This window comes from Syngnathoides biaculeatus, chromosome 11, assembly GCF_019802595.1.
Source record: "Syngnathoides biaculeatus isolate LvHL_M chromosome 11, ASM1980259v1, whole genome shotgun sequence".
Classification (NCBI taxonomy): domain Eukaryota; kingdom Metazoa; phylum Chordata; class Actinopteri; order Syngnathiformes; family Syngnathidae; genus Syngnathoides; species Syngnathoides biaculeatus.
This window is the reverse complement of record NC_084650.1, coordinates 24,837,607-24,971,523: the sequence shown is the minus strand read 5'-3', so window position 1 is coordinate 24,971,523 and position 133,917 is coordinate 24,837,607. Positions and strand designations below refer to the sequence as shown.

The 133,917-nt window shown below is 42.2% G+C and overlaps 4 protein-coding genes, 1 long non-coding RNA gene and 1 other non-coding gene across 15 annotated transcripts; 2 read left to right on the top strand and 4 right to left on the bottom strand.

Annotated features, from left to right (window-relative positions):
* Positions 1 to 6,569: 6,569 nt before the first annotated feature.
* On the bottom strand, positions 6,570 to 30,216 carry kif3a (kinesin family member 3A). Of its 2 annotated transcripts, none has more exons than XM_061834008.1 (17): positions 30,020 to 30,216; positions 29,320 to 29,593; positions 26,127 to 26,271; positions 25,787 to 25,871; positions 25,503 to 25,608; positions 25,124 to 25,263; positions 23,201 to 23,398; positions 22,921 to 23,095; positions 22,718 to 22,816; positions 19,730 to 19,886; positions 18,702 to 18,882; positions 16,918 to 17,028; positions 16,436 to 16,561; positions 15,518 to 15,571; positions 15,320 to 15,388; positions 15,091 to 15,221; positions 6,570 to 9,056 (listed from the first exon to the last, which is right to left on the bottom strand). In XM_061834008.1, the coding sequence occupies exons 1-17, from the start codon at positions 30,023 to 30,025 to the stop codon at positions 9,008 to 9,010; spliced, it is 2,106 nt and encodes a 701-aa protein (XP_061689992.1). In that variant the 5' UTR covers positions 30,026 to 30,216; the 3' UTR covers positions 6,570 to 9,007. The 2 variants fall into 2 exon arrangements, with proteins under 2 accessions (XP_061689992.1, XP_061689991.1); XM_061834007.1 differs by lacking the exon at positions 30,020 to 30,216 and adding an exon at positions 29,695 to 29,954.
* A 2,559-nt stretch (positions 30,217 to 32,775) lies between these two features.
* sh3rf2 (SH3 domain containing ring finger 2) lies at positions 32,776 to 57,185 on the bottom strand. Of its 3 annotated transcripts, none has more exons than XM_061834003.1 (11): positions 57,075 to 57,185; positions 54,842 to 55,222; positions 48,512 to 48,808; positions 47,312 to 47,407; positions 46,034 to 46,411; positions 35,360 to 35,478; positions 34,662 to 34,832; positions 34,188 to 34,462; positions 33,806 to 34,104; positions 33,181 to 33,485; positions 32,776 to 33,081 (listed from the first exon to the last, which is right to left on the bottom strand). In XM_061834003.1, exons 2-11 carry the CDS (start codon positions 55,178 to 55,180, stop codon positions 32,901 to 32,903), a joined length of 2,460 nt encoding a protein of 819 aa, XP_061689987.1. In that variant the 5' UTR covers positions 55,181 to 55,222; positions 57,075 to 57,185; the 3' UTR covers positions 32,776 to 32,900. The 3 variants fall into 3 exon arrangements, with proteins under 3 accessions (XP_061689987.1, XP_061689989.1, XP_061689990.1); XM_061834005.1 differs by having other exon boundaries at positions 56,997 to 57,127; XM_061834006.1 differs by lacking the exon at positions 57,075 to 57,185 and adding an exon at positions 55,437 to 55,576.
* trnai-gau (transfer RNA isoleucine (anticodon GAU)) lies at positions 44,839 to 44,911 on the bottom strand. Its single transcript has one exon. It is a non-coding gene; the product is annotated as a tRNA-Ile (tRNA).
* LOC133508256 (uncharacterized) lies at positions 55,229 to 99,244 on the top strand. Of its 4 annotated transcripts, none has more exons than XR_009797010.1 (6): positions 55,229 to 55,502; positions 57,089 to 57,226; positions 75,560 to 75,638; positions 75,812 to 75,912; positions 91,523 to 91,615; positions 91,978 to 92,281. It is a non-coding gene; the product is annotated as an uncharacterized LOC133508256 (long non-coding RNA). The 4 variants fall into 4 exon arrangements; XR_009797009.1 differs by lacking the exon at positions 55,229 to 55,502 and adding an exon at positions 55,755 to 56,018; XR_009797011.1 differs by lacking the exon at positions 55,229 to 55,502 and adding an exon at positions 56,833 to 56,890.
* On the bottom strand, positions 88,425 to 107,309 carry LOC133508255 (BTB/POZ domain-containing protein KCTD16-like). Of its 2 annotated transcripts, none has more exons than XM_061834009.1 (2): positions 105,124 to 107,309; positions 88,425 to 89,781 (listed from the first exon to the last, which is right to left on the bottom strand). In XM_061834009.1, exons 1-2 carry the CDS (start codon positions 105,920 to 105,922, stop codon positions 89,330 to 89,332), a joined length of 1,251 nt encoding a protein of 416 aa, XP_061689993.1. In that variant the 5' UTR covers positions 105,923 to 107,309; the 3' UTR covers positions 88,425 to 89,329. The 2 variants fall into 2 exon arrangements, with proteins under 2 accessions (XP_061689993.1, XP_061689994.1); XM_061834010.1 differs by lacking the exon at positions 88,425 to 89,781 and adding an exon at positions 104,918 to 105,038.
* Positions 107,310 to 110,900: 3,591 nt separating this feature from the next.
* Positions 110,901 to 133,167, top strand: nr3c1 (nuclear receptor subfamily 3, group C, member 1 (glucocorticoid receptor)). 3 transcript variants are annotated; one of them, XM_061834216.1, is made up of 10 exons: positions 110,901 to 111,299; positions 111,367 to 111,610; positions 112,156 to 113,279; positions 128,295 to 128,455; positions 130,311 to 130,427; positions 130,507 to 130,785; positions 130,890 to 131,034; positions 131,149 to 131,279; positions 131,363 to 131,520; positions 132,410 to 133,167. In XM_061834216.1, exons 2-10 carry the CDS (start codon positions 111,578 to 111,580, stop codon positions 132,560 to 132,562), a joined length of 2,301 nt encoding a protein of 766 aa, XP_061690200.1. In that variant the 5' UTR covers positions 110,901 to 111,299; positions 111,367 to 111,577; the 3' UTR covers positions 132,563 to 133,167. The 3 variants fall into 3 exon arrangements, with proteins under 3 accessions (XP_061690200.1, XP_061690201.1, XP_061690199.1); XM_061834217.1 differs by lacking the exon at positions 110,901 to 111,299 and having other exon boundaries at positions 111,306 to 111,610; positions 112,156 to 112,204; positions 112,318 to 113,279; XM_061834215.1 differs by lacking the exon at positions 110,901 to 111,299 and having other exon boundaries at positions 111,306 to 111,610.
* The last annotated feature ends 750 nt before the right edge of the window (positions 133,168 to 133,917 follow it).

The window sequence follows — 133,917 nt, the reverse complement described above, 5'->3', positions numbered from 1 at the left end:
CATATCGGTCGTGTCCGTTTACTTGTTGGTAAGCAGCAGGATGAATAAAAAGCTCTGTCGGCGTCCGATGACATAATCCTCTCAGAACATGAAAAAAAGAGCAGCGTCATATCGCCATTTGCCGCAGTTAGCTGCCGTTTCACCCGACGCGGAGGTGGGTCAGGCTTGGAAGGTGTCTGGCCACACCGCTGGCAGGGAGGAGAAATGAGCTCTTCCCCCACCCGCCACCGGTGTCTGGGCACCCTTGACGTACTTACTTTGCCCGACATGGGACCTCCTGAGTACGCTACATACACAAGACTTGTAAAAGAGTTAGGAAATGTAACATTTTAGGCCCCATAGCTCAGTGGTTAGAGCACTGGTATGGTAAACCAGGGGTTGTGGGTTTGTATACCACTGGGGCCTCCACTCCCTGAAAGGGTTGCGTCAGGAAGGGCATCTGGTGTAAAAATTGTGCCAAACATATATATGCGTTCATCTGAGATGACACGCTGTGGCGACCCCATAAGGGACAAGCCGAAAGAAACACGCATAGGCCTGCCATTTTGAATATTTTTTCCTCATCCATCTGTCGGGGAGTCTTTTGTTCATTAGAAGTGATCCGTATATCATCTAAATATGGCTCGAAATGATAGGGTAATATTGCCCCGGTCACTTCACTCGATTGTGAGATGTTCTCTTCTTCGAAAAGAGCTTCAGTGTCGGAAAACTTCTGAAAATCTCTGTTGTTTGTCTCCCATAGCAGGTGGCACAGTGTCTTCTCATTGGCAACATTCCCAATGTGACATTAATAAATGTCGTTGCAGGCAATATGGCCGTCTGTGAGACTTCCGCAACTTTGCGCGTGAATGACACGCTCTCCGCTCATTTTTTTTTCCGTGTAGACATTGAAGTGAATAATATTATATGTAGTTTTCATATCTATTTTACCCCCATCGGGGTCGTGGGTGTGCTGGAAACTAAGTTCCAGCTAACTTCAGATAAAAGGCCAGCTACACCCTGAACTGGTTGCCAGTCAGCCTACAACGACATATTGTGTATAGACACCATCAATGAGTGGGAACTGAATTCAGATGAGTGTACCACTACTACACCATCAGTGACTCATTATAATTATTATTATAGAACATGCATGGAAAATTCCAAAGCAGTAGAACCTAGGATGTCTGTTGTCCACAAAAAAAGTTTTGAATAAACAAATTATTAACTATGATAAAATACAGCTATTAGCATTATGAATATAACGATAATAATTATCCATCAATTTTCTTAGCCGCTTATCCTCACAAGGGTTGCAGGAGTGCTGGAGCTTATCCCGGCTGTCAACGGGCAGGAGGCAGGGTGCACCCTGAACTGGTTGCCAGCTAATCGCAGGGCATATCTAGATCAACAGCCGCACTCACAATTACACCTAGGGGCAATTTAGAGTCGCCAATTAACGTTGAATGTTTTTGGGATGTGGGAAGAAACTGGAATGCCCAAATAAAACTCACACAGGCACGGGGAGAACATGCAAACTCCACACAGGGAGGGCTCGGATTGAATAATAATTCAATAATAATTGCAACAAACAAAAAATAATTACAAGGAACTCAGTAATCATGTGTGTGTGTGTGTGTGTGTGTGTGTGTGTGTGTATGCATGCTACATGTTGGGCTTTCAAATAAAGCTAAATATTTTATTTTTGTATGGCCTAGTTTTTTTTTTTTTAATTTAAAGAACAATGACGTAACTTGGAGTAAAAACCATAGCTTGTCATTTTCCTCTGCTTCATGCATGAGAAAAGCTAAATTACTCAAACTCTTCACACATGGACCTCCCACGGAAGGTATTTTTTTGATGTGTACGTGATAAACGCTCGCTCAAAATTCTGTCTTATCTTGTGTGAGAAGGCGGTAATCACACTGCTAAAACTGATATCGCTGCAAATAAGTCTTAAAGACTAATACAAACCCCAATTCCAATGAGTTTGTGGGCATGGTGTGAAAACATTGACTACAGGGGGCTACAAAAAGGAAAGTTTAGAAATACTTCCATCCATCCATTTTCTACCACTTCTCTGGGTCGAGTCACGGGGGAAGTAGCTTCAGCAGGAGTACCCAGACCTCCCTTTCCCTGGCCACTTCTTCCAGTTCTTCCGGAGGGATCCCGAGGCGTTCCCAAGCCAGCCGAGAGACAGTTTCTCCAGCATGTCCTGGGTCACCCTTGGGGTCTCTTTCCGGTGGGACATGCCACAGCTCATGCCCATAGGTGAGGGTAGGAACGTAGATCAACTGGTAAATTGAAAGCTTTGCCTTTCAACTTAGCTCCCTCTTCACCACAACGGACCGATACAAAGTCCGCATCACTGCAGATGCTGCACAGATCTGTCTGTCAATCTCCATTCTTCCCTCACTTGTGAACAAGACCCCAAGATACTTGAACTCCTCCACTTGGGGCAGGATCTCATTCCCGACCCGGAGAGGGCACGCCACCCTTTTCCGACTGAGGACCATGGGCTCTGATTTGGAGGTGCTGATTTTCATTCCACCCGCTTCACACTCAGTTGCGAACCACACCAGTGAGCGTTGGAGATCACGGCTTGATGAAGCCAACAGAACCACATCATCTGCAAAGAGCAGAGATGCGATGCTGAGGCCACCAAACCGGACACCCTCTATGCCTTGGCTGCGCCCAGAAATTCTGTCCATAAAAGTTGTGAACAAAATCGGTGACAACGGCAGAGTCCAACTCTCACCGGAAACGAATTCGACTTATTGCTGGTTAGAAGTAGTAAAAAAAAAAACAAGTTTGGAAGATTCCAGAGGTGGAGAGATTAATTAGAAAAGTTAAGTCAAGTATCATGATTTGGTAGAAAAGGAGCTTTCCCAAAAGGCTCAGTAGTTAACAAGGAAGGGTGGGGGAATGTTCACCACCTTGTAAACTGTCTGAGAAAATAGTCCAACAGTTTAAGAACAAGATCTCTCAATTTACACTTGTTTAATCATGTCAAACACATGGGACCTTGTGTATGAAATGCGGAATATGAATACATTAGCTTTGCTTTGTAGGAATTTTCATCATCTACGGTCCACACTATCATCAAAAGAGAGAGAACTCTCTGGAAGTAAGGGCCAAGAAACGGCTGGGGCATTTTCATCCGTGTGGGTCCAGGAGCACTTCAGAAAACTAATGCGGGTTAACATAGTTTGTCGCTATATCTACAACTAGTATCAGAATGTCGGGAAAAGAAAAAGTAAGGAGGAAGGAAGGAACAGCTCAGGATCCAAAGTACAGTGCCTTGTGAAAGTACTCGGCCCCTTGAACTTTTCAACCTTTCGCTTCATTTCAGGCTTCAAACATGAACATATAAAATATTTTTTTTTGGTCAAGAATCAACAAGTGGGACACAATCGTGAAGTGGAACGAAATCTATTTGATATTTAATACTTTTGTAACAGACTCCCTCACCTCTGCTGTTGATCTCTGTAGTTCATCCAAAGTGATACTGGGCCTCTTGGCTGCATCTCTTTATCAGTCTTCTCCTTGTTTGAAGTGAAAGTTTAGAGGGACGGCCGGAGGTCTTGGTAGATTTGCAGTGGTCTGACCCTCCTTCCATTTCAATATGATTGCTTGCACAGTGCTCCTTGAGATGTTTGAAGCTTGGTAAATCTTTTTGTATCCAAATCCGGCTTTAAACTTCTCCACAACAGTATCTCCTGCAGACCTGCCTGGTGTGTTCCTTGGTCTTCATGGTCCTCTCTGCACTTTAAACAGAACCGTGAGACTATCAAAGAGCAGGTGCATTTATACGGAGACTTGATTACACACAGGTGGATTCTTTTTTATCATCATCAGTCAACTTTAGATCATTCAGAGATCCTCAATGAATGTCTGGAGTGAGTTTGCTGCACTGAAAGTAAAGGGGCCGAATAATATTGCACGCCCCACTTTTCAGTTTTTTATTTGTTAAAAAAAGTATAAAATATCCAATAAATTTCGTTCAACTTCACGATTGTGTCTCACTTGATTCTTGACAAAAAAATGTATATGTTTATGTTTGAAGCCGGAAATGTGGCGAAAGGTTGAAAAGTTCACGGGGGCTGAATTCTTTCACAAGGCACTGTATACCTGATCATAGAGGCCGTGTTAGTTGGTGTTCATTGATGTTGTGAGGTGTGCAGTGAAAAGCTGCTAGGTCCTTTGTGGAAAAACTAAATGCCCTACTTGTTCAAGCACGAGTTAATGATATTTCTTGGTTCATTTTCACTGACTACATGACACGAAAACCCGATTTCCCCTGTCCTGTTCAATTACAAAAGTACTTGAATAGAATGTGTCTAACAGATTGAAGTCGGCCAAAAGGTCTCCAAAAGCTGCAATAAAATGCTTTGAACTACAACAAAAATTCAACTACAGAGAAGACTTTTTTTTTTTTTAATAAAAACTGACATTGATCAGTCTGGACTAATCAGATCACATTAAACTTTATTCCAAAATGCAAGGAAAAAAAATCAATTTAGCAGGAAATTGACGTCGCGGGTTGTGGGTGGCTGCATTTGACATCTGTGGTTTCTTCCTCTCATGACGTCTGGCTAATGTGAGTCTGAATCCGCAATTTTTTCTTGATATAAGAAGCGGACATTTGAAAGTGGGGCTCATTCAGCATTTTGCTCCACCTGAAATTATCAGATCGCGCTTGCATTCTGAACCATGAATAACTTTAGGGTTGATGTAATATTGTTGCTCATGGCCTCCTTTGCAACATCCGTCATGCTTTCTAAGGACATCAACCTGGAACTTATCAAGGAAGAAGCAGAAAAACCATCTCTTCTAACTGTATGTACCCAAACTCTTTACATTAGAGTAAGCTTACTGTCGTTGTTTATTTATATTTTGTTGACCTTCTCCCGCCACAGTTACAGAATATAACGGTGCAGATGCCAACAGACAGAACCTGTGGGGTAGGTTTGAGACATTTGGAAATGACAGTAATGTATGCTTTGTTACATGAGCATGTTATTGACTGGCATTTCCTTTATAGAAACATTTCTTGTGCGAAGCTGAGAAATCCTTGAACCATGTTAGACATGTAAAACTGGCAAAACTTACCCGTCAGCTGCGTAAATACAACGAGAAGGTAATTTACTCTTCACATACGCTCTCATTTTTCAAGAACACGACTTTCATTCTACTGAACTCATTGACGTTATGCTTGTGTTACAGAATGGAATTAAGTCCTGTCAGGTGACAAATAATGCAACATGTGATCTTTCCAAACTGCTGGAAGAAATCTCAGAATGTGCAGAGAAGCGATTGTGTCGCTGCTTAAAGTGATGATTGTTGATGTATTTTCTTATGGAGAACATAAATTATTTTCTATCATGCATAAAATGTATTTATTGTTGCACATTGTTTGTTTTTAGGAGTTATAATATATATTTATATTTGAATATGATAAATGCTACTTTTTACAGCGTTGTCACTCATGGTGTAGTGATGACAGACCTGATTTTGGTGCGGGCAGCGTGGGATCGATTCCCGCTCAGTCATGATATTGAAATGGGCTGGCAACCAATTCAGTGTGTCGTCTTCCTTTTGTCCAATATTAGCTAGGATAGGCTCCTGCGACTCTTATGAGGATAAGCGGTTTGGACAATGGATAATGCTACTTTCTACATAGTATAGAGGTGTCCAGATGTATTTGGATTATGTCTTTAGAATCAATAAACTATATGTGACTTAAGTGTGCACTTTCAACTTTTCTTACATACAGTTGATAATAAAGTCTAGACTTTTTTGCCAGGAAAAGAACATTAGACGGAGATATTAAGGTAACATCTCAAGACATCAGCCATGAAGCTAAAACTTGGGCGCAAGTGGGTCTTTCAAATGGGTAATGACCCTAAGCATACTGCCAAAATATGGCTTGAGAATAACAAAGTCCATGTTTTAGAGTTGCCATCACAAAGCTCTGATCTGAACCCCATCGAAAATTTGTAGTCAGCTCTGAAAAGGTGTGTGCAAGCATGGCAAATGACAATCCTGACTCAGTTGTACCAGTTCTGTCAGGAGGAATGGACCAGGATTCCAGCAGACTATTACCAGAAGCTTGTGGAAGGTTATCCAAAACAACTGAAGTCATGCAGTTCAAAGGAAATGCTACTTGATACGAAGGAAATGTATGTAAACATTTGACCTTGGAGAAAATGTAAAATTCTATAAGAAATTCTCTCTCATTAATGTAGTATTTAACAAAATTAAATAACTGTGGTGACCCTGATTTACCTGAAACAGGAGAGATTTAATTAATTTGATTTCAGTGAGAGAAAAAAAAAAAATGTACGTTTTTGCACAGTCTACGTCATCTTCCGGTTTCAACTCAATAGACATGGGCACCTTTCGCACATAAACATAGATACATCGGTTTCCACACACATTCACACACAGGAATTGAACCCACGCTGCCCGCATCAAACTCAGTCGTGTGTACTCGTATTACACTCTCAGAGACACATTACAAAACTTTCCATACCTTTCCAAGGTCACAGTCTTCTATATCATCAACAAAAAGACAAAAAGCAACAATATGAGGTAAACGTGTATAAAATAATTTAATAAATAAAACATCCAGGGTGAATGTAAACATTCGACATATGATATAGAACAAACGGCAGTTTGCCTCCACTATGAAACACACAGGTGAAATTAAAATGACCTTCACAGAGCCTCAAATGAGTGCATTATACTAAGGCATACAGTAAATATGGTGCATCTCAATAATATAGCTGTAACCATTCCAAAGACGACAAATGAGTGGCACTAATGAGAGCTGGCTGGCATGCACGCTCCCAAAGTTTCTGACCTACGTGAAATAGTAGAAAGCGCACTTTTACTTAAATACTTAAGACAACTTAGCATCTTTTCATAATAGAAGCATTTGACTTTTTCATCAAAAACTGAAATTGACTTAAGGATTGATACCTTAAATGACTGCATTTAGTTTCTTTTTCTGTAGCGGAACATACAGATTCAGTGTATAGTACAGATGCATATTTTTTTTACATCTGTTACTGTTGTCATGGAAATCTGAGGATGAAGTTCTTCATTTTTTTCTTTTTCAGGGACAGAGTAATTGTAGAACTGATTACTAATCAATTTTTGAATAACGTACAGTCAAAATATTCCATGATTAAACCCAAAAATAACTTACCATAATGTACATTTTTGTTGAATAGTATCTTTTAGCAGGAAATGACACAACAAAGTGGCCAATAGTTGAAAAATATTGAGTTAAGCTATTTTTTTTAACAGTAATTACAATTTCATTGGGTATTAAATAAAAAAAATTGTTGTAAATTAATAACTGTCATAATTGTTCTCAGCCCTGTTCATATTTCTGAACTTTGACAAACCGGCCACTTGAGGGTCTGTCAGGAGGGACTGTAGACCCCCAATCTTCAAGACTTCTTTTGAACAGTCTCGTTTCTCCTCTAACGGGGCCAAACGCTAGAATTTGCTTCTTGAGTTCGCGGGAGGAGATTGATCATAAGATATTTGTCAGGGACCTTTAAAAAAAAACAAAAAACAAAACACTAGCCTGGTCAGTGCAGCTGGTTTGTCCAATGTTTTGTAATGTTCAGGTCAAATAAATTGTTGTAAATTAATAACTGTCATAATTGTTCTCAGCCCTAATCATATTTCTGAACTTTGACAAACCGGCCACTTGAGGGTCTGTCAGGAGGGACTGTAGACCCCCAATCTTCAAGACTTCTTTTGAACAGTCTCGTTTCTCCTCTAACGGGGCCAAACGCTAGAATTTGCTTCTTGAGTTCGCGGGAGGAGATTGATCATAAGATATTTGTCAGGGACCTTTAAAAAAAAACAAAAAACAAAACACTAGCCTGGTCAGTGCAGCTGGTTTGTCCAATGTTTTGTAATGTTCAGGTCAAATAAAATAAGTCATTTTGGAGAATTTTGCAAAAAGACTGCTTTTGGACCATTCTGCAAGATTCTGGTAATGATCATAGTTGAGAGCATTTATAGTATTTGTATTCCTGTATTTAGACAAGACATTCTGGATTTGAAATGGCATTTTTGTCAAATTATACAAAAATGGGAAAGGGTTTAACTACAGTATCTTAAGACCAAATAAGTCTTTTCCCATTTTTGCATGCATCGTTTATAGCTGCAAAAGACCCATTCAGCAGATTAAAAAGTTGATTTTCAATTAAAAGCTCCCATTAATTTTCATTCATGTTGGTTGTGTGTATAATCAAACAAACATTTGAATGGTAGAAGACAATGAAATAGTAAACCCAAAGCTCTATGATAAGTATGATAGAACAATGACTGCTGCAGAAAAAGAACAAATTTTGCCATGTCGAACAGTGCTGTGAAAAACTATTCACTTTCTTCCCTATCATTTTTTTTCCCGCATCACACACAAAGTTTTCAAATCATCAAACCAATTTTAATATCACTCAGAGAAAACACTAGGTAATACAAGAGGCAGTTTTCAAATGACAATTCAATTTATTAATGCACAAAAAAAACAAAAATAAATTATTAAATCATAACAAAAAAAATATTTTTCACAGAGGGTCAGGAAGATTTGGATTTTTGTTTGTGCCTTAATAAAATGAATTATCATTTGATAACTGCATTTTCTCTGTCTTTGGGTTTGATGATTTGAAAATCTTGTGTGACCTTAAAAAAATCACGAGGGGGGGCAAATACTATTTCCACATACTGTTGCAGTCCAGATTTACAAACAAAATCAGAATCCTCTTTATTGCTAAATATGTGCCATCTGTCCGATGCGCTAATTTAACAGCTCCATTAAAATGACTTTCAATACGATAGTGTACGTGAAGCTGGGGACCATATTGACCATAATAATCCAAACGGCTAATTGCAGCGTCACATTTAAAACCGTGTCAGGTATACAGTGTACTCAGATCATCTTTTAAATAAGGATCATCAGTTAATTAAAAGAGAGACGTGTTCAGTTGAAACTGCCATGTTGTCACTGCAGAGGGGACTCGACGGCTGCCTCTGCTTTTGTAGACCTTTTCCTGTGAGGATATCAGATAACTGTTAGCGCTGTATCATGAAAGCTGCTTCTCAGAAATTGAGGTCAGGGGAGTGAACAACAACACTACTAGTGAACTTGCAATTAATCACACCATGGAAGAGTATAAAGACCATAACTCATATTGAGATTGAAACTTCTGAGCACCAAAACCAAATGATCCCCTATCCCAATTTGAGGAGGATGGGAGCTGCTCATAATACACAAAAGGAGGCAGAAATGGGTGACTCTGGGATGTTGTCTTTTGGCAAGGAATCACATTATTCCATTGACGAATTGAACTGACATGAGCACCATACAGTGAAGAAAATAAGTATTTGAACACGAGATCTTGCAAGGTCTCCCACTTAGAAAACATGGGGGCTCTGAAATTTTTATCGTAGGTGCATGTCCACTGTGAGAGAGATAATCTATGAAGAAAAATCCAGAAATCACAATGTACGATTTTTTAACGATTTGTGTAATACAGCTGCAAATAAATATTTGAACACCTGTATATCAGATAGAATTCTGACCCTCAAAGACCTGTTAGTCCGTCTTTAAAAGTCCACCTCCACTCCATGTATTACCCTGAATCAGATGCACCTGTGTGAGGTTATTAGATGCATAAAGACACCTGTCCACCCCATACAATTAGCAAGACTCAAACTTGTAACATGGCCAAGACTAAAGAGCTGTCCAAAGACACCAGAGACAAAATTGTACAATTCCACACGGTTGGAAAAGGCTACGGAAAAAGCAGCTTGGTGAAAAAATGTCCACTGTTAGAGCAATCAATAGGAAATGGAAGAAGCTAAATATGACGGCCAATCTCAATCGGAGTGGAGCCCCGTGCTAGATATCAACTCGTGGGGTCTGAATGATCTTTAAAAAGGTGAGGAATCAGCCCAGGACTACAAGACAGGACTTGGTCAAAGACCCGAAAAGAGCTGGGACCACCGTTTCCAAGGTGACTGTTGGTAATACACTAAGACGTCATGGTTTAAAATCATACATGGCATGGAAGGTTCCCCTACTTAAACTAGAACATGTCAAGGTCTGTCTTAAGTTAGCCAACAACCATTTGGATCATACAGAGGAGTCATGGGAGAAAGCTTTGTGGTCAGATGAGACCAAAATGGAACTTTTTCGTCATAATTCCACTAACCGTGTTTGGAGGAAGATGAATGATGAGTTCTATCCCAAGAACACCATCCTGACTGTCAAGCATGGGAGTGGTAGCATCATGCTTTGGGGGTGTTTCTCGGCACATGGGACAAGACGACTGCACTGTATTAAGGAGTGGATGACCGCGGCCATGTATTGTGAGATTTTGGGGAACAACCTCAAGCAGCTAGCCTCGGAATAGTCACCGCGTTCAAGTAGTGGTCAGATTAGATTGAAACACTAAATAAGGGAATAATGAACATTAAAGAAACAATAACAATGTCGTTTTTTGCAACTATTTACACAAAGCCACCAGACGTGCTGGGGAAACCAGCATCAACTTCCCTCTGCGCTCGAGTATTTTGAGCGCAACAGAACATGTGTGTATAAAAAAGGGGTTTTATGCAAGGGCTTGATCTAAACATACTCTTTTTCAGTTTTTCACAATGTGCTCAATCTATGCCAATCATTTTGCTTTCAAACACACAGTCTCCTCCCACACAAGTCACTGTTTTCCCCATAGATATGAAAAATAGGTCAAAATGACATTTCCCTTTTGAGTTGTGGCAATGCAGAGATAGTGGAGGCAAAGTCTCAACATGATCCACTCTTGCGGTTGGCAAGAAAACCAAAATAAAGATGACTGCATGTTGTGCTGCATTCATTTGCACACAAGAGCTTACAATTACAAAAAGTGATACGGAATTAACCTTTCACCTCCAAAAATAGTTTAGGGCTTTTTTCTGATGTTCTTTTTTACTCACGTTTGAAAAATGTACGAGTGTGGTTAGTAAAGCCCGCTGTAATGACCGTGCCGGTCCCTGTCATGGTTGTGCCGGTCCCCGATGCGGTGTGCACTTGCGGCAATCAGCAGATGCGCACTCCAGCGCCTCGTCGCAGTAATTGCGGCTCATACATATATGGCCACGCGCGCAGTCTGGCTTTCGGCAGATCGTTGTCTTTATGTCACGTTCCCGCCACTCCTTGTTCATGATCCTGCTCTCTCGTGTATCGAATCCCGCCTCGTTCTTGACCTGTGTCTTATGCCTGTAGATTCTGCTACTGCTGTCTGCCTGGAATGCCTGCTGGTATTCTGACTTTGGACTGAATAAAGATACTTCTCGAACTGCTCCCAAGTCTCCTGAGTCATCCATTTAGGCCCAATCCCATGTTCTGGTTGTGACAGAAGGATCTGGCCATAACATGGACCCAACTGACTCAGACTCATTCCACACTGTCCTTCCTATTCAAGGAAGACGTCTCGGCGAGCACGAAGGAGCTCTTCTAATGATTGGTCAACGGCTACAAGAGTTGATTGCTCGGTTTGATTCCTTGTACGCGTCCCTGACCGGTGGAGGCGGCACCAGCTTGGAGAAAACGGCTGCCGTAGTGAGTCCGCGTTCTCCTGAGCCACTCCTTCACAGCTCTCTGACACTCAGAGGGCCATTTGTTTACTGCTCTCTCGCCTGGAGCGATGTTTTGGAGACTTGGGCAATATTAGGCCCTTCATTACACAGTACGAGCTGCACTTCAAAAAGCAATATGCCGCCTTTCCCGCCGACCGTTCCAGGATTGCATTTGTGATCTCCCATCTGATGGGTAGGGCAGAAGCCTCGGCTACCGCGGAGTGGAGGCGCAGCACGAACACTTGCCGAACATGGGCATCCTTCGTCAAGGCCTTGGTGCAGGTGTTTCAGTAAGCCTCCCCTGAACACGAAGCAGCGACCTCGCTAATCACATTCCAGCAGGGTCGACGCTGAGTCTCGGATTATGAGATCAAGTTCCGCATTCTGGTAGCCAAGACCCATTGGAACAATAGGGCGCTCCTAGACACTTTTTTCCAGGGACTGGTACCCGCGATCAAGCATCGACTGGTTCCATTGGACCTGCCAATGGACCTGGACTCTCCCATTGCGCACGCCCTAATGATCGACCAGAGGCTCGTACTTCAAGAACAGGACAAAATACAACGGTGGGATGCTTGACAGAGCCTCAGAAAACCAGCTGCTTGTCAACCGGTCCCTGTCGATGTGGAAGAAACTTTCACAGTACAGCGCCCCCGTAAGGCTTACAGCGTAAATGGCAGCTTCCTCGGCGCAATAACCCATCGAACTTCGACACTCAGCTTGGCATTTCAAGATTAGCACACGGAACGAATCACATTCCAGGTTTTTGACACCCCAGGTCATAACCTACTCCTGGGGAAACGCTGGCTGAGAATGCATAACTGCCAGATTGACTGGTCAACTGGTCAGATCGAATCCAGGGGCGCCAAGTGCATGGGCACATACCTCTCGTCCCTGAAGGCAGAGAGGTAAGAGGCCAGCCGAAATCCGCGAGATGAGCCGGATCTCCATTTGGTCCACTTCCATTGCCATGAGCTGGGGGAGGTGTCTTCCAAGGGGAGCCGCGGCATCAAGCATACAAGGCATACATGGAGGAATCGCTGGCTGCAGGGCTGATCCGACCCTCGTCGTCACCAGCCAGGTGTACTGTCATGGCTGTGCCGGTCCCCGATGTCATGACTGTGCCGGTCCCTGTCATGGTTGTTGTGCTGGTTCCCGATGTGGGCAGACCGGCGCCTCGTCGCAGTAATTGCAGTTCATAGATATATGGCTACGCGTGCAGTCTGGTCTTCGCCAGATCGTTGTCTTTATATCACATTCCCGCAACTCCTTATTCATGATCCTGCTCTCCCGTGTAAGGAATCTCGTCTCATCCCTGACCTGTCTCTTACGACTGTCAATTTTGCTACTGCTGCCAGCGTGGACTGCCTGCTGGTATTCTGACTTTGGACTGAATAAAGACGCTTCTCGAACTGCTCCCAGGTCTCGTGAGTCGTGCATTTGGGTCCAATCCCGTGTTCTGGTCATGACACCCGCAGATATAAAGTTGCGGGTGTGATTTGGGATGGAATCTCAAGACCTTAAAATAACTTACTGAGTTGTTATACCCGAGTATGTAGTTGTTACCTAATACCATAATCATAATTTATTGACACTGCACAGACTGAGACAGACATTCTTAAGGAGATCAATAGACATTCAATTTCAAAACTAAATCTAGACTGTTCGCATTTAGACATATGGACAGACTAGTCTAACGTTAGAACTTACATCAAGTCAAAGTAAATCACAATCTCATACTTATTATATATATTAGAGTTAGGTACTGAAAAATTACTTGTTATATTTTACGTGCGTGATTTTCCGTGCTCAACTGTGCAGATTTCCACGTGCGAAGGCGCGCGGGGGCATACAAACGGACACATATGTGCATGTCAAATCAGTGACTGTTATTAAGACCACATCCTTTGGCATTGACATAAACCGTAAACCTGATTAAAATTAAGTTATGAAATGAGCAAGCAATGACTCATTTCTAATGCCCATGCATTCCTTTGATAGGAACATCACTCGAGTCTTCTTATCCTATCTGTAGCCCTTACAGTTGTGCTATATGTTACAAATGTGCCATAACATCAACCAAGCAGGAGTTGAACAGCAGGACAAGATCTGATTGGCTGTTTACTATCCAATCATAACCAAACTCGCTAGCTAGCGTGTTAGCTCGCTAGTTACCTCATTTGACTGTGATTTGTTAACCCCTTGCCCGTGTGTCAACTGTGGGTGCACATAAACACTTCAGGGGATGTTAACTGTTTATTAAACATGGCACCCAACATTATTCAGCCTGTGGCTAACACTGACAAGACATTTGAGCATTGAGCACATACAGTCCAAACATATCTGTGTGACATGAATTCTAGTTTCACAGGGTGTGTTTGGCGACCATTTAGTGGAAATGCCCACAGCCTTTTGGAATCTTGTTTTATGTATTTGGTAAGATTTTGTAGGGCTCTGTGTTCTGTCAAATGTATCCATTTTTATTTTTCACTTTGTTGTCGATGTGGAGGATGGGCTGTGCCTTGATGTTTTATCTATTGTTTTTTACCTAAGATGTTCTTCGATTTTTATTTCATTTTATTGCACCTTGCACCTTGTGGAGATGCACTCATCATTTGGTTGTATGCACAGCATATAATGACATTAAAGGCTTTGGATTGATTTTGATTATTTGTATGTTGATGTGTCCCCCGAAAGCGCCACATGCATGACTTCGCTACAATAATTGATAAGTGTAATTATGCGGTAATGTATTTCATAGAGAGGGCAGGGTGAGGAGAGGATTAAATCCCTTGGACAGGTCTCTCCCCCTTGCCTCAAAGTGGGCTAATTGCAAATGTGTTGTAAATGTTCATTCAAAGAAGCGTGGGGCTGACAGTCAAGACACCTGGGAACTGTTTCAAATTGTGAAAAAGATGTTATATACAGTCAATATTAAGTCTATATACCGGTTTATGCCAGGTTTTGTGATATATAAAATGAGAACAAGATAAATCATTTTGAGACATTTTCTAAATTGAAAAAACATATACATATTTGACAAGGCAAGTATAAAGAAACAGCTGAGATAATGTACAACTCCAGATGTTGCTGTGTCCAAAATTAATCAATTCACATTCAAACATATATTAAATTGAGTCAGCACACACGTGCACACATATCATTTAAAGTTCCCCAGATTAATCCAAAATAAATTTCAGATGTTAAAGTAGGCTTATCCGTTAATCTTTTCAAGCAGAGGCCTGGAGGTTTTGCTTTAAAACAGACTCATATCAAAGTGTTTTTAATTACCTCAGCATTTTCTGTTTTGTATTTTTACTTGATATCTTGAAAAACAACTTTTTTTTCCCCAATTGACTTGTACAAGTTATAGGTTACATTAATGGTTGAAAATCCTTTGAAATTATTTATCTTGGTCTCATTTTTATCCCATGTATGTCTTCAAGTGTGGTCTGTGTTGATTACCTGCGACCAGTCTTGGGCCGGCCGCTCTTGCTACTTTTTGAGGTTTTGGGCCTCTCTAGTTTCATCAATGACTGTTGCATGCTCTCCTCTGTGTAGGCCAAATACACGTAAGACAGGTCTACTTCGAAAGGCTGCACGATGAGATGAAAGAATACCATACAGTGTTGAGAAGTAACAGATTTGAATGTTTGTCAACTTGACTTGGACTAGTACAGCAGCATAGACTTACATCTTTTTCTTTTTTGCCTGGAGCAGGTGTCTGTTTTCTCATATTGTTACCAGTGAAGGCGACACATTTCTGACAAGAGGGCAATCCATATTAGAGAGAATACTTAACTTGACACCGACTAACCATCAGGTACACCTACACAAACCACATTAAGTCTTAGGTTTATTATAAAGTTAAATTAAAATACAAAACTCTTACCAGCTGCCATTCTCCAATGTCTTCATTCCAGTTCACATAGTTCTCAATCATCTCCTACAAAATAATGTATGTTACAATAGATAGATAAATATGATGGTGTATTTTCATAACTAGATTTGATCTATGTTGTGCTGGCAGTTTTAGAGAATCTGCTATTTACCACTCACCACAAGGAAAGAAAAAATTGTACCCAATGCAGTTTCTAGCTAGGTCAGTGGTTCTTTACCCGGGCTCAATCAAAGCTCAGGGATTCAGTGAAGGTCAAGACACACACAGATGTATGTTTGTTCTATTCACCTCACTCATACGATCCATGACATCACACTCACTCACTAACTGCGTACAGTTTGTGACATTTTCCAATGTTACCACTTTCCAAGCAATCGTTTTTGTGGATAGTAGGTATAAAAAATGAAGCAGTGCAAGAATTCAGAAAATTATGAGGTCGGAGCGTGGGGGAGATTTCCAAGGTGAAGCTACGCATTTCTGAACTTTTCTCTGTAAGGTACAGTAAATACCGAATGATGCTTTTTGTTTGAAATTCACATTTTGTTGATTTTCATTAAATAAAGTTATTTTGTGTACAACAATATTAACAACTACTGAGCAGCTATGAAATAATTGTACACACTTGTTCCAATAACTTTTAGCCTCTGGCTTTGTTGAGTCTATTTTAATTTCTAACAGAATGTATAATAAACATAAATAAATGAGAACACAGAGAACCATTCTTAATCTCAATCTAATTATTACATCTATAATTTACAAATTAAATAAAGTATTGGTTGTTTGTCTGCCCTAAACATGTGATATTCACATTATATTATTAATGTCTCTCAGTGACTAATTTACATTTAAAAAAATGGGAGACTCCTAGCTTTTAGCATGTATAAGACAAGCACACATGTAATTGCAGACCTGGTATTCTTGAGGTATAAAGTTGTCTATGATCAGCATTTGGAGGCGCAACTCCCGGCTCAGCTGGCGAATGTTCTCCAGCAGGCCCTCAATCTCTCGGTGATGCTCTTGTTGCAGATCTGCCAACTAAAATACATAGCTGAAGTATGACGTATAATGCACAGCAAAAAAACGGGGCTTCAATAGAGTAACAATGTTTCACATGGCATATCTCATCATTTTCCAATAATTACCTTTATTTATGTATTCACCAGCACGTGTTTATTTCTAGAACAATTGTAGTAATTTTCACCAAACATTGAGAAGCAAATGTGCATTTAATATTTAGGAAACCCTTTTTTTTTTTTTACCACCAAGAGGACACAAGTGATCAACATTGATGAAGGTCTGGCCTTTAATTTCACAATGTTTTTTTGTTTGTTTTTTTTTTCCCAAAATTATATGAAACTTTTGCTAAACATTTGCCCCTGGCAGTTACTTACTTCAGATTTTGCAGCCATCAACATGGTCCACACTTTCTTCAATTTTTTGGTCTTCCCTTGGGCTTCTTCCTGAAGGCTTGTGTACTTCTCCTCAATATCCAGGCGCTCTTGCTGTGTTATGAGACATAAATTATAAACCTCAATAACAATGAAATTGGGACATTGTGAAAAACAAAAATTCTAACTGAATAGAATCATTTGCAAATCTTTTTCACCCTATATTCAACTGAATACATTACAAAATCAAGACATATCATGTTCAAACTGATGATTTTCTTTTTTTTTGCAAATAAGTTTGAATACGTTGCCTTCAGCACATTCCCAAAAAGATGGGACAACTCTTCGTTATAATGCTGCCATTTGCTAAAATTATTTAACTTTTTTTCTGTCAATAATGTACACACAGGAGCCCATATTGACAGAAAAAATAAAGAGATGTTGAGTTTTTTTCAGTTTTATTAAAAAATAAAAACTGAAATATTGCACAACCATAAGTAAGGCCCTTTGCTGTGACACTCATATTTGACTCAGGTGTTGTCCATTTCTTCTGATCATCCTTAAGATAATTGTACACACACATTGGAGTCTAGCTTTGTTTGATTATACCGATATGACTCAATTAGGAAAGTCAAACACCTGTCTATATATTGGGACCATGGGGTACCAAAAAGAAGGTGTCCAGCTTGGTAATCTCAGTATTCTTCGCTTTTTGCAGATGGTGTGGTTCTGTTGGGTTCCTCAGGCAGTGATCTCCAACTCTCACTGGAGCGGTTCACAGCTGAGTTTGAAGGGGTTTGGATGAGAATCAGCACCTTCAAATCTGAGACCATGCTCCTCAATCAGAAAAAGGTAGCATGCCCTCTCTGGGTCGGGGATGAGATCTTGGCTCTTGTTGAGAAGTTCAAGTATCTTGGGGTCTTGTTCATGAGTTAGGGAAGAATTGAAAGCGAGAATGACACGCAGATAGGCGCAGCGTCTGCAGTGATGCAGACTTTACATCTTTCAGTCGTGGTAAAGAAGGAGCTACGCAAAAGGCAAAGGTCTCAATTTACCAGTTGATCTAAGTTCCTACGCGCACCTATGGTCACGAGCTGTGGGCCATGACTGAAAAAAAAAATAGGATAATAGGATAGGAACAGGATATCCGGGCTCTCCCTTAGAAGTAGGGTGAGAAGCTCGGTCATCCGGGAGGGGCTCAGTGTAGAGCCACTGCTCCTCCGCGTTGAGAGGAGTCAGATGAGGTGGCTGGGGAACCTGATTCGGATACCTCCGTGGTTAGGTGTTTAAAACCCCTTGTATCAAGACCCCGGGGACAAGCCAGGAGACGCTGGAGAGACTATGTCTCTCGGCTGGCCCGGGAAATCCTCAGGATCCCCCTGGAAGAGCTAGAGGAAGTGGCTAGAGAGAGGGAAGTCTGGGCGTCGCTGCTAAAGTTACTGCCCCCGCGACCTGACCTTGGATAAGCGGTGGAAAATGGATGGATGGAATAAAGCCTGCTGTGTGTACATTAAGTAAAAAAAAAAAATCAAATGGCTGTAATATAACAAAGAGTCACAAATTCAAGGGTGTCTGAATACTTTCCATACCACGGTAGGTTGAAAAAAGAAACTCAAAATCGTTGTATTCTGTTATTTACATTTTACACAACACCTTTTTTTAACACAACTAACCATTTGCATGTGTAGGCAGGGAAGGGCTGGATGAATGAGATGTTTTATTCAGTTATTATTACTCTACATATAAACATAAAAATCCATTCACCAAATGAAATGGATTTCTGTTACCTCTTTCTCCTCCAGTTCCTTGCGAAGGCGCTCTGCCCGACGACGGCGTTCTTCCAACTCACTGTTGGACTCCTCCAGAAGTTTCTCCTGCTCCTCAGCCTTTGCTAAGAGGTCAACGCCCCCTACGATCACCTTCTTCTCCAAAGCTGACAATTTCTCACGCAGAAGGTGATGCTCCTGCCTAGTTGTTAGAATACACTTTGTTGTGAGAATTTACATGTAGAACAAATTAGATCTGACTACAAACAGCATGCAAACCTCTAATTTATGATACTGTATGGTTCCCGTAAAAGTTGGCAATAGCATCAGGTTCCAACAATTAAGTGTCTTTGGAATGATGACAACAATCACATTTGAAATACCTCACATAATGCAGATATAATGTTCCAAACAAGCGAACGGTGGACAATTGGCCCTGCCTGTCTGGAGTTTTGTGGAGTTGACATATTCTCCCCGTGCCTGCGTGGTTTTTCTCTGGGTACTTTGGTGTCCTCCCACATCCCATAAACATGCATGATAGGTTCACTGAAGACTGTAAATTGCCCGTAGATGTGAATGTATGAATGGTTGTTTGTTAACACTCTATGTCCCCTACGACTGGGTCACGACCAGTTCAGGGTGTACTCGGCCTCTCGCCTGAAGATAACTGGGATAGGCTCCAGCACACCCATGACCCTAGTGAGGATAAGTAGTACAGAAAATTGATGTTTCAAACTAGGTTTTGAACTGCATTTTGAAACAGTGATGTTGAATTTCTTTTACATATGTTAAGAATTATTGTTAGAGGCCCCATAGCTTAGTGGTTAGAGCATTGGTTTGGTAAACCAGGCGTCGTGAGTTTGTATCTCACTGGGGCCTCTACTCTCCAAGAGAGGTTGCGTCACGAAGGGCATCCGGCGTAAAAACTGTGCCAAACAAATATGAGCGTTCATCTGAGATGTCATGCTGTGGTAACCCCTAATGGGACAGGCCGAAAGAAACTTACTTAGTGACAATGCCAAAAATTATTGTTCTTCTGGTGGACTCACTGAGCTTTGAGAAGATCCTTCTCCCTCTTCTCCAGTTCAGCTTTTGCCTTGTTCCGCTCTTCCTCCTCCATGTCCAGCTTTGCCTCCAAAGCCTTTCGCTCCTCTTCAATCTTAGCCTGCATCTCCACCATCTTTTCTGGGGAAACCTTCTTTTTCCCTGAAGGTAATACACACACAAGGTGCCAAAAACGGAAAGTTTAATGGTGATGCAATTTCCCCCAAAGCAAAGACCTGTGCATTTTTTTAAACATTATTAAAATTGGAATGGCTATCAAAATATATTACCAAAAATAAATGTTACAGTATAAGTTGGGGGGCCTTACGTCACAATCTTTATGAAGACAGACATCCACAAATGGTATTTGTTCTTTGACAGAAACTTCAACAATGGCTTAGAAACAAAACAAATTACATATATATATATACACACACACACACTGGACCCCTGCTATTTGTTGGGGATAGGGACTGGGCCAGACTACGGATAACGACATTTGCAGATAATTGACGTTGAAGAAGCATATTACTTTTTAAACCCAGATTTTTTTTTTATACATGGTTTATCCGCCAATATGTATTTTTTAGATTGATTCCCGCGCAAGCAAGAAACAACAGCAACAAAAAAAGTTTGAAACATCTAAAAAAAAAATAAATCTGCAAATAGGTAAATTGGCAGGTCCCGAACCCCAAGTATACAGGAGTAACATTTTTAAATCTAAAATATATACAGTGGTGCCCTGAGGTATGACTGATTTGAGTCTAGAATGTCTTGAGGTGAAAGCAGTCGTTCGGTCGATTCTTTGCTTTGACTTGTAAGCGCAGACTTCAGACACTAAGCAAAGCTTAGCAAAGAAAAGCAAATTTATTTAATAGCGCATTTCATACACGAGGTAACTCAATGTGCTTTACATGATTAAAGGCATTTAAAAACAAAGAGATAAAACATTTAAAATGGGATAAAAACCATAAAAATGACAAAGAAAAATAAAAAAAGACAAAACCGCATACAGTGCAAGTAACATGATCAAAAAGTGGATATATTCTAAAAAGCATGAGGGAAAAAAAGAAGCGTTTTCAACCTGGATTTAAAAACACTCACACTTGGGGCTGAGCTCACATCTGTTGGAAACTTATTCCATTTGTGTGCAGCATAATAGCTAAATGCTGCTTCACCATGTTTGCTTTGGACTCTGCGCTCCACGATTTGACCTGAATCAGTCGATCTCAGAGCTCTACTGGATTTGTATTCCGTAAGCATTTCTTTCATGTATTCAGGACGTAAATCATTTTTTAATTTATAGACCAGTAGCAGAACTTTAAAATCTATTCTAAAGCTGACTGGAAGCCAGTGCAAAGACTTTAGGATTGGCATTATATGCTCCGACCGCTTTGTTTTGGTCAGAACACGAGCTGCAGCATTCTGAATGAGCTGCAGCTGTTTAATACTCTTTTTGGGGAGTCCAGTCAGAAGACCATAAATAATAGTAGTCAAGACTACTTAAGATAAAAGCATGGGTGAGCTTTTCCTGGTCTAATTGACACATACAAGACTTCACTCTAATCCGCCTGTTGTCAGAACACACCCTGCGGTTTCCCGCAAAACATTAAGAGCCGACTGCCGGAGAAAAATTCCCATTGTTTTTTTAAACACTTGGCCAATAAAGCTGATTCTGATTCTTAACTCTGGATGAATTTCATTCACTCCTGGGGCCTTGCCACCAAGGAGCTTTTTAACCACCTCAGTAACCTCAACCAGTAGAAATAGGAGAGCCCGCCTCGGAGAATCCAGATTGCTTCCTCATGGGAAGGCATGTCTGTGTCATACTAATATGCCATTTTGCATTTCACATGTTTTTATGAAGTACCGTACTCCTGTTTTGAAGTGGCATTTTCTCAAACTAAAAATTATAACATCTTCGGGGATAGGCTGGGATGGAACAATAGTATTTGCATTCATTTCAAAGGGAAAAATTTATTTGAGATAGTGTTCTGAGTTGTTATTGTGGTCATAGAACAAATTAAATTCTCAAGGCACCACTGTTAAGTGTTTTCTGAAGAATAAATAAATATTTGTTACAGGAAAGAAAGACCATGAAGATTTTTTCACCAACCTCTTTCTTCTTGAAGGAAGAGGTGTGGTAAAGACACAATGGCAGAAGGAGAAAGAGAAAGAATACATATGACTGCTACGACAGAGAATACACATTACTATTAACAGTAAACACAAAAGAAAACAACACACAATGAATGAAACAAAAGTGTAGAAGAATAAAGACAACATGAGCCATGAGCTGAATGTGAGAATTTTAAAGTATATAGTCTCTTTTTATTAAAAAACACCCCGTGAAAGTCTGAATCTTGTTTCTACATATATTCTGAAGTTGGTAGTAATGTTCTACATTTACCCCATTACCTTTAGTCAAGTAACATTTTGGATAAATTGTACTGGCGAGACTTGTTTGAATCAACCACACTTTTTACTTTTACTTGAGTATTTCTGTGAAGACTCAATTTGTACTCTGTTACAATGACATGCCATAAATCTATTATTAGTGATGCAGTTTGGAGTCTGGCAAAAGTCCTCTCCCCCACTATATAAGAACTTCATTTGCGTCAGCGTTTATCCGCCGCAACTGCAGAGGTTAGTATGGTAACTATCTACAGTATGCCTACACTCCTTCAAAATGTAGCTTCCCACCGAAGAAAGAATGAGGGTTGGGAGTAAGTCAATACGTCAATTGAAATACAGCGTAAGTAAGATGTAGTAACCTACCTTATGGATACAGGAAGTGACATGTCAAGTGAATACTAAATAGATCTCAATTATAAAGGAGGAAAAAAAAGTTGATAAAACTACTGACAAGATGGTAAACATGTCAACAATATATGATCTTAAGGTATTATGTAACAGATGATAAAAGGAGTTCACAAATTTTGACTACCTTGGTGTATGAGGATAAAATGTAATCAGATTGATGTAAATGTTACCTCTTCGTCGCCTGCGTCCTTGTCCAGCATCCCCTCCCTCTTCATCCCCTTCGTCAAGCTCATCTGACCCACTACCCTCCGAACCAGAGATCTCCTCACCTGGGGTGGCATTATGGAACAATGTAGGGTCACATGCCAAGACTACAACATAAGAGTGACTGTATTTTTGTGCTCATCTTGAGTAGAAAAAAAAACCTTATTACCTTCCTCTAGTTTCTTTTTCAGATCCTCAATCTCCTTCTGAAACTTGCGCAGTAGAGCTTCCTTAGGGTCCTCGTTAATTCTGGCTTTGTTCTTGATGTTTTTGGCTCTGTTAGCATAGCGCAGAGTACTGATGGTCTCATCATAGTTGTAGTCTGCAGGACCTATGTTTGCACACTGGTTGCCGATATGAAAAGGAAAACATCCTGGAATCTCACCAATTCTCGGAAATTGACCCATTTGCTTGGTGTGCGGGCTAATATTAGAAACTTGGAACCTTACCATCAAGGTCTTCGAGTTCCCACCGAGTGAGTCCTGCAGCAAGCGGGTAAGTTTCGAGTTCCTGTAGGGCACATGGGTGCTTTTGCCATCGACCAGGGCAGAGATGACGTTGCCCAGCGTGGAGAGTGACAGATTGATCTTTGTTGCTTCCTTGAGGCGCTGGCCAGTGGCTCCTGTTTTACCCTGTCTTTCTGAACCCTGTGAAGGGGGTGAAGAGATGAAAATAATAGAAAGGCATAAGCAATGTCAACATCCATCCATTTTCAGAGTCGTGTATCGTTACAAGGGTCGCGGGAGTGAGGAGCTTGTCCCAGCTATCAGCGGGCAGGAGGCAGGGTACACCCTGAACTGGTTGCCAGCTAATTGCAGGACACACAGAGACACCCACAATCATACCTAAGGGCAATTTAGAGTCTCCAATTAATACATGTATTGGGGATTTGGGAAGAAAATGGAGTGCCCGGAGAAAACCCACACGGGCAAGGGAAGAACATGCAAACTATGCAGAGGTGGGGCCAGGATTTGAATCGCGGTCCTCAAAACTGTGAGGCCAACGACCTAACCAGCTGCTCCAGCGTACCGCCCCATGTCAACATACTCACTGAAATTTTATACAAAATTGGCCAGGTGAACAATGTTCAAAGTGTTTTCCTAATCCAATATATTAGTGTAATTTTCAGGAATGACTCCTCTCTACTCTAGAGCTACAGTTTCCAATCAGACAGTCTATGAATGTATTTTTATGAGCAAATCGGCGAGTATTTTGAAAAAAGTTTTGTTTTACCTTAGAGGGGAAAATACCCGAGAGGATTCTAACTTGTGAAAATTTACTGCAATATTAATTTCTCTTTTCTGAAATCATGAACAGTGCCACAAGAAAACATTCACTTTTTCTACATTTTGATGGTAAGACTCTTTTTAAAGCAGATTAGTTATTTTTAAAAACATCTACATGAAATATCCCATAATGAATATGGAAAAATATATTTTCAGACAAAAAAAAGCTGTGCAAAGTTGATGAAAACGTAAACATTTAAACATAAACGTCCATAAGTATTTACGATCTTGTCTTAACATTTTGTTGAATCATCTTTGGCAGCAATCACAGCCTCGGGTTCCTCTTGGGTACAGTGGGGCAAAAAATATTTAGTCCGCCACCAATCGTCCAAGTTCTCACACTTAAAAATATGAGAGGTTTGTAATTTTAAAAAGGTATACCACACCTATGACTGACAAAATCACTGCGTGATTTTCAAATAATTTCCTGTATGAGCAAATTATGGTTGAAAATAAGTATTTGGTCACCGAAAAACAAGCAAGAGTTCTGGCACTCACAGACCAGCAAACTTCTTTAAGAGGCTCCTCTGTCCTCCTCCGGTATTAATGGCACCTTCAGTTTTGTTGAAATTCTTTTGTCCTCACCCAGATTTATGCCATGAGACAATCTGGTCTCGGAGGTCTGCAGACAATTCCCTAGACTTCACTGCTTAGTTTTTGTACTGATATGCACTGCAAACAATGAGACCTTATAGAAAGGTGTGTGTCATTCCAAATTATGTTTAACCAAATGAATTTAACATAGGTGGACTTGAGTCCAGTTGTGGAAGCGTCTCAAGAATCATCGGTAGAAATCAGATGCACCTGATCTAACATTTGAGTGCCAGAGCAATGGGTGTGAATACTTATGTAGCCATTATGTTTGAATGTTTACATTTGTTTTAATCAGACTGCATCTTGCACATCTGTAACTGGATGTCTCTTGTTCTTTGTTCTTGTTAAATTGCTTGCTATTTCTTTCTTTGTCCTGAATGTCGTACCAGTGCAGCACTAACTACTGGAGACAAATTTCTTATGTGTTGTTACACATTTGGCCAATAAATCTGATTTTAATTCTGGTGGCACTGTAACGAATGTGTTACGTACAGCGAGATCAACCAGATGAAGTTTTCCCATGCGCACGTGCTGATTTCCATCCACACCCTTCTCGCTGCACTCGATGGTGATGGTGAAAATGGCGTGTGATCTCGAGCTGTGCTCATTCATATTGGTAGCACCGACAGACCCTGTTGAAAGGTAAATACAGAAAATCAGTTTCATTTCAACAATGATGTAGCTACACACAAAACAACCATTGTGTGTGAATTAAAAGGCTATCCAGTTTTGAGCAAAGTACAAGCTTGTTTTAAAGCCTCTTTCCAGTTAGTTATTATTTTCAATGTGTTTTTTCCATTTCACACGACTGAACTTTTTTTACAAACAGATGTACAACAATGTTGGAATATGTGGTTAAGGCTCTTCTTACGATTTTTGTTGCCCAAAGTCATGATCCTGTCCATGTCGTCAGCATTGTTTGCCACATACCCAGAAAGATCTTTGATATAAACGCCAACATCTGGTCTTTCTTTAACCTATGTGGGAAAACAAAAACAGGATGATCTCGAACAAATATTCAGTCCGTGCAGTTAAGTCTAGAGGGTTGAATTTTTTTTCACCAGTTACCAGAGTTCTAAAAATGACACAGTCTGTCACTGCTCATATTACTCACTGGATCAAAACTATTGGTTTTTTTTGTTGTTTTTTTTTTACCTCCAGTCTCTGTGTCTGGTCCTTGGCCAACAAGTCACGCACTTCTTCATTATAAATCTCAAGGTATGATACATGAACCAAAAACCTGTGGAAGTGTCAAACACTGGATAAGACTACACCAACTTGTCATTCCATTCAATATGTCAAGAGTCAGAATGTGATCATGCAAGTAAAAATAAATACGCAAATCCTATTACCAAACCTGACAGGAATGTTAAGAGGTACAGACTTAAAATTTTATATTACACATATAAATAAATTTAACCATGTGTATATATAAAAAGGGCAATATTGGTAACGTGGCAAAAAAAGAAGCCTCAAATAAGTAATGGCTGTGTACCTCGTGTCCCCCTCTGCTTTAGCAATGTGACCAAATACATGGGCAAAGGAGTTTGGTATTATCCCTCGGAGCTCTGGCACTGCTCGGACACCTTCCATGGTGAAAGTCTTTCCTGTTCCAGTCTGTCCATAGGCAAAAATGGTACCTAAAATAGTAAGAAATATACAATAAAAAAAATACTGTGAGATAAAACATTAGTTGTAAAATACAAAAACTGATAATGCGATAACAACGAATAAGCAATTCTGTGACTATGTCTTACTCCTATACATGTAATTGGCTTTTATTGACCACATGTGTTACCCAAAACTGTAAACAACACTTTCTTTTTGGAGATGCATAACACTGAGTTTGAAACACTATTCATTACTTGTGGTTGTAGTTTACAGATATAAAATATACATATATACACACACAGACAACATCAACTCATCATTTTAAACATGAACAAATGGCTCTGAATTTGCTTGTTACCAGCACAACAACATTCCTGTGGCACCAAAGATAAAAAAATAATGAGAAAGGAACTGGAATTGGACTTGAAAGCATCATTGTGACAGAAGCTGTACAGTCAGTGCAATATAGCCAAGGCAAAAATAAGTCTGCATCAATAATATAAGAATGGAACATAAATCAGGAAGTCAGCTGGTTTAGTGTTTACGTAAAGACAGTTATTTGGTATAAAACAAACAGGGTCTACACAACTGTCATGAGTAAAATCCTTTAATTTTAAATACTAACACACAGCTGATTAACTTTTTACACCAAATGATGTTGAAATGTAAAACTTTGCATGTGCAATATTATGGCAGTTTGACCATGTCGCCATGGACCACTTTTATTTGCAAACTCAAACTTCATCCCCTCCCATATTCCAACGAACTAGACTCTAATTCGTAATGGCACAGGGACCTACACGAGGATCCTGCCCTGCGTTCAACACCAACATCCACAAACTCCTCTCCTCCAAGCTTCTCCAGCTCAGCGTTTCATCTGTCATCTGCCAGTGGATTTATAGCCTCCTGACAGGCAGGATACAGCAGCTGAGGTTGGGGGACACAACTTCATCCACACGCATCAGCACCGGGGCGCCCTAAGAATGCGTTCACTCTCCCATGCTCTTCTCTCTCTACACAAATGGCTGCACCTCAACACATTCATCTGTCATAATCGCCTGAAGTTTGCAGATGACGCTACAGTCATCGCACTCATTAAAGCCTGTGACCTGTCTGCGTATAGACAGGAAGTGAAGCAGGTGGAGCTTTGGTGAGGCCGACACAACCTGGAGTTGAACATCCTCAAGAGGGTAGAGATGATCATGAACTTCAGGAAGCATCCTTCGTCACAGCTGCGTTTCACACTGTCCATGGAATTGGCCATAAAATGCTGAGGAAATGCCACCCTGTGCTGTACTTGCCATTACTACCCGTAGTGACCCCCCCGACTTGGAGGAGAACTGCAGCAAATTTTCAAAACAGGATGCGTCCATGAGTATAAAAGCAAACAGATATTGATTATCCCAGTGACATCAGTGCGGCCATCAACCACATAAGTATAAAGAAGCCTTAAGAGCATTCGAAATCTTCTTGGACCCTCCAAATCCTGGTCACAACCTCTTCCAGCTCTTTTTGCCAGTTTGGTGGTATTGAACAAAGAAAACTAAACCAGCAGACATTACAACAGCTGAAAATAAAGAGGATTCAGACAAAATAATCCTTAGCCTTTACCAGATTCTTACAAATTGGGGATCATGTTATTTACATACCATTGCTCAATCCAATATCATCTTGATATACAGGTATCCTGAAATGTTTAGTAAAATACCTACGACTAGCTGTTAACTATAGTGTACTTGTACAGCACTGGAAACTACAATAATAATTAAAGGGGAATTCCGGTGGTTTGGATTAACAATGTATCCAATAGATCATGTCATATGTACTGTATCTTGAATATGTGATGGTATTCCTCTCTCATTTAATGGTGTTTTGAGAAGATTTTTTATCTACAATTACGAATTTTCATGGGCGCTGCCATTTTGGCGAGTCACATGACCTACGTGCACGGATGTGACTTATTAAGTGTCGCGACAAAGAAATCATCGCCAGTTTGTAGTGTCTTCACATGCTCTACCACCACGATCGGACACGGTAAAATACCTTACTGTATCGCAAAATTTTGCCATAATTCAGATAGAAATAATGTTCTGCCCAGTAAGAAAAAGAATCATTTAAGGACCAGAAACTGGAGTACCCACCACGTTGGCTAAAACAACCTTTCCCACAATATAAGGCCTCCCTTTCACTGATGGGTTCTACCATCCTTCATAGCCACGAGTGCTGTCCTCAGTGCAGTCATCCGCTGGCTGGCCTGTATGCACTCTCAAATCGATAGGATGGATGAATGGTGTGTCCGGCGCGTGGGCCTCCGTGTCGTCAGACTCGTCATTCCCGTCCATAGAACTATCTAATTATTTAACATTATTTCCAGGCACAGGTTCAAATGTGCATGGACGTATTGTTCTGTCTTCCTGAGCAACCGATAGTGTTATTTCATCCTCATCCGAGGAAGAAAAGAAGGACAAAATAAAAAAAAAAAAATCAGCGCTGTCCATGATTGTGTAGGAATGTAACCAAGCCTTTGTTTACGCACTTAATGTCCCACACGTCGGCCTCGACTACTCAGACTCCGCGTCATTCCCGTCCGAAGATCCATCCGAATATTCAATATTATTTACAGTCACAGTCAAATCTGTATGGACGTATTCCTCCGTCTTCCCGATCAACCGATAATGCTATTTCTTCATCAGATGAGGCTAAATCTGAGAAATCAGCACTGGCCATAATTGTTTCCCAACATAAGCGAGCCTTTGTTGCCGCATGTAATATGTCACGTCGGCGCATGTAGGTCATGTGACTTGCCAAAATGGCGGAAACCCATGAAAATTCGGAAATGATGATAAAAATCTTCTCAAAACACCATTAAATGAAAGAGGATTAACGTCACATTTTCAAGATACAGTACATATGACATGACCTATTGGATACATTGCTAATCCAAACCACTGAAATTCCCCTTTACAAAAAACACACCTGAATCTTTTCATTTAGGTGTCCCTAATATAGAGTGTGGTGTGTATATAAGAATCCAGACAGGCTGTTAGGTTAATTATCATATTATAGCAGAGTATTACCATTGTATCCTGCTAGCACCGAGTCAACGATGGGCCGGGCTGTGAGGTTGTAGACATCCAGCTGTTTGCTTTCTGGTCCAAACACAGTGTCAAACGTGAAAGTTTTAGGGGGCTCCTGTTGTGTCTCCAGCTTGTTGACTGTGATGGTGCCGCGGATCTCGTCCACGGCGACGGCCTGTTTGTGGCACATCGCACTCTCCTTCTGGTTCAGTGGACGACATCGTACTACCACCTTGACGTTATCGCACACCTCCGGCTTGTCAAGCTTATTGCTCTGAAAGATATCACGGTCGGTCATTATACGCAGGTAATCACAGTCAAAACGCTCGAGTTAAAAACAGTCCAGGATGCAGTATAATATGAAACAATTAGCACCGTGCAGGTAGCAAGAGGACTGCGAGTAGGTTGGTTTATAAGCATTATTTTCTGATAGTCGGTGCCTGGTTGCTAAGGATGACGAGACAGAAACATTCCAGATAACAGAAACAGTGTGAGAAAAAACGAGACCTATATCCAGCGACTATACGAAATCGTCATAGTAGAGAACATGTAACAACGCGCAAAGTGTTCATTTCCCCGGGACTCTGGTTAACGGCGAGTGCGCTAATAAGCTAACCGGTTAGCATCACATCATTGAGATCGGAGGAAGGGAGGAACCCTTGGCGAACAAAACCGAATACAAACGGGCGGAGCGACTTACCGGCATTGTAAAACAGCAGGGATGTAGCTAAAAGTATACGTGCAATGACTGATACTTGTTTGGCTGTGCTCGTTGAACACAAGACTTGCTATTTAAAGAATTTAAATGCCATCGTAGAATCCATAGCATCAGTGTCACGTTCGATAGCCTGGCTGAGATTGTCTGCGCATGCGTCACCTGCTGTGGGGCGACAAATGTAAATTCCTTGTTGAAGCTTTTGACGGAATTACTCACAAAAAGTAGCCCTCCGCCTACAATTTGTAGTAAATTTGGTCTCCGAACATACTCTTAATGTGCCCTCCATGTCGTTGAATCAGAAGTTTAAAGATTTTTAAATAAAAGGACAGATGCATCTCCTCCATCACTCCCGATGGCAAATAAATCCAGGGTGATCAGCATCAAAGATCAAATGTACTATACATACTCGAATACTTTTTTTTTTTTTTTTAGCGGTTTCAGTTCCCTTAGGTTTACGCGTTAAGTACCCCAAAGGATGACACACACCTTAGTTCGTCTTCATCACAATCACCATGGCAACGCACAAAACAAGATGTATTTATCTGTCAGAACACATACAAGCGTCTTTAGTCGCATAATGTTCAAACATTAACTGTGGTGTTTTCATTATTAATGCTAAAAATATCTGTTAACATGAAAGATCTACTCATTTGTTTTCTAATGTGGCTGGTGTCTTTACAATATTGATTCACTTTGAATTTTTAAAAGCAGTAAAAAGCAGATATCACAAAAGTATTAGTATGTTATGTGTAAATTACTTTGCAATACTGTTATTCAACATTCCCGTTTTTTTAAATTCCTGTTTGTTTCACCTATATCAATCAAAACCCTTAGAAGACATAATTATTAGTTGTCTTATAAGTAGTTTATTGTCACAGAGGAAGTATAGATATTTGACTTCACATAATTAGATTGTCTTGTCTTTGTAGGTTTTGACAAAGGCACTCACCTACAGTTGCCGCCAAAAGTATTGGAAGGGCAATTTAGAGTGTCCAATTAATGTTGCATGTTTTTGGGATGTGGGAGGAACCCAGAGTGCTCAGAAAAAACCCACACGGGCACAGAGAGAACATGCAAACTCCACACAGGTGGATTGAACCTGGGACCTCAGAACTGTGAGGCCAACACTTTCCAACTGAACCACTGTGCCACCATTTTTGGAACAGACATGGTTAATTTTAAGTTAATATTTGGTGGCATAATCCTTACTTGCAATAACTGCATCAAGCCTGCAACCAACCCGTTGACTTCACAAGACAGCAGTCTTTCTTTCTTTGAAATGTTTTTTTCCATGCCTTTACTGCAACCTCTTTCAGTTCTGGTTTGTTTTAGTGGTTTCTCCCTTGAGTTTCCTCTTGGGGTCAAATGCATGCTTTACTGGGTTAAGGTTTGATCGACTTGGCCAGTCTGAGACCATCCACTGCTCCCTGCCCCCATTTAGGTCCTTTGCTGTTTTTGTTGCATAATGAATATTCACCAGATTAGTTAGGATACATTTTTCTGTAAAGCTCAGTGATGGTGTAGTGGTACACACGCCTGAGTTTGGTGCAGGCAGGGTGGGATCAATTCCTGCTCGGTGATGGTGTCGATATGTGCCCTCCGACTGACTGGTGACAAGTTCAGGGTGTGGTCCGCCTTTTACCCAATAATACCTGGGATGGGCTCTGGCAGCCCCTTGACCCTTGTGAGGATAAGCGGTTTGAAAAATGGAAATTTTCTATAAATTGGCAGGTAAAATTATAGCCGGTATATTTCTTCTCACTGTTTTCTTCATACAATGGATTGTGAAAAATGTACCCTTGCCCTATGGAGGTTGGCAAACAATTAGGTATGGCAATTAAAAAAAAAACAAAAAAAAAAAAAACGCATCCAAACCTCCCCACCCCCAGAGTCAAACAAGAACTGAAATAAAGGCCTGGAAAAGAATTTCAAATGAAGAAAGAAACAGTCTGAATTCAACTGGTTGCAGGCTTGATGCAGTTATTGCAACTAAAAACCAAAAAATTATTTTCACTTCCAGTTAGTTTAATCATATCTGTTCCAATACTTTTAGCACCTTGAAAAGTAGGTGGCTATGAACAAAAATTGCTCTTTTGTTTCACACATCTACATAAACACCATGAAACAGAATCTGGAATTCTGAACCTTTGTCTCATATCTTTTGATCTGAAATACAAACGTCTTCATTATAGACCACAGGTGTCAAACTCAAAGCCCGGGGGCCTTATCTGGACTTTCGCATGATTTTATGTGGACCACAAAGGCAAATCTTATGCATCAATTTCAATTAATTTTGTTAAAATCTGTACCAAAATGTCTAATTGTCAAATCATAAATGATAATGTTGAGACATTACATGCATTTTTCTGTTACCAAACAACAATAGTTGAAAAAAAAAAACATTACTCTTGATTTCTGTTTCCGAAACAAGTTCATAAATTTCATGTGTAAATATGATGAGGCGATTATAGATTTTTAGAGTTTCACAGTCATAAAGGCCCTCTGAGGGAAACCGTGAGTAATATGTGGCCCATGACAAAAATGAGTTTGACACCTCAGGTATATTCAACAACAACCAAGGAATTGACCATGCCGTTCCAATACTTTTGGAGGGGACAGTATGTACTGTATGGAACATGGGCAGAAGCGTGGTAACCACTGTTTGGTGGGTTTATGTGCAAATTCTCAGTAGACGTGAGACATAAGAGTACATGCTCATACACTGAAGAAACACAAAATATATCCATCAATTTTAATATTTTCCCGGGACCAAAAACAAAGTCCTTCATGGCAATCTCTTTTGGCAATTTCAACTGCTGGATCTTGGCAAAAGGTTTCAAAAATATATTAATTAAACTAAGAGTCAAGTGAGCCTCTCCAGAGCGTGAAGAATACTACAGTGAAACAGGCCCGTCTGGCCACTGGTCTCCTGAGTAACCAAGAGACGCCCGTCGGGTCGAGGTCTGTGGACAAGGACCAGCTCTCCTTGAAGCAGACTGAGCTCAGAGTCTGTTTGGGCTAGATGTGTTGAAGTCACTCTGTGTCTGTGGGGAAGAAAAGAACCCCAAAACTGTGAGCATTTCCGTGTACACATCATAAAACAACAAATCTTTTGTGAATGGTTGTTCCAATTCCCAAACTACCTGGTGGGGCTGAACTGAGCCGACACAGCTGACATTGATGACTGCAATGACATCGTTTTTTGTGAATTTGAGTTTAGATCAGAGAGAACCGTTTCCATGCCTTTCCTAACAGTTGGAGCTTTTCCATCTTTGAGAAGGATTCCAGGTCCATCCCTCCCTAAGGTGAGTGATGGTGCCCACACTTCAAGTGGGGGAGGTGCTGGGGCAAAGTTGGATGGAACCTGGCTTCCTGAAGACCAGGAGGAGGTCCGGAGCCGTGGAGGTAGGGTGTCTTCATCTGTGAGGAAGCGCACTGACTTGGCAGGCTGGAAACAACCAGGACATTAATGAAACAATTCATATTGGCAATGTAAATGAAACTAATAATAATAAAATAATGAAAATAATTTTACTTTCAAAGGTAGTTTTAGAGTTGTCACACAGATGAAATGAACGGTGTAAACATTTTAATACTGATAAAAATAGACACTATTTCCTTTCACACGGATACCCTGAAATAAGTAGATCAGCAGAAAATGGTGTCCAGTCACTACATGAGAAACCAGTCTAGTGGATCTGGCAAAATGACAGCCTAAAATATAATTTAATTTGAGAACTACTTTATATAACTTAATTTGAGCACTACCTTGTCTGCAGTGCTCTTGTGTGAATCAGGTCTGACAAGAATTGAGTGAGGACCACTGGACAGATGGCGCTCAGGCTGATAACACCTTGCCTCGTGTGAGGGGGTGAACTCCCTGTCTTTTGACGGTAGGACACCAGAGAGCACTGTTGGCTCACTCATCCAGCCTCCTGGTCGTCGAGAATTGGCTAAAATTCCACTGCTTTTCTTCCTCTGCATGGCAGGCGAGTATCCGGATGCCTGAACTTGTGCAAAGTGCTCCGAGTTGGAGGTTACATTCAGAGTGGATGAATGATTGGATGCTGGTAAACATAATCAAAATGATTAGGTAACATGATCACACAATAATAATGAAAATTACCAGATGCACTCGTTGTTCATTCACCTCTATGTGAGTTAAAGAGTCGTCTCACTGTCTCCCAACCCGGTGAAGTCCCATAGAAGGATGATTTTCCAGCACCTGTGGATGACATTGCGTGCTGTGCTCCATTTGGCACATGTGAGGCCTGTCCCGCTGAGTACAGTGCTCCATCAGTATTTACCCTATCAGGAGAAAGGACCACAGCAGGACTCCGAGCAGCTGTGTGCTTCTTTGCCGCTGCTGGATTGTGCTGTGATGATGCGTTTGCCGCTTTGGTCTCCAGGAGTCTGGCTGATGTTCTGCAATGAGATACAGAAAGTTAAAGTTATCCACACTTTAAACAGAGCATTCTACAGATCCTTTTATATAATGTTATGAGTGTGATACATTTAGCATGTTTAGTGATTAAACATATTCCCGCCCACAGAAATGCACTGCATAAACATCCAAGCATCTTCTGGCTGACACATACTGCCGTTAGGGAGTGGGACCTTTCACCTGAGCACAGGAGTAATGTAGTTGCTGGGCAGGATGCCCACTTTGCCCGTTCGGAGAGACAACCCACGCAGCCATCCTTCTTTGAACTTTCCGTACACTCCCACCATCTCGCCTTTCCTCAGCTCAAGCTCCTCTGGGCGTTGCGGTTTATAGGAGTACAGCACAGCACACCTTAAAGGGTGAGATGTTTCATGTTACTATTACAACAAAATGGAAGCTAATATGGGATTCTAAATGTCCTCAACTTGTTTAGACCGTTGACCACTCAAGCTGAAATTTGCTAAGGTCAAACCAATTAGAATTTGACTAATGTTTTGGGCAAAAATACTGTAAAGTCTCACTAAGCTTCAAGGGATTTGAATCGCTGTCATGGGTGACACTCGGAAGATCTTGCAAGACCTCAGTTCTGAGCATTAAATCATAACTGGGGCGCTCGATTGTCTATTTAGAGCCTTTTCCCAACACTAAAGAACCGAAGAAATACTGGAAGATACATTATTCAAAGCTTATGACATTGGTCACCCCTGTTATGGTCAAGGTTAAGTTTTGTTTTTTGTTTTGATAGTGGCTCCACCATTGTCATTGTTTTACATGTTAATCCTAAGAGTGGTTACATTTTATGATTGCATGGTTGGTACTGAACTGTTGCTTGTACAGTTAAAGGTTTTATGATGGAGAGTTTTTGTTCATGGACTCACACACTGATTGAGAGCTGCTGTGTATTGGAGTTTTTGCTGTCTGCAGAAGAGGAAGATATTTGGGGGTTTGACAGAGCCATCGAGATGTTGGGTGGAGCCTCTTTGGCCATCTTCTCACTCTGTAACAAAATGGAGGAAAAACATGTACTTAAAGAGGATGGTTGAACTTTTAAACCACAGCACACTCATAACAAATAATCAGGGTGGTGTTGGGCAATTCCAAAAGTTCACTCGCTGATCTTTTCCACAGCATATCAATACACAGGGACAAGTCGAAAGAAACACACGTCAATACACACTTACTGGCCTCATTACGTACAGCAACGCAATTTAATAACACCCACTGGAAAAGTGCAATCAAAAATTGCTTCTTGACACCAGAGATGCATTTAATTGAACTTTTACCATTGTGATCCATCAAAGCGTCATACTGAAAGTAATTAATATTTTGCTTCTCGCCTAGAGCTCTACAAGTAAATGTGAAAACAACAACAATGCACCTCTCTATTGTGTAGTTCTCCAACCCGCAGTTCAATGTGACTAACCAGATTAATCTACGTTTTCAGTATATTTTTTTATTGCTACATGTCAAACAAGTTGCCAGGTACTGGCTTCATCCTACTATATGGGCCTGATTCACACTTGTTTTGCACAAAATCGATAACCTCACAGATTGAAAGCCACACTGGTATTTTTTTAACATACCCCTTTAAACAAATTGTGCCATTGCCCAACCTTAACATTGTGTATATCATGAATGCTGGGTCTTGTTGGTTTTCTGAGAATTTACTGCACCTACTGGTAAGTTGTTTGAAATTTAGCAACTAAAAATATACTGAAAACTTGGATTATTCTGATTGGCCTCAGATTGGACTGCTATTATTTTGAACACTGTATTGGATCTCAGATTGTGCTAATGTACCGACTGAGGTAGCATGTGAGAGTACCTGATATCCATTTCACATTATTGTGTATAGTTAATGCAGCCCTATGGGGGCACAAACCAGTGCAATCTGTAGGCCGGTCCCAAGCCCGGATAAATGCAGAGGGTTGCGTCAGGAAGGGCATCCGGCGTAAAAACTGTGCCAAACAAATATGAGCGTTCATCTAAAGAATCCCATACCGGATCGGTCGTGGCCCGGGTTAACAACGCCCGCCCCCGGCACTGCTAACCTGCAGGGCGTCGGTGGAAATTCAGCTACTGTGGGTCGAAGACAAACAAGAGGAGGAAACCGGATCCAGCGTCAGAAGAAAAAGAGGAATGCACAGAGCCTACAACTGAGTGTAGGGACTTTGAATGTTGGAACTATGACAGGAAAAGCACAGGAGTTGGTTGACATGATGATTAGGAGAAAGGTTGATATTCTGTGCATCCAAGAGAGCAGGTGGAAAGGTAGTAAGGCTAGAAGTTTGGGAGCAGGGTTTAAATTATTCTACCACGGAGTAGATGGGAAGAGAAATGGAGTAGGGGTTATTTTAAAGGAAGAGCTGGCTAAGAATGTCTTGGAGGTGAAAAGAGTATCAGATCGAGTGATGAGACTAAAATTTGAAATTGAGGGTGTTATGTATAATGTGGTTAGCGGCTATGCACCACAGGTAGGATGTGACCTAGAGTTGAAAGAGAAATTCTGGAAGGAACTAGATGAAGTAGTTCTGAGCATCCCAGACAGCGAGAGAGTTGTGATTGGTGCAGATTGTAATGGACATATTGGTAAAGGAAACAGGGGCGATGAAGAAGTGATGGGTAAGTACGGCATCCATGAAAGGAACTTTGAAGGGCAGATGGTGGTGGACTTTGCAAAAAGGATGGAGATGGCTGTAGTGAACACTTATTTCCAGAAGAGGGAGGAACATATAGTGACCTACAAGAGCGGAGGTAGAACCACGCAGGTAGATTATATTTTGTGCAGACGATGTAATCTGAAGGAGGTTACTGACTGTAAAGTAGTGGTAGGGGAGAGTGTAGCTCGACAGCATAGGATGGTAGTATGTAGGATGATTCTGGTGGTGGGTAGGAAGATTAAGAAGACAAAGGTAGAGCAGAGAACCATGTGGTGGAAGCTGAGAAAGGAAGAATGTTGTGCGGCCTTCCGGAAAGAGGTGAGACAGGCTCTCGATGGACAACCGAAGCTCCCGGAAGACTGGACGACGACAGCCAAGGTGATCAGAGAGACAGGCAGGAGAGTACTTGGTGTGTCATCTGGTAGGAAAGGGGAGAAGGAGACTTGGTGGTGGAACCCCAAAATACAGGGAGTCATACAAGGAAAGAGATTAGCGAAGAAGAAGTGGGATACTGAGAGGACTGAGGAGAGGCGAAAGGAGTACATCGAGATGCGACGTAGGGCAAAGGTAGAGGTGGCAAAGGCTAAACAAGAGGCATATGAAGACATGTACACCAGGTTGGACACGAAAGAAGGAGAAAAGGATCTCTACAGGTTGGCCAGACAGAGGCATAGAGATGGGAAGGATGTGCAGCAGGTAAGGGTGATTAAGGATAGAGATGGAAATGTGTTGACTGGTGCCGGTAGTGTGCTAAATAGATGGAAAGAATACTTTGAGAAGTTGATGAATGAAGAAAATGAGAGAGAAGGAAGAGTTGAAGAGGCAAGAGTGAAGGACCAGGAAGTGGAAATGATTACTAAGGGGGAAGTCAGAAAGGCATTACAAAGGATGAAAAATGGGAAGGCAGTTGGTCCTGATGACATACCGGTAGAGGTATGGAAGCAATTTGGAGAGATGGCTGTGGAGTTTTTGACCAACTTATTCAACAGAATACTAGCGGGCGAAAAGATGCCTGAAGAATGGAGGAAAAGTGTTCTAGTTCCCATTTTTAAGAACAAAGGGGATGTTCAGAGCTGTGGGAACTATAGAGGAATAAAGTTGATGAGCCACACAATGAAGTTATGGGAAAGAGTAGTGGAGGCTAGACTCAGGACAGAAGTAAGTATCTGCGAGCAACAGTATGGTTTCATGCCTAGAAAGAGTACCACAGATGCATTATTTGCCTTGAGGATGCTCGTGGAAAAGTACAGAGAAGGTCAGAAGGAGCTACATTGTGTCTTTGTGGATCTAGAGAAAGCCTATGACAGAGTACCAAGAGAGGAACTGTGGTACTGCATGCGTAAGTCTGGTGTGGCAGAGAAGTATGTTAAAATAGTACAGGACATGTATGATGGTAGCAGAACAATGGTGAGGTGTGCCTTAGGTGTGACAGAGGAATTTAAGGTGGAGGTGGGACTGCATCAGGGATCAGCTCTGAGCCCCTTCCTGTTTGCAGTGGTAATGGATAGGCTGACAGATGAGGTTAGACTGGAATCCCCTTGGACCATGATGTTCGCAGATGATATTGTCATATGCGGTGTGAAAGCAGGGAGCATGCAGAGGAACAATTAGAAAGATGGAGACATGCACTGGAAAGGAGAGGAATGAAGATTAGCCGAAGTAAAACAGAATATATGTGCGTGAATGAGAAAAGTAGAGGGGGAAGAGTGAGGCTACAGGGAGAAGAGATAGCGAGGGTGGACGACTTCAAATACTTGGGGTCAACAATACAGAGCAATGGAGAGTATGGTCAGGAAGTGAAGAAACGGGTCCAAGCAGGTTGGAACAGCTGGCGAAAGGTGTCTGGTGTGTTATGTGACAGAAGAGTGTCTGCTAGGATGAAGGGCAAAGTTTACAAAACAGTGGTGAGGCCGGCCATGATGTACGGATTAGAGACGGTGGCACTGAAGAAACAACAGGAAGCAGAACTGGAGGTGGCAGAAATGAAGATGTTGAGGTTCTCGCTCGGAGTGACCAGGTTGGATAGGATTAGAAATGAGCTCATTCGAGGGACGGCCAAAGCTGGATGTTTTGGAGACAAGATTCGAGAGAGCAGACTTCGATGGTTTGGACATGTTCAGAGCGAGAGAGAGAGTGAGTATATTGGTAGAAGGATGCTGAGGATGGCGCTCCCAGGCAAAAGAGCGAGAGGAAGACCAAAGAGAAGGTTTATGGATGTGGTGAGGGAAGACATGAGGGCAGTTGGGGTTAGAGAGGAAGATGCAGGAGATAGGCTAAGATGGCAAAAGATGACACGCTGTGGCGACCCCTAACGGGACAAGCCGAAAGGAAAAGAAGATTATTGTGTATAGTTACTGTATAATATGTATAATAAAATGTTAAGGGCTTTTACATGTACATTTGTTCAATGTGACACTTTGTGAGTACTACTTGAGTACTGCACCTGTACTAAAGGAGGAACTCCCCAGCCAAGTTATTGTTCCGTCCTTGTTATTTCCCAAGTTGCATTGTGCGACGCAAAGTTTCACTTCCATAAGTGACATATACAGTGCTGTGAAAAATTATTGGTCCCCTTCTCAAATTCTTACATTTTTGCAGTTTCTTCGCGTTGTTTAAGACCATGAAACCAATATAACCCAAGTAAACATAAAATACTGGTTTTAAATGGTAATTACATTTATTAAGAAAAAAAAACTGTTCAAAATTACTCGGCCTGTGTGGAAAAGTAATGGCCACCAAAACCTAATAACTAGTTGGGTCATCCTCAGCAGCAACAACTGAAACTGGCAATGAGTCTTTCGCATTTATGTGGAGATACTTTGGGACACTCTGCATTGCAGAATTGTTTTAATCCAGCAAAAATTGAGGGGTTTTGACCAATAACAGTTTATGTACCACCACAATTCAATCGAATTCAAGTCTGGACTTTGACCAGGTCACTCCAAAACCTTCATTTGTTTTTAAGGCATTAAGAAGTTGACTTGCTGGTGTGTTGGAATCATTAGCCTGCAGCAGAACGCAAATTTGCTTCATCTTGATGTCACAAACTGAAATCTGAACATTCTCCTTCAGGATTTTCTGTTAAAGAGCACAATTCATGGCTCCATCTATCACAGAGAGCTGTCCAGAACCTGAAGAAGCAAGCAACCTGTGACCTTCATGCTGTCACCACCAATTTAACTCCTGGGTTGATTTTCTTTTTGTGAAATGCTGTGCTACTTTTACGCCAATTATAATGAGACACCCACCTTCCAACAACCTCGACTGTCCTCTCGTCAGAACATTAAATATTCTTCCAAGGAATCATTACATTTTTTTTTTTATAAGATGAGGTCTGTTCCTTTTGATGATCAGTGATTTTTACCTTGGAACTCTGTCATTAATGACATTTTTGCCCAGTTTCCTTGTGTCATGAACAGAGAACTTAATGAAGCAAGGGAGGTCTTCAGTCCAGGAGAAGCTGTCCTGAGTTCTTTTGTGACCTCCTGGATGAGCCATTGCTGTTCTCTTGAGGTAATCTTTGTAAAGCAACCACTCTTGGGAAGGTTCACCACTGTTCCATGTTTTCTTCATCAACGGATAATGGCTCTCCCTGTGGTTCGTTGGAATCCTAAACTTTTAAAAAATGAATTTTGTAACCCTTTCCAGACTAATGTCAATTATTTGGTGACTGTTCTGGAATTTTTCTTTTTTAGAAGTTTTTGTCACGGTTTGGGCTTTCATGGTGTTTGAAAGGCAAGCTTAATTGTGGAGGACACAAATGCAGGGATGCAGGGAGGCCCTGGAGGAATGCAGGAATTACAACAACAACAAAAATACAGAAATAGACAACCAAGTCACATGGAAAAATCTCACTAAACAAAGTCCCAAAACCAAAAAAATAACACTTGAGTAAACCCAAAAGAGGAAGATAATAGGTAACTAAATACAAACAAATTGATGAGACAGACACGAAAAACCTGGACACGATACGAGCGGCTAGAGGCCGTTGATTGGTTGACGAGGGAGAGAGTTGAAGAGAACAAGTGGGCATAACTAAATGAGCACCAGACATGAACAACATGGGCCACAGGAAAATATGAACCAAAACTAAACATAACCTGAAGTAAAACAGACCATGGCGGTTTTGTCCAACTTGATTCTATTGGGACACTTCTTTCTTGATTGAACAGGTATAAAGGTAATCAGACTTGGGTGTGATAGGTGCAAATTAACCAAAAATTGAGTAGCCACAATTAATTCGTGATTTAATACAAGGGTAATGACTTTTTTCACATAGGGCCAAGTAATTTTTAATATATTTTTTTCCTTGATAAATGAAATGACCAACAGCATTGTAAGTTCACTTGGGTTATATTTGTCTGATTTTTACATTTGCTTGATGATGATGAAAATTAAGGTGGGGAAATGATGCAAAAATTTCAGAATTTGAGAAAGGGGGCCAATGCTTTTTGACAGCACTGTACATTAGATATGGGAAAAGTACTACCTGAGTCACTCTTCTAAATATAGAGATACTCAGTGCAACGAATTGCGTCAATCCAAAATTACCAAGAGGTCAGGTGTTTGATTGGGATGAGAAACTTTTACTGTGAAGACCGCAACATGATTCATATCATCACGAGTGATCACACTGAGTGGCACCTTTGCTATGCTTTGCATGATGCTATCATTACTTTAGCCTTTTCTACAGTCAGCTTTTAACTAAACGCTATAATTTCACAATTATTAATTCCATATTTTTTTGGAACCGCATATAATCTACCGCTGTAAAAGTTTTGGTCATGTCTACAGATGCCAAATTTCTGATACAGTTCTCATACTGGACCTCATTCAACTGTGCAACTACCTTAAATTGTGGTTGGAAAGTGTACAATCAATCCACTGATTAATTTAATTCAGTCTACTTCTAACACTTGTTATAAAACTGGGAAATATTCCCTGTCATGGCTTCAGTGCAAGCTTGATGCTATTAAAAGCACACCTAGTGCTTAAAGAATTAATAGTGCCCAGTGAAGCAAAAGGTTCCCTTTATAGCAGGTGCCTGGACCCTGAGGCTCTGTGACCATTAGGCTGCATTTCCTATACTGCACACTTGCATTCAACGCTAGCACGAAACATAAAAAACCCTATAATTAACATCTTTCAAGACATCACTATTACCTAAAAGTCCTTTGTGAAAAGCAGAGCTGTGAGCCATCCATGGAAATAAATAGATAAAAGGCATCGAGTATGTCCTGAAGACATTTGAGCTTTCACATGATGGAAGTAAATCTCGGCCATATGGGACTTCAGAACATTGAGGCAGATTTGCCAAAGAGCAATATTTTGACTTGTAAGATAGTTAAATGTGAACAAATCCCTGACATAATGATCGTAATTAATCATTTCTGACAGCAGTAACTCCTTGCAAGAAATAACAGCAAGAGAAGAGCACAACAATGCATTCTTCATGTATTCAATTATTTAAGTCTTTTCACTCCTTTGTGTCCATCTTCTATTCTTGGTCTGTGTTTTATCAGATACAAAGAGGGCGTCTTACTCAAGCAGCAGTCACGCAATTGCTGAGTGCAATGACCCAGCAGTGTCATATATTTAAAAAGGGAGAGAAACTATCTGCTGAGTATGGGACTTACAGTATAAATCAGAGGTGCAGAGCCTTCTTCCAATCAGAGGCTATTTCAGCATGTCTGAAGTCTTTTGAGGTTGTGTATGTCAAAAAAATGATGCGACAATCATATTTAATATATATAATGAGCATTTGTTCATTTTAAAAGTTTTGGGGACTTTCATATATGTTCTCACAGGCTACCATTGGGGCACGTCCCCACTAATGAAATAATTCAACCAGCTATTAAATAAAAGGTATTATGGGACTTGGAAACACACATGAAACCAATTTGTTGTTTTTTTTTTGTTTTTTTTTTAATCCACGATGCCAATTCCCCATGTTTTCATTTAGAAACAATACTCCAATAACTCAAAGATAATTTAAATGTCCCAATCACACAAAACTGTTCAAATCAAATACATCTCATATCCTATTTGTTTCTTATCAGGTAACTGTTTTGTCTTTGCATGTACATTTTAACAGGCATTATTGATCAAGTATATTTCTTTTGATTTATGTTTTATGACGTGTTTATGCTTTATGTGTTCGTATTGAGACATTTAACACAGTCAAGTGTGGGAAAGGGTGTTGATGGAAGTTGACTTTCACTCTCTCCAACATTGCTCTGTTTATTTTGTCTGTGGTTTTTGGTCTTGTTTGAGCTGTGTTACTATGCCCCCCCGTCCTCCAAGTGTTACATTGAGATGATAAAAAAAACTTTTTTTGTGCCTGAATTACAACAAAGACACATGCCTATGCGATATGTGTGGTTGCTATAGAATGGGGCGACGCCCACACACCCAGAGACTCAATAGCCGCACTTAGTCTTCCTTCCAGTAACCAGTTTATTTTCAGGTTTGCTGACAGTCCTTGGCCCCCTGATTTGTCCATGTGTGATTATTTTTTTTCTGGGGACACATCAAGGCACGATGAGTATGTCGTAACACTGAACGAGTTGAAGGAAGCTAGTCACCTGTAGGTCACACAAATGTAGTCAACTTCCATCAATACCTTCAGAAATGCATTAATGAAAAGAGACACCACATAATGCATGTTTTGGGGATATTGGAGGAAACCGTTGTTTCATCTTCAGTTAGCTAAAACTTAATTTGAGGGAGCTCTTGGTTATGGCATCATGTTTCAGGACAAAGTTCTTTAAAAGAAAGTAGGGCTTGTCTTCTCTTACTAACCCACTGATGTGTGAGTGGATGTTACCTGCTTAGTGAAGAGGAAGGAGTTTTAAAGCAGTGGGGGAGAGAGTGAGATGGCGCTCCGTTATATAACAAATTTCACCAGTGACTCATCATCATCAGCATGAGAGATAAGCAGACACACTGAGGGACTCTCTGAGCTTCCTACACGCTGAATCTACAGTATCTTTTATTTTTCCTCATCTTCCTACTTACTTACACAGCTCACAAATCTTTTCATTCTTTCTTCCCAAGATGAAACTATACCATTATTCTCTCATATTTTTTATCTCACTTTCAGACCTTCATGAGGTATGTTTTTTCTTTTTTTTTTGGGGGGGGGGTGGTATTTATAAGTGCACAGCAGAGAAGTTAAATTTCATCTAAATCAAAGGAAGTCATTATCGCAGGAAGCAGGGCACTTGGCAGAAAGTTATGCTCTGAAAACCTCGCAGCGGCTTTTATGTTGCAACAGCGTAACCTTACTGTGACTCTGCGCAGTTTCCTCATTAAGTGGTGTCCAACGCCCACAAAAAAAAAAAACTCTAAACGGATAGTCAGCACATAAGTAACATTCAATTGTGTCCTTTTACGTTTTTCTGCTGAGGTGATCAGAGCACAACATATCCGGTGTACTGTACACGTAACCTTGCCTTGCCCATTCCCAAATGTCCTTGTCTCGTTTGGGATACAATCCAAATTGTAAGCCAGAGGTCTACATCACCCATCCATCATTCTGTCACGTTACTCGATCACTGTTATTTGCCATGTGTGTTTCTTTCAGCTTGTCCCTTTCGGGGTCGCCACAGCGTATCATCTCAGATGAACGCATATATATGTTTGGCACAATTTTTACGCCGGATCCTCTTCCTGACGCAACCCTTCTCAGGGAGTGGAGGCCCCAGTGGGATACGAACCCACAACCCCTGGTTTATCAAACCAGTGCTCTAACCACTGAGCTACGGGGCCTCATTTGCCATAAGAAATGAAATTATCAATTCTCTGTACACTATATGGGGTACATAAAGTAATGGCAAGGTGATGCAACAGCTGCATCAAAAAATGATTGTATTACAAAAACAGCAATGGGCTTGTGACTTAACAGTATGCTCTCTTAGTGTGGGCGTACATTTTTAACACTTTGCCCTTCTGAAAAAGCCAAATTATGCAAATACAAATAACAGAAACAGCTGCAAGTATACTGAAATGAAAAGGAGTTCTCCACCGCTGCAAACTACGACAAAAAATGTTTTTAAAAAAAAATATGAGCCACTTTTTAAGCAGTTATATTTCACTTCCAACTGTAATGTACTTTTACAATATCAACATTTGAACTGATTTCATATGAATTTATTCCATTAATTAATGTTTTGAATTTTTGATTCCAGTTGAGTGGTTTTGATGAAAAATTTAGCTTCAATGGACTTAATACATTTGAGCACACCATCAACCAAAAGACATTTTTGAAAAAGGCAGCTTTCAATGTGGCTCTTGTATTGAACCAGGTCTGTCTAAAGTTTTGGCTATAGAGCACATGCATTTACAGTAAATCTAAAGACTGATGGGATGTTAACATCTTGTTTTATAGATCTTTTATTTTTTTATGTATTTTTCTCAGGGCCTTGTAATGTTTTGGTTTGTTGAGTTACAACTTCCCTGTGATGATTAGGCTGTGTTTTTGTTGGAAGAGGAAAAAGACCCACATCCACCGCTAAGAAGAATCTCTGGCTCAGGTCCCGGGATTTTGATTACAAATATTTTAAAAGTTTTATTCCAACCCAGCAGCTTAAAATCTTAGCCCTTTCCACATGTGTTTTGTCTTCAAAAGAGACGCTCATGCAGAGGCTAACATCGGGGTACCACCCTTGTTTTCATTCCTTGAGCCTTACAGCATTGGTCCCCACCCTAAGACCCTGAGCACTAACAGATTCTTTCAAATGAAAACATCTATCACCTTAGACTCTAGACTTTAGAGTAACTACCACTTTTGTCAGCCACTCTTTGGATTTAAGTCAAGCACAGCGGACCTCAAGAAAACAGAAAACAAAAGAACAACGAAATTGTAACACACAATCAAGGCATGCGACTCACCAGTAACAGGTGTCTGTGTGGGCCGTCAGAGTGGCGTCGAACTCGCTGGGAGTTATTGCGCGAGGGATGCGCGTGTTCACGGGCACGGGGCCGCACAGAGGAGCGGTGAGACTCTCGCTTGAAGTTGAAGCCGCTGATCTTTGGATCCACAGAAAAGTTGCTGCTGCTGGGACTCGGCTGTTTGCGTGGGTTGGAGGGCGCCACGGGATTGGTAAGGGGTGTTTTTGCAGGAATTGGCGTCACTCTGTGGTTCGCGGTCTTGTTGGATCCCTCTGGGCCCTTTTCTTTGCTCCTGCTTCCCGTCCGATTCGGAAATTCTGCTGAGTCACTCCTCCGCGGACTCTTTCCTTCCACCAGTTTGGTTGCCACTGAGTTTAGCTGGGAAAGATAGATGCAGAAAAGAAAAGTGATGTCAGCTCCCCACGGCCCGCACATAAACAAGGAAAGCCTCTCAAAGTCTGCCTGTCACTAGCACCTGACAGGCTGAATGCTGAGCAGCGAAGCAGCTGTCTAAACATGGTTGCTCATCACTCCACTCACCCACTCCAACTTGTTGGACAGGCAGGCAGGAAGATAAGTAGCAGCCAGTAAGCTTGGAAGATCGACTGCCACTGAGAGAATAGCGGGAGGCAAGGTGAAGAAATAGAGAGAGTCACAGTCAGGAACGGCTGGGTTAATGCTTTCGCTCACCACAGTGATGTGCTGTTATGCCATCCGAGCAGGGAAAGCATTACTGTGCCTTCACGCCTGGCTGCACAGCACAAGGAGAGGGAAGAGGAGGATGAAAGAGTCCAGAGGTACAAAAGATTGGAAGACTGCTGAGGCGGAGCTTCAGGAGAAAGATACAGAGAAGTAAAACAAGGAGAGGAAAAAAAAAGGGGTGGGGAAGTGTTTGGGAAAATAAGTTAGGAAAGATGTAAGATAACAAAAAAAGAGGCAAGTGAGGGAACTCAGATGCCAATGTGTTGAGGTAACCCCACCACACAAACCAGCAATGTGTCCCAGTGTGGATCAGGTTTATTCCCGAGTCAGGAAGCTCAAATGAAAACAAATGACAATCAGCCAGCTAAGCCAGCCCCGTGAACCTAGCTATTGAGCATCTGCATACACAGCAGGGCTTCAAATATGAGCTTTCTATCCTCAGCATTTTGCAGCCACAGAGTGACACTTTGGAATGAATCCAAAGACTTGTATGGGAAAAAAAAGACAGAGAAACCTGGAACTGCTCTCAAATTCATTGGATCTACAGATGGCATGTACCATGAGGAGAGAACTCACCTCAGTAAACTGTAGAGGGCAAATTCCTATTCTGTCGCCAAGTTTGGCTTCAATCCAGTATTCATCCACCCGTCTGATAACAGTGAGAATGTCGCCCTGTAGAACACGAACACGCACGAGGAAACTTAAATGGATGCAAAAGTGACAGAGCAGAGATGTGACACTGTTGGAAATTAAATGACAGCTCAGTGTTTTATGCTAAGATTAGACCCTGGGTACTCAAGAGGCATTAACTCGCTACCTCTTTGAAGGCCAAGCCCTGTTCTGCGAACAGCCTTGCCTCTATAAAAAAACATCTCCATTAAAAAATAAAAATAAAAAATAAGAAAAGAGAGGCAAGCAGCAAGTGCTTTAATGGAAAGCATACAGCAAAGGCGCCCTTACGTAACTCTTTCAGAAATCCTTCAGACCGCAATGAATGCTGCAAAACAGTGAAAAGAGCAAAGTGGGGAAAAAATGTCCATGGCCATTATGTTTTAGTACCAGAAGCAACTTCCTGTGCTCAGCATGATGTAAGAAATGAGAGACCACAGCGAGCCAGTGAGCTTACATACTTGTCAGAAAAAGGACAAGTCAAAGGAATATAAAAGTATTTGCTATCTTCCTTTGAAAGATAAAATCCTGATTAGCTAGAACCAAGGTACCACAGTTCAACTCCCATGAAAATGTTTATACAGTGGTCCCTCACAATTGAGGAGGTTATCAATAACCCAAAAGAAAAGAAAAGTTTTTCAACAGGGCAGTTACGAGGGTGAAAGGTGTCCTGTAAATCCTGATTCCTCTGACATTTTGAGCACACGAAATTTATTCAGAGAATCATTTAAAATTTTGAATGCAAATGCTGCATAATGTAATTCAACTAAGCTCAGAGGGTATTGTTAATCACATCACAGTCTTAACATTTAAATACATGCAAGTTCCTAATAAAATTACAACCTGTACAAGTTGGAAACACTTGAGGCCTGATTTACTTAAAGTTTTTAAGGTAAATGGGTATGAATCTTAATGCTCAGACACAGATATGGAAGTTGATCAACTGACTGATCCCAATCAAGATTTCATCTGCCAAAAATGCTAAATTTCCAAAGTGGCTTCATTTTCGATTTGGGATCTCAGTAAATCAGGCCATTGATGTTCATTATTGATGTTGAAACTCTGACACTGCATCAATTATGTAGGACTGTGAGACACAAACTGTACCTTACGAAAGCTAAGGCAAGCATCGCTGGTCTCCGCGTTCATCTCATTGGGACTGAAGTCACACAGTGTGCGGCAGAGAGCCGGCGACTGCTGGTGGGGCAGTGACAGAGGCGTCTGGGGGGCAGCATGTGGCATTCCGGCCGAGACAGATGTGCCAATATTGTCACTAATGTGTCTGTGGACCCAGTCCTCGTTCGGTGTCGCTCTGTGTTTCGGCACAATGCCGGTAACAAGGGAGAGAGTAAGCTCTCCTTCTGAATCTCCTTGTTGATTATGGATTGAAGTTCTTGAAGAAACCTGAGGAACAGAAGAACATCACCCACAGACTTATTTGCGCGAACACGGATCACATAGTGCTGTTAACATCCGTTTCTACTATGCTTCAGTATGTCTTGCCATGAAATCCACCTCCAGAAAGTGAAACCATGCTTTTTTGAAATGCCTTTCTCAGGACATTGTGATTGTTTACCGTCTATACACCTTATGAATGCCATGAAAATGAGGATATGGATGCACCAACCTTTCTTTTAACATTCAATAATTGTTTGGGAACTGAGAACATAAACGGTTGAACATTTGTAGGTGGGATTTTTTCCCCATTCTGGCATGATGTACAGCTTCAGCTGTTCAACAGACCAAGGTCTCCATTGTCCTTTTTTTGCACTTCATAATGCGCCACACATTTTCAATGGGAGACAGGTCTGGACAGCAAGGAGGCCCATCTAGTACCCGCACTATTTTACTAGGAACCCACGCTATCTTAACACATGGAAAATGTGGTTGCCATTGTCCAGCTGAAATAGGCAGGGGTGTCCATGAAAAAAAATGTTGCCTGGATCACAAAAACCTTTGGATCACCTTCACCACAACCTCTATGTAGCTTTCAGCATTAATGGTGACTTCACAGATATCAAAGTTGCCCATACCATTGGGACTAAAACAGCCCCATGCCATCAGAGATGTTGGCTTTTGAACTTTGCATCTATAACAGTCCGGCGGTTCTTTCCCTCTTTGGCCTGGAGGACACGACATCTACTATTTCCAAAAATCATTTGAAATGTGGACTCGTCATACCACAGCACACTTTTCCACTTTGCATCAGACCATCTTAGATGAGCTCGGGGCCAGAGAAGCCAGCTGCATTTCTGGGTGTTGTTGATAAATGGCTTTTGCTTTGCATAGTAGATTTTTATGTTGCACTTACTGATGTAATACCCGACTGCATTTACTGACATTAGTTTTCTGAAGTGTTCCTGAGCCCAAGTTGTGACTTCCTTTTCACTTTGATGTCAGTTTTTGATGCAGTGCTACCTGAGCGATCAAAGGTCACAGTCATTCATTGTTAGTTTTCGGCCTTGCTGCTTACATGCAGAGATTTCTCTATAGTCTGTGAACATTTTGATGATGTTATGGCCCGCAGATGATGAAATCCCTAAATTCCTTGCAATCGTACATTGAGGAACAGTGTCACAAAGAGGTGAACCTCACCCAATCTTTGCTTGTGAATGACTGAACAATTCGGGGAAACTCCTTTTGTACACAGTCATGGCACCCACCTGTTCCCAATTAGCCCTTTCACCTGTGGGATGTTCCAAACACATATTTGATCAACATTCCTCAACATTCTCAGTCTTTTTTTGGCATGGCTGTGTTGCAGCCGTGAAATTCCAAGTTAATGATTATTTCCTAAAAACAATAAAGTTTATCAGTTTAAATATTATCTTCTCTGTGTAGTCTATTCAATTAAATATAGGTTCAACATGATTTGCAAATCGTTGTATTTTGTTTTTATTTGTTTCACACAATATCCCATGTACATGGGAATTGGGGTTGTAGTATCAACCCAGGAACGTTAGACTGGTTAACCCTTTGTGAGGAAGACCTTTTAGCTTACTATACCATGAACTATGAAAATGTATGTTTTAAGAGAGGAATTTTTAACAGTAAAACATTTGCATAAAAACAGTATGTTCTTTCACAAACACAAAAATAAGACAATGTCAAGCCTTGATAGGATAAATGGGTGTCAGGATATAAGCCAGAAGGACTTGGGCAATAGCAAGTCAGCCAAATCAAGGGTGTTTCCGTATCCATGACACCAAATTCAACCTGCCCGCGTCATCAGGTGGTTGATAATAGTTTCCTTACAGTGATATCACAATACCCACACAATGGAGAGCTTGGAGAGAGTGTGCATAAATCCATTTACAGCCGTTTTCCAACATTAAAATGCAACACTAAGCACTTTGCAGGGATAAAATGAAAAAAAAAAATGGCAAGACAACATACCTCTGCAATCCCCACATATAAATGCATAACACACCCAAACACATTCACGAACCCACACACAGCACTTATTGATTAATAGTGTAGAGCAATGGCAAGGAGCTGAGGATTCGGGTAATGAAAGACAACCTGTGCGAGCCGTCCACAGACAGAGGCGCCAAAGTGGATGCCACCAAAGAGACCAACATGACCTGGGCACACCAGGATGGACTCTCCACATTGTGCAAAGCGCTCGAGTCACTGCGCCCAGGGAAACTGCACGATGACATCCCTGAAGCTAGGGAGACTCTCATGAGGAAACGAAGTTCAAATTAAAAAGTATATACAGTATATTAAAAAAAAACTGAAAGACAAAACATATACATAAGATAAAACAATTTATAAATAAATGGATTAAAAGGTGGCAGCTTGACTTGAGTTTTTCATATAAAAAAAAAATACATGAAATTATATTGTCAATTATTACCAAATAAATTGTCAAGGTTACTTAGATGAATTTTCTTCAAAGGTTTGAAGAGGGGCGGCACATTGGCGCACCTGGAAACTGTTGGCCTCACAGTTCTGAGGACCGGGTTCAATCTCAGCCCTCCCTGTGTGGAGTGTGCATGTTCTCCCCATCCCTGGCTGGGTTTTCTCAGGGCATTCTGGTTTCCTCCCACATCCCAAAAACATGCAACATTAATTGGACACTCTAAATTGCCCCTAGGTGTGATTGTGAGTGCGGCTGTTTGTCTCTGGCAACCAATTCGGGGTGTACCCCACCTCCAGCCAGTTGACAGCTGTGATAAGCTCCAGCACTCCCATGACCCTTGTGAGGATAAGCAGCTAAAAATATGGATGGATGGATGATTTGAAATGGATCCCTTGAGAAGTGGTAGATTTGTAGATTGAACAAATACAGTAATTTAAATACCAAGAGTAGAAGGGCCAAACCATCTACCGTCATCATTTTTACAAGCTTAATTCATAGCACAGCTGTCAATGTGCTTACTCTCCATCCAAATAATGATCACAGCTCACTTTATAAGATATTCTGTTTATCTTATTAAGCTTAATGAGAGGGGCAAATATTAAAAATATCTTTTCAAAGACGGAATTTTACATAAGTGAATTAAATCATCAACAGCCTACTTTCACAAAATCATATTGTGGACACATTATTCTCCTGATGTTTTTCCCTTTTAATCCAGTATTTGAAGAGAATTTAATAGGACACTCAGCTGAGTGAAGATACTAAAACACCTGCTTCCTTTTTTCTCTCTCAGGCACAGCGGGGTTCTCATGACCAGGTTGATGTTATTTTAAAATAAACCACACTAAAATTACATTTTGTGAAGCCTGGTCCAATGGAGAGGATAAGTAGAATTGGTTATATAACCCCATTCTGAACTGGAGGTTGTCTCCTGCGTCTAAATAGCAATACGATCAGAGACTCCCCCCCTCCTGAACTCGGACGAGCTTTTTGAACTTTCACTGAACCGAGGTTGAGGATTACAACCAGACTTGTGAACAATGAATGGTTTAAATGATGCACAATTGGAATGGCCTCTCTCTGCATTTCTTATATCCTCAATTGAGACAAATTGATAAGCATCACGAGTGACTGAAAATATACAGTTCTTTGTTGATCCAAAGATGGGTTTCAGTTTTCTTCAAGTTTGATTGAAAACCTGTTTAAATAAATTATTTAAAAAAAAAAATAGGACTGACTCCATCCATTTTCCAAGTCACTTATCCTCATGTGTCACAGGAGCGCCGGAGCCTATCCCAGCTAAAATGTGTCCATTATTTGTGGTCCCTTTGAAATTTTGATGGAAGAATGATGTTATGGAGGACACCTGGGAACTGATATACACTGAAGAAAGAAAATGCATAAAAACATTTAAAAAGTAGACTATTGTTTGCTAGAGGGCTCCTCCTAACAGTTGTCGGATAATGCTGACTTAAATTCAGGGGGGAAAACTTCAAGCTAAGGAAACAGTCAACAACATGTCAGACTCTAAAAAAGTTAAGATTTTTTTTTTTTTTTACCATTTGCTGTAAGACTAACATTGGCTGATCATTCCAAGTATAAAACTGAATTAGGACAAGAAGTCCATAGTCAACAAAAGCAGTTTTCACACTGCATTCCTGGTGCATCGTAGCTGTAACTGTAGAAGCGGGATTTATTCACCTATACCAGCCAGACAAAAGCCGCTGAAGCACAATATTTCATCCAGCCATCATTTCTCTACACCGTTTGTCCAAATCAGGGTCACGTGGCACTGTATCCTATTCCATCTTAATTCAGGCGAAGTGCAGACTACAACCTGGTCAGTCGCAGGGCACATATACATCGAGGCGGCCAAAGATTCTTGTTCAAACCATCAGTGGGTGAGACATGAACCCACGCTGCCTGTACCAGAGTGGCATCAAAAGTACCACTACAATATCAGTGACGACAGCAGGACATTTCGGTGACTAAAGTGCATCTTCATACGGCCCTAAACATAACTGGATGCTTAAACGAGGGCCATGACGATTACTTTCAATTCAAAGGCACATGGCCAGCGAGTCTCTGGTCTTAAACTTTGCACTCGGGTTACAGCTGGCAACATCGCCCATATGTTGTAATGCAGGATACGGGCAGATTCCCAGGTTGCTTTCAACACTTTCATCCCTCTAATCCACACAACAGCAAGCTGGCAAAAAATAAATAAATAAATAAATCAGTAAAGAAGACAGCCCAGAATGCCAGTGCCAAAGAAGTCGACAGGAGGATGGACGGCTTGTGAGAGTCTCTTGATTGATTATGACAAGACCACTAAATAAGGTAATGAAAGGTCACTTTCGCCATGGCAGCAATGCTCCCCTCCCAATTATGAGCCAGTCTACTAACATCATCAGAATTTTTAAGCCGATAGTGAAACGTAGAATGATGTATTGTTGCACACACGCACAAACACAGTTGCCAGCATGGAGCACAATCAATATCCATGTGTGTCACTTAAGAATCTTGACAGAAGTGTACTGGAATAGTGTGCTTGTTTATGTTCTTACTGTACTGTGTTGTCATGTCAGTTCTGCACTAATTGTACTGATTTAATTCATTTAACGCTAATATATTACGCTAAGGGTTTTTTTTTTTTTTATTCCTGCCACTTGTATGCTGAGAATTGGCACAATAAAACCAATGCCAGAATTTGATACACAGGCAAAAAAAAAGTGACCAACAAAACAACACAGTTGCCATTTTAACTAAATCTAAGTACTAACACAACAATGTTTTTTTGTTGTTGTTTATCATATCATATCTAGCGGCACAGTGCAGCAACTGGTTGAAGCGTTGGCCTCACAGTTTTGAGGACCAGAGTTCAAATCTTGGCGCTGCCTCTGTGGAGTTTGCATGTTCTCCCCATGTCTGCGTGGGTTTTCCCCAGGCACTCTGGGTTCCTCCCACATCCCAAACCCATGCAACATTAATTGGACACTAAATTGCCCTTAGGTGTGATTTTGAGTGCGAATGGTTGTTCGTTTATATGTGCCCTGTGATTGGTTGGGAACAAATTTAGGGTGTACACCACCTCCTGCCCAATGATAGCCAGGATAGGCTCCAGCACTCCCGCGAACCTTGTGAGGATAAGTGGCTAAGAAAATGGATGCATGGATGGATAGATTTTTAAAGGTCTGCTTCTGACTTGGCCCGCCTGTCAAATTTTTTTGCACACCCCTGAGCTAATACATACTAGCCGGGCTGCTAACAGCAAGCCACTTCACAGTGGAGCTGTTCAACTTGCCATCAGTTCAGTGCATGAGCCCTGCAAAATAACTACCCTGTCCATTTTATTTATCCAGCAATAAGTCGATATAGTAATTATCGTGACAGGCCCAGCTGTCGGTGTTACATTTCCATAGAATCACTGTGAAGCTGGGGTACATCCAAATTTCCTCATTTTCTATTTGATGTCATTAGATGAACATTTCCCAGTTTTCGCAAACAATGCAGCACTCAGCAAGCGCGAGAGAGAGTGAGAGAGACAGAGACACACACACACACACACCGACCTCTTTGTGGCCTTGATGCGCTTTGTAATGACCCTCCCTAACAGTCTGACTGCTCCTGGCAAAGGGAACAGCATAGTGCGAGTTCCGGCTTGCCCCCGCTGACCCCTGTAAACCGTCCAGGAGCCGCACCAGCAGGATGTTCGCCGGTAGCTCATCCACCGTCCGAGCCCTGGCGGGAGTTCTACACTCTGGGCAGATCAGCTGCGAGTGAGCGGCTTCTTGTTTCTGCAAGCAGGCTTTACAGAATGTGTGCTGGCAGGGCAGCACCTTGGCTGACGCATCGAGTTGCTCTGAACACAGTGGGCACTCCAGCAAGTCCATCAGGGAAAGCGCCTCCATTTGTGTGGGGACTGGAACTCCTTGGTCACTTAATCCACCTTACTGAAAGACAGGAGGAGACATATTAGCAGAGGCAGGAGACTCAAGACGAACTTAAGTCAACAATTTTAGGACTCAGGACTTGCTTGGCTAAAACTTTTGAAAAAGACTACTTGACTTGGAATTCATGACAGGTTTTGCCTGTTTACATTTTAAAATCTGCATGTCAAGGTAGTATTTTGGTTTATAAAGAAAAAAATGTATGCTGCATGCAAACCTGGCAACCCAGCAGTATGATATATATGATGTTGAGGGGAAGGGGAGAGACCACCGCATGAAGCAAGTATGTATCATGGAGGAAACTCCAAAAGATATATCTATCCATCCATTTTCGTTGACACTTATCCTCACGAGGATCGCGGGGAGTGCTGGAACCTATCCCAGCTATCAACAGGCAGAAGGCAGGGTACACCCTGAACTGGTTCCCAGCCAATCAAAGGGCACAAAGAGACAAACAGCTGCACTGCTGTTGCTTTTTTTGGGTGGGGAGGGTGTGTTCACGGAGAAAACCCACGCAGGCACGGGGAGAACATGCAAACTACACAAAGGCAGGGCCGGGATTTAACCAAGGTCCTCAGAACTCTGAGGCCAACGCTCTAACCAGTTGTCCCACCGTGCCGCCATCTAGTAGAGGAGTGAAATGGGAACCTTTTATGTTTGCAACTCAATGACGACACAATATCCAACTTCATCAACTACATCATCTTCCTACTGTATACACAGTATAAATGGCTGATGCATCTTGGTTATGTTTTTAATTGAGAAGACATACCGGTACTAATAAACACTCCAGAAAAAGGTTTGGCACTTACATGATTTTTAACATGTTAGTTTAGTGAATGTTGTAGTGGCCTCCAAAGCGTAAATGTGCAAATATATGTTGATAATGAGAAAGCTTGCACAACTTGCTTAACACAAGTAATGATTTGACTTGCACGATTTTTGCCACAGTTGCGCCACGACATGCTGGACAGCACTGGTGGCTATAGGGAGAGATCGAGATTATTAGAGGAAGAAAGCAAGAAGATGCGGAGAAGATGCCCAACTAAACAATAATAATAACGTTTATGTTGCTGCTGTCATGTGTGTTAAAGATGCAGTTGTTTCAAGGTTCATATTACCATAAACGTGCTCATTATCATGAGCAAATCTATGACGTTATATGATGACATTAACTTAACAGACCATCATTAGATGTTTCTTTTAGGTTTTATTCTCTTTTTTTTTGTATCTGTCAGTTTAACAGTAAACAACTGTCAACTGGCAGTGACAAATATCAAGAAACAAGCACTTGACCTCTTATTTGGAACACTGAGTGTGAGTCCTTCTTTCTTTAAAGTAATGTAGTACAATAAAACTCACATTCCTTCACGAAGGTGAACAGGTACTTATGAATCATTGCGTTTTATTCTAATTAAGTGTCTAAACCCTGTGCTTTACTTTATTCTTCCTACTAGAGTCCTGTACAAAATAATGCTGTCTTATATTAGTTTTTAATTTTTGTTTTGTTTTGTTTGTTTCATTTTATCACAATCTTGTGTTGAATTGTTCATACGTCAATGAATTTTTGAATGTGTGCATGACTTGGTCCCGCCTTTACTGACTGTCAAACAAAACAACTCAACTGATGAAAGACAGTTAAGGTTTTGTCCCTGTCACAAAAACGCAGAGGTAATAAGACCCCTGGGTAGTAGTGGTCACGTCTAAAAACAAAAAAATAAAACAAAACACATTGTTGTACTTGATGGTCACATCATGGGCCACATACGGTACTCACCTGACCAGCGAAAGTGTGTCCACGTACGCGAGCGGCAGATTTTGGTTTGAACGGCGGAGACTGACATTCACAACTTACATGCTCGTCCCCAGGCTGCCGAACCCACTCCCAACTGTACGGGCAAGTTTTTCCTCGGCCGCCGCCATGACGTCCTCCCATTCGCGGCGGCTAATGGCGACCGCGACGCACCTGAGTGAGGAGAGTGGAAACAAAACGTTTGCAAGCAACAGGTAGCCTCACAAACGCCTTCTTAGCACCCGCCGTGCTCAGCAGTAACTGTATCGAATTACACTACCGTCGACGTTAACCCTTAATGGGCTAAACCGTTTGTCACTACACACTGAAGAAGTTAATTACGAGGCGGCGCAGGCTAAATTACACGACGCTTTAATTATTTTAGTCACATTTACTTACCGAGGTCACTCAATATATTCCGGTTTCCGCATTATCCGACCCGAGAAGCCGCAAGCGTCTTGTATAATTAATTTGACATTTAGTACTTTTAATTCATCGGAAAATTTGCCGAGGAAAATTGCTCTCATCAACTTTGTCTCTTAAAAATATCGATGGGGTGTAAAGGACATTATCGCCGGTTTAGAGCTTTTGTCATATGTCATGGTCTCCCTCTGGTGGTGCGTTTAATGACCATGCAGCGGCGTGGCGTCCACCCGCTGTCTATCCGTTTTGGATGCAGTGGTCACCTAAATACTGTAGATTGATTGTCAACTCTTATCACAATCGAACCGCTGCGTCGCGTCGCTACCCTCATACAAATTAAAAATAGTAAAGGAAATGTATTGCTCAAATAGATTTTCAAAAAATATTGGGCTCTCACATCTTAAAATTACAAACGTTTACATGTTTATAGTGCTTTTAAAGTGGTTCTCACGTCTGCCTCTCAGTCCTGCTTGCATCGGTTTTCTGCAGGTAATAACTAACCTCCATCCTTCCATTTTCTGAGCCGCTTATGCTCACAAGGGTCAAGGGATTACTGAAGCCTATCCTAGCTGTCATCGGGCAGGAGACGGGTTACACCCTAAACTGGTTACCAGCCAATCGCAAGGCACATAGAGACAGACAACAGCCACACTCACAATTACACCTCGGGGCAATTTAGAGTCACCAATGAATGCATGTTTTTGGGATGTGGGAGGAAACGGGAGTGGCCGGAGAAAACCCACACAGGCACGGGGAGAACATGAAAACTCCACACAGGCGGGGGCTGTGATTAAACCTTGGTCCTCAGAGCTTTGACTCCAAGACTCTAACCAGTTGCCCCACCGTGCCACCCAGTCAATAATATTAGTGTTAAAAAATAAAGTAAAGGGAGGCTACAGTGCGTATAAAAAGTCAACACACCTCTGCGCATGTTTTTGCACGGAGAAGCAAGGCGGCCTGGGCCAAGGTGGGAGCACAATTTTCCCAAGGACTCAAATAAATGCCTGTCAGATTTAAAAAAAAAAAAAAAAAAAAAAAAAGAAAGCGAGAGAGAAATAAAATTGATGACGGAAAGGATTTTTTGATAATACTGTATTGATGAATCCAGAAAAAAGGGCTCTTTTTTAATCCAAGGAGAAAGGCATTTTTAGTGTCGATGTGTGCACACACCTGGAATTGACTGGCGACCAGTCTGCATGTGTTGATGCAGCCTTTGCGTTCAAATATTGATTGCTTAAGGGTTTTTAACATGGCAAAATTTATCCCAGTTTCATGACTCCCATTTATGGTGTGCTGGATTGTGCACTAGTATTAATTAAGTTAGCAGAGTTTTGTCAGAGAAGGTTATGCGGCTTGTATTTTATGTTTAGTAAAGTTCAACATGGAGTGGCAATAAACAGCTTAAAGCAAGTGCATATATTAGCATCGGAATTGTTTGCCATCCGCCAAACTGCTGCTTGTTTTGGAGTTTGCTTCCACCATGTTGATCTTGAAACTCAAAATTCTGCTCATATCCCCCAAAACAAAAAAAATCAGATGAGCCATGGCCCGTATCTTGAAGAAATCATAACCTGCAGTACGCAGTTCCACAGCAAAGTGCTTTATTTATAAGATACTGCTGTAGTATTATTGTTTTAGTCCAATAACTGACTGCAATGCATTTTGCATCCAGAAACAAAATTTTAATAAATCCTCTAGTTGATTGTTCGCGTGAAAGAATTGGAGGCAATTTCTGTTCATTTTCTGCTCCAGTGTTGATATCATTGTTTAGACTCCAAATCTCAAAGTCCCTACTTGTCCAAAGAGAATAAATGATTGAACCATCGTGCCTACAAAGGTTCAGAACATCCTTTTGAATTTTTTAAAATGACATGAAACTTTCATGTGTTTCTCTACGTCAGCAGAAGTCAGGGAATTCTAAAAGTGTTGTGTGTGAGAGAGAGAGAGATGGTTAGAGAGAGCACTATTACACATGACTTATTTACATGGTCATATCAGTGTTGACACAGGCCCTTCCTCTCCAGGCTCTGAGTTTAATGGCACTGAGTGAAAGGGGGCCTAAACAGTAGTGAATGTGAGCTCATGGATAATGTGACTGATGACTGTAGCATTCCTGTGTGTTTATGTGATGAAGTATCCGTCAAGCTTTATCAAGATTTAAAGAGGACATATTTTGCCAAACCAACTTTTTTGAGTATTTGGGATGTAGTATTGGCTCTGTGGTGCCTCACTAAACATGAAATATGAATTAAAATCGTACATGCATTCCTGAGTTCCAAATGTTTTTTTTCTGCCGAGAGTCCGAAAATCAGGCGGGGTGGGCAACTGGAGAACACGTCTGTCTCACAGTTCAGAGGTTGCGGGTTCAAATCCGGCCTCACCTGTGTGGAGTTTGCATGTTCTCCCCATGCCTGAATGCCTTTCCTCTGTGTACTCGCTCCGGTTTGTGCCCACATCCCAAAAACATGAGTGGTATGTTTAGATGAATACTCTAAATTACCCATAGGTGTGAACGTGAGTGTAAATAGTTGGTTGTGTATATGTGCCCTGAGATTGGTTGGCGACCAGTTTAAGGTCTAGTGAGGATAAGCATAACAGAGGATGACTGAATGAGTGAATATGATTTTTTACGATTTTCACACAAATTCATTTTGTTTTTACACAAATGATTACAGTTTACACTTTAAGTCTTTCCTTCAGCTGAAAATGTCTTGGAATTTTGACACACAGCAGAAAATAGTTCTGTCAACAACCCTGTGGAATTTGATTGATGAAATAATTGCCAAGTGTATAAATTGAGGCCTCAGAATATTGTGAAAAGTCAAGCCATACTTCCTGCTTTCAAACGCCCGCCGATGAATGCGCAAAAACCCTCCAATTAACTGTCATTCAAATATCAGTATTATGACATGGAAAACTGGATGCTACTTCAACTAGCGTCCTTCATAGTGTACACTACACATACTGTAGCTACATTTTTGTGCCATGAAAATATACCTTCTAAAAGCCTGTAGGGACTGGTATAAATCCACTTCTTTCACATCAAGACTTTATTCCAACTATACTTTTCGACCTTTTCTGTGACTTCTCCGCACTCACGGCTGAAAATAAGGTGCTGTAAAGCAGCCATGGTCCAGTGCACCGTCTGAGACAAATATCAGCAATCATCTTGAAAAGTCTCGCTTCAGTTTACGGGGTAACTTCTTTTTACACTTGTGTGACAATTGGACCCTCCAACAGATCGAGTATTTCTATTTCCATTGTATTTGCATGGGAACCACACCAAAAAAAAAATCTGATTTGTGTCCCAGAACAGCTTGCGTTCAACCGCCGTTCTTTCCACTTTAGTTGACATGAAGGGGGGGGTCCTCCCAGGGGTCACTCGAAGCTGGGTGTGCTGTCTCTCACAACATCATGTTTTGTCACAAGTCACAGCATCCGAAGGAATACCTTCTTCTCCTACTTTCATGTTTTATTTAGAACAGTGCCACGCTCGGAGAGTGCTGCTAACTCACTAAATGTGATTTGTCGCATCATTTTCTCTACCCCCCATTTTCCCCGGGTCCCTATCCCCCCATTTGTGTTTGATCATCTGTCTGCCATATGTGAAGATGTGCGTCAGAGGGGATGGGTGTCTGTTTTTGGGGAGTTTAATGTGAATGCGACATCAGTCAAAATGTGTAATCCTCGTACAGCAGTTTGGTGCGGATTAAAAGCAAATAAGGCAGCAGTTATAGGTGCTTCCAGCACTTTAGGGAACATTGTTGAGAGATACGTTAGGAGTTGTCGTTTGAGGGAAAAACACAGCGATCTTGCTGAACTGGCTAGACTGGAATGTCTGCAGTTTTCTTGTGTCTAAACAGGCAGACTCCTTTTATGCGGGCGAGGTGTCCACTCCCAGTGTCGGTCGACAACTCCACAGTGACGCGTTAATGGCTCTCAATGTGCTGACCTACACGGTCCTGGCTGCCTGAAAGCCCGGCAAATGTAATTCGGAACAAAAATATATGCAGAGCAGCAGGCAGCATCCGCACCACATGCTTATTTAAAACATTCACCCATAAAGCTACTTTGCTATTCTTCCACCCACAGTTTGCGCTGCCTGGTCGTCCTCTGCCAGTAGATTGAATCCTATAAATGTTTCATATTTGATAAATAAATGAAACAACCTCTTTTCGTATTTCTGGGGAGAGTTGCTCCCCTACCTACGTTTGCACAAACTTCCCTGGCCCAAGATAGTTTGGAGATGTTATTGAGGTTGTAACTACAGTATTGTCTATTTTATCAGGAGCCTATGAAAGAAGCTACATTGAAAATGAGTAAATTACTGGAATCCCTTCCCATGATGGGATCATTGACCTCCGTTTATGACCCCTTCTAGCCTGTTGTGTCCCACTCACACACTCACTTGTGTGATATTTACAGCTGTCTTATACAGCTGCAGCACCCTGGGTCATGTGACGCCGCACGTCGCTCTCGTGTGGATGCGCTCAGGTAGCTCAGGCTGACGAAACAACCGCAGGACTGCAAGACGGGCGAGGCCTCACCCTCGGTTAAACCACACCTGAGCCCGATGAAGCCTCCCTGTTGCGTGGAGTTCTCCGGCGTGGTCTGCAGGAAACAATAACAGCGCTCAAGTGTTTTGGTATGCAAATGCTCCAGCGGCTGTTTGAGTTGGAGATGTGCATTAGGGAAACTAAAAATAGGATCCACACACACCTCTGAGACAGCTGCCTCTTCTCTACATTTTGCATCTCTCTCTCTCGCTCTCTCTTTCCATCTCCACAACCTCTCTGAGTGCTTGTTGTTGCCTCTTGTCTTATTCTCTCTCCTCCAACTTTTCCCGCTGGTCATAAGTCAGACTGTGTGTGTCTTGCCATTCAGGTCTCTCCTGGAAAAAAAGACTTGAAACAAGATACCACTTCCCCTCACTGTAGTCCATTATTGAGCCTGATGGGAGACCAGGGCACTCAAACGCAAAAATGTGAAGTCTTCCTTCCACAGCCCTGAGATCAAATTATTTGAGAGGCTCACAGAAAGATAATGTTTTAAGTTATTATCACGACTTGCATGATAACAAATCTTAATTAAAAAAACAACTGAAATCTTTGGCAGGCAATCAAACTTGCCCTTTGTACAGTATTTTTTTTAATCTCTCTGAACCCAAAAAAAGAAAACTGGCATAGATTTCATAATTAAATTTTTTTTAAACTTCACTCTGTTCTTTTCTTTGGCTTTGATTATTTTTATTTAAATTATTTGTGGACTACTGTGCACGCTTTCTCGGGCGTACCAGTCTCAAAAGCATTTCACTGTGAGGTTCAGTTAGTTCATATTATTGTTTGAGCCAACAGTTTCTTCTGGTGATGGTCACGTGCATTTTTGGGATAAGCTGCTGGGCATGGTTTAACCAATTGATAATTGCAGACATTTGTCCTTATATTAAATAAATACTGTAACAAAAACAATCATGATGTGCACTGTTACTATGCATACCTGCAGATTCGACTGTTATTTACTACAGACAATACCATGCTGTAAAATACTGTAAAGTGATTATACAGTAATTAACTAGTTCCCACTGCATCATGGGATTGTGGTTGATGTCACACAGAGTTACTGTATTTGTAACAGAAGCCATGTGGCTCAGAGCATGCATTACGCCGTGAAATTTTGATAGGTTCCCATATTAGGCAAAACAAAGCAAATGTATTTAGATTTCACATTTCAAACTATTTTTATTGTCCTTGGGTTTTTCTCTTTTTTTTTCAAATGTTTGTAAGCTGTTTTTCCTGGTTTTTAAATGCTTTTAATCATGTAAAGCACACTGAGTTACATTGTATATGAAATACGCTTTGCTTTGCTTTGCTTTGCTTTGCTTTGTTTTATATACTGCTGGCATTCCATTTATGTTGCACTTCATTCTCATAAGACGCTCACTGTGGGTTCTGTGCAATAGCACGGCATCCCGCTCAGTTGAGTTGCATGCTAAGTGAAGCTAAACTAATCATTACTCGGTGACTTGTCAACTGCAGTAGATACAAGTGTAAACTTCCTCGTGATTACTCAATTTGGTCTACTTTTTCTGCAAGCCAGAAGAACTGCAATATTCCTTGTATGATTCATCAGCACTACTATAAATAAAAGCATAGATTAAAAAAAAAAGTTGTAACTCTATTTATAGTGTGTGACCTCAACCTAAGAGCCCATGTGGAGTGAAAACTAGAATTAAAGTATTGTCGCTTGACAGTATTTTACTCCATGTATGTGGTGAATAACTGTAGAATTTAGAGCAATGTCTCAATGTACTGTAATCTACGTTGTCAGCAGGCATTGTAATATTTTGACTTTACACAATCAGGAGGGGCTGATCTGTCACTGATCATATCCCAAGATGGAGGAATGAGTCTATACATAAATGGCCTGTTTGTTTACTGTGTATACTTGTGTACTTAAAGGGCTATTCTCATGAAATGGATGATTTTTAGTATGTTATTAATAAAAAAAAAAGGGTAGCCAATATGGGTCTGTGCGTTTTTTCACCACAAAACATGATTTTGACGTATACACATTTTTGTAACTCCCGCCATGAAAATCCTCTCAAGGGATTTGTTTTCGAGAAGAAGCAGGAAGTGACGTAAAGGACAGACCCACCTTCAAGTGGACTTGTTTGTTTCCATTAGTTTTACCTCCGGGAAGGTAGATCGTTGTTCCTTCGTGTTAGCCAAAATGCCGGCTCGTTGCATTGCTGGACATTGCTTGAACACTCAGGAGAATGGATTTACTCTTCATAAGTTTGCAAGCGACCCGGTTCGTCGTGGAAAATGGATTGCTTCGGGTGCAGAGGACAAGAGCTTCGTGGGTTCCAAATAACAGGTAGTTAATAGTTTGGGGCGGACCACGTAATCGGTCTCTCATCATGTAACAAAAGATCTGCGTACAAAATATGGCGATATGTGCTCATCGGATGGCGTCGGGCTGCTGCGTCGCTTCGCCAGCAAAGACTGCGCTTCGGGTTCGCGGACGGCAGCAGCTCTGAAGAACCCAGCCAAGAATGCCTCACTTGGAAGCGTGCGCGCAGTAAAACGCCCCCGGCTCGACGGTGTTGTTCATCGCATACTGCGGCAATGAGCAACCCTCTAAAGCAGCATGGCTCGGCTCCATTATAAGCCACCACGGCGCTGAAAATGAGCCACACCGACTGAGGCATTGCGTTTGGCGGTCACGGCTTCTGCGAAGGCTGCGTGTCGGGCTTTGCGGACGTCGGCGGCTCTGAAGAACCCAGCCGAGAATGCCTCACTCAGCCGCGTGCGCGCAGTAAATCAACCCGGCTCGACGGTGTTGTTCATCTCTTACTGCGGCGTCTATGAACAACCCCCTAAAGCAGCCCAGTTCGGCTCTGTCATAAGCCACACCGGCCGGCTGCGATGAGGCGCGATGGCTCATCTCCACCGCGGAAATGGATCGGACGGGGATGCAGTTTGGCTGTGATCGCATATCATCTGAATATGGCTCGAAACAATAGTGTAATATTACCCCGAGGGCTCGAAACAATCGTGTGCCCCGGTAACTTCACTTGGTTGTGTGGTGTTCTCCTTTTCGAAAAGAGCTTCCGTGTCAGAAGGGGCGTGTTTGTCTCCCATAGTTAGAGTGCTCCGCGTGTTATCATTGGCAAATGTCCGGGTGACGTCACGGACGGAGGATGTAGCCAATATGGCGACCACCTTGATATCGTAGAATGACATGTCTGCAATTTTGCGCATGGATGACGCACATTAATTTTTTCGTATAGACATTGAAGTGAATAATGTTATACGTATTTTTCATTACAATATCTATTTTAGAATGTTTATAGGAATGACACTTGGGCTTTAATTGCTCTCTCTCTCTCTGTATATATATATATATATATATATATATATACACATATATATACACACGTATGTTCATCTATTTATGCCAGTGAGACATAGTGACAGAACAAATTAATGGTCTTCTCTTGGATGGCAGTAAGTACAAACACCCATTAATCTATCTACTTTTTGTCACATTTTTATTCGTTGGTGTGCCGTAAGATTTTTAATTCTAAAATATGTGCCTTGGCACCATAAAAGTTTGAAATCAGATCATGTATTCTCATCAGTCAGGTCAGGGTTAAAAGTAAATTGGAAAAATTATAGCGACAGTGGGTGATAACTTACTGTAATTAAATCACTTCATCTCGACTGAAAAATTAGAGCATGATTCAACAAAACGCCAGCATGTTTACACATAACCACTCGCGCTACCACGAGCTTGCTTCGCTACGTAACGTTTTGTTGCCTGCTAGCGAGCCATATTTTATTAAAGTTCCTGAATATTCATCAAACAACCTGTATCCGGTCGCATTTGAGTGGCCAAAATAAAGACCAGTGATCTTAAAAAAACGGGATGAGGTGGTATTGGAACATTAGATTTTATTCCAGTACTCTGGCATAGTGCAATCGTGAAAGAGAAAATTTGTCTTGTAATCTGATCCGGGCATTACACGTTGTCGTTTTGTCTCTCCCATGCCAACAAAGTTTTTCCTTTTCTTTTTCATGATTTTTTGGGGCTGTCAGATATTTATAGTACGCGCAATAAGGCTAAAAATAAACTCGCTTTGTATTCAAATATACTGGGCACGATGGCGACACAGTGTGAAAGGCTTTTGCGGATCCGATCAATAGCGTCATTGATCAGCTCGGCGAATTATGAGATTAAAGCCGATCAGCATAAAATGCTCATTATTGGCCGATACCGATGTCACTGGTCAAATCAGCGTAAAGTCGAGTAATATTCATGGATTATTTAATGCAAATGACAAGATGCATATGTCACAAGAGAAAAAATGAAATACAAGAGAGAATAATCATGATAATATCTTGTGTATGAATGCTGAACTGTAAATAAAAGTGCAACCGCTGCAGAAAAGCTTTGTTGTATATGCTTCTGTTATGTACAATACTATTAGCAGTATGTTTCTATTGGAGGAAGCTCATTGTAGAGTTCAAGAGGCTGGAGCCAATTGCTGCTTTCATGGTGTCAACTATTTCAGATAAGATAATCAGTAAGCTTTGTGCAATTAATGATTCACAGTTGGCGTATGAGTACAACGTATCAAGTGGTGCATGTCTCTTGATAGAATGCAATCTAGGCTACTCACGTCCCACTTTTTTTTTTACAGTACCTTAGTGGCAACAGTGTGGCCAATATCTGACTGTAAATTGAAGTTTTTGTTCCTCATTCAGCAAAATGGTTGGATGTACTTCCAGCCGGTTTGGGTGAATGGCGAAGGGTGCCATGGCAAAGCAACTCTAAGGACTTTTAATGCCACCACAGAGTCACCAAAGATTATAACATCCAATTTTTAGACTTCATTCATGTTTATACATATCAGATGTGTTGAAAATTTACATTATTTTTTCTTCCGTTTATGTCAACCTTAAGTCCTTATTTTCTTCTATCCATCCATCCTTTTCTTTGCCGGTTATCCTCACAAGGGTCGCGGGGAGTCCTGGAGCCTATCCCAGCTGTCAACGGGCAGGTGGCGGGGTACACCTTGAACTGGTTGCCTGCCAATCACAGGGCACATGGAGACAGACAACAGTCACACTCACAGTCACACAAAGGAGCAATTTAGAGTGTCTAATTAATGTTGCATGTTTTGGGGATCTGGGAGGAAACCGGAGTGCCGGGAGAAAACCCGCGCAGGCACGGAGATAACATGCAAACTCCACACAGGCGGGGCCGAGATCGAACCCGGGTCCTCAGAACTGTGAGGCCAACGCTTCACCAGCTGATCACCATGCTGCCCTATTTTCTTCTATTTTTACCTAATTTTATGAGTAATAGCCAGCAATCATAATCAATCAAACTCAAGGCCCACATGCGAAGGCAAATCAAAATTTCCATGATTTTTGTTACAATCTATACCAACATTTGCAATTCATATAAAAAATGATGACATTGAGATATTGCCAGCATTTTTGTGTTACCAAACACCAACAATAGTTGAAAAACCATTACCCTTGATTTCTGATTTCAAAACTAGTTGATAAATTTATAGTGTAAATATGATGAGTCAATTAAAGATTTGTATAGTTTCACAGTCATAATGGCCCTCTGACAGAAACCGTAACTACACTGTGGCCCACGATAAAAATGAGTTAGACACCCATGTGATACAGTATATGGATTGTCAAAAACAAAATACCTTTTGAAATTTAAATTGGACAAATTGAGCATGAATAATTTACTATGAAGTCATCAATTCCAGTAGTTTGTGTTTTTTAGTGGCCCAAATAATGGGGCCTGTCAAGGTCCTGCCGGTCCAGCTCTGGCTGTGCAGGTTCCTGCGCGGCCGCGCTGATTGGGAGATGCACACCTGCGCCTGATGCTGGATGATTGGCCCCGGTGTATATAGGACCCAGGGGACGACTGGTCTGGGCCAGATCGTCGGAACTCATGCCCAGTTCTTGCACTCCCGTATCTCTGATCGTAAACCCGTGTATAACGACCTCCGCCTGTTTTCCGACCGACCCTGTAAGCCTGACTCTTTTGACACTCCTGCCTTCTTTGATTGATCTCCCGTGTACCGATTCGTGCCTGCCCGCGGACCTGCTCTCTACGCCCGACATCCTGACTACCGATGCTGCAATTGACTGTCTACCTGATCCCCGACCTTGGAACGAATAAACAGTTTTCCCATAATACCTCTGCGTCTCCGGAGTCCTGCATTTGGATCCTCCTGCGTCTCGATGGGTCGTGACAGGGCCTGAATAAAAGTACTGGCTAACACATGCAAATCAATGAATAAACTGAAATGTATACAGGTCAAAATGTCACCTGAGGACAAGTTCCATGAATGTTACAATTTATGAAATTCTTTGACGATGGCAAAGTTCCAATTATTTTGTGTTTTGAAAACCATTCTTTTAATAGGAAATCATGGAAATAGTAATACTGTAATCTGTTCCATACTTACAATGTAGGCATTACATAATAAAAACCTTGACTCTACAGGCCAAATTGTTTTGAAATAGTCTGAAATATGTCAAAATGTTCGATCATGATGCAGAATTTGCACACATAATAGTTGGGACCACAAAAAAAAATTCATAAACCTCTCTGAATGAGTTTTTGGGTTTTTTTTTAAGTGTGAGGTGACACAGCAACACATGCTTCATAGGTTCCAATATTCTGGGTGTTCATTGGCCTTAAAACCTGCATTACAGTGGCGGGATTATACTCTCATACGGTGTGTGTACATGACAAAAATAACTCACGTCAACACAAACACATGCAGTCGTGCTCTTTCATGCATTACTGCTTCTGTGGACAGATTCGTGTAACATTGTTACATTGTTTGTTCTATGTACGTTTTGGACCATTTACCTTATCTCCGAAAATAACGGCTGAGAATGTTTATTTACTCAACTGCAGATGGGGAAGTCAGGGGGTGTACACAGGTTTTTGTACATAATAATGCATTTTTGGATTAATAACAGACATTGTCAGCGTGTGCCCTGCGACTGACAGGCAACCAGTTCAGGGTGTAGTTCATCTTTCGCCAAAGTCAGCTAGAATAAACTCAAATGCCTTGCGACCCTGAACAGGATTAGTGGTGTGGAGAATGGATGATTACAAGTGTATTACAATTAATGACACATAAAAGTACAGTTCAAAACTAAATATAAGGACGATTACGGAAAAATATATTTTAATGAAACGGTGAAAAAAATTAAGATTTGATTGTATTAGTCTGCTGGAGCGCAAATGGTCAATAAAGAGACCTCTTCTAGTAAGTAAGATTATCTTTAATGCTGCACTGAATTTATTTACTCCACAATTGAATTGAATTGACAATGTGCCATCGACAAGGTGCTCCCGTTTTGGTTAGCAATCAAGTGCTAATGCACTTGTTTGTAAAGTAGCGATTAAATGTCTATGTGTAACCAAATTATTAGGTACGACCCTTTTCTCCCTAATGAGAAAGAGGAGGCATGTACAGTATTTGAAAAAGGATTTTTGAACAGTGTTTTTTGGAAATGCAGATAGGGTAACATCATTTGCAAATTTGAGATGAATAAATTCAGACTATTTTTGCATTTTTTTCTTGTTTTATACCCTTCAAACCAGATGTTTACATGCACTACATAAAAAGAGGAGGGATGAACATGTATTGGTTTGAAATGTGTATACCTGAGTAAAAGGAAAAGAAGATGCTGGCTGAAGCTGGTAAGCGTGTGTCATTACACAGAGTGAAACTAGTACCTGTACTGCACCGACATGGGCTAAAAGGCCAATCTGTCAGGAAGAAGCCGTTATTCCAAAAGACACAATCACAATTACAATTTGCAAATGCACACAGGGACAAAGACCTTTACTTTGGAAAATAAAATTGAACTGTTTGACCATAATAGGCAGTGATATATTTGGAGGAAGAAGAAAAGAAGAAAAAAAAACTTGCAGGCAACCACCATCTCAACTTTGAAATATTGATGCATGTCTCCAAAACAGTGATATCATGAGGAAAGAACTTTATGCGGAAATACTGAAGAAACATTTCAAGACAAGGCCATGCAGCTTTATTTACAATATATTGCGGATGTCATATACACGGCAACTCAATATGATTTGCTTAATTAAAAAGTAAAAAACATTTCAAAGAGAGCAAAAGCCATTTGGAAAAAATGTAGACATAAACTACATTCTACAAAAATCTTTAAATGGACGTAGCGTATATTTAAATGTTGTTGTTTTTTTAAGTTTTTAAAATGCTGTAAAAGAGCTGAGTCGTAAGCATTAGAATAAGGAATAGTTTTTAACCTGGCCTAAAAAAAAATCTCGACACTTGAGGATGACATCACATCTGTTGGCAATTTATTCCTTTGGTGTGGAGCATAACAACTAAATGCTACTCCACCATGTTTGCTTTGGATTCTGTACTTCATTATCTGACCCGAATGTGTAGAGGTACTCCTATCGAGTTTGCATTCCATATTCCATTTCTTTAATGCATTCAGGAACGGAACCATTTAAGGCCACATTCTCTCTCTTTTTTTTCACACGCCTGGCTTGCACACACTGAAGTGACCATAAACAAAACCGTTTCATGCTAAACAAACAAGAATTCAGTTGAGCATATCAGCAGAAGTGCACAGCACGGGCTGTCATGCAAGTCTTACAGTGTAAAGACAATGGTATCAAATATTAATGAAATGTACCTAAACTTCCAAACTTGAAGAAAGTCGTGAAAAACTGTCTATAAAAGTCTCCTCATTATTCTGACATTCATCATACAAATAATCTATGACCTTAATGTATCCGTCAGTGAGTCTTCAGCAATATTGGCTCTTGCCACAGGCTTGCTGATAAGTGTGTCAGAAATGATTTAAGTGACACTAAATGCCGTGCAGAGGCCAGATCATGACTGGTTATATTGTGGATATCATCTGTATTGGGGACAATAAATGATAAATGCCGCCAGGGCCTCACATGGCTTCAAGTACTTACTCAGGGCTTTTTCAGTTGACGCAGACACACACAAATTGCTCACTTGCTGGTGTATTCTGTGTTTCAGTCAAATTTGTGCAGCACCGGAGCATCAATTTCTAATCCTCACTTGTTATTCTCTTTCAAATCTGGGGAGATCAGAGTCATCGTCTGTTTCATTATTTGTTCAAAGAGGTCTACGTGATCCAGGTTATTATCCAGGTCGCTTGGCAAACCTTGACTTGTCGTTCTTGGAATGCACACTTTTGCAAGCCAGATGTTGACATGTCCTGAGGTGAGATTGAATTGTTTGTGTGGCATTAAAGCAAATGAAAGAGATGGAGACGAGAACAGATGGAATCAGTGTTACACGTGAGGCTAAGCCTTGCGCCCCGTCTATAAGAGGCTTGTTCATTCAAAGCAAAGACTCTAACGGCTGTGGATAATAATGGCCGGACCGCAGGCTCTGCCCATGATGTTGACTAATTACCAGCATCCACATTGAGGCATTGTTTGGCAGACGGCCAGTGATTTGGCATCCAGAATCAGACCCGATCACCCCCAGCCTTTGGGGTCAGCGGGATTATTATCTTTTTTTTAGTTTGTTGCCATGGCAGTCAAGTCCATTCTATCCAGGCGTTTTCAGTTGCGGTGAAGGATTAGATGGGGATGTCAGACATCTGTGTCAAATCCCTCTCCGGCTCATTTCAGTCATTTGTCATGTTCTTAAATGAGTGATGGCAGGCTGATACTTCCAAAAGAAGTCCATTTCTACTTCCGCACTCATATTAATGATTTCCCCCTCTCCTGCCTTCCTAATTTGCTGCCTGAGGTGCTCTGGCCTTTGAGGTAAATACCATTTGCTTTGTGGCTGAATGGTTGAATAATGGTATGAAGTATGGGCTAAATGAAAGTCTGAGGCCAGAAATGAGAGTAATCTGGCCCCTGTTGCCGAGCGGTGACATGGGCCGATGGGGATTAATGAGCAGGCAAGCGAATCAACACTTTCGCTGCGAAAAGCAGGACAACATGTTTGGCTTTGTGTTGTTCTCACCAGCTGTTGTTTTAGATTCTCCCCCTGCTTGGAAGAAGAATGTGGGCCATGTTCACAACAGTGACGAAAACAGAAGAAATGTAACATATTTGTAGTCTGATGACATAATGCAATTTTTGGTCCATGTTGAGTTTTTATGTACAGGGCATCCCCAAAAGGTACTGTAGACTGTTTTTTTATATTCCATTCCAGGTGTCATTTGGACAGACAAGTATTTGGCATCTTAGCCTTTGCAGTATTTGTAAGCACAGGGGTGGGTAGTAATGTGATACATTTAGTACTCTGTTACATTTAAAGCAACATTTTCCAAAAACTGTACGTGTCAGAGTACTGCACTGTACTTTTTACTTTTACTTGTGTATTTATGGGAAAAAAGGATTGGTTACTGCGTTACCAAAAGTGAAATGCTATTCGCTACTTTTATTTGTTCATTCTTACGTGTGCACGTAAATTTTTAGACTCATTCTTGGACTCTCACATGGGGCGCCAATCAAACGCGATCACTAGTGTCACATAGCCTTCGCAATCCAATAAAAATGATTCATTTGGGCGAGAAAAAATGGACATGCGACTGTGTTCATTTTGCAGACTCTAAAAGAACAACCACATTTGACGTCTTTGGTGGGGAAAGAGCAGAAATGGCACACAAAAAGCCCGATTGTCTTTTGGTGTGTACAAGGGCCTAAGCCAACACAACTGCAGAATCTCAGGAAGATCAAATCCAGCAGAAATCCTTGAGCATGTGAGATCCTCCGAAGTTGGTGGTTTTGTCTCCCCAGGTCAAGCACGAGGATGATTTTTTTTAACTGCAATGGAACCAGTAACACAGCCACTAACACCTATGACACATTTTTTGCAACAAAATGCCGTCAAACTGCAGTCGGGGACAGAAAAACCTCTTGCCATCTATGGCAGCACTGCTTCAATGTTAATAGGCAAGCCATGCACAATGGAATGATATGCTTACAAAAACTCTAATCCCCTAAAATCCACGTCTCCTTGAATGGTACTTGAAAGGAAATGGAAAAAAAATGAAGTTATTGTGCAGGGACTTTTGGGACATCCTGTGCAGTTAAATACACACAATTTGAATAAAATGTCTCTGACTAAGACAGCGGTTTCCACTAAGGTAGACCAAATAGGAAAAGTACTGAAGTGAATTCAATGGTATGAATCACAAAGACAATATTCAATCATAGGTCAATGCTGATGTTGATATCTCCCCTGCTACTGACTGGTGACCAGTCCAGGGTGTAGTCTGCCTTTCACCTGACGTTAGCTGGGATTGGCTCCATTGCTCCTGTGACCCTTGTGAGCATTACTGGCCTGGTAAATAGATGGATGGAAGATTCCATCATATCTCAGCTACTTATCCTCACAGGTGTCAAGGGAGTGCTCAAGCCCATCCTAGCTATTTTCGGGCAGGAGGCACATTACACCCTGAACTAGTAGCCTGCCAATCCCAGGGCAGTATTTTATACAGATATGATAATCATTATACACAATTTGAGACCCTTTCCACCCTTCAATGATACATTGAACAGTACACACCAATATTTATTGGACTTTGTCGTCATGTTTTTACTTTTTCCAGGGTCAGAAACTTAAACGAATGTTGCGACGTTATACAAATCAATGCCAAACCATTGGATCCCTAAGGTGTAATGAATGCGGCCTGTAGGTTGTAAAGCTCCCTGGATATATTGGGCTTGTTTTGTAGTATTAAATATTAAAGTCAAAAATACACATGAATTAATAAAGCCATCCAAAGGAGGAAAGGAAAACTCACAGCGGCCTGAGGTAAAACTACCACGGATGCACGAGGGATGTGATTTAGAGATAAATCAGGCGAATAACTTCACAGATCCAGAGGGTGTTGAGTGAGAGTGGCAGTGAACAGACACTGCAGAGGGCAGCACGGTTGTGACACGTTTAGCGCCTTGTTGATAATCACAGCAACGGTAGCAGGTCAGCCGATGTGGATGAAGCATGCACACCATCTGTGTGCGACATCTAATCGCTTGACAGCTTTCATCTGGCACTCCACGGGCAATTTCAAAGGATTCTTACATATCTATTACAGTGCCTTTTTTCAGGAAAAAATAACAATATTGAAAATATATTGCTATGTGTTCTTAATCATTTCTACTAATGTATTTTTTTTTAAATATGAAATACTGTTACATAAGCACTATACTGTGGTGCGTTGACTGACTCTGCTCCAGCCGATTGAATGGCACATGAACATGTATGCATACCCGCAGCACTGTGGAGAAATCACATGTCAAAGAGTCTACTGGAATGTTAATCACAGTTGGTGCTCTTATTTTGAATGACACCCCCGCTTGCCCCTCTAAAATGGCCCTGTCTGACTGCATATCATTTAGATGCTAAAAAGCGCCCCTGGATAATCACCATTAAAAATGTGTAAGGGCCGGTGTCACTAATTGTTTGGCTTTTTTACACATTTATAATTTCCTTCTGGTTAGAGTGTGCACATGATTGCATTCTGGTAAATTAAGAATCAGATACAGTTCTGGTCCTAAAGTGGTGGGGTAATATGAATTTTATGAAGATGGGCTTTCGGAACCCAGACTGTCATCAACCTCCGCTAACTCAGTCGAGTCAGAATTACAGTAATTATATGTATGAAAATCACTTCTACCCCATAAATGTAACGAAAACTCGGATAAAACATGGTGAATAGGGTCGTAATTGAGCGTGGCATCTCGTGCTGTGTGACGATGTATTCTTATGCCGCTGCATAAACTAGTTTATTACGTGTCATCTACTCTATAACCTTGAATTACAGGAATATGTATGTATATTACAACAAGAAAATGATAGCCTTAAGTTATTGGCACAAAATGACTTCTAATAAATATGTGTAGTAGTAATTGTACCCCCGCATGTAATTTTTTTTTTTTTGAATGAATTTACACTAAGAGAAAGCAAGAGAAACCTTCCTCAGTGTTGTTCCTCATACGTTCACATCATACACAGCCTGGACGAACGATTTCCCGTAATTAAACCCGACCCTACTCCTCCCGGTTTCGGTTGCCTTGGAGTCAAATTAAACGGTGATTATTTAATACGGAGATTACCCAGTCCATATGCGGGGCTTTCTCCGTCATGCGTTTAGTTATCCCAGGGCCCTCGTTAAATATCAAGACGTTAAAAATGTGTCTTTATTTTTGCTGCGACACTTACAACACTCCAAAGAAGGAGAAGCACCTGAAGCTTGTTTGTGGACGCTTTACCAAGCAGCACTGGGTCAAGGTAAAATACGTGTTTACAGCCTGTATGACATTGCTGATTAAAAGGAGCGCACACACTGAGTTTGGTGATAAGTGTTCATTTTAAGTGTGACGTTAAATTCAAGCCAAAGTTAGCATGTCCTTGTTCACGCGAATGACCTCACAGCTGTGGTCATTGTTTGCTATCATTATGACTAGCCCAATTTATGGCATAGGTACAGCTATATTTTAAACCACCACCCACACCCCATCCACCCCCAAACTTCCCTGCAATATACTCCTCCTTTGATTCATAACAGATGGTGTCCTGCTTGGAGAGATGTTCTTCCCGCTGATCAGGAGCAGCCCTGAGAGGTGATTTATGAGACGGGATTTCCGGTAAGAACAGATCTAATTGAGCATCAGAATTCTCCAGAGCAGTCCTTGGGGGGGAAGGAGAAGGTAATGAGGGAGAACATGACAAGTCAAAGAGACTTTGGTTGGATAGTAAATGAGCCTCGCAACAGCTTCAGAGTGAAAGCAATACAACAAAGATGTTTTTTTTTTTTAAGGAGACATGATCAAATGTGGCAGACCTTCAAGTTCACCTAAGTGACCTGGCAACATTTTTTTTTTCAACCCACTGTGGACTCCTCGTCCTACACGAGTCCAGGTGAGTACAACGATTTTACCTTCCCCCAACCGGGGCACCGGGACATTCTGTCTCATTAGGAGCTCGACACTTTCAATTACAACCACACACAGACACAAATAATAGAGCGGTATAGTCCATTATTTTCCCTCAATGGAACACTATGGTACCCAAAGGGATCATAAGTAGACTCCAAAGGGAAAGGTATGTACTCTTTCCAGTTATGGGATCGCTGTAGTAGTTCTGACTTTCTTTCAAATCGAGTAGAACCTTGGATTTTTGTGATTTAGTCACCAAATTGTAAATCAACAAAGCAATATTTCCCACAGGAAACATGAAACCCAAACCATTCATTCAAGAGTCCGGAAACTCAGGACCAAAAAAAAAAAATTACGAAAACAGTTTGAAATAAAAAGAAACGAATAGTGAAGTGGATAAATGAAAATTCCACTGAAGTATTCACATGAATTGAAGACTTTTAATGATATATGGATGTGCACAATGAGAAAGTAGCCATTTTATTTGTTGATTTCTGTCATGTTTTTTGTCTTCTTTATCATGAGAAAATTCCATTGTGTTTTATTAACAATCTTCTCGGTCTGCTCGTCAACACGCACATGCATACAGTGAAGAAAATTAGTATTTGAACACCCTGCTATATTGCAAGTTCTCCCACTTAGAAATCATGGAGGGGTCTGAAATTTTCATCGTAGGTGCATGTCCACTGTGAGAGAGATACTGTACATCCTGTACATGCCATGTCCAGCATGATGGGCACTAGACTTTTACTGGGTGCAAACATAACTCAATTATTGCAAAACGGCGCTTTTATGTTACTACCCCAGTGACGAGTCAGTGTAGCAATAAGGGTACCCAACCCGACTTTATTACAGATACTGCAGTGCAGAGGGGAGAACTGCCGAATACATCCAAGGCTGCTCACAGGATAGTTGGAGTAATAACTAACAATGAATGCCGGTGTCTGTCCGAGCACTCTGAGGATGTCGATCAGTTTGTCTCGGTGGCTGTGACTCAGTGCCGGCGCCGGCACGGCGAGCTGAAGGAGCATGTCGGACGCCAAACAAATAGATCAGCACGGTCAGTCCAGGACTGACGAAGTCAGCACTTGGAACTATACAGTGACACCTGTCAATGTTGACGTGTCTGTGCATGCAATTATGTGAGAAAATCATCACGTCTAATGTAAGCGTTATATTAACAAGTGTGCTTCCACTATTTTATTATTTGTCCCTGAAACTAATGACCATGAGCATTACTGACTTTGTGAAGGCAAACCCATACCCTCAACCACCCCAACACTAGTCTGGTGGCCATCCAGGCCACCAAACGTGAGGCGTCCGGGTGGACAGGTCAGGAGGACGACCCATGTGGCGATTCAGGTGGACGACCGCGGTGAGGAACCAAACGATGAAGCAGGAACCAGACCAACGCAGGCAACTGCTCCGGACGAGGGCCTCCCAAGCTGTGGTTGCGAGACGGCCAGGGATTGGTCGCCTCTGAGGCTTGGCCAGGATGCTGCTGTGGACTGGTCATCAACGAGGCCAGGTCATGAAGCGGCTGGGAGCCAACACGAGCGAAGAGGATGATGGAGAGAAGGACCAGAGCCATGACTGCCACGACCATCTGAAGTGTCTCCAGCTCTGGGGTGGCTCAACAGAACTCCCCAGCTCCTGTCGCCGTCGAGACAGGGGCGTGGCTTGGCCGCGGACTGGTCGCCGCTGGTCCTCCTTGACAGGAACGTGAGAAGGCGGCGGCATCGCCACCTCCTCCTGGACGGCAACGTGAGAAGGTGGCGGCAGTGGTATCACCACCTCCCCCTGGAAAGCAACATGAGAAGGCGGCGGCGGCATCCTCGCCACCTCCTCCTGAACGGGAACGTGACAAGGCGGCGGCACAACCACCGCCACCTCCTCCTGGACGGGAATGTGAGAAGGCGGTGTCGGCGTCCTCGCCACCTCCTCCCGGACGGGAATGTATGGGCGTGCTAGTCGCCGTCGGAGCAAGAAAGCGGGGGCGACCGCGGACCGGTCGCCGACGAAGCATGAGCATGGAGCGGCCGCGGACCGGTCGCCACCGGTACTCCTGGGCACGGACGAGAAGCAGCTGCGGAGACGTCGCCACCTCCTGGACAGCAACGTGAGGCGGCGGCAGACCGGTCTCCACTGCCACTTGAGCTCTACTCGGAACAGCCAAAACTGCGACATGGGAATGGCGAGGAGGTAGATCCGTTCCCACAGTGACGTGGGAATGGCGAGGAGGCGGATTCATTCCCACTGCAATGTGCGCTTGGCTTGGTAGCGGATCCGTTACCACTGCCGCATGAGCAGAAGTCAATAACGAGTCCGTCGAAACTGCAACATGGGCGTGTTGAGGTGGCGGATCCGTTCCCACTGCAACGTATGCTTGGCAGCGGAACAGTTGCCACTGCCGTGTGAGCAAAAGTCAGTAACGAGTCCGTCGAAACTGCAACATGGGCGTCTCGAGGTGGCGGATCCATTCCCACTGCAACCTGCGCTTGGCGAGGTGGCGGATTCGTTCCCACTGCAGCGTGAATCTGCTTCAGCAGCGAGTCAGTAGTAGTCGTGACATCAGCGTAGCTCGGCTGGTTCTTCAATCCTTGCTGAACCTGGGCCGTGAGAGCTGCCAATTCGGCGCTCTGTCGCTCTATCTCCGCCTGCATTTCGCGGCAGAACACCTCGTGATTTGGCGGCCCCTCCTCCCTCTGGGCTGGAAGCTTCACTACCAATTTCACCGTTGCCAGCGAGGAGTGGGAGGACGGGGACGATGTCTTTGTTGGCGCGCAGCGGGAGGCACAATTGAGCGCCCGGCCTGGGCGTCTCCTCTGGCCGCCACGCGGAAGTCCCGGGTAGATGGCCAAGCGGGTTCCCACAAACGGGTTGGTGTACTCGGACCTACCGGCCGAAGACGCTCAGGTGCTGGAAACACAGGGAGGTGAAGCGAACTGACTGGGATGAAAGATCGGGCGAAGAGATTCATAATTGAAATAATCGGAGTCGTACTCAGGCAGCCGGTCATACAAATCAAGGTCCTCCTCATAGTCCGAAAAGTCAGAGTCCAGAAGAATATGCGGTGCTGGACGGGTCGTGGTCGGGACGTATTCGTAGCTCGCCGGCAGAGCGTGTGACACGGACGCGGAGGACGTCATGGAGCCTACCCGAATCGGACAGGCTTGGTCCTCCGGCAGTCGGTCTACCTTGCGTTGGTCCCTGCGACGCCGGGTCTTTCCTGCTGGGTCCTGTTTTGGCCAGATCGTTCTGTCACGACCCATCGGAACGAAGGTAAGACCCAAATGCAGGATTCGGGAGATGCAACGTAGTTCAGGGAAAAACGTTTATTATTAGAAGATCGGGGATTGGGCAGGCAGTCAGGTGCAGCAGCGGTAGTTGGGACGTCGGGCGTAGAGAGCAGGTCAGCGGGCAGGCAGGAGTCGGTACACGGGAGAACGAGCAAAGCAGGCAGGAGTATCAAGGGAGTCGGGCTTACGGCGTCAGTTGGAGAACAGGCGAAGGTTAGTACACACGGGTTGACGATCAGGGATACGAGAGTGCTGGAACGGGACATGAACCTCAACGATCTGGCCAAGAACCAGTCGTCACCGGGTCCTATATATACAGAGGATAATCAGCCCGCATGAGGCGCAGGTGTGTGCCTCCGAATTAGCGCAACTGCGCGGGCACCCGCACAGCCCGTGCTCGAGCTGCAGGATCATGACACTACGGACAATTTAGTCTTCAGTTAACCTACCATGCATGTTTTTGGGATGTGGGGTGACACCAATGAGCCCCAAGAAAATCCAGGCAGGCACATGGAGATCATGCAAACTCCACATAGGCGGGACCGAGATTTGAACCGCGGTCTTCGGAACTGTGAGGCTGAAATGTCAACACATCATCCACCATGCTTACTCGTTCTTGGAGCTGACAACATAAAACAGTTATCTTAAATAAGGACACAGATGGAGAATATTTATTATCCTTATCCTTACAAGGGCCGTGAGAGTGCTGCAGCCTATCCCAGCTGTGAACGGGCAGGAGGCGGGGTACACCCAGAACTGGTTGCCAGCCAATCACGTGCACTCTCAATCACACCTAGGGGCAATTTAGAGTGTCCAGTTAATGTTGCATTTTTTTGGGATGCGGGAGGAACCCGGAGTGCCCGGAGAAAACCCACACAGGCACGGTGAGAACATGCAAACTCCACACATGCGAGGCTGGGATTGAACCCGGGTCCTCAGAATTGTGAGGCCAACGCTTTCCGGCAGATTCACCGTGCCGCCTCAATCAAATAATCCATCAAAATTTCAACAGCAGTTGACTTGACCTCCCTCTATCAATGTCGTGTCATCCGGAAAGTTTGGGGGGGGGGGGGGGGGGGGAGTAAAAAGCCCATTTGGACTAAGTCAAGACTGGGAATTGACGAAGTCGGTTTTTAAATGTAGTCAGTGAAAGTAAACACTACAGAGCACAGACGCCTGAAAAATCTTTTAAAATATATTAACAAAGTATTTGTACATAGTTTCTTTTTGCCACCAGTACTGACATATAATGTGAAAAAAAAATGCCAAGGCAGGCAACAGTAGATGTGTACGGCACTCGATCCACAGTTATTCATGTGTAAGAACGCAACCCTTGCACTGCCAATAACATAAATCCCGTGCAAGGTCGGGAGCTGTGTGCCGGGAGCCGGAAGACTCCGTGTAAATATTGCTGAGGAGAGTTTGACGCCAATTAAAGTGCTCCTCTTCCCGCCGTAGCGCCCTGGCAGGAAGGGGGGCTCATGGAGGATTCGGCTCCCACTCGTCTGCCAGGGTTGATGGTGATGACATTCGTCACTATTTTTTTGTCATTGCTTTCCCTGGGTTCATTTGTGAGTTCTTCCACTGGTGCTCCCACACAGTGGACTTGGCAGAATCAGGCCGAAGGGAAAAAAATAAAAATAAGATCCTCAATGTACTGAGGCTGTAAATTACCTTCCAGTGTACTGTGTTCCCGGTATACATTGTACGTCACATGTACACAAAACCTATTGATGATCCACATTTGATTTGTTTGAACTTTTTTTCCATCCCAAATAATGGAAATGTTCCGGGGTCATACCTTCCCAATCATGAAACATGTATCCGTTGACAGATATTTTTACCCAAATCCTGATTGTACGATCATCCCAGATTAAAAACCCTGTAAAGTGAAATCAGGATTTTTTTCCTAAATACATCACCAATATGTCGCCCCTCCTCCACAATTTAAGAATCTAGCCTCATTTGTTTAGTCACTGGTTAGGCGGCCCACTTGAAAATTAGTTTAGATAGAGAGCTATTCCATCAGATGGGAAGTGCATTTTCTCTTCAAATAGTGCACTATTAAGTTCTTTTTGAGACATTTACTTTAGTCGCAACCAAAATGGGCTACAAAATCCTATGCCAGACGATCACACAACAATATTACTGAAAGTATAGAAGCAGCGTGTTTTGTTCACCACGACGCTGATACTGCATACTCGCAGGGATTGTCTCGGCAATAGGTGGGTCCAAATATTCTGCCACTTACTGGAAGAAGATATAATTGAATTATTCTGCCTGTCACGGTATATCTCTGGCATAGATAGATGAATAAAGATACATTATCCATTCATTTTCTGAGCCGCTCATCCTCACGAGGGTCGTGGGACTGCTGGAGCCAATCCCTGCTGTCATCAGGCAGCCAATCGCAGGGCGCATAGAGAAGAACAGCCGCACTCACAATCACACCTAAGGGCAATATTAGAGTCTCCAATTAATGTTGCGTGTTTTGGGATGTGGGAGGAAACTGGAGTGCCCGGAGAAAACCCACGCAGGCACGGGGAGAACACGCAAACTCCACACAGGAGAGGCCGGGCTCGAACCCGGGTCCTCAGAACTGTGAGGTGAACACTTTACAGGTGCTCCACTGTGCCGCCCTAAAGATACATTATTGGTACTAAATGAAAACCATACGCACTGGAAAGGAAAGGAATGAAGATTAGCTGAAGTAAAACAGAATATATGTGTGTGAATGAGAGGGGTGGAGGAGGAAGAGTGAAGCTCCGGGGAGAGGATATAGCGAGGGTGGACGACTTCAAATACTTGGGGTCATCAATACAGAGCAATGGAGAGTGTGGTCAGGAAGTGAAGATACAGGTCCAAGCAGGGTGGAATAGTTGGCGGAAGGCGTTTGGTGTTCTATGTGGCACAAGAGTCTCCACTCGGTTGAAGGGCAAAGTTTATAAACCAGTGGTGAGGCCGGCCATGATGTACGGATTAAAGACGGTGGCACTGAAGAAACAACAGGAAGCAGAACTGGAGGTAGCAGAAATGAAGATGTTGAGGTTCTCGCTTGGTGTGAACAGGGTGGATAGGGTTAGAAAAGAGCTCGTTAGAGGGACAGCCAAAGTCGGATGTTTTGGAAACAGCAGACTTAGATGGTTTGGACATGTTCAGAGGCGAGAGAGTGAGTATGTTAGTAGAAGGGTGCTGAGGATGGGGCTGCCAGGCAAAAGAGCGAGAGGAAAACCAAAGAAAAGGTTGATGGATGTTGTGAGGGAGGACATGAGGACAGTGGGTGTGAGAGAGGAGGATGCACGAGAAAGAGATGACACACTGTGCCGACCTCAAATGGGACAAGTCGAAAGAAAACTGTCACCCTAGCAAGTCTGACTATCATGACGATATAATGTGCAAATGGCCAAGTTGTGAGTTTGAGGGGGAAGGCCAGAGGATTTTTGTCACAAGTCAGCCACATTCTGGTTCACGTCCATTGTGCCCGTTCCAACTTTGATATGTCAGTCTTCTAAATTTAGATGGGAATGTAAGGGGGAGGGGCGGGCGACATGGGATATTTATGGAGCCCATGCAGCAAGCGCTTCATTTTGGAGCTTGGATGTTTTTCTACATGAAAGTAATAATTTGAATATTCTTTATTTTTTTTCCTGAAATGATCCGGCACCTTGATGTGCAAGTCCAGACAATAGTACCAATTCTCACCATCACAAAGACGCAAAGATTGTCTTTCTTAATGCAGTTTAATCCCTTTATTCACTGTAAAACAAACACGTTCCCGTTTGCATGGCTTTCCATCATTGTTCTTCTGAGTGTTTGAACAACCATCTTGTCTGGCCGCCCATTTCTGATAAGCAGACTAATTCTTACATTTTTGATTGCCCACAGTCTTTCCAGTAATTTCTTACGACAAAAGCTGTAATCATGCTGTCAGAAATGGCTTTTACTATAGAAGAAAGACGCTGTGGGAAGTGCAAAGTCGGCCGGCCGCCCCGCGGGATAATTGCAGCGGGCTTTCAGCGCCGGGGAGGTTTTTGATTGAAGATTTAAATGTAACTTTGCATCCAAGAAGAGGATGTTGGGTATCGACCTGCTGCTTGAGAGGCTGGCTACAGGACGGGCGCCGGATCTGAGCCCATTGATCCATAGACGCAGCGGAGGTGCGACGACCACATTCAGGTTCTTGTGAGGAATAGCCCTCCAAGGTCAGCTGGGCCCAGCTAGGTCACACCATGACGAATAGGCACAGTCTAAGTCATGGATTTTTTTTTAAATACCCAATTAGAATTTCACTCTCCCGCAGATTTTTAATGCACGAAACACATTTGCAATTCTTTGGGGATTTTTCCTTTTTTTTTTTTCATTTTATGATGGCTGGGGCCAGGTGCTCTAGAATGCTAGCTCCTTTCCTGACTTTTTCAGGTGGGGTGCAGGGTCTGTGTCTGGGGTGCTGTGAGATGGCATTTGTGTGGGCTTTGTCCTGGTGTCCTGCTGGGGTGGGGTTTTGCCTCAGTGTTGAGTTTTAGCTTCTTTTCTTTCTTTTAAACATTTCTGTCCTCTCCGTTTGCATTGGTTTGGGGACTGGAATGGCCGCAGGGAACCGCTGTTGCGGGGGTGTGGCAATCTGTTTGCCGTGGGGGTCTGGTGCCTTTGCCCCTCCCCTTGGGACTTGTCGGGACGCTTTATTTGAGCTCAGGACCTTCCTGGGTCCTCGGTGGTGGGGTGGAGTCCACCTAGTTGGGTCCCCTGCTGGATGTGCTTGCTGACCTCCCCTTTGTGGCTGGGCTGGGTTCCTCGATGTGCCGGCTCAGCAACTCCGTACACCAGTTTACTAACTTCTTCTTCTTCTTCTTTTCCTTTCGGCTTGTCCCGTTAGGGGTCGCCACAGCGTGTCATCTTTTGCCATCTTAGCCTATCTCCTGCATCTTCCTCTCTAACCCCAACTGCCCTCATGTCTTCCCTCACCACATCCATAAACCTTCTCTTTGGTCTTCCTCTCGCTCTTTTGCCTGGGAGCGCCATCCTCAGCATCCTTCTACCAATATACTCACTCTCTCGCCTCTGAACATGTCCAAACCATCGAAGTCTGCTCTCTCGAATCTTGTCTCCAAAACATCCAGCTTTGGCCGTCCCTCGAATGAGCTCATTTCTAATCCTATCCAACCTGGTCACTCCGAGCGAGAACCTCAACATCTTCATTTCTGCCACCTCCAGTTCAGCTTCCTGTTGTTTCTTCAGTGCCACCGTCTCTAATCCGTACATCATGGCCGGCCTCACCACTGTTTTGTAAACTTTGCCCTTCATCCTAGCAGACACTCTTCTGTCACATAACACACCAGACACCTTTCGCCAGCTGTTCCAACCTGCTTGGACCCGTTTCTTCACTTCCTGACCACACTCTCCATTGCTCTGTATTGTTGACCCCAAGTATTTGAAGTCGTCCACCCTCGCTATCTCTTCTCCCTGTAGCCTCACTCTTCCCCCTCTACTTTTCTCATTCACGCACATATATTCTGTTTTACTTCGGCTAATCTTCATTCCTCTCCTTTCCAGTGCATGTCTCCATCTTTCCAATTGTTCCTCTGCGTGCTCCCTGCTTTCACTGCATATGACAATATCATCTGCGAACATCATGGTCCAAGGGGATTCCAGTCTAACCTCCTCTGTTAGCCTATCCATTACCACTGCAAACAGGAAGGGGGCTCAGAGCTGATCCCTGATGCAGTCCCACCTCCACCTTAAATTCCTCTGTCACACCTAAGGCACACCTCACCATTGTTCTGCTGCCATCATACATGTCCTGTACTATTTTAACAACTTCTCTGCCACACCAGACTTACGCATGCAGTACCACAGTTCCTCTCTTGGTACTCTGTCATAGGCTTTCTCTAGATCCACAAAGACACAATGTAGCTCCTTCTGACCTTCTCTGTACTTTTCCACGAGCATCCTCAAGGCAAATAATGCATCTGTGGTACTCTTTCTAGGCATGAAACCATACTGTTGCTCGCAGATACTTACTTCTGTCCTGAGTCTAGCCTCCACTACTCTTTCCCATAACTTCATTGTGCGGCTCATCAACTTTATTCCTCTATAGTTCCCACACCTCTGAACATCCCCTTTGTTCTTAAAAATGGGAACTAGAACACTTTTCCTCCATTCTTCAGGCATCTTTTCGCCCGCTAGTATTCTGTTGAATAAGTTGGTCAAAAACTCCACAGCCATCTCTCCAAATTGCTTCCATACCTCTACCGGTATGTCATCAGGACCAACTGCCTTTCCATTTTTCATCCTTTGTAGTGCCTTTCTGACTTCCCCCTTAGTAATCATTTCCACTTCCTGGTCCTTCACTCTTGCCTCTTCAACTCTTCCTTCTCTCTCATTTTCTTCATTCATCAACTTCTCAAAGTATTCTTTCCATCTATTTATTACACTACCGGCACCAGTCAACACATTTCCATCTCTATCCTTAATCACCCTTACCTGCTGCACATCCTTCCCATCTCTATCCCTCTGTCTGGCCAACCTGTAGAGATCCTTTTCTCCTTCTTTCGTGTCCAACCTGGTGTACATGTCTTCATATGCCTCTTGTTTAGCCTTTGCCACCTCTACCTTTGCCCTACGTCGCATCTCGATGTACTCCTTTCGCCTCTCCTCAGTCCTCTCAGTATCCCACTTCTTCTTCGCTAATCTCTTTCCTTGTATGACTCCCTGTATTTTGGGGTTCCACCACCAAGTCTCCTTCTCCACTTTCCTACCAGATGACACACCAAGTACTCTCCTGCCTGTCTCTCTGATCACCTTGGCTGTCGTCGTCCAGTCTTCCGGGAGCTTCGGTTGTCCATCGAGAGCCTGTCTCACCTCTTTCCGGAAGGCCGCACGACATTCTTCCTTTCTCAGCTTCCACCACATGGTTCTCTGCTCTACCTTTGTCTTCTTAATCTTCCTACCCACCACCAGAATCATCCTACATACTACCATCCTATGCTGTCGAGCTACACTCTCCCCTACCACTACTTTACAGTCAGTAACCTCCTTCAGATTACATCGTCTGCACAAAATATAATCTACCTGCGTGGTTCTACCTCCGCTCTTGTAGGTCACTATATGTTCCTCCCTCTTCTGGAAATAAGTGTTCACTACAGCCATCTCCATCCTTTTTGCAAAGTCCACCACCATCTGCCCTTCAAAGTTCCTTTCCTGGATGCCGTACTTACCCATCACTTCTTCATCGCCCCTGTTTCCTTTACCAATATGTCCATTACAATCTGCACCAATCACAACTCTCTCGCTGTCTGGGATGCTCAGAACTACTTCATCTAGTTCCTTCCAGAATTTCTCTTTCAACTCTAGGTCACATCCTACCTGTGGTGCATAGCCGCTAACCACATTATACATAACACCCTCAATTTCAAATTTTAGTCTCATCACTCGATCTGATACTCTTTTCACCTCCAAGACATTCTTAGCCAGCTCTTCCTTTAAAATAACCCCTACTCCATTTCTCTTCCCATCTACTCCGTGGTAGAATAATTTAAACCCTGCTCCCAAACTTCTAGCCTTACTACCTTTCCACCTGCTCTCTTGGATGCACAGAATATCAACCTTTCTCCTAATCATCATGTCAACCAACTCCTGTGCTTTTCCTGTCATAGTCCCAACATTCAAAGTCCCTACACTCAGTTGTAGGCTCTGTGCATTCCTCTTTTTCTTCTGACGCTGGATCCGGTTTTTCTCCTCTTCTTTGTCTTCGACCCACAGTAGCTGAATTTCCACCGACGCCCTGTAGGTTAGCAGTGCCGGGGGCGGGCGTTGTTAACCCGGGCCACGACCGATCCGGTATGGGATTCTTTAGATGAACGCTCATATTTGTTTGGCACAGTTTTTACGCCGGATGCCCTTCCTGACGCAACCCTCTGCATTTATCCGGGCTTGGGACCGGCCTACAGATTGCACTGGTTTGTGCCCCCATAGGGCTGCATTACACCAGTTTACTAACATGTATGCAATTATGGTGTTCATTCACAATTATATCCAATAGAAACGCTATAGACTTTAATTGCTTGTTCTCCAATATTCTTTCCTTTTTTGTTTTAAGTGAATGGATTTCAACTAGGGTACTAAACGACTTATCTTCTGTTGTATTTAGTTAACATTGAATCTGCAATTTTTGCATTTCTCTGGATGTTTTGGTCAAAATGTTCAGTTTTAAACAGAAGGGTTGTGGCAACACAATTGTCGTTCCCTAATTCTGTATATTGTCACGTTGCCGCCTAATGCAACCTTTCCAGCATTTTTCTTGGTCATTGAGGACGCGCGCTGTCCCAGGAGAGAAGCACTGCTTCATCTATCGTCACACAGGCTGTTTTCAGGCTTCCCAGCACGCATTCTGATCCCCAGGCCACACATTATGTGGATGCCATGTGGAAAAAGCAACTGAAGAAGACGTCACTAAAAATAGTTCTCGCAATGCGATAGTTACAAAGTGTGCGGACATTTGCTTAGGTACACATAAGCTACTGAAAATTACTCATTATTAAAGACGTATGACAAGTTCTGTCTAAATTGACACTGTGAGAGGTATTAATCTAACAATACAGTATGTTTACTATAGTAGAGGTATAGAACTGAACATCAGCTGGAGAGGTGTTTTTCACATTTTGGCATCTTTTAGGAGCAAATTTTGAAAACTAGTATAAACTATGGCTCCATATCTGTTTTACATCAATCATACCTGATCTTTTTTTTTTGTAAAGGAATAATCCTGACTTCTATATTCAAACCCAATAAAGTGTTCATAGTCCATATTATATTATCTATGGCAATATGATATTTTCCAGGGGTGACATTATGTCTGAATTTCATTGCTACAATAATCAAGCCCGAGCCGGTTTGAGCAATATCTTCTCTTTTAGTTTTTCTTCCTTCCATCCTTTAATATTTTGTTTTGCACAGTCATGACCTTTTGATATCATGTTCAAAGGGTAGACAATAGAAGCTGAGGCTTCACTTTGGACTTTGTTTGATTTGGATGTAAGATTTTGGAATCACTATTGATTTGGGGAATGATTTATGACCAAATAAACTAAACTACATTAAACTATAATACTTATTTCATTGTAGCATTTTATTTAGCTCTGCAGTAAAATGATGAATTTTTGTATAAGGGAACTTGTATGTAAAGTCAGATGAATTGAAGTTGCCACGAAAATGTTATCCAAACTCCTTTTTTGTGACAGTAAATGCTGATGTCTGATTGAGTGCCTGCAACTAAGAAGGTTCACTATCAACCCATACAATCGTTACCCTTTTATTTGCATTTATTCACAGGTACAGGATCCAATCGCCACTTGTGTTACATATACACAGTATCATCATCATCAACCCAACAATGACGTGACGTGAAACTATTTTACCGTGGCAGACACAACTAGGCAGTGCTTTCTCCATGGTTTTTTTTTTTTTTGTGATATTGGGCAATTATGATCAGAGTGAGATGACATGCAATGCCGTTGTCAAGGACGACAACGAGTTTGTGTTGTCCGTGGACTATAGTGAACTCAAAGCACCATCTGCAATCGAGAGCCCATCGATAATATGATAGCTTGACAAGATGTTGCCCCTGAGGTTGCTTTGTTGCTTCAGACCGCCACCAACATGAAGAGGGTAGTGATGTAGGCCCCCCACCCCACCCTGACAGGAATAACCTGATAAACATGTGTGCATATCATACACAGTGGTACACTGTACAAATCAATGACTCACACTGCCTCATAGTTATTGTGCTACTGCAGAATCTTGCTAAAAATAGTGCTCGCTTCGAACAGCGCTCGTGATGCCCACTTTCCATTCGGACCCTCTCGAGAGGTTGATGGATACATTAAAGTGTCAGCAGGGAACGATCAGTTACACCTCGCCGACAAAATCAGAGTTGTGTGCTCGTGTTTTTGTGGTGGGGATGCACAACGTTGTGGTGCAGTTTTTGAGCCTGAATGTGGAAAATTTCAAAATCCCAAGGTCCTTTTTTGGGTGGACAAAAGGAGTTTGTGTCTTTGTGGGTGCTCACTATAAGCCGGGGGCACGAGGCTGCCCTCCACTCTATATTCAGAGACGGTATTTTCTCAAGAGCTCCGATTGCCACATGTACTTCCTCTCCGGAAAGCGATCGGGAATCCTAATGCGACGGAAGTCCTGGATGCATTTCTCCAGCTCCTGCTCGGGTGTCATCTTCTCCTTATTGGCTTTCCTCTTGGCAGCCTCTCGGTCACGGACTCCGAAGGTCCTCCCGCGCAGCATGTCAGTCTTACGGCGCATCTCAGACTGCTGCATCATGTGAGCGGGCCCTTTATGCATGGGTCGGTCCAGGGACTGGATGTTGGGGCGTCGACTCACCGGGCCACAGATGACAGTCCCCTGAGGGGAACTGGCCTCCGATTGGGTCTCGGAGCAGGAAGTGGAGAGCTCGTTGAAGGAAGTGCCGCTCTCTCCCTCGCGCTCACTTTTGTGGCTTTTGCAGCAGCAATCGCAGTGTGAGGATGACCACCGTGAGGGCCCACCTACGTGACACAGAAGAACATGCAAATTTATGTTCAGGTTGTATGGCACCCAGTGGGACAACCCAATCCATCACCAACACCCAAAAGCACAGATGAAAACACAGTGGAGTGGCACTTTCTTTCAAATATTTTCATCCATAAACAAAAAAACAAAAGAAAACATGAAGGAAGGAGAACTACAAAAGGACAAATACTGTAATGCATTGCACAAATGAAAACGCTAAAAGGAACCATATTGCAACAATGTTGGTTTTATGTTGGTTGCTCTCTTGAATGTTCAGGATAAGATGATGAAATTATGCTAATTATTATGTAAGTGTTGCCGTACGGCCTTCCAGGATGCTAAATCATTTATAATGTTCTTGTATGATATCTGCTCTCCCTATGACATTAATCTACTTTTGCTCCCCACCCTTCATTGTGGCAACTCCACAAGGGGGTGCAAATTCTCCATACAAACGTCAATGCTGAATCCAATGGCACAAAGGAAAATCAATTCATGTATATATGTATTTTTTTATTCCTTTCAGACTCATTGCTGCCCCACAGCAATGGCACTTTGCGTGGTCCCACATAACGCACATGCCAGAATCTGCCACTGTATGTTATTATCACGTTACGATCCTTGCATGCAATTCTTCACATGAACTCTTTGTCTTCTGCAATTTTAAACACACCTTCTGTCTAGAGAGTGATGGATTCCAGCATTGAACAAAAGAAACTTGCATACGGTGGGCAAATCAGTGGTGCTGTATCAGCTCTTCTCAACAAAAAAAAAACAAGACTGGAAGGTCATTTCTGTTCTTATGTGATAGGCCAAGAACTTTGCATGGGTCTTGTTAAGATTTGCTTTACTTAAAGGGAAAGTTAGTAATTTTTTAAAAATGCTATGAGGCTAACGTTATATGAAAACTGTATTATCTGACATCCACCCATCCATTTTCTGTACCACTTATCCTCACTAGGTTTGCGGGTCTGCTGTAGGCAATCCAAATTTGGCATTGTCCCAGCTTTTTGGGAACATGTTTCAGGCCTTAAATTCAAAATTTATACAACACCCCAATTTCATTGGAATTGTGTTTTAGTACGGTTGGGTCCTTGACCCCAACCAAAATTCACCTGCTCCATTCCTGCAACATATACTGTAGTCTTACAGCCAGCTATCATTGTCTTCCATTACTGTTTCCCCTTAGTGGATGTCTGTGCTTGCCTGAGTGCCACTCGTCTTATTTTACTTCATTCCGCCAAAGCAATCCGGGGGAGTGTACCAGGAAACAATAATGGGGCATAAATTTCATTTCCATAACCCTCAACCTTTCTTCCTCAACACATCCTCCCACGTTGTCATTAAACAGAGGCAATGCGGTTGTTTTACGGGGTTGTGAAGGTACTGTCACTATTTAGTAAAATGTGTCTCACTTTCTGATTCGCTAGCCAATAAGAACGTACAGTTGTTGCATCAATATCCATTTCTGAATGATAAAATCATACATGTACCCACGAACACCACTTAATGGCCTTTTTCTAGCATTATGTTCTTAGTTGCAATGATATCACGAGGAGCAATAATTTGTCTATTAGCTCCTCGTGAACAGAGTTCAAGGGTGGATTTTAACCTTTCTGCGCTCACTGTAATAATGACCTTATCGTATTGAGATGATGGTGAGAGAGTCACTAACAGCTTTTTAATGGCTAATCCATGAGTAAAGAGGCCAATCAACTCACCAATTTCCCCCCACAGAAAATGAATGCAGCTGAGTCTAGCAGACGAGCAGCACTCCGCAAATGGATGGAGGCGCTTTAGTGACTGGGATTCGGAGGAGCGATTGGTGTTGTGAGTATTGTTTCTAAACGGATGGAGACTGAGTCCCGCGGGGGGGGGGGCGTTCAGCCCATTAAGGCAACATGCCAACTCCCAATAATATCTCAGTGCAATTCTCAATCCATGCAGGGGAATGATTAGTATGACTTGAAATCACTTGTAGTTCATTTCAGCCATGAACTCTTTACTGTATGTGTTGCCTGTTCAGTTCAACTGTAAAGCCATACAAATATAGCAGCTGTCTCAGAGATGTTCCAGGGCTGTTGTGACAAGATTTACAGTATTTGGAACCCAAACAACAAGTTTTCCCCTTCCAAGTAATCCCCCCGTAGTCTAACACACTTTCCTTGCTTTCTTTGCCATACCGTAATTAGCTCCTGAAGGGATTCAGACGGAATCCTAAGCAGCTCCATCATCACGACCATCATGATATCATCCACCTCTTCAGAATGAGTCACTTTGATTGCCCCCTTGAGCTTGAAAATAAGAAAAATGTTCCACGGAAGCAGGTCGAATGAGTTGGGAGGCCACTTCACAGCAGTGTTCTTCTCGGCCAGGAACTATCTGATGCTCACGGCAATGCAAGTAGAGTAGTTGCCATGGTGTAGCATTTACAAGTTGTCCTGCCACAACTCTCACTTCTTTTTGCAGAATAAATAAAAAACTGCAGGATCTCTTTGTCTACTTGCTGATTGATTGTCACCCCCACATCAAAATGGAAAACTTGTAGCTCGGGTTTGAACTTTTCAGACACATCTCCTATATTCTACTCAGCATTTTGTATCATCAAATGTGTGAGTTACTAAGTTAGAAACGTTCTTTGTTGCCACATGAATATCATATATATCCATCTATCCATTTTTTGAGCCACTAATCCACACGAGGGTCGTGGAATTGCTGGAGTGCCTCCAACTTCTAGTATAAATAGTTACATTCCCACACCAAATCAGGCTAGTGCAGCCTAACTCTGCCTTGCTGCATGAACTAATGAGCCTTGCTTGGTAGAAATGACTGAGTGCAAGTACCAGACTGGCCAACAGTGCTGACCTGTCTTTCAGTGAAAATATTTGGTGAAATATAAACCACAAAATACGACAATGGAGAGCTCATTGATACCAGGAAACACAGTCAATTCATATGTGTGGGTGTGTTTAAGCAAGTGGGCTTGCATTCTATGGTATTTTTCAGGGAAGCCATTGATCGCTGTGTCTTTGTTCTCAGATCTATAGAGCATCTCTTAAGAGCTCGTGTTACCGTCACATTAAAAGACTGGAGCCGGCGTACAAAGCAAACTCCGCTTCCTCATTGTTCAGAAGTAACACTCGCAAGCTAAACTGCACTCTGTCATCAAGGAGAGCAGGAATGCGTGTCCTGATAGGAGTGAGGTCTCATTTTACATAATTTCACCAGCTTGGATTCTCATCAAAATGACACTTTTTAGCTATTAAATGGCAGAAGAAGTAGGACACAGCGTGGACTGAAGGCAAGCGGGCTCCGACAAACGCAAATGTCACTGGGTTTGTTTGCTTGCTTCTAAATTAAAACACTTCTTGCATACACGCTGTCATTGGGAAATCAGTTTGGGGGCTTGTGCCTGAAAAGTTAAATACAAAAATATTCTGTTCTGGAATACTCTATAGAAAAACATGTCTCATAAATCATACAAAAGAAAAACTGCAGATCACTGATTGAACCGCCGTCATGCATGGCGACGCACGTCATGAGACTTCACAAGAGCGCAGTTTAGGGAATGACAAACAATTAATTGTACATATCTGTTTTGCTTTTTCTTCATTTTTTTAACAACAGTTAAAGAGAAGAGTAATACGAGAGGAGAAGAAGAATTTATAGCCAAAATATGAATTTGGGAATTTCCGGTGCACAGGAGCAAGGCATTGAAGGCCCACGACTTCTCATGCAATTCCCTATTGGGGCTTATTTTTCCTTTTTCACAAGAATTAACATTAGAATACCTTTAGCACAAGCTCTCCTGAATTAGCTCATTGTGTTTGTACAAGTGAGTATTTCTCCCCTATGACTGTGCAACTTGTACCCTCAAGGGACTAATAAACCATTCCTTATCTTCTTCATTAAAGTATTTTGCTAAGGGTGGTTAAATGTCACCTGAAAATGAAACAAAAGGATGCTTCTTAGTTGTTATTGTTACAGGTAAGTGGCTTTTAGAATCCAAGTCATCCTATGGAATAATGTTGCTTATTGTCTTGCTGAGCTAAGGACTGTATACACAATACTGTCAGACTAGTAGAAATACAGAAGTCTGGAATTCTTATACCCTATAAGTGTTAACTGATAAATTGTCTATTAGATCATTCCACTACATTTTGAATGTTAAACAATGCGTATAGGGGGCTTCATTATTTCCCGATTTTATACACGTTATGTCACCCCAACACTAATTCCTGGTCTCCATCCCACTTATTATTTTCTGGCTTCCTCCCTGCATTCTGGCAGCTGCAAAATGCAAAGAATAAAAGTGGAGTACAAGAAGAAGTAGAGGAAATGCTAACTGTTAGCTTAGCTGGTAACAGCATTCCAATTACAAAGTGATCTCCTTGTCTTTTCGTTGTGGGAAACCACTTTCCAGACACATTCGACAAACACGCAGCACAACCAGAGGCTCCTCTTCAATGTTGCAAAGGCAGCCTGAATGTCAAGCAAATATCTGGAAAGTGCCCAGGAAAATTATAGGCTATGCCCACAGGATTCAAGACTCAAGTTCAGGATTATTTTTTAGAGACAGCCAAGAACTGAGCCTTTGCTGTCTTTGATTGGAAGCAGGAAGGCTCAAATTTGGGTCTGATTATCGATATATACGTACTGTATGTACCCTCTTGTAGTTCACACAGCATCACACAAGTGTTACATCAACTATTTTATGGTGCAATCTCAGTACAATTTTGGTCATGTTTAGTTTGTTTGAATGAATATTTATTAAGGGAAACTTTATTTGGTAGGTAAATTGCAGATATTCTCAGCCATCTTATTTCATATCCACACAAATACTGTACATAAATTTTAGCCGAGCTAGCACTGTCTCAGGAGGAGTGTAGTTTACATGCTTATTATCTTACGAATTAGGTCAGTTTGCCCTTGCAACAGCGGTGGTGGAGTGCGGGGGGTCTTGCAAAGTGACCGTCCTTATAGCAGGAAAGAAATCCGTTCGACCACGACGATCCTATTTGCTGCGCAAGCATCTCTCCAGCCGCCTCACTGGTTGGCACGCACACACAGCGTCTTGGAATATTTGCATGCATTTGAATGTGTCAATGTAAGGTGCTTACACTCAAGCAGCCAACGGTGCCGAAATAAACCCAGACAGTGACAAATACTGAGCAATATTCCAGGGTTACATGTGGCAGCCTCGTAGGGTTTGTAGTACTTAACCTATAATCCGCAAACATCTCTTACAACTTTGTGGCCTGAACCTAAAGTATTTTCTGATTCTTTTGGGGGGTTATTTTACACAAAACTAATTTCTTCCCCTGCTGATTGTTTCTGACAAGTGCTCCATCCTTTTTAAAAGGTGAGTGCCAAAATAGATGAACCAACAATGCACAACGGCTGAAATTATAGAAGTTATGCAGTTTATCAGTGGTGCATTCCTAAAGTTGGACTGACCAACTCCAAGTGGTTATTGTACACCAGGTTGTGGGTACGACCCTGCACGTTGGGTTGAAATTGTATACCGCAAAATGGGTTAAATGTGATTTTGCTCTTGGGTGACCCAAAAACTGTCCTAAAATATCCATCTAGCAACTCCTAGTACTATTTGTGCTCACTAGATTTAACAGACTGAGAAAACACAAAAAAATATTAAAGTCCTCTAAGAAGAATGCAGCACTCTTGAAATATCTAACATATTGGGGTTTGATCATAGAACCATCAAACGTTTTGTTGTGAATAGCAAAGAAATGTGCTGAGAGAAAAAGATGCAAATTAACTGCTAAGGATTTGGGAAGAATCAAGTGTGAAGTCACCAGAAAACCCTTATCGTTAAGTTCTGTCATATTTCAGAACTACAACCTACCTGGAATACTAAGTACAAGATATTAAGCATTCAGAGACATTCACCGAGCCAAGAAAAGCTGAAAAAAAAGATCACCACGGAACAAGTCACATTAGCTGAAGCATCTAGACGGGACCAAGACATAGCCGAAGAGAGATTTGTCATAGGTTTTATGGACTGATGAAAAGAAAGTGACTCTAAACAGACCAGCTGGATGGGCCCGTGGCTCAATCACTAATGGGCACTGAGCTCCACTTCGGCTCAGATGACAGCAAAGTGGGGAGGTGGGGGGGGGGGGACATGCTGGTATGGTCTGCTATTATTAAAGCTTTTTATTTATTTATTTTTATTTATCTATTATTACTAAAGCTGGTTGGACCTTTTCGGGTCGAAAATGGAGTCAAAAGGAATTATCATAAACAGTGTCAGTTTTTGGAAGCACTTTCTTCAGACAGTAGTAGAGGATGAAGTCTGCGTCTTTCAAAAAAGACATCTTTTAAGTAGGCTAATGCTCCATCGCATGTATTCAAGTACTCCTCTGAGTGGCTGGCCGGTAAACACTTCAAGATGAAAAACTGATGCTGTTCTTCACCTGACCTGAACCCAATTGAGAACTTGTGGGCAGTTCTTAAACGGCTCCAGCACACCTGTGACCCTAGTGAAGGTAAGTGGTAGAGAAAATAAATGAAAGAATGAAATATGCAATGGATTAGTTTCACATTGAACTATTACCGGGAGTGTTAAATGGCTTACATGTAGAACTGCAAGCAAGAGAGGAAAAGAGAGGCAGAATACTTTTAAGAAGCCGTGGTCCTGAGGTATCCAATTGATGCCAGATGGGCAATTGTTGATTATGTCATAAACTCTGGGAACAACACTAGATCAGCGACTCCGAATTGAAATGATTCATCACGACAGGAGTCAGGTGCAAAATGGTTCAGGTCAGGGGATGGCAATTAATCGATTATACAAATTGATTACATAATCAATTCTAAGGAGATTTGATAGTGAGCGCTGACTATATAACTAACTGATATCGTAAAAAAGTTCTTTATATGATCTTTCTATAACCTATTGTTGGTGGGTCAAGTACATACTGTCGCGATAAATTGAGGTTCACTGTACTGCATAATGGCCTCTGACCCAGGTTAAACGTTAATTGGAATACTGATATTCCGACCAAATTTGAGCATTTTTCCGTGCTTTCAAAGTCAACAAAGGCCTGTTTTTTGTTGTTGTCGCTATATGATTTCCCTAAGCAGTTATTCAGTGGTGCGGGGTGTGATATGAGGGATTTTTACTCTCGCCTCTGCCAGGAAAGTGGTCGGGGCCGATAATCACGAATGTTTCTGCAGTGTAGTATTGCAAATCTTTACGTGGTCAACAAAAATTCGTGATTGTGATACTCATTAATGAGTGACCTGATGCTCGAACTGTTTCCAGACACAAGTAGAGGAGAGACTGCTTATGTTGAGTGTTGGTCAAATGGGCCTCAAAAGTCATTTGCGAGAAACAAAACAACTGCTGTATTTTTACTGCACTGCCACAAAGTCACAGAGACTTACTAAAAAGTTCTCTCCTTCCCTTTTTACAGGCAAGTTTCATCTCATGTCCACATTACACCATCCAAACTGCCATGAAAGGCCTCCCTGGAGGGTTAATTAAGGAGATGGATGTCAGAAAGCAAAGAAACATGCATAAACTTGTTTCACTTTTTAAAATACTTTTTAAAAGGACTAAGTGACCTGAACTATGAGGGGCTACAATGGGGACGATTCCAATGGGATGAGTGACAAATACCGTCCCGATGAATCCTTGTCTTACTTGGTAGCATCAATATGACAACATGTACTTGCAATTGAACATTCACAAATATCTGAAGGAACGTGCTCTTCCTCAGGCAAGGCTGCAGCACAAAGCACGTTAATACCTTTTAATTAACATAATTTCAGATACCTCGGAATCTTTGTATTCCGCCTAAGTAGAATGCAGGTAATGAATTGCTCAGTGAATTGTGGTTGTTGTTTTATTTTTAATCCTCATCATGCAGGAATGAGTTTTCTCCATGTGTAGTCTGTATCAATATATTCATTTTGGACTCCTAAATGGCATCCCAAAAGTTGAGTTTTAAAGTTTGGGGTCACGCTGAAGAGAGGATCATCAGTCGTGTGGTGCATAATGCTGCGAAATATAAATGATCGTCTTCAAATGATTGATTCAAATGTGTATGTTTTTCCATTGAGTCTGAACATTTCCAATATAAAATCCTATTTGCTGCCAAGGTGAGGCGCGTCTACTTGAAGTGATGTAGTGCAAAATGGCAGCGGCACACGGCCATGACTTACTTCTGACCATTTCCCCGCACAGGTGCTCCATCAGAAGTGGATGAGTTATTCCTGGTGGCCACAATCCATCTCTTGGAGGCATCGCCAATCCATTCTGACTCCAAACAGGCCTGGCCCAATCTCTGCCTCCATTACAGCCAGCCAATGGATTACTTTCGTCCTCTCTTCATGCCACCTTGTAGTCACTGACCATGTGCCACCACACAACATAAACTCACCCAATCTCTTGTGAAGTGGATGGAGCTGGTAAACATTCGATTGACTGTAAACCGTAAGGGATGGAGACCAAGCCATCGAATGCCCCCAAAACGATAGCATAACTATGCTTCAAACAATTATTCCAAAACACTAATTTCAAACTAATCATACACAATTACTTGGTCTACAGGGCGTTGTATGTTTAGAAAAATGCACCAAGATTCTTAATAGCCACTCAGGAGAGTAAAACTATAGTATACATAGGACTTTCATTAACAACCCCAGCTAAACTTACAGTCGCTCCTCACCAATATAGAAAGAGCTTCGAGATGTCACATTTCAACATACTGTACTTCCTTGACACCAGTAAATACTTTTCTATGAGTTAAGTCTTTGGCGAGATCAAAACACATAAAGCACAAAAAAGTTTTGCAGTAAATTACCGAGAATAGGTTCCACCCCAAAAACCCAAACAGGTGAATTCGTGGAGAGCAAATCCCGAATGCGCCGGACGTTCACTGTGTATCTTCACTGGCCAGTAATGTGTGACTTGATTTTAGCAGCCCTTAAACTAGGTTAGCCTTTATCTCTCCAAATTGTGGATGGCTAGAGACATGGACATATTTTGGGAACGCAGATTGTTTTTTAATCAGCCAACACCCTTCACTTTCCCTAGAGATAATTAGTGATAATAAGATTGTCCCAAAATGCCAGCTGCGAGTTTAGAATAGTTAGCCCTAACGGGAATATTATCACCACTGCCAATGTCCTTATTGTGCAGGATGACCTACTTTTTGTGATAAATAACCCTTTCCTCAATCCCTCTGGATGCTGTCAAGCTGCTGCAACCAGAAGATCTTTATTAAGATTCATTTACACTGCAGACATTCCTAATTCTAATTTAGTGCCTATATCACAGACTGTCTATTTACAGCGACTCTCAGGTGACCTATATCCAATATCAATGGGCTTGCATTTACCGAGCACCTGAAACAAAAAGACACACACCTACACACACACACACTGGTGGCACCAGGCCAGTAGTGGCTGCTAGGCTGCTGCACCACCACTAACCAGAAAATCATAGTAATAATAATAAAATAAAAATGTGTGAAAATAAAATATATATCAATGTTTGGATAAGCAATGTTCATCTTTGTTGTCTGATCTGTAAAATTCTTTCTCAAAATTCTTTTACCCGTAAAGTACAGTCCGGCGTTCAGCAAGTCCAATCTTTGACCGGATCTTGCAGCGTTTATGAATTTTGAAATAACTTGTAACGTATGCACTGCTTTTACTATGATGTATTCATGTGCATGGTATTCGATCATCTGTTTTGACTCAGACGTTAACTTAAGTGACAATAGTTTTGTCATGAGCAAGGCCTGGCCACTGACGTGAGGGGTGTGGCCAGGCCACTTCTCTGGGTGCTGCCACCTCTGGCACCTGTCACAGCTGTTTCACATTTGGCACTCTAATTGACTAGGCATTTGTTGGATTCTCCACTATTGTGCGTAAGTCTAGCGTAGAGCTATCTTGTCACAGGAGGTCTGTGTCCTTTTAGTTTGCTCATGTCTTGTCAAGTTTCTTAGTTTGTTCCATAGTCATCGGACCTTGTTCTACGTTGTTAGGACCTTGCCTATAGTCTAGCGTTTTTGTGTCTCTACCTTGTCAGACTGCTACACTGTGTATGACCTGACTTGGAATAAATCCTCCCTCAATACAATGCCCTCGTCTTGGAGGCCTGCATTTGGGTCCGCCCCCGTGCCGCTGGCTTATGACAAGTTTAATAGATCATTGTTTTACCCTCTGCAGTTATAAAATCCTAAAGTCTTCTGGGAATGTTTACCACAAGGTTTAGGAGTGTGTTTTCTAGGAATTTATGACTATTTTTCCTGAAGCACATTTGGGAGGTTACACGCTGATATTGGACTAGAAAGACTGGCTCTCAGTCTCCACTCAAATTCATCCAAAGGTATTGGATAGGGTTGAGGTTGAGATTTTGCAGGCAGGTCCACATCAAAGTCCCTCATCCATGTCTTTATGGACCTCAATTTGTGCACTCGTGTACAGTCATGTGGAAATGGGAAGGGTCCATCTCAAAAGTGTTCCCACAAAGTTGGAAATGCCCAAATTATTGGCCCCCGAGTGCCAGTGAAAGGAACTCTGAATGCTTCAGCCTACCAACAGATTTTGAGGATTACACCTTCCTGTTCAGTGGACACAGCACGGCCAATAAAGACATGGATGTCAGTCAGCAAGAGGGAATCGATCAAACACTGGCTTGAAGTGTCAAGTTTGCAGAAAATAACATAAATGATGTCCTTAATGATTTTGAGGAAAGTCTTACGCAATTTATAGTATTGATTTGCACTTTTTACACAAAGGATATCTAACTCCAAGCTATACCAGTAGAAATTATAAGATAATTGCCTAAAACGTCAAAAGACTCAGAACTGTTTAGTAGTTAATTGAGAGCATCTCTTTTTGCTGTTTCAGTGTGTGGGGCTTGCCTGAATGAAACCAGGTCCAGTGACGCACTTGGACACCAGCATGGGTCGCCCCACCCCCACTATATATATTTTAAGAACTCAAGCACCTTCGTTGGTGTTAGCGGTTATCCAGCGCAAATGCCACATGGGGTTAGTTAGCTAGCTTACGTCCAGAAAATGCATTCTCTCTTTGAATACTCATTGTCAGCCGCGAGTGTACTTGTGTCACCTAGAAGAAAGGTAAGGAAAGGAAATTTATTATTTTTATTTTTTTTTTCAGTTTGATTTGACAGCCAGCGTGTGAACCTTTGAGCTGCCTTTGCCACATTAGAGCACCTCATTGTCAGACATGAGTGCGCACACATCAGCAAGAGAAGGCAGTAGAGCAAGGGAGGAGAAAAAAAAAAATCATCAAATTTTAGAGCCAACATCTGAACTGTGGCTTCGAAGACCCGGTAGTATAGATTCCAGCAAATGGAAGGCTTTAAGCGGATAAATATTCACAGTTCCAACATGTAGTATGTGTAGGCATATGAAAGATGGTAAACAAATTAACATCCATTTTTCCAAGTTGTTGTTGAGCGGGTTGTGTTATCAGGCCGTTCAGCAGAGACGGCACAACATTTGATAGCAGAGAGAACAACTTAATTTTTAAAACCCGGAGCCTAACTTTCTAATTTTTTGTAATCATTTAAATGTGGCATTATTACTATGTAACTTGTCAAACTTTGAAGGTCTTGCCCTCGGTCAGCAATGTTCCATATTCAGAAGCAGCTTAAAGTGGCTGCAGTTTAAATGACAACTCTCTCCTGATGAGGTTCTGATATCCTGTCTCGCATTCAAATATGTTTTGTCTATTGACTAACACCACCCAAAATGATTGGTTGTTGCCTTCCAACTCCCCCATGAACCTCTTTTTCAGATCCTTACTTCAATCAGTGCCCCCCCACCACCCCCCAGTTTCCTCTCCCTTTTTTTTCAGCCTCACTTCTCTTTACCCCTTGGCCAGGCCTCATGCAACTTTTACTCCCCCATCACTCTTGCTTCATCCGCTCCAGCCTCCATCTGCTTGCCTTCCTCTTTCCTTCCATCCCAAGCCTTTGAATTCCGTCTCTATGTCCCGCTCGTTTTTCTTCTTCAAATTCATTCTTTTCCTTACATCGCCTAAAATAAATAAATGAATGAATGAAAAATCCCTTTGCCCCCATACGGTCTTTCAAGAACAGTGTCCATGTGCAGGAAGTGGCGTTAACATGAACCTGGAGCTACTATTTCATGTAAAATGATTCACTGTAGTGTAGTTCAGCTCAAGCTGCACCCTTCAGGTGTAGCGTATAGAAACCAAATTTGAGATGAATCTCACACACTCGTTTCCCTGCACTTCTAACCTGTATACAACATCAGTGATTGTTCTTCTGTAATTCCAAAGGGAAGCATTCCGAATAATGAACAAAGTGATTTTTTTAATTGACCATATGGTCCAACTCTTCCCTGCAAAGAAGCCATATTTGAAGCTAATTCTGGCTTTTGCCGATGAAGAAACTCCAAGCTCAAAGCAGATATGTGAGAATGACTGTTGGTGACAGTCAGATTTTATTTTTTTCTCTTTTCTCCTGCCTACTGGTGCTATATAATTCATCGGCGCAGGCGGGCACAGTATGTTTACATATGACACATGTACTTGAGGTGCAGCAGGATTGTGACTCAACCCTTTGTAGTCCTGTCAATTCAGAGTGAACTGCTGAGTCCTTTTGAACACCGACCCTAACCAGAACAGCAACACGTAAACATTAGAACATTAGTAATGTCCCAAAAAAAGTATTAGTTGGGGCACTCGTAAGTCAGCTGCAGAATGGGGCACTTGTAAGTCAACTCCAAAATGTCTATTAATTCATCCGTCCATTATCTGAGCCACTTATCCTCACGAGGATTGCGTGAGAGCTGGAGCCTATCCCAGCTATCTTTAGGCAGGAGGCGGGGTACACCCTGAAGTGGTCGCCAGTCAAGAGCAGGGCACACAAAAACAAACAAGCAGTCCCACTTACAATCACACCTATGGGCAATTAAGAGTCTCCAATTAATCCCAAAAACATGTTGACACAAATAAAGACTTTAACCCCAATAGACTCCAGTCCGATCTGCAGTTGATTAAATAAACATGTGGGGTCATGATTTGCAGAAACGTGACAATTGCAACATCCATCCATCTAACCATTTTCTTCACTGCTTATCCTCACGAGGGTCACATGGAGTGCTGGAGGCTATTCAAGATGTCAACGGGCAGGAGGCAGGGTACACCCTGAACTGGTTGCCAGCCAATCGCAGGGCACATTGAAACAGACAGCCGCACTCACAATCACACCTAGGGGCAATTTAGAGTGTCCAGTAATGTTGCATGTTTTTGGGATGTGGGAGGAAACTGGAATACCCGGAGGAAACCCACGCAGGCACGTGGAGAACATGCAAATTCCACACAGGCGGGTCTTGGATTGAACCCGGGACCTCAGAACTGTGAAGCCAACGCTTTACTAGCAGCCCCACCGTGCTGCCCAATTGTAACATACCTACATAAATATAATGACAACATATATGAGGACTATTCAGCAAGGTGTGACGTGTATAACTGGTTAGCACATCTGCCTCACAGTTCTAAGGATCCGAGTTCAAATCTGGCCTCGTCTGTGTGGAGTTTGCCCGTTCTCCTCATGCCTGAGTGGGTTTTCTCTGGGCAACTCCGGAGAAGAACATGCATGGGAGGTTGACTGAAGACTCTAAATTTTGTGTAGTTATGGATGTGAGTGAAAATGGTTGTTTGCTTATATGTGCCCTGTAATTGGCTGGCAATCAGTTCAGGGTGTATCCTGCCCCTCACCTAGAGTCAGCAGGGATAGTCTCCAACACACCCACAACCCTAGTGAGGATAAGTCCTCTAATACATTCTTGTAAATGGTTGCGGTGACCTTGTATTTAAGAAAGCAGTTTACCAACAGCTGCACTGGACATTGCACACCAAATCATGACTGACCCAATATTTCACATTGGACCTCAAGCAGCATTGGTTCCGTTCCTCACCCGTCTTTCTCCAAACCTTTGGACATTGATTCCTAAATGAAAGGCAGGCTTTACTTTTGGCACAGTTGACTTCCTACTTCCTATGTCAGCTCAGTCTCAGAAGTGGCTTGACCCAAGAAGGCCGTCACTTGCAGCCCATCTTCCGGATGTGTAGGAATGTGGTGGTTTTTGAAGCCTCATTCCACACTTTCTGGATCGCTGTTCACTCTTTGATAAACCACTGAAGCCCAAGGTCATTTCTTCTGCTTCTCCTGCCACATTTTGTCTTTTAACTAGACTTTCTATTGTTATGCTTGACCTCAGCACTCTATGAACTGCCAGCCTCCTTAGTAATGACATTTTGTGTCTTACGCATCCTTTTGGGGGGACTCAGTGATTTTCTGCTGGCCAGTTGCCAAGTCTGCAGTCTTCTCTGTATTGGACCAAATTGTGACAATTGAACCAAACTCAATCAATTTAATGAAACCTTGGGAAACCTGTGCACATGCTTCAAGTTTAGTAGATGATTAGTATGCGACATCCTGTTTAAAACATTTATGGCCTGCAAAATTTAGGCTGATTTCTTTGCAGTAATCAAATTTTTTGAATTCCCAATCTCGTGGGTTTTATAAGCCGGAAGCCCAAATTGTGTAAAAATAAGCAAATAAATACTTGAACCTGTTTAAATTGCGGGCCCGGAATATATAATCCATGAAAGTTTAACTATTTGAATGGAATCCACCCATCCATTTTCTTTGCCGCTTATCCTCATGAGGGTCGCGAGGAGTGCTGGAGCCTATACCAGCTGTCAACGGGCAGGAGGGGGGGGGGGTTACAGCCTGAAGTGGTTGCCAGCCAATCGCAGGGCACACGAGACAGACAACAATTGCACTCACAATCACACGTAGGGGTAATTTAGAGTGACCACTTAATGTTGCATGTTTTTGGGATGTGAGAGGACACTGGAATACCCGGAGGAAACCCACGCAGGCACGGGGAGAACATGCAAACTCCACAGCAGTGGGTCCGGATTTGAACCTGGGACCTCAGAACTGTGAGGCCAACGCTTTGCCAGCTGAGTCACCGTGCCATCATTTTGAATGGAATTATATTTGGGATTATTATTATCTTTGGGAGAGAATCTGTACTTTTTACACCTTTGTACAATATGGCGACTGACGTGAAGTAAGAGGAATGGCTCACCCTGAACAACCACTGGAGTCTTCAATGAACCTTTAACATGCATATTTTTCCTCCTAGGGAAAGCCCTCAAGAGTACGGGGAAGAAATGGAACTTCCACACAAGAAGGTGGGAAGCTCCACTGTAAAGCGGATTAAAAGAAAGTTGTCAAATTGCATTCAAAGGAGCGGTGACGGTGCGGTCGATGCTGTGCGTGCTGGACTCACGGTAGAAGACGTACTGCGCGTAGTTGGACCAGAGCCTGTCTTCCCCGTAATGAGCGACAGAGGCGGCGGTGGAGGAGGAGTTGCAGGCCACGATGTGAAAGCCGCTCTCTGACAGCATGTCAAACGCCCTCTCCGGGTGCTTGAACTTGAGGTAAAACCTGCACGTGTAGCGGTCGGGGGGTCGGTCCGCGTCTCTGTTCTCGTTGAGCGCGTCTCCGAAGACCTCCTTGGCCAAAGCGATCCTGCTGCTGATGAAGATCCTGGGCAACTTTCGACTCTTGGAGTCGGGCTCGCGTTCTTTGGCTCCCGCCGCTACTTTTAGAGCCACCGTGATGTAGCCGTACCGCTGGTCTAGAGAGTAAGACGGATAAAACCTGTGCTCGCTGCCAACGGACGCGTCGTCCATATCGCTGCAGTCGTCCGGGAAGAGTTTGGACTCCTCGGACGATAAAAGTTTGGCTAAATCTGGCAGCTGGAAGTATTCCGCCTCGCGTTTCAACCGTCCTCTCTCGGGGAAGTGGTCCGGGAGGACGACTTGCTTGTCGCGCAAGTAATCCAATACGTAGCGAAACAAAAAGCCATCTCTGTCAATGAAGTAGCGTCCTCGAAAGTCCCGGGACAGGTCGTTGGAGGAGCCCTTCTTGTTGGAGAACAGCTTCCCGAGTAGGGAATTCGGGAAGGCGGTTAAAGTGGCGTGGCGGGTGTAGTACACCTGCCCCCCAACATTCAGCTCGATGACATCCGACGGAGGGCTCTGCGCCGAGCCGGCCTCTTTTGCGGGCTTGCAGTTTTCGCTCATGTCCCCCTTCTCGTCCTAATCTCGCCTTGGAATGTCAGTGGATAGATGGCGTCGAGTTCAGGGCGTGCGGTGCAGATGCATGCCGGCGAAGCGCTCCCAAGACCGAGATGCGGTCGTCCACGATCCAAGGTGTGTCCCGGTCTTAAATCCTTCCAGCCCGTGCGTAAATGGGCGCATCCGATTTTGCAAAGCAATCGATCATCATCATGACCTCATCGTGTTACACGCATCCACTGCGATGCCTCAAGAGAAACTTCATCTCCGCGCTCCGATACACCAAATATAATTCAGCCTTTAAAAAAAAAAATCCAATGTAATAAGCGTATTGTTTACACGCGGTCCGAGATCAGTGCGTAAAAGTCGGGATTCCACTCTGGCTGGAGGCTGGAAGGTGCTTGGGCGGGATGGGTGAGGTGGGGGCAGAAGTGGACGCAAGTGCGGGGACTCCGAGGTGCAACCACATGCCTCCAAAGTGCTGAGTGCGCCCAGCAGACGGTTTCGGATCATGTTGAGCTAAGCTGGGAACGAGAGAGAGCGAGAGAGAGAAAGAGAGAGAGAGCGCGGGGTCCAATTATGTCTTACATCATCTTAAAGACAAATGACATTTGCATAACGAAAGACCTTATGTGTGTGCATGTGTGTTTATTCTAAATGGAAATTCTAATCCAGACACTGGCCATGGTCAGAAAAGGCGATTAATGTCGTTTTATCATGCAGCCCCTGCAAATGTTAATCCATTTCCAGACTGTCCCATATTTACACGAGCCCTCGTGACAGCTCTGCACGGGACCACATGCAGCCCAGGCCTCGCTGCTGTCATTTAATATTTGGCTTTTTACGCTTGAAATGAACTCAAGTGAAAACCGGACCCAGACGCTCGGTCTCTTCTTTTGTCACGCGAATCGCTGGATTGGAAAACCCAATCGGGTCAGCATCATCCATTCAAGATTTGTCCTTGTTTCATGAAATCCAAGGCAACGCCAAATCCGTCCGTTCCATTTTCTGTACCGCTCGTCCTCACAATGGTGATGGAGCCTGTCCCAGCTAACTGTGAGCAGGACACCCTGAACTGGTCGCCAGACAATCGCAGGGGAAATAGAAACAAAGAAGCATTCATGCTCACATTCACACCTACGGGCAAATTTGTTTTCAATGTAACTTACTATCCGTGTACATGATAATATGATAAAAATAATACATCAGAAATAAGAATGCATACACATCATCATTATTCCTGTATAAACCAATACAAATGATTGCATCAGTGTATCTTGGGTTTCCATGATTGACACAAAACATAACCATAACCATAAAATACACTGTAACGAATATACATATGAATACAAAAATACTTGCTCTGCCATGTCTATACACTATTCGTCAATGTGTGCTATGTACTTGTGTATGGGTGGGCGTGGATTTTTCTGTGGATTTCTTGATATTTTACTTTTCTGTTTTTATCTCCATGAAGCAGTCCAGGTTGATTTAATGTATGAAAAGTGAAATATAAATAAATGAAATTTGATGAGATACAGCAGCTGAATCAACTAACACGTCACCATTTTTCTCCCGAAATATATTTCCAAAGGTGTTGGGAAGAACACAAGTAATCCACATATAAAAAGCAAGTAGAACAAAAAAAGATCAGAAAATTAAAAGTTGTGAGTAATAATGTGTAATGACACAGGATGAAAGTATTGACGACACCAACTAGTATTTATTTGATATTTTGTACAAAAACCTTTCTTTGAAATGACAACTTCAAGAGAGAAACTTGTTGGGTGATTCCTTTACAGAAGCGGTCTTCAGATTTTGAAGGTTCCGTGGATTTCTTTCATGGACGTTGAGTTTCAGTTTGCTCAATAGATTTTTGATTAGATTCAAGTCAGGTGATTGCCTGGACCTATTCGAGCAACTTTATTCTTTTTTCTTCAATACCAATTGCAAGTTTCCTTGGCAGAATGTTTTGGATGATTATCCTGCTGAATGTCCACCCTCGTCTTTTTCCACACCCTCGTAGATGCCAGAAGATTTTTGTCAAGAATGTCTATATATTTGCCCATTCTTCCTTCCTTCAATAGTGGTATTTTTACCATTAGCATTTTCTGAAAAACAGCAACACCCCATCATGTTCCCCCCCTCTGAACTTGACTGTTGGTGTGGTGTTTTTAGGTTGGTGTGCAGTGGCATTTCTCCCCCAAACGTGGTGCAGATTACAGCATCCAAACAATTTTCTCACAGCCCAAAAGACAAAATTCTCCTAGTATTTAACCAGCTTGTCCAGATGTTGCTCAGCAAACTTTAAACAAGCTTTGACATGTTTTTGCACACAGGCCATGGGGACGCAATACATTACCATTTTCCTTGGGATTTCAGTACCTGCTAATTCCATGACTTTTCAAAGCTTTCCACAGGGTGTCCTTGGCTCTTGGACAATTTTTCTGATTATTCTTTGCACTCCTCTGTCAGCAATCCTGGAGGACTGCCTGATTGAGGCAAATTTATGGTGGTATGATTTGCCTTCCACTTACGTATCAACTATAACCAATGCCATAATTAAGTTTTGCAGCAATTAGTTTGAGATGGTCTTGCGATAGCTCTTTATCTTTTTCCATCATGAGATGCTTTCACTCAGAGCTTGGCAATGAGACCTTTTGTATGTCTAAATGGCAAAACTTTTTTGCCAATGCTCTGTAAAGTGTTTTCGTATTTTGCTTTTAATTGAGTGCATCAAGTCCACCCCGATGTACATCACAAACCAGGGTCACATTATTCTGGATTATGACAACAGGGTTATACTTGAGAAAGACTGGAATCCTGCAATCACAGAAGGCAATAACGAAAGAAAAATGCAGCAGGATAAAATACAGCGATTAAAAAAAAAACAGAAAAGGAAAAATGCTATAAACATACCAAAAAAAAAAAAAGCAACAGTGAGAGAAATGTTCACGTTCACGCTACACGATGGATGCCACTAGGGGGCGTGACCTGTTTTATCTTTACCTAAACGTAAGATATCAATATGCAAACTTTGATTGAAAGCGAAAAATAAATCAATAACGTATTTGTGACCTGGACTCCCAGTTTCCTTGCGGCTTTGACCTGTATGCAATCCAATGTTCCAGGATCCTTGATCTTTTGTTTTTCTCACTGTCCACACAATGCTGTGACGACTTCAACTTCCCTAATTTAACATCATTGTCGGCATGGAGCTCAAAAGGGCCGCATTACATCTACCTATGCGTACCTGTAGTGAATCTGGTTTCACAGAACTGGACTGTCCCATAGGACGCGCCTCCTGGTGGCCTGGAGGACTTTCGTTGTGTGGTGTGAACTTGCAGCATGAATTTGTGTGTCGTGTTGTGTTTGCAGCATTTTTATCTGCAGTATTTTTCCTCTGCTGTTGTTTTCTATGATTGCAGCTTTTTTTTGGGGGGGGGGGGTGCTGTTTTTTCCATCTTCTTATGTGGTTTTGTTTCTCTGATTCCATTACGACATTTGCCCCTAGGTTTTGCTGTATTTTTTGGTTTGGCGGTTTCACAGTCAATGGAGAACCGCCATAGTAGGTTTACGTAAAGAACTGTGCACGAGCAAGTCATTTTTTGTTTGACTTTGTGCTTCTTTTGCTTGATGTGTATTTGCAGCCTGATTGTCTTTTATTTCTAAAATGCTGATGACAGTAAAGTACCCTTGACTCGTGCTTTTGAGGAGGCAGCGGTCACACTTTGCCCCGTTAATTCCGAGTACATTGTGCTGAAGAAGGGTTGCTAAGCAGCCACCGGAGACCGAGTGTGATTCAAACGGTCGGGATTTACAGCTACACAAGCTTGCAGTTTTCTGTGGTGTGCGGTTTTGGTGCTCAAATTTGAATGTCGCTGTGATGTTTTCAGCAGGGGCGTCAAACTTGTTTTGATGGTGGGGCCACATCGTAAGAAGCCGGTCATAACTGTGATAACGGTACGTTGTGTAGACTCCAAATGAAAAGCCTGGGAGAAGTAGAGATTTTTTTAAAAAATGATGTGAAAGCTTGATATAAATTTGGCAGTCCATTACACGTACTAGCCAGAAGCTGAGCTGCACAGAGTTTGTTTACAACTAAGCATGTGGCCAGAGCGCATGGCAGTTAAACTTGTTTTCCTTATACTGCCGCTGCAGTTGCTTATCATCTTTAGTCTATTTGCGCAGATTAGGGACACAGTCCTAACCCCACCCCCAATCTCCACCACAACCCACGAAAATTTTAAAATCCAATTAAAAAATAGCAATTAACATGCTGATTTCATATTTTTAGGACAACCTGGGTCAAGAAGAGTGAAATTCAAGCTTTTCCTGCGTTGTCAAAGAGACCAGCAATACTAGCTCAATCACTCCAACAGAAATGTGGCTGCTGTGTTTGCAAGTTTTTGCACTGTCGGATATATTCAGAACATTGTGAGAACATTCTTCTGTTTCCCTCTAACAGATGTAGAGAATATTGTATTGCAATGCATTATTTATGGGTTCGAGGCAATATTTTCCTTGGTTGAAACTGGTTGTGTTGTGTCACGCAACCAATAATAAAATGTATCATCAGACATTATGGGCTGTTTACCTCTTAACGAAATAGCCTTTCATTAAAATTGATCTAATTTCAGGTATTTGTATACAGTTATGTGCTGTACTTCAGTTATGCACTTCTTAATTATAATCACAACTGTTTACTTAAAATTACAACCGCTTGACTGAGATCAGTATTTAAAAAATAAAACATGGATGAGGTCTGTTGTGGGGTGGGAGAGGATCGTTGATTATACCTTTGTGTCTACGCCCAACCGTAAAAGTCATCATGAATAATGCAGTAAAGTATGTGTATTTAATCAATCAGCACCGGGGCTGAATTTATGGGCTGTAGTTATCCATATATGTCAACAGATGTCGCTGCAGCTTACAAGTAGGACTCCCAGAGTTGGGCTCATAGATATGAGACGATAATAAAGCACCGCGCGCTAGCAACCAGACAACCTGGCATGACAACGCAGCAGCCATTTTGGGAAGGTCGCTGTTCCCATCAAATAAAACGGAAACGCGCACTTCCCAACCCTTTTCTGTGAAGTTTACCATGCTGTCAAACCGTGTGCTATCAGTACACAACATTAGCAAATATACCGCCTAAAATCAGTGAAAGATTACACACTTCCGTTGTCGCAACTGTACGGCAGCAAAATGAAAATGGATCATAATTGTTTTGGAATTCTTTCCTCCCACACTCAGAGACCACACCGAGAATTGTGACCCTCCTAGTTTCGCATCGTCGTTAGCACGCGTGAAAAGGAAATCGTTTATACCTATGATGTGGGCTCGCTTGCTTGGTTCTCCATTTTGTATATTTAGCTCGAAGGTTAGCGCGTACCCACTTCCTTAAAGGCTAGCTTGGGAGCACCGTAGCTAAACTTGTTTACTTGCAGGGGCACTCGGATTGACAGGCCGTCATAAAGAATGGAGAGACGTCAAAACAAAAGCCACCCGTAACAGCATCAGCCCGGCTCCGTTTTCTCTTTTTATCGACAGATGTAGGAGGAGGATACGACGCCAGAGGAATTCGCAAATAAATACCAAGTCGGTCTTGGCGTGTTGTGCTCGGCCACTTCGAAGCATAATAATGACGACAGACGACCAATGGACTCTCATCAACAAAAAGTCATTTCAAGGGTAAATCAAAGTTGTTTTTTTTTTCCCCCCTTGAGGTTTGACTGGATGCGCAGCTATCTTGGCTATTTTAGTTTTGGTGTCATTCGAGACATGTTGGCACGCCATCCACATTGCTAGATACGGCAACAGTCACCGACAAGGCAACATTTACTTGCTAAAGACTCGAAAGTCCTTCTGTATGGGCATTTATGTTGTTGGCAGCTTTAATCCTGCTGTGTGGCCGTTTGTTTGGGCGGGCTAACTAACGTTGTGGGGGTGGGGAAGGGGGGGCGGTATTACCCCATTTTTATTTAAAACGTTTTGTACGAAAACAACAAAACCCCTCCCACTGGCCTGCAGTCTCCAAGCAGCCCATTCCCTTGGTCACGTCACAACCCGTCCCATGCGTAAAATATGTTATAGACTAAACATATTATTAAAAGATATGACATGGCAGAAAACAAAACAGGTGTAAGGAATCACTGTTTATGTTATTAAATGCAACTGCTTTACACTTTCCATCTTTTTCTCTCTCTCTTTCTCTCTCTCTCTCTACTTACAAATAGATGGACAACAGTGAAGTAAATATAACATCACGGAGAGATGACCATTCAGGTAAACTGGTCTTCACCCAAATCCCAGCTGGGGGTAGTCAATTGAAAGTGCCCCCTCACAGTGCCAGCAGTTCTCCGGCTTCTGGTATTCTCTCATCCATCCATTTCATGCAGCCTGGACAGTCTAACAGCCACAACAACAGCCCTGCTCCAGTGGAAGTCATCGCGTCCTCCATCACTGCCACGGTTAGCACCTTGCAAAAAGATCCACAACCTATGGGCCTGACCAAAGATCAGAAGCTGCTCTCATCCAGTCCCCCAAACTTAGAGGAGAAGTTGCAGTCTGGTGGCAGTATAGCACACCTAACCCCATCTTCCATGGATTCTCTTATTGGGGGGTCAGATCCTAGCTTTTTCACCATGAAAACTGAGGATTTCTCTCTGGAAAAAGTAGGTCACGATCCTACTGAGCTTGATCACGCCATTGAGCACATTGGCAAAGACATGGAGATGAGCCAGAAATTTTTCAATGATAACACTCTGGATCTGCTCAGTGACTTCGAGCTCACTGGTTCCCCGTCTGATTTTTACGTAGGAGACGACGCTTTCCTTTCCACCCTGGCTGATGACGGGATGCTTGTGGATGTCACCTCAGAAAAGGAAATCAAGCCCATTACCGCTGAAAGCACTAACGGAAGTGGCCAACTTTCTTTCAGTGGCAGTAACAACGTGGGAAGTCCTGACCAGTCCAGCTCAGGCATCTCTACCACCTTAACCCCGACAACCACTTTGGTGAAGAAAGAAAAAGATGCCGGCTTCATTCAGCTCTGCGCTCAAGATGCGATTAAACAAGAGAAGATGTCTTACTGCCAAATAAGCAGTACCTCATCTCCAGACCTGCCCACGTCTAGTCCCATCTCCATCTGTGGGGTGAGCACCTCGGGAGGTCAGAGTTTCCACTTCGGACTTGATACAAAGCCTCTGAAGGATCAGAAGTCTGCCACCTGTCAGTTTATTCCTGTTGCCACTGTTGGTGGACCCTGGAACAGAGGCCTGGCTCCTGGACCATCGTCAGGCTTGCACCAGGCCTCTGACTCATTCTCAGCCACTCCTACATACAACACCAGCTTTTCCAGGTAAGACAAATTGGCACGCTTCATTGAGTCATTCAAATCTTACTGATTTCCTGCACCGACATTTTTTTTTTTTTTTTTTATGTTTTATCTAAATGACTTTGTGTTTCAGACAGCTCAAGATTATTAGTCTTCCGTTGAGAAACAGGGTAGCAGTGAGACATCAGCGTGACAATCTTATTGTGGCTATTACAATGTAATAGGTGCCTGTTAGTTGTGGTCACTTTTCATTGAACAGCATATATTTCAGTTGAGTTGGTTGTTTTTATTGTTAAAGTTAAAAATCATGCTTGTTCAAATTTAGAAAGTGTTTGTTATTCTTGTTCCTGGATTCTGTAGTTATGTGAAGAATGGCTTTAAACTGAGGTTTCTTGAGATTCTGGGCGAACTTGTTTATAATTTGACATTATTGGTTAATTGGTCTTCCACCGTCATGTTTTGATAAAGGGTCCTAATTGCTTTATCTCTCGCTGTCAAAACAGCTTTTTAGATCCAAGTCAACACTAATCAACTGTTGTGATGATTTTTCCCTTTGTTGATTTATGTTTACCTGTGAAGTATTTATCATTTTGAACTGATTGAAAGTATTTTTGATACAAAACGTTCTCTGATCTGGAGGCTGTCTTTAGCAAGTAAACACACTAATTTTTCACACCAGTAAAATATTAAAGGTAGAGTTTGCAGTTTAAAAAAAGACATTGTCGTCAAAGTTAAAACTGCAGAGTATTATTCAACTTTTTTGAAAAATCACCCCTTTCTGACCCCTTTTAATTCAATTTCAATATTATTTTGTCAAGATACACGTTAACTGTTTTCACCGCACCATTAGCTGATCACATCTCCAATCCGATACCAATTTTTTTTTTTAAAGATACTTTAGCTTAATGAGGTAAACGCTTAATGTCCATAAATTGTGATAACAATTGATTGCAGTTTTGTGACATTAAGCTTTTTTTTTTTCCACACTTTGTCCCATCGTCCTGCTGAGAGTCAGACTTGCACCCACAGAACGATTCCAGAGAACGAATGAATGAATCGCGTGTTCTTCCAAGCAATGCAGATTGTAGGACTTTTTTTTTTTTTTTTTGGCATTGATTGAATGAAATACTTTCCCTTTCATGTAGCTGAATTTGTTATGTGATAGTACTTCAGTTGACATGGATAGAATCCCTGGCTCCAAATATATGTTTAGGAAACCCTTGCTTAATTTAGTTTTTTGGTAATCTATGCCTAAGGCATGATTCTGCTTTCTCAATTGTGAAATATTGCATATGCAGTGTCCGAAATTAACTTTTGAAATCACCAGCAGAGTTGGCTGGTACTCGAGAAAAAAAAAAATCCACTGGCCGAGTATATTTTTAACTGACCAAACGAGTAAATCATTTTAGATAGGACTGAACAATGTATTGAAAACATATCATGGTAATGGCATGTGCAATATGTGTGCAGTGCTAATTTTACACACATTTATAATACTGTATTGTGTTGTTGTAAACGGAGAAGTCGCACAGCAACATTAAACAACAGGAATAAGTAAAAACAACATTAACATCCTACTCTCTGGAACGTGTGCATCTGTTTGACTGATGTTCAATTGAATTTTGTTTTAAAGTTTGGATTCTGCTTAGTATCACTGCTGATTGTTGTATTAATAGCTTATCTAAATGCTTTTATTTTGCACTGTCAATCCTGTTCTGTGTGTTTGGTTTAGGGCGCGGTCATCTGGCAAAAAAAAAAAAACAACTTTTGTTCATATCATTCTATCTCAATTATTATCAAATTTTTTTTTTGATTATCCAGTTAAACCATCTATACTGAAAACTAAACAAGCAAGAGAGACCTTTTGTTAAACGTATTGAGTACGTTAAAATAGTAACCCCAACTTATTGGCATTTTAAGCAAATGAAATACATATAGAAAAATATAAGAACACTTTTCACTCAACGCTGCAGCCAAATGTAGAGAAATTAACACTGGTTTGAAGTCCCGAGTATTTTTGAAGGTACAGGATACAAAACAAACCTTGATTTGGAAACATTCTCATTCTGCAGTTGAGGCTACATACAGTTGAAGCCAGTAGTTTATATACACTGCGCAAAAATGTTCAATTTTTTTGCCTCACTGTCTGAAGTCAAATCTGACCAAACCTCCCTTGTTTCAGGTCAGCCAGGATTGTGAAAATTATGTAATTTTCTTAAATGGCACAATAATAAGAATTTCTTCTAGCATTACCGTAATTTCCGGCCTCCAGAGCGCACTGAATTATAAGCCTCACCCAGTACATTTGTAAAGGAAATACCATTTAGTACATACATAAGCCGCACCAGTGTAAAAGCTGCAAGTGCCCACATTGAAAGACGGTACACAGAGTTTTCAAAGTTTTAATACCTTGGCTTAGCTTAACAGCAACTATACTGTAGCGTGAACAGGGCTGGTTATAAAAATAAAAAAAAAAAAAAAAAAACAAAAAAAAACTGCTGTGGCAGCTACACAATAGCAACACGATGCCACAGCACTAACAGAGCCGGATAAAAGAAAAAGCAAAAAAAAAAACAAAAAACAGTAATTCAGCAGAAACCCGCTTGCGTGGCGCTAAAGTGCAAGACATGTCTCTAGAAGTTAAGATCATTGTCTTGGTGTCTTTTTGAAAACTCCTTTTCAGCCCGTGTCCCTGGATGACTCATTTCACGTTGGTTATTGACACTTTCCCACCAGCTTCATCCAACATCTCCACAAGGTGGTTAGCTTTTGTCCTGGGGTTGAGTCGCACATTTTGGACCAAAACGCATTTATCTCTTGGACACAGAGCCCCTCCCCTTCCTGAGCGGTGTGATGGTTGGACATTGATGTTCATACACGTGTATACAATTTTGAACAGATGCACATGGCACATTTGAGCATCTGGAAGTTGCATCCAAGGATGAGCTGGACTTGTGGAGCTCCAGGATTCTTTCTCTATTTTCCTGGCCGATTGTATTTTTATTTTTACCCCTATGATTTCAAACAAGGAAGCAGAGTGTTTCAGGTGTGGCCTTGAATAAATTCCCAGGTATGCCGTCAATTAACTCCCATGTTGTCAGTTAACCTATCAGGAACTTCCAAAGTCATGACCTCATCATCTGTGCTTCCCCTTGTTCTTTAAAGAGAGAGTACTTTTTGTGTATGTAAATGTTTGACCTTGAACAAAATATGAAATTCTATAACAAAATCTCATTAATGCGCCATTCAATAAAATAAAATAATTTTGGTGATCCTGAATGACCTGAAACAGGAGAGGTTTAGTTAGGTTTGACTTGGGACAGTGAGACAAAAAAATTAAATGTGTGTTTTTGCACAGTGTATGTAAACGTCTGGCTTCAACTGTACGCTTTTAATATTGATACTTTCAGACTGGCATTATCTTTAAAAACCATACAGATGAAGTAATTTTGGCATTTTACAAACCAGCTGAATGATTATGAGATAATTGTTGTTGCTGGTGGCCTCACTGCTAGCAGTGGCTAACTGCTAATGCTACTTCTGATGGTAAGAGTGAGTGACAGTCAGTGTGCTGACGATAATCTCCCCCCCCCCCCCCCCCCTCTTTCCAAAATCTCTTGGTTGATACTACTTCAAATGATGAAACATGGGTTTGGCAATTTTTGACGGCGTCAACATACCTTGCACAGTTTTAATAGCGTTGCGCCACATCGTGTTGGAGATGCTGCCTCACAACCGGTGTTTGGTATTTGTGGACTGGCTGGTGACCAGTTAAGGCTATGATAGGTTCCAGCACAGCAGCGACCCCAGTGAGGATAAGCAGAACGATGAATGAATTAGCACACTACTATTGTTGTTTGATGACTCTGCATCATTTACACAATTGTCATTGTATCAGCATTACCACATTAATGGTACACATGCATTGTTCATTCACTCTCTGTACTTGTTTTCATGTCCTAATTGTATGTTGACAAACTGGTTTATTTTCTAGTACTAGACTGGCTCCTATTACCGGAGAGGAAGTCATTATATTTTTAACTTACTGGTACTTGGCCAATGAAGATGAATATGAATCTGATTTACTCATAAGCATGTGTACTTACCCAGCAACTGATTTCAGAAGTCCCATAAAATGATCCCCAGTGCCCTGACCAAATCAATAGTATTTTTTTGTCTGTCATGTAGTCCCGATGAACACGTTCTGGTTCTGGAATTTCCTGTGGGCTGTGGACTCGATCTAATGTGAATGAGGGACATTGTTTGTGTCCATCTCATTGAATAGAATAGTTCCTACATCTTAACTCCAAGACTAGAAATTTTTAGGCCTCAAATCATCAGTCTTTCCTAATTTTTTTACACTTTCTATGCGTTTGATTAGTCACTACTAGTTGCATCTCCAACTGGATTGACGGAATAAATCACACCCTGGCAAATAAATGCAGCAGTGTAAGCATGTAGCTGACATTGCCGTCACAAGCTGGCGCTCGCCAATAAAGAAAGCACATGGAAATTTTGAATATACTTTTTATTGACTCTCGTGAACTGAAAAGAACTTTCATGAGAATTTCTCCAACACTGAAATTTTAGAGTACGTCACCAAAAAATTGTGAAACAATACTTGTAACTACACCCCCTTGATTAGATAAATAGAGAACATTATGATTGGTATACATTGTAATTAAAATGTTGGTGCAGGAAACAGGTGATAAGTGATTGGTAAGTTTGGCATTCAAGAAAGGAACTTGGAGGAAGAGATGGAGTGGTAGATCTATCTATCCATCCATTTTCTTTCCCGCTTATTTCCACGAGGGTCTCGGGGAGTGCTGGAGCTTATCCCAGCTGTCAACGGGCAGGAGGCGGGGTACACCCTGAACTGATTGCCAGCCAATCGCAGGGCACATTGAGATAAACAGCTGCACTCACGATCACACCTAGGGGGAATTTAGTGTCTAATTAATTTGGCATGTTTTTGAAATGTGGGAGGAAACCAGAGTGCCCGGAGAAAACCCACGCGGGCACGGGGAGAGCATCCAAACTCCATACAGGCGGGTCCGGGATTGAACCCGGGACCTCAGAACTACGAGGCAAACACTTCACCAGCTGATCACCGTGCCGCCGCGTGGTAGATCTTTCTGGGGAAAAAAAAATCGAAATTGCTGGCGTAAACACCGTTTTTGTGTGTTACAAGAAAATCGGGTGACCTACAAGAGCCGCAGTAGAAGCACTCAAGTGGATTACATGTGGAGATTATGCAATCTGAAAGAGGTGACTGAATATGATGTAGTGCAAGGGGAGAGTGTGGCTGGACGTAGAGGAAATCATACAAGGAAAGAGAATAGCTGAGAAGATGTTGGTTAATTGAGAGTATTGAGGAGAGAAAAATACAACATAATAATAAAATATGGGGCTGTGATGTAGGATGAAAAGTAGAGGTAGCAAAGGCTTAAAGAAGAGGCATGTATCCCAGGTTGGACACTAAAGAAGGCGAAAAGGATCAATTGTCCATATAATATAGAGGGATAGAAATGCGAAGGATGTGCAGCAGGTTAAGGTGATGAAGGATAGCGATTGAAATGTTGACTGTTGCCATTTGTGTCCTGGATAGATGGAAAGGATACTTTGCGGAGTTTGAATGAGGAAAATGAGAAGGTTGAGGGGGGGGAGGCAAGTGTGATGGAGCAGTAAGGAGCAATGAAGGGGACGTGAAAAAATGGAAAAGCAGTTGGTCCTCATGACATACTTGTTGAGGTATGGAAGCATCGAGGAGTGGTGGCTGTGTTTTTAACCGGATTATTCAACAGAATTGTAGTGAGTGAGACGATTCCTGATGAAGGGAGCGAAAAACGTGGTGGTGCCCATTTTAAGAACAAGGGTGATTTGCAGAGTTGTGGGGGCTATAGAGGAGTAAAGTTGAACCACACACGCTATTTACATGTAAAAAGCGCATCTACTTGTGAAAAATTCACGTTACGAAATGACTTTGGGAACAGATGAATTTCATAAGTAGCTGTACCGCTGTATTGAAGATTAATATTTTGTTTTAATAGTACCCTATTTTGATTGCTATAATGTGACCCCGGGTTTGTGTCACTGATTCATCAGCTTTTGATTTTTGTTAGTTTTCTGAAATGTTTTGTTTTTGTGAATTTGTTTTCTGAAATGTCTGACAATTTGTTACTGTTCTGCACTTCCCAGCCGCTGTACCTTACAGTACAGTACAGTTCTTTGGTCGAAATGTGGAGGGGCTCCAACCTCCATCATCACCATTCTGACTCCCTTCAGCCAAGGACAATCTCTTTGGATCCTTACTGTCACCAAAGTCTTTGGGCTGCTTTTTATATCACCACGCATTCATCAGTTGGCTTTGTTTATAATGCATGAGTGTGTGGGTGTGTGCATGTGTATGGGTTCAGAGGCACTCGGGCAGAGCCACAGAGCTCCGGCACGAAGCCTTCACTTCCCTGACCTACTTTTCCTTTCGTCTGTCCACAGCTGGCGCCTGTTGAACGCACTCCATCGAATTCCAGTCATTACAGCTCTGTTACCGCATCGGGCCCACACCACGATTGAGCATTTTTATACTTTGGTTTAGTTTGAGACCAAATAAGCTTGGACTTGAGAAAACGTTTCCCTTCAAGTCAGGCATGCAGGTCGAGCTTCTCTGCTTACTATTGTGTTTATCTGTCGAGTCAGCAGACTTTAGGAGGTTCCTCCCACACGCCCAGCTCGAGCTCCAACATCGTGTGCACAGTAGCATTCTTTAGGCAGGAAACCTCCTCCCACCTACATACACACACCACCACCAATTATGGCGACTAATGTGGAAAGCAAATCCTTTAGGGTTGTTTTTCTTGTGCTGTGCCATTAGTAGAACTTAAAAGGAGTTTGTTGCTGCTTGGGGCTATAAAATGGAGCCGTGTTATAAAAGGGAAGGTGATGGGTCTCATTAGAAACAAAATTAATAAATACCTCAGAGTGTGAATTAAACCATGGCTGCCAAGTCTGTGGTCACAGATATGAACTTTATATACTACTATTTACTTTATATAGACTTGGAATCTTAAAATGCAATCCTTTTTTCCCCCCACTCCAAAATAATTTAACTGAAATTGAGTTTTGTATGGATTGCTTATAAGTATCACATCTATTTCAGTGTGATATTCAAATCAAACTTTCTTTATTAAGCACTTTTTATACAATGACATCCATCTCAAAGTGCTTTAGAATGAAAATCAATCCCCACCCACCATTCACCCACACATGCGCACGTACATACAGAGTTTAAAAAACGTGAGAAAACAATTACTGGATGTAACGACCTATGACTGGACACAGAGAAACCAAGGGGGGAAACGCCATCTTAGGAAGGAGTTCATAGTAGATATATCGCAACCACAGGGTTCCAGCATTGAGCCCTAGTGTTCTTATAAACATAAATGTTCTCTGCAGCTCTAAGGTTATCCGGAAGGCTGTTCCGCAGGCGGGGGCCGTAAGACTGGAGCAATACATCACTGTGAGTGTATGTCCTGACTTTTGGAATAACAAAAAGACTGAGCCGGAGGACCGCAGGGCCCCCGAAGGTTCGTAAGGTAAAACCATTGTAAAGCACTCAGAAGGCCTAAGACCATTAAGACACTTACAAAAACCTCAAAAGACCCTCAGTTGGTCCATAAACATACACAGAGCAATGAGTTCTGTTGTGTGTTCTGTTGATTTTTTTTTTTTTTTTTTTTAATGGAATAAAAGTGAGTGTAAAATCTTAAGGGTTCTTTATACTCGTGCAGGATGTGACCGCGCTGACTGTGGCTATCCCGCACATAGTTTGCCTTCTTACTCGAGCGTAACCCACACATGCAGTTTTGAAAATGTGCTGCTGTTCTTCTCCAGAGGTGTTGGTATGGCTCATATTGGCTAAGCAGCTGTTTTTGAACATTTTTTGTTTTTTTTAGCTGTTTTTACTTTACTTTCCGTAACAAAGGAGCAACGCAGCAACAATGGCGACTGCGGAAGAATGCTTGAACAAATGGAACTAAATGACCAGATGATACATTCAATTATGGTCCCAAATCAATCAAGAAGGTGGGGGGCATAGGTGGTAGGTGGAGCAAGGAGGAACGGTGAGTACGTCATCTCAGCATGTGACTGGAACGGACCAATCATGAGAGATAATTTCCGTGGCTCTCTCGGCGCACCAACATTTTTTGACGTGTGCAGGGCAAGTTATACATGGGTGCTGCGTGGCGTTGGTCACGTGATGCACTGGCGGGCGTTGTCGACTGCGCAAGCGTCATAGTTTAAAGGGGCCTTTCGACTCTAAAATAACACCTGGATTTTTCACCAGCAGGAAAGGATTTAATGGATAGCGTTTGCTGTTTAGTCAGAAGTTTCTCTAAGGTCCCTGAGGTCATGAATAAAACATCAATTTTGTCCAGGTTAAGATTGAGAAAGTTCTCTGCCGTCAAGGGTTTGTTTTCTAAAATACAGTTCAAAAGAGCATCCACTTGTTTGGCATCATCAGCGTAGCTGTGGATGGATTTTAGATTTCAACCTACTATGGGGCTGGTCCAGAAACCTAACCTCTGCGATAAATGAGCGAGCAACAAGTACTGGGGATCATATGTTTATTTGCTATGTATTTTTTATCTCCTATTTTTGATGTCACAATTGAAGAATTTTGCTCAAAATAGCTGTAATTATCGCAAGCTAATGTGGGTGCTGCCATCTAGGACAAAGTCTGATCTACTAACAATTTAGGTCATCAAAGTGAAGACAATAAAGAGATAAATACAGTAATTTAATGGCAGTCCAATGCAATTTTAAGCTAAACAAGATTTCTTAAACTTGAATGGGAGAAAAAGCAATGACTTTAAATGTTATTTTGAACAACCCCATCCAATAGTAAAACTAAATCAGCAGGTGAGGTAAAAAGCAACACTTCACCTCTTGGTGTTGAAATCTTTTAGCTTTATAGCTTGATTATCGTTTGAACAACAAACAAATTGTTTAATTTAACTGTGACCAAGAATTGCATTGCTTAAAGAGCACCCTTTACAAGTTAAAGCTTTGCATCAATCTTATCTCGATTAAAATTCTGCCACAGCTTTGTTGATAGAACCCATTAACTGAGTAAAGTGGTGTCATAACGATTGAGTGCCGAAAGATACTGTATTTCGGTTCAGAACAGTTCAGTTCATTTCATAACTTTGGACAATTGAAACACGGGAAAGTAAGTACCATAGCATAGACGGCACACACTTTTCAGTTTAGTGGCAACAATTTAGACTAGAAATTAGCACAGCCGTTTCGACACAAAAAAACAAAACAAAAACAAGAGTCCCTCAAAACATCCCACTTTCCTTTATATATGGTCTTTGCATCAACAAATATTGTCTTCACTCTGAAATAGCTGTGCTGTTCTGCATGTGAGCGTGATGCAGTGCGTGCTGACCACTTCCTATTTCTATTTAAGTGGCTCTTACCTCTGAGAACGAGCACATCTCACTTTCCGTGCTCAGCTCTCCTTTGCATGACATGACTGGACTCTGTTATATCAGGTTGAGTCTCAGCAGCGACACCAAACATCTTCCGAGCTTTCATCTTTTGTGAAGTCCCCCCCCCGCTCGTTAAAATAACAGGCGGTTTTGTGGGTGTTTTTCAGGTGACATGGTTTGAGGGTGATTTTAAAATTCACATTTTGATGATGCAATTAAAAATATGCTTATTAAATGTTGCCAGTTTGAAATTTTTGCAATTGAAATATTTTCTGATCTGCAAAGCCGCTATGACAACTTCTCACCTAAAAAAAAAAAGTGCATAACATTTTGTCCAATGTCTCAAGGAACATAAATTGTTTCTCTCAATGAACTACAGAGGGGGGAAAAAATGCACAAATATGATTATTAGTGATACCAGATTCTTTGAAGCTGTGCATTGTCTGCGTTCCTAAACTTTCACACTCAAACCAAAATAAAAGCATAGATGCATTTTCATGTGGTTTCTCAGTGTGCGATTTAGATTGGAAACTCCTTGATTATGCAGTAAGGATGGCCTATGTTGGGTACGTCTATATGTAAGTATGTCTGGTCATAGAGGTTATTTTAGGCTGCTGTTTTCCAGGTATTGAGTGGATCACAGCTGGATTCTTTTGTGCTGGTCTAGTCCAGCCTGTCCATCCTAACTAAGTCGTGTTGCAATGACTGATGAAGCCTGTTCAGATGAGAGGGGAAACCTCTTCCGAGACAACCAGAACAGTCCAGTAGTGATCGATGATCACAATGCCCTGAGATTAATGAGAATATTCACATGCATTTTGGGTCTAAAACTAGGTAAGAAATGGAGATGTTACCACTGTAAATTTAGTCCCCTCTCAATCGCATGTCCATTAGATACTATTTATGGCTTCATCTTACATATACAATTTATGCATTAACAAATGTCATGACTCTAGGCGGTACTGATGTGTATGTGGCAAACTGTAATCTCCCTCTCCGGCCCGACCACTGGTTCCATCATACTAGGATTTGGGAGGAAAACAAATACAGCATGGAATAGCTCACCCTTGGGTCACCCTCAATGAAAAATACCATCTGTAGGATTTTGGTGGCTGTTGAAGCTGCCTTTTGTGAAACGTGATCTGAATCGCAGTTCATTACTTGGAACAATTGTTCCTATTCCTGGGCTCAGTTCCAAAGTAAAGTCTATAGAATGAAACCCATATTTGTATCTGATTTAAACCATACCGTACATTCTCTCGGTAGATCCGTACCCCTGCATTTTCATTTCTGGTCTGCTCTTCATCTTCTGATAAAGCAAAGGTCTTAACATCTTCAATTATTGGGTCGATGCTGATGTGTAAGCTCTAGATCAGGAGTGCCAACACTTTTGAGGCAAAGATCTACTTTTCAAGCACCCAGCCTCTCAAGATGTATCGTTGGCGGAGTGGGGTGGTGCATCGCTGTGACTCCCGGGGAAAAAGCAAAAAACAGGATAAATAGGAAGCCAGCTTGCTAGAACACGCCTTTCACATGTGCAGTGACACGTCAAAAGAGGTCAGGATTTGTCAAACTAACTTTCAGTCGATGCACACGATCGTTGTATTAGCCACACCTGAATCAAGCAACGAGATGGATGCTAGGGTGATGTCTTTTTTGGGATACGGTCAAAATTCCCTCGGAGATCGACTGGTAGCTAGCGATTGACGCATTGGGTGACGGAAGCATTGGGGAACCCTTCCCAAGATCAATTTGTTGAACCACGTGATTGAACATACGATTTAATGTTTGCGGTACAGTAGCTTGGGGAATATGATGTTAACTAAACACAAAATAATCTAGTCTAAATAAACATTACACTGGGAAAATGTTCCTGGTATGAAGATGCAAATGCAAGATGTGTGTGGGGGCAGGGGGGCTATCCTCTCTATGAAGCAGGAAGCTGTTAAACTACGTGACAGTATGAGCAAAAGGGGATTAAGGATGGCTAAAATGGTCACTGGGCCATGAGCATTATCTCAAACTTAACCTATCTCAGTAAAAGCCGTTCGGATTGATCACAAATACAAATGCGAGCGATTAACTTCCTAAGCCAGCTCTCACTGAAGTTTCGGCTGCTCTCTATGACGCTGTGCTGGGAGAGTATGAACCCCGACCGATAGTTACCTCAGAGGGAAGCCAGCAACTTCCTTGTGACGGAGCACACACATTTCATTTCAACAGATGCTTTCAGAAACTGTCAAAAATCACTGATGTTATCGTCTACAGCTAACCTTGAAGACTTGTTTTGGTGTGTTCATGTATAAAACAATGTAGTGCTACTCGACTTAAAGGTTTTTGATGATATATGCCATCTCTCATCTGTTTTTTTTTTTTTTTTTTTTTTTTTTTTTTTCCAAACGCAACCAAAAATTGAGTTATGCCTGCTCGATACTGACATCAAACTTAATAGTTTGTGAGAAAGGGACTGATTCTTTAAAAAAAAAAAAAAAAACAGTTCACATTGTTGTTTAAAGCATTTTGTTAGCACTGCCAGTTCAGGATTATTACAAAGGCATAAAACGAAGATAATTACCAAATCACATAATTTTGTCTTACGTTAGCGTAATGATATCACTCAATGCAAAATGCCAGAAAAGGATTAATAAATGCTGCGTTGTAACTATGTGAAGGTCCCGTCCTTTACCAAACCAACCTTTTCTAATATTTAGGATGCTTTATTGGGTTTAAGTTGTCCAAGTAAACACGTGAAGTATGAATTTAAACGTCCCACGCATTCCTGAGTTCCAGACGTCTAAAAGAGATGCCTAAAATCAGATCATTCAAATTTCTTGAGCTTATCTACATTACGAGCGAAGATCTCCATCTGCCGCTCCGCTCCTGAGCCAGTGCTGTCAATGTAACAATCACATGTGGTCTCACTAGTCATAAGGGTTGGGTCTTCTTCCCAGAGCCAACCAATCAGAGGAAAGGGGTCGGTCTGATCTGTGTATGAACAAAGCGGATACAAAACTGAGTCAAGCAGAAGTATCTATAAGAAGGGCCAATTGTAGACACTAGTATGACAAACCCATGTTGTTTTTTTTTAATTGGGAAGTTATATTAAGTCCATGTTAAAGAGTCATTTTATGGAGGTCTAAATCGCTGAAATGCGGGACCTTTAAGCAACAGATATTAGAACACAAATGGTGCAGCAACACATTTAAATGGAGTATAACGAGCATATATTTTCATCCTCTCTGTAAAAACGACTAATTTAACGCATGTAACTGACTTCTTGTGACAATCTTCAAGTACATACATATGTATGTGTTCTACCCCTGGTTGAAATGGCACGCACACTAGAAAGAGCCACATTAAGGAAAAACAGGGGTGTCAAACAAAGTTTTGCAGCAGGCCACATTATGTTGGTGGGCTGGAATGGATGAATGGCATTTTCATTCATTTCAATGTGGAAAGGTGCTTTGAGATAAAAGTATTGAGAAGTGGAAGTTAAGGCACCACCTCAGTATCTTTTGGAACATGACCGATTCTTTTCCTATTCCTTACTTTCCCCATCATTCTTACATATCCCTTGGTTTTAAGCTGCGTGAGAGTAATTGGATTTCAATGAGCAGCTTAAAGCCTTTACAGCAAAGAAGTCCAAAGGACACCATTTCGTCGGGCCTTTCAAGGGAGATGCCCAATGATGACATCTTCACGGTGGACTCTTTATTGGGCCCCCCCTCTGCATTTCCACACTCTGGGCTCTGACTGTTTTGTAAAACTTTACTGCAGCAACTCAGTAATGTTTTCCAAATGACCCTTCACCTCAGTGCCTGTTTTTTGCACTGAGTTTGCCACAAGATAATGAAACTTAAAAACAGATGACTGAAAATGAACCCTAAGGGAGTATATACCTCAGACTTCCCTGTACAACAGAACTATTTTTCGGTCGATGTTGAGTTACATATTCCATAGACACAAAACAGATTGAGTTGTTGAACTGAAGCAAAGGAAGCTTACTGTACATCTTGAATATGGTTTCTATGCTAATTAGAATGTATCTTGGGGCACCTCGGTGACACCACTTCCTTTTTTAAATCTGCCAAATTCTTGGATTTAGGGCCTTGTTTGTCTCGAGCTTTCCCGTTCCTACGCCCACTGACTGCTGTGATCTGGCCCCCATTTATCAGCCGTGCGCCCTTGCGTTGCGCAATTATGGAAACGTGTCTTAACAGTATGCTCCGTGCACTCTAGCGCAGCTTTCATCCAATCCGTTTGTCATGCTCCTGCAGAGTTAAGATGGACAGACACTCAAACACAGTTGATGGCAGCGCCAGCTTGAGATGGGTTTAAATGACACTGAAGTCGCTGTATTGGAGGGGGGTGGGGGGGGGGGGGGTGTGGACCTTGCCTGCATTTTCCAAAGCCAGATGACCTCTTGTGGTAGTTTCTGTGAACTCCATGTCAGCACGCGCAAATGGTGGAGTTGCATAATGTGATGAAATTTAATACAACATTTGGAGCAGCAATTAAGTAAATGTCAGTCAAAACATTTATTATTGATACACTACACTACATACACTACTTCTAAGTAGTTATATTTTATGCATATAGCGTTCCACAAAAATGATTAGGGCCACTACTTACCATTATTTTCATATTTGAACAGTTGCTTTTTTATTATTATTTTTTGGGCGGGGGTGTGTGTGAATCTGACAATAAAGCATTTGTAATTGCCATGCCTTTAATCTAAAACAGGAAATTATCGCAAATGAGATGTTGAAAATGCACAATTTGTTTTAGTGATTGATTTGGTCTGTAATATGTCAGAAAATGGACATAAATATTAATCATTGGTTTCCAAAGTAAAAGCAGATGTTAGTAAAGTTATTTTGAGCTAACATTTTATTTTGATTTAATAAAAAGATGTGTACTAGTCTGCTGTCATGAAGTACCTAAGAAATCGAACAATATTTACTGTTGAGTGAATACCATTCCAAGTATTTGGATAATTTCAAGTCAAACAATGTCTCTCAATGATGAATAAAAATATCAAAATAGTTGTCAAATGATTTCATAATTGGTTAGGTGTTGTCATTGTTTCACACACCTCAAATACAAACATTTTTACTGTTGTCATAGGAAAAGAGAAGTCAAATCAAAGTGTTTAAAAATAGTTTTAGTAAACACAGTCTAGTCTTACTGGAAAGCCTTTCTGAACTGTTTATAATTTTTAAAATGTCCAACTCCAAAAGGCTGCTCAAAAGCATGTGCGTTCCCCAACTTAGGGGCAATGGACTCCAAGGGTCGATCACCTTTAGCTTTTAGTTTTGCGTGAGAAGCATTAAGTAGAAGACAGAAGACTGCACTGTCTGCACATGACAATGAAAATGACATCAAGTAAGGATGAGCCTGACCTTTGAACTTGTACGGAATCTTTAAATGAACTCTTGTGAAATGGACAAAAAAACTCTCCTTTGTATTGGAATTGTGTGCAGAAATGAGAGTAGAGTTTAGATGGTGGTTCCTCATGTCTTTCTCTCCATACGCTTCCCCTCAGCTCGACTTCTCCACCAGAAGGGACCACGGCACCGTCGTCGACCCAAGGAAAGAGTGGCACTCACAAAATCTGCTTGGTGTGCTCAGATGAGGCTTCCGGGTGCCACTATGGTGTGCTCACGTGTGGCAGTTGCAAGGTGTTCTTCAAAAGAGCAGTGGAAGGTGAAGCAGCCGCCAGCCACGATTATCTCTGACTCATGCATACACAACTTCATATTTGCTACTGCATATGCCATTGTTTGGAGGCACTGTGATCCCTTTCTAATGTTAGGGTGGTGTTCACTAGTGCGACTTGAGACTGACATCTGAAAAAGCTCACCAATTCCTCTTTAAAGGTTAAGTGTCATCCCTATAAACATTCTAAAATGGATATTGAAATGAAAAATACATATAATATTATTCACTTCAATGTCTGGACGAAAAAATAAATGCGAGCGGAGAGCGCGTCATCCGTTCGCAAAGTTGCGGAAGTCTCATTCAACATCCAAGTGGTCGCCATATTGGCTCCATTTACTGTCCGTGACGTCAGGCCAGACATTTGCCATTGAAAACACGCTGTGGCCCCTCTAGTGGGACACGCCCATTCAGAGACGGAAGCTCTTTTCACAATTGGGTGACGTGTCGAGGGCAATATTACCCTATTGTTTCTAGCCATATTCAGATTATATGCGGATCACTTCTAACTAACAAGAGACTCCGACAGTATGACAGTATTTAGCGTACTCCGCCGCGAGCGATCACAACGCCGCGGCCCTGTGCGACGAGCCGATCACGGCTTCAGCCGGGGTGGCACCGAGGTGGCTCATTGCAATGCCGAGCCGGACCGCTTTACGGCGTCGTCGTCGCTGGTGGCTGAGTGCGCCTTTGTCGGTTGCATTGTTTATCGCCGCCGCCATCGGCGGTGTTGTTTATCGCGGATGGCAGCAGCTATGAACAACGAAGCCGTGCTTGTACTCGAGCCCGACGCGCCAGCCGTCCGACACGCACATAGACACATTTGGCACCCCTGTCATACGTACGTGGATCTTTTGTTACATTATGAGAGACGGATTACGTGGTCCGCCCCAAACTATTAGTTTTTTTAGTAGCTGTATACACATTTAGCTGTTATTTAGAACCTTCGAAGCTCTCGTCATTTGCACCCGTGCAATCCATTTTTCACGAAAAACTAGGTCTTTTTGAAAAGTATGAAGAATGAATCCATCCTCCTGAGTGTTCGAGCAATATCCAGCAGTGCAAAGACCCAGCATTTTGGCTAACATGAAGGAACAACAAGCTATCTTCCCGCAGGTAAAACTAATAGAAACAAATTAGTCCACTTGAGGCCCCACCTGCCTCCGTCACTTCCTGCTTCTTGTCGAAAACAAATCCCTCGAGAGGATTTTCATGGCGGGAGTTACAAAAAGCCAAATACGTCAAAATCATGTTTTACAGTGAAAAAACAGATGGGTCCATACCGGCTGCCGGTTTTTCTTAAATAACATACTAAAAATCATCCATTTCGTGACACTTGACCTTTAATGTGGAACTGTGACTGGCAGATATTTTGACAGGTATAGTAAGTAAGTAAGTTTCTTTCGGCTTGTCCCTTTCGGGGTCGCCACAGCGTGTCATCTCAGTATATATTAGCATGTTTTACTTGCCACAAATACCGCTAATAGACCTACTTTGCATCTGTGCTTTTCTGTTTAGCAAAGTTGAAAATAAAAGAGGCCTGCTAGTAGTGTCCACTTCAAGTTTGTACAAATGGATACTCCTATTTCCTTCATATTTACATGTTTGAAATGTCACACGTCTGGGACTCAAAAGAGAAAACCTGTGCTAAAGACAGACAGTATTGAAATCATTTTAGGTGTGGAACTCTAAATTCAGACTTGCCTGTTTGCTTTAGTCGCCCACGGGCTAATTCTTTAAAAATCCACTTTCTAACCGGGGCGTGAAGGATGAATTGCAGTATAGCAGGAAGTCCCCATATTTTGTTTTTACAACTTGAATCTTATTCTGCTGTGCATCTTAGGACAACATAATTACTTATGCGCTGGGAGGAATGACTGCATCATCGATAAGATCAGGAGAAAGAACTGCCCAGCGTGCCGTTTCCGCAAGTGTCTGATGGCGGGGATGAATCTAGAAGGTACAGCCACGTGGTTGACTACGCGCGCCCGGAATCCTTTGAATCGCCATCTTGACTTATCTCTTTTACTGTTCTTCAGCGCGTAAAGCCAAGAAGAATCGTTTAAAAGGTATCCAGTCAAGCAACCCGCCCATGGTGCTACCCCCCAAGCCGGCCGAACCCCAAGCACTTGTCCCCAAGTGTATGCCTCAACTGGCCCCCACCATGCTGTCCCTTTTGAAGGCCATCGAGCCCGACACCCTCTACTCAGGCTACGATAGCTCCTTGCCTGACACACTTGCCTACTTCCTGACCTCCCTGAACAGACTGGGCGGCCGACAGCTGATCTCTGCAGTCAAATGGGCCAAAGCTTTGCCAGGTGGACCCCCACTCAGCCCCCGGCTTTTCTCAGCCATCACCGTATGGTGATGTGTTGTTGCCACTTGCCGTCTCCCTGTTAAACCGGACTCTCCTTCCACTCAGGTTTCAGGAACCTCCACCTTGATGACCAGATGACCTTGCTCCAGTGCTCCTGGCTCTTCCTCATGTCTTTCAGCTTGGGTTGGAGGTCTTACCAGCAGTGTAACGGCAGCATCCTCTTTTTTGCTCCTGACCTAATCGTGAACGAGTATGTGGCAATCACTTATTTCCATAAGTAATCTACAAAAAAAGAAAAAATGAAGGACTGCTTGAACACGCTGCTTCGGCCTCGCCTCTACTCGCTTTTCTCATGTGATTGAAGGGAGCGAATGAAGCTGCCGTACATGGCCGACCAGTGTGAGCAGATGATGAGGATTAGCAGCGAGTTTGTCCGGCTGCAGGTTTCCCTCGATGAGTACCTGTGCATGAAGGTCCTGCTCCTGCTGAGTATTGGTGAGTCTCTCTTCAGATCGGATCGCCTTAATACTTTGAAGCAGTCCGCAGAGATACGAGGACAAACACGCATGTTTGTGCAGTGCCAAAGGACGGCTTGAAGAGTCAGGCGGCTTTCGACGAGATCCGCATGTCGTACATCAAGGAGCTGGGAAAAGCCATTGTGAAGCGCGAGGAGAACTCCAGCCAGAACTGGCAGCGTTTCTACCAGCTCACCAAGCTGCTGGACTCCATGCACGAGGTTAGAAACCAGGACACAATCAGACAGGAGCTCGTCAGTATGAAATCAGGAACACAGTAGAGTCAAATAAAACGTGGTAAACATTCATATGCATTAATAACAGTGAACATGACAGTAGGAATTGTTTGTTTTCACGATTTTCTCTCTCTCGCTCTCTCTCTGTTTGTTTATATATATATATATATACATACACACACACACATATAAACAAATGACTTACTTGTGTACTTATTTCTGAAGTATAACTTGTAAGTGCAGTAGCCTATTTGTCTACATTTTTATGTCTGAAGTTTGGCAAAATTATTTTTGTTGCTTGGACTCATATTTTAAGTTTTCAAAATATTATGATTGCCCTGTATTTACACTGTTAGAAGTAACCAGAGCTCACCATTTAACTGTGTTTTTAAAAAAAAAAAAATTGTACCCAAAGGGGGGGCACACCCCCTTTTGAACCCCCTCCCCCCAAGGCAGACATTTTCAGTGTTTTTCCAAATTGGTCATTCTCATCCCCGAGTATCGAGTTGATATTTGGAAACTGTTTGACTAGAGCTTCCACTTTGAAGTTCAAAGAGACCTCAAGACCAGATTTATTGACTTTTTCTGGGATTCTGCAGGTCCTGTTGTGATGTCAATTGATGTGTTCTCACACACACCGCCGCTTGTATGCCTGAATCGTGACGTACTCGGCTTGGCATACGTCTCGTATATTATTCTAAAATTAGCCAGTGTGCAAGTGTCATGAATCTGACTGTGGTTTTGCGTGTTCTCTCAATTTAGGAACATTTCTACACTAGTGTGCTAATAATTGTCGTCCAAGTCCATCGATCGCTGATCGATTTTCTTTCTCACTAATGGGCGCTCGCCTCAATGTTGTCATCTGTCCGTGCAGATGGTCGGTGGGCTTCTCAACTTCTGCTTCTACACCTTCGTGAATAAATCGTTGAGCGTGGAGTTCCCTGAGATGCTGGCCGAGATCATCAGCTACCAACTTCCCAAAGTCAAGGCCGGCGGCGTCAAAGCGCTTCTTTTCCACCAGAAATGACTGCTATCTCCAAACAACATGCACAACATGCCTTAATATCCGAGACCAACACCTACTTTCACCCTGAAGAGCGACAGCGAAAAGACTCTCAGCGTCTTTGGGAGTGAGAGGTCTGGAGGGAGCGGCCGCAGGTGCACAGAGGTTTTGTTTTGTTTTTTGTTTTTTTTAAAAAAAAAAAAAGATTTCTTAGGAATTGTTTGGAGACGAAAGCGCTTCACACCCATGTTGTCTCAGGTGGCTTCCTTTATAAATACACAACTATATCCAATAGATTCTATGTATAAATAACAGATTCTAATAGTATTTTCACATTTTTCCAGGTTGTAATCACATGGTAGAGAAACGTCATGACGAATTAGTATTTTTTAACGCTTTACTTTTCATAGGAGGGTGCGACTAGATAGCGACACTGGTCGATTATTGAGCTTCATTCTGTGCTTTTTGTCCTTTTTTATGTTAAGATAATTCCCAAGGACTGTTTTATCACATTAGCTATTCAAAAGGATGATTTCTCCCCAAGCTGACCTCTTCCAGGTTTACACGTTGTTTCACGAAAAGGGAAAGAAAAAAAAAATGTGCCTTTTTTTTTTTTTTGCGTTAAATATCATCTCAGCTATGTCTTCATACCTCTCGGGGCATGCCTCTCCTCAGCCCGTCGCAGTTTTACCCGGATTGTTCAAGATGCAGTTGCAATGCTTTCTTCTTAAACAGATGGTTTTGTTTTTGTTTTTTTTTTACCTTTGTCCTTTTGAGTGGATGCACGTACGCGTGTGAATATTCATCATTCATCATCCCACACATGAAATTGCCAAAGTGCGATGGAAGCACCTCGTATCCCCGCTGTGAAGGCTTTTAAAGACTGCGAAGGACAGCCGTGGGTTAGTCGCGGTCTACATGCGCCATTTTAGGTTTTAGCTTGCCTAATCTCAATTTGGCACCCCCCACTTTAGGTTCACCCTCGAATCAGTTGAACTGAATGTGATTTGCGTCGACCAATCAGAAAAGAGATCCTATTTTCATGTGGATTGTAGCTTATTAATGCATCTGAAGGGTGCAACCGGTCAGCTGGGATGGTGATTGTGTGTGTGCGCGTTTGTGTGGGTGTGGTAGCATCACTTTGGGTCTTGGGGGATTGATCCATGTGTCACAAGCAAAATCATCTCAGTATTTTACGAAATATGGCCACCTCCGCTTTTAAACCGAAACACGTCACTAACGCTAATCCTCATGTAGTGGTTCTGTTATTCTACTGAAGAGAGATTACTCGATATCTGTTGAGGTTTGGCTTAGAAAGAATTCTTATATGTTATGCTGATTTTATATATATATATATATTTTTTTTTTATTCTTAATTT

Excerpts from the sequence above, each read along its gene's own strand:
- LOC133508255 (XM_061834009.1), bottom strand. The coding sequence starts at position 105,922 with ATGAGCGAAAACTGCAAGCCCGCAAAAGAGGCCGGCTCGGCGCAGAGC. Across the intron at positions 89,782-105,123 it reads CGCGCAGTACGTCTTCTACC|GTGGGCCCTCACGGTGGTCA; the intron begins GTGAGTCCAGCA and ends TGTGTCACGTAG.
- nr3c1 (XM_061834216.1), top strand. The coding sequence starts at position 111,578 with ATGGACTCTCATCAACAAAAAGTCATTTCAAGG. Across the intron at positions 128,456-130,310 it reads CTTCAAAAGAGCAGTGGAAG|GACAACATAATTACTTATGC; the intron begins GTGAAGCAGCCG and ends TGTGCATCTTAG. Across the intron at positions 130,428-130,506 it reads GGCGGGGATGAATCTAGAAG|CGCGTAAAGCCAAGAAGAAT; the intron begins GTACAGCCACGT and ends ACTGTTCTTCAG.
- kif3a (XM_061834007.1), bottom strand. The coding sequence starts at position 29,739 with ATGCTTATAAACCAACCTACTCGCAGTCCTCTTGCTACCTGCACG. Across the intron at positions 23,096-23,200 it reads GGAACTCGAAGACCTTGATG|TGTGCAAACATAGGTCCTGC; the intron begins GTAAGGTTCCAA and ends ATCGGCAACCAG. Across the intron at positions 17,029-18,701 it reads AGGAACTGGAGGAGAAAGAG|CAAGAGCGCCTGGATATTGA; the intron begins GTAACAGAAATC and ends CTCATAACACAG.
- sh3rf2 (XM_061834003.1), bottom strand. The coding sequence starts at position 55,180 with ATGGAGGCGCTTTCCCTGATGGACTTGCTGGAGTGCCCACTGTGTTCA. Across the intron at positions 47,408-48,511 it reads CTTGCCTTAGCTTTCGTAAG|GGCGACATTCTCACTGTTAT; the intron begins GTACAGTTTGTG and ends CGTGTTCTACAG. Across the intron at positions 34,463-34,661 it reads TACATTACTCCTGTGCTCAG|AACATCAGCCAGACTCCTGG; the intron begins GTGAAAGGTCCC and ends ATCTCATTGCAG.